The sequence below is a fragment of the Rhinolophus sinicus genome, chromosome 11, assembly GCF_057876585.1.
Source record: "Rhinolophus sinicus isolate RSI-liver-muscle chromosome 11, RSI-T2T, whole genome shotgun sequence".
Classification (NCBI taxonomy): domain Eukaryota; kingdom Metazoa; phylum Chordata; class Mammalia; order Chiroptera; family Rhinolophidae; genus Rhinolophus; species Rhinolophus sinicus.
In genome coordinates, this window is record NC_142511.1 from 3,060,721 (window position 1) to 3,203,858 (window position 143,138).

Sequence of the window (143,138 nt, forward strand, 5' to 3'; positions counted from 1 at the left end):
AGGCTTGTAGCCCAGGAGCAGCAGGCTCTACCTGGCCTAGGTGTGCAGGAGGCTGTGCCACCTAGGCTTGTGCAAGTGACTCTGTGACGTTCACACAACGACAGAAACCACCTAACGACACATTTCTCAGAAGGGATTCTGTCGTGAAGCAGTGGATGACTGACTGTACTACTGTCCAAAAAGGCTTGTGGGCTAAAACAGCGAAAGTATCAGGAAGGCTGTTAAAATAAGATTGACTTTAGGCAAAACCCTGCAATATGAGGCTGCGTATGGTTTCTCTCCCCATGTTCTCCCTCTGCTCAGCCTAATGAGCTAAAGGTTGTTTCCTTTCTCACTCCATGGGCCTCCCGCCTGGATTTTTCCTTTTCTTTCTTCACCCTCATCTTTCTCACACCTTTGTCCCTGTGTCTTTCCTTTTTGTAAGCTATTCTCATAAGGGTCCTTCCAAACGCTGTTCAGTTTTTATTGGGCAACTAGTAAGTGGCAGACACTGCTCTGGGCCCAAGTCCCCAAGCTGAACAGGGCCAGCCAAGGCACTTCAGAGTCAGGGAGAGGAACTTCCCCAACCCAATTTTTATTGACAAATGGAGGGACGTTTTGTTTGCAAAAGCAAGCCAAACAAAAAGCACATTCATTTGTGTTCCAGGTGGTAGGAGAGAGTCCTCAGTTCCTATCCCGTCCTGAGCCAAAAGGGGGGCTCCTAAGGAGACTCAGGCAAGATGGAGACCTTTTTCAGCTAGATTTCTCAAATTGCAACACATAAATGATCTAATCCAGGCAAACGGCAGGCCTTGGGTCCAGGGCAAAGAAGAGATGTGTTCTCTCTGGACGACTGAAACAGAAGTCTCTCCCCATCGTACCCCACCCCTTTTTTTGGGGCGGAGGGGTCAATAAACTGGTTTTTCTTTAGGTGAGGCTCACAGAAACCGAGAAGAGCGGAAACAGACGCGAGGACACCCTGGCAAAGACCCGCGGCGAGGAGAGACAATGAAGAGGTATGTGCGTTGGGACCCACAGAGGGGACCCTGGCAGACAGGCAGACAGCCACGCAAGCAGAGGGCAGGGGGGCGTCGGCGGGAGAGCCGGGGTCCCGGCCTCCAGTGCGGGCGTAGGGGCCTGGGAGGGACCTGGGAGGCGTGGCCTCGCCAGACAAGAGGGGGTGATTGACAGTTGTCGTCTTCCATTCGCGCGCTTCAAGGGGCGCGGAGCCGGCCAATGAGCGGGCCGTTGGGCGGGGCCGGACCGAGGGCGAGCGCCACTGCGGGGCCACAAGCGGGGGCGCGGCGCGGAGGTGCCACCGGGCGCGGCGGCGGCGGCGGCGAGGTGGAGCCCCTACCCCGAGCCGAGCGAACCTCAGTGGGGCCCGGGGCGCGGCGGCGGGGCTGTAGCGGAGGATGATGGCCGCGCCCACCGGGGCCGGGGCGGTGATTGCGGCCCCAGACCGCAGGCGCTGGTTGTGGCCGGTGCTGACGGCGGCTCTCGGGCTGTGTGAGTGCGGCCGGGCCGGGGCGGGGGCTCCGGAGTGGCGGGGACCCGGGCCGCACTCGCGCCTCGCGGGGATCGGGGCCCTGCGCGCTGGCCCCGCGGTGGGGCGGGGGCGCGGCCTGCGCGCTCGGGGCTGGGGACCCGGTTCGCGGGAGCGCGGCCCGCGGCGGGCCCGGAGGCGCGGCGCCGCTGCCCCTTTCCTGGATCCCCGCGTGTGGTGTGGGGGAGGCGGGATGCCCTACCTGTGGCGTCCTGGGGACCGTGGGGGGAGCGGCCCTGCCCTGCGCTCCCGCCGAGTCCCCTGCGCTCTCCGCGCGGTGACCCCGGGGCGCCCAGGCCCGCCTGGGATCCGGGTCGGGAACCCCGGTTCTGCGTTCTCCACCTTGGAGAGGTGGTGGAATGTCCCAGGGTTTTCATCGGTGAGGCCTTTGTTGGTTCGGTTCCTTGTTTTCAGCGACTGTTTCGCTTTGCCGAGTAAGTTCCATTTCCACTTCCCTCCAATCCATTTTTTAAGCCTCGGTGATTGAAGAGTCCTGCGGTCTTATGTGTCTCATCTCTGTAGTCTGCAGAGCACCGAGGAGAAATTATTCAGGGTTAGGATGCCGAGAGCTGGGTATACCACTGAAATGACTGGCTTAAAAGAATCCCGTCAAATCCAAAATTCCAGACAGGCTCACCCTCGTTTGACAAGACATAGGACTTTAAAAAAGCACATTTTTCTTTTTAGAAAAAAAAAAAAAAAAATCACTTTTTTTTTCCGTGCAAAATTTCATGGGTTAAACAAACTTCCGCTAAACCTAGGCTCGATTTATTGAATTGGATGAGTTGTTTCATGGACATCTGAAGTGGTCTCTGCCATAGGACTTTTTTGTGTTGTTGCTTGAAGCAGAATGCTTGTTGCAGTCTCAGGATGTGGTTAAGTCAAGGTTATTCTAAAGAGGGTCAACTTGTAAGAAACACGTAGACTTTCATTTCTTTTGTTTTGCAAAAATGCCAGTTGCATCACAGTATACTCATTAATTCCTTTCTTGGGAAAGTCCTTACTGTAATCTTGAAACCAGGAAAAACATCATTTAACCTATGATTCCAAGGGTCATAAAGTATAAATGTAAAAATCCCCTTACCTTCTGGAGGTTGACAGATGAAGATATATTTTGCGTAGCTGAGATTCAGTCCATTCTGTATAAATGTCTCATCTGAGAAGAAAGAGGGTTAAAAGTGTGGGGGATTTTTTTTGGTTGGTGATAGTGGTTATATTTGTGTTTTAAGTGAACAAGTAAGAAATAGACTACATCTAAAGTTTCTCGGAAAGCTTGTGTGCTTCGGAGAGAATCGTTATGCAGGAGGGGTCAGACATTGCTATTGAGAACAAGACTGTCAAGTTGATCTTAATGAAACTCAGTATTAAAAGTAGCAGAACTGAAAAACTACACATTAACGGATAGTAATACGAAAAGATCACTGCAATGATATCGACATATACCTTGGCCATACCTAGCTCTTCAGTAATGAAAGCTGAATGCTGGTATGTGAAAATCAGCATCTGATGTTGTTAGTTAGTTTTAGAAAAATATTGAATGTTTCTTCTTGCCAAGTCACCTTTTCCTGGTCACGGATACTGTACATAGCTGTTCACGTTTTACAGGAAACCTTCTTGAGTTTGATCTAGGTACTGTTATTCAGCAAACATTTACTAAGCACCTTTTAAGTATTAAGCACCAAAAGTATTCTAGGAAGCAGATTCCTGCCCTCACTTAATTAACAGGTCAGCAGGAGAAGCACAGTGTCATAAGCAATGTAAGAAGTCTTTCAATAATGGTGTGCTGTGAGAGCACAAGAAGATCATCATCTCGGACCAAGTTCAGGCCACTGGAGAAAAGGGTGCTTAAGCTGTGTAGGCACGGGGGGAGGAAACAGTATAGACAGAGTCATGAATGAATGTGTTGGTCGGTCACTGTGGTGGGAGGTTGGAGTGTCTAAGAGAGAGGGTGAGAGTTGAGGCAGGACAGCCAGCGGAGGCACTAACTCACAAAGGACCTCGTTTGTCTTTGGTAAGGCTGGATTTTATCCTAAAGGCTGTGGGAAGTCCTGCGAAGGACTGCAGTTGTGAAGGATGGATTAGAGTGGTGTGAGGCTGAAGACACCAGAGGGTGATTGTAACAATCCAGCGGGATATGAAGGGAGAACACACTGGTGAAAGTGAATTTGATAGGGCTCGGAAATTGATTTGACGTGGGCTTGAGAAAGGAGTTGTGTAAGACGATCCTAACTAAGGTTTGGGGCATATTTTTGGAAAGGGGGGCTTTTCACAGAGGAAGAGTATGGGCTGAGAGAACAGGAGTGTTGGAGAAAGATGCTGACAAAGTTTCTTTTGCATATGTTGAGTGTGAGGGGCTGCTGAGACATCCCAATAGAAGTGGGCAGGTGACAGTAGGGTGGATGGTTCTGGTTGGAAATACAGATTTGGGAAGCTTTATGTGGATAGTAATTAAGACTACGGATTGCTTGAATGAAGTCACCAAGGGAGAGTGTATTGAAGGAAATAACAGAGGGCCAAAAAGACAGAGCTGTAGGGTATAAAAAGCCCCCGAGAAGGAAGCTTGAGGAGTAACAGAAGAGCTTCCCAAGAGCCAAGACAGACCCAGGACAGGAGACTGTGTGTCTTGGAAACCAAGTGAGGGTGAAGGGGTTTTTTTGTTTTGTTTTTTAATTTTTTTTTTAATTGGGTAACTGTGTTTTTTCCAGGACCCATCAGCTCCAAGTCAAGTCGTTGTCCTTCCATCTAGTTGTGGAGGGCACAGCTCAGCTTCAAGTCTAGTCACCGCTTTTAATCTAGTTGCAGGGGGTGCCGCCTACCATCCCATGGGGAATTGAACCAGCAACCTTGTTGATAAGAGCTCGCGCTCTAACCCACTGAGCTAACCGACCGCCCAGAGGGTGAAGTTTTAAGGAAGAGAAAGTGGTTAATGGTGTCAGATAAGAGAGATTGAATATGATAAGAATTCACTGGATTTGGCAATTGGGGTGTCCTTGGGGACCCTGTGCCAGTGTCTCACGTTATCCTCCAGCCACGTCCAGGTTATAAGTGGTATATACCTTTCTCCAAAGGGTGTTGCTGGGAAATACAGGTAAAGGACTCAGGTTCCTGAGAGAAAAGGGTGTTAAAAATGCAAATATTTGAAATCTTCCAACTGGCTAAGAAGAGCAGAGAGAAAGTGAGTAAGTGAGTAGTAATTAGGGAGAAATTTTCAAATAGCTTATGCATATATTATCTACATAGCTAGATAGATACAGATGATATGTCTGTCTGTCTATCGATCGACCAATCGATCTTTCTATTTATCTTTTTTCAGCCAGGTATAATTCCTGTTTCTTTGCTCATAGGAATTTGGACATAAAACTAGGTTCGTGTAATATCTTTTGCTCTTCCCTCGTTTATTGAGTGCTTACTATATGCCAAGCCTCTGTGAAGCAGTCTGCATGCGTATCTCACCTACTTACAACTCTGTGTGATTGCTGTTGTTATTCGTTTCACAGAGGAGGATGCTAAGATTCAGAGGGGCTGTGTAACTTGTCCAAGGTCACCTAGTAAACACATGGTGGAGCTGGGCCTCCAACTCCAAAGTGTGTATTTGGAACCGCTCTGCTGTGTTGTAGAATTTCTCTTTCGTAACCTCCAGCCACTTTAGGGGAGGCTTCCTGGCTGCCTTCAGTGTTTACAGAGAGTCCTTTCACTGTCCCAAGGCATCCCCGATGTCCTCCTCTGTGTGGTGACGGTTGTGCCAAGAAGCCCGATGCTTACTGATGCCTATGGAGGGACAAAGCTGCCGTTTGGAGCCATCCTTACTGTAGTGCAGAATTGGTGCCACCCACACGGACTGCTCCTGGCGGGGGAGGGGGGTGTTAAGGGTGTGGTCTTCACTCTCACTCTCCTGCTGCTCCCTCCTGATAACCCAGCACCAATCCTTTCCACTGAGTGGCTGACACCCTACTAGGCTCAGGACGGTTCCTTGCCCTCATCAGGAGGCACTGCTGTGGAGCAAGCCGCCGAGCCTTACCCCTTTGCCTCGAACTTTGCATGCTCCAAATACAAAGTATCAGAGATACAGAGATATAGCCCCATGTATCTCTCCTTTCCTAATTGGGCCTCCCCTTCACGCACTGGCCAGTGTCCTCATGGTTTCCCGCTGTCCCTCGTGCCTTTCTCTCAGTCAGTCACTCGAGACAAAACTTAGCATCATGGAGTCCTTCCTTTCTCTCGTCCCCTTCCCAGGATTTAGTCCGAGCCCTGCCGATGTGCACCTTCTGTTTGTGAGTCCAGCTCTTCCTGTGCCAGGTCAAGCGCCAAGCATTTTGGTCCAGGTTACTGCTGGAGCCTCCTCATGGGTGCCCCCAGGGCTAGTCATGTTCCCCTCACGTCAACCCTCTCAGCTGTTGCCCGAGGGGTCTCTCCTGGGCAGATTTAGCCGTGCTGCTCTTCGGCTGAGACTCTCCATGCCTCCCCACCATCTCTAGGATAAGCTCAAGCCCTTAGCTCGATGCATGTGTCGTTTTTCTTACATTTCATTGATTGTTTGCAACCTTTCTGCGTGGTAATCTGTTTTGTCTCTGCTGTTTTCACCCTCCGTCCTGATTACCCTTCTCCCCGTGTATTTACCTGGCTAGCCCTGTGTAGCCTTCCCTTCTCAGATGCAGTCCCATCGGGCAGACTTCCCTAGGCAGGGCGAGCGAGCACCCTGCCCCTCAGCTTCCCCCCATCACTTTATCGCAGATTGGCTTTTTATATGATCGGCTCTCTAAATGCAGGAACTGTGCCTTGTGCGTCTTTGGGTCTCCACTACTTAGCACAATATCTGGAACGCAGTGTGTTTAGTCAGTCCTTTGGGAAAAAATCTTCTAAATGCCACTTTCCTCTTTCTGTTTCTTCACATCTCCGCCCAAAGATCCACATTTACCGTGTTGCCCTGCTTAAAAGTGGTGCCCACTTTGCACAGGGTTGGGTCCCAAGTGCTCAGCCTATGTCTTCCACATTTTGTTTTTCAATTTTTATTAGTTTTTTTTTTAACCACACCAGCGACATAGGCTGGGGCGCAAGATCGCAAATGCTCCACGTTTTCAACTTTACAGTTTTCTCCTGCTCCAGCCAAATTAATCTGTATAATTCATTTGCAAACATCATCTCATGTTTTTCTCTCTCTGCAAAATGCCCTTCCTGTGTGTCTATCTTGATTCTTCTCAATTCCAGGTCAAATTCAAGTGCCTTTCCTCAAATTTAGTCCATTTGCTACTTTTAGGGGGATGCTTTCGTAGGAACATTCTTTGGGATAAGGTGGTATAAACAGGAAATAAAACACAGACCCCACGGCATGTAGTCCGTGCTTGGACGGCTGCGCTGCACTGCGCCCAGACCGAGCACACAGTAGGTGCTTAGAGTTTGCTGTATACATCCTTGCGGACGTGTATGTGTGTATGTGTGGTACCTAATGAGACTGCCCCCCCATAGCATCCAGCACATATTAGCTATCCAATAAATGAGTTGTCTCATTGATGTTATTACCTTTTTTTGTTTTGTTCTAACAAAGCCTCCATCTCAACAGGGAGGGGCCGATGTTTCCATTCCTCTCTCATCTTTTACTTCCTGTCCAGGGGTGAGCATTTACACTCTGAACTCTTCCTGGCAGGGATAAATGGGTGCTGGTTAACTGGACTCTTTCGCCAGATTTTTCTAAGAGTCAGAGCTTGACTGGGGTTTGGTGTCCATTTAAGGGCAAGCTGGTTTGTTTCATTTGTTTTAGGAAAAAAAAAAAAGGTGCGTATACGTTTCGTTAACCATAACTTCACATTACAGGAATCCTAAAAATTCAGCAGTTATCAGTCTGTTTACTCCTTCAGTGTTCTTTGAGAGCTATCTGACTGCCAGGAAGTCTCCTATATGTTGGACGCACAGAGACCAAGTAATATGGAGCTTCCCCCGTGAAGGAGTCTGGTGAGGAGTTTGGGAGGATTGCAGTCACACCGCCTAAAAGATTTTGCTTCTCGCGGGAAGGTGTCGCCTCTGTAGACTGCAGCCCCAGAGAGTGTACAAGAAATACCGGGTCGTGGGGCAGAAGAGGCGGTCCAATCAGATCAGAGAGGGCTTTCCCGAAGTCGGGTTTGAGATTCTGCAGGGTTTCAGAGGTGGGCCTCGTTCCAAGCCGAGTGAGTACACGCATTGTGTGCCCAGAGGCATGCCCATTGCGTGGCATATTGAAGAAGTAGGTGCCAGCTGATACCAGCTCACCAGCCACAGCCCTCACCTAGTGAAAAGCAAGCAAAGGGGGACGTTACCTTGAAAAGCCTAATGTTCCATGCTGAGGAACGGGGCTTTGGGGAGCAGTGGGGAAGCTTTTAAACTAGGTTCAAAATAAGAAATTGGCGTGGACAAGTCAGCATTTTATTAAGAACCTGCCCAAAGAAGAGACGGGCAGTGGCTCTGAGAGCCCTTATCCACACCTCTGAAAAGGACGAGGTGTTTCCTTCCCCATAAAATTCACTGCCCCCCACCCCCCGTGTGTATGTGGTTAGTCTGTGTCTAGCTTCAGGCTGCCATGGCCGCACACTCTGGTTGTATACCCCTTACCAAATTCGAACTCAAAAACCAAGCAGAGCAGTGGTTTTCAGGCTCTCTTCGCTAGATTCCCAGGGGGTTCTGGCAACCGTGCTTTTGAGCTTCCAAATGTCTGGGGTACGTTTTGTTTGTTTCTGAGGTATCTTTTTAACCATTAAGATAATTATAAAGAACAGCACGCACAGATCCAAAGTAATATACGTAATCCAGCTTCTTTGCAGACCACTGGCACGTTAACCGCGGCAGTGGGTGCATTGTTTAGAATACAGCAGATTTTTGCAATTTCTGTGTTTGCACTTAAACTCTTAAGTGTGTGATTAAGAAGGTAATAGAGCACTGCCCTCATCTTTTGAAAAAGTGAGGTCCATGCACGTGCACTAATATATATTTCACGAGTCAGTGTACCTGTCTAGATAGTGGTTACAAGTTTAGCATCACCTGAGGACCCTTTAAAAGCCCTGATGCCCCGGCCACACTCCACACTGATTAAATCAGAAGCCCTGGAGGTAGGGGCAGGAGCCCGGCATCAGTATTTTTTAATAGACTTTATTTTTCACAGCGAAACTGAGAGAAGGCTTATATACCCATATGCCGTGTACCCATATTCCCCCAGCCCCCGCTCCTGCGTGTCTCCCTCATTATCCCCATCCCCACGGGAGCAGCCTGTTTGTTACGGTAAATGAGCCTACACTGACACGTCACCACCCAGAGTCCATCATTACGCTAGGTAGAGTCACTCAGTGTGGAGCATTCTGTGGGTTTGGACCAATGTGCAGTGACATGTATCCACCATTACATCACCATACAGAGGGTTTTCGGGAGTCTCAGTGGCATCAGTGTTTTTTGAACGCTCTCTGGGTGGTCCCCCTGTACAGCCAAGGTTGAGGGCCAGTGTGCTTGCTGTATTGTAGTTCCCGGACTGACTTATTGTAAGTTCTGAATGCCTCTTGTCTGACTTGCAGGTGAAAACTATCTTAATCTCCTTTATCCCTTGGGTTGGTTTCCCATAAGATTCTGTTTGAAGAAAGGATCCTGTTAGAGCTGGATAGTGAGCATAATGGAAAAAACAACCACACTGGGCTTTGGAGTCAGACGGTTCTAGATTGAACTGTTGGCTTCACGTTGGCTAAATGACTAGGGCAAGTTTCTTCGCCTATCTGAGCTTCTAGCCAATGGATAATACCCAACGGTGTTGTTGAAAACTAATAAATGTACCATCATTTAGTGGTGCTCAACCCACAGTAAGCACTCAACATGTGGTCATTTTCCATTGCTCTGTTTCTTTTTGCCCTGTTTTGGAGGCAAGGAACACCCTTCTTGGCCATCAGCCATGGGCATATCCTTTCCAATCTCTTGTTCTGTTGTTGCTCTAGTATTTTCTATTGGCCTTTTCTGGTTTGAATTTTGGTTCAGGTATCTTCTGACATACGGTAGACCTTCTGATAGGATTTGAGAGCAGGGGAAGGTAGATTTAAGGTCCGGTGGTCTTTTGCTTGAATAGAGTTTTCATATGCCACTTCAGCACCTGGGAAGTAGGACGCATGAGCATGAGCACATAAGTCTGTTATGTATCAGATAAGAACGCCCCCGGAGCTCTCAATGTGCGTTCTTCATGCCGAGCATTTCAGTCCACGGTAACCTGTCAGAACTAAAAGGATCTGACTTCTTACCGAGAGTTTCGCATTTTCATCTGCTTGCTAAGAACCGAGAAATGTTTGGACTCGATACAGAAGACACAGTTCAGGTTGACCACACCTGTGGCATGTGGTGACTGCTTGACTTTGGTCTTGAGTGGATGTCCTGGCTGTGGAAAGTCTCTGCACCTGCGCAGCCAGGGCCACTGCACTTGTCCCCACGAGACTGTCCGTCCGGTAAGGGCAGAGGCTGAGTCCCAGCATGGTTTGCAGGAATGAATGGTTGATTGAAAAAAGGAAAGCAGTCGCAGGAAAGAACGCGGAACAGTACATACACAGAGGAGGGCAAAGAAGCAATGCCAGGGCCTCATGGAGTCAAATGATTAGTTCAATCACTGGCCTGATTCAGGGCCTTTTGAATCGCTCTCATTTCAGAAACAGAAAGATCTTTGTTGGTGCAAAAAAAGGTTGAGGATAGAGATGTGGCCAGCTGGTCATCCATCATGAGTGGAAGAAATTGACTCTGAGAGGAATTTGGTGATCCTGTGGGTTCGGAAAAGTACATGGACTTTTGTGTGGAACATTTCAAAAGATGAGTCTCCTTTGGGATTCCCTCATCCAAATAGGAAGACGGCTCTCGGAGGAAACCTACCTGAGCTGCCTCTGACATAGTGTCAGCGTTCAAACTTGACCTTGAGTAATCTCTGCAAACGCCGTTTGTTTGGGGGCCTTCTAGTTAAGCCATTTGTGGTGAAGTATGTCATTTTTCTGGCTTAGCTTATCTGAGTTTTGTTGGGTACCTTTTATTCATTCGTTCATTCATTCATTTCAAACAATATTTGTTGAACACACGACAAAAGGCAGGCATTTGTGAGGTAACGAGAATGTAATAATGGACGGGGTGGACACAGTCCCTGCGCCGTCCTGGCTGCCGACAGTCGGTCATTCCACAGAGTGAAGACGCCTTGACAAGGGAGGGTCAGGATGGGGCAGGAGGAGGCGCAGGGTGCGGCGGATGCCAGGAGGAAGTCACTTCCAGACTGAGGCCTGAAGCGTAACTTCAGACAAAGAGTGTCAAGGACTGCGTTCCTGACAAATGAAAAGCTTAATTTATTAGGATTTAGGGCTCACTGAATAGAGCATATGTTCGGAGCCTCCCCTTACTTTGTGCCGTCCAGCTACGGGAGATCCGACAGAGCCCTGACTGCTGGAAGGAGGGCGCCCACTTCTGCTGCCGGGTGGGCCTGTTCTAGGAGGGCTGTGAGGTCTCCTACCTGACATCTGCGTTGTCCCACTGACGCTCATCCTCAGGTGGCTCTGCTTCATCCAGCCTGGTGTTAGGCATCCCCGTGGACACTGTGAGGGCAGCACGGTCTGAGGCTTTCCCGGGAGCATTCTGGAATCAGAGAAGTCAGTCTTATCTATCACTTGACTGATGTCTGCCTTTCTCTCTTTAAAACAGCAGTTTGTATTATGAAAAATAAAATACAGAGGGTGCCCCCCCAAAAAATGTATACACATTTTAAGAAAGAAAAAAGCTGTATTCAAATTGTAATACTCAGGATATACCGATCACAAAAGATGAATCCAAGTCATGTGCATACATTTTTTGCCCCTCCCCCGGTATCTATGAGAGAGAAAGAGAGAGACAGTCAAGTGTGTGTGTGCGTACAGTTTTCAGAGGAAACCTTAAAATGAGCCCCAGTGCCCTCACCACTAGCCTAGGAAAGTAAGCGTTACCCTCAGTGTGTACCTTTTTCATCCAGCCCCCTCCACCCTGTTCCAGTCATAACCACTGGTCTGAATTTGGTGTTCAGTGTTCTCTTCTGTTTGTCTCTTTTAGTATGATGTAAAAAGTCATATTCATGCTTGTGTTAGGACATACTACAGAATCAGACTATCACTGTACCAGCAGCAAACGGGGTAGGCCAGAAAGCTGTTTAAATAAACGGCATGCCTGTACTCTTTGAAGCAGGAGCATATACAACCAACATCAAAGCGTTTCAAAAAACGCTTTAGAAACAAAAGCCTTCTTTCAATTTCAAGGAGAACCTTAACAGGGTTTGTTCAAAAGATGAGGCTTTTACAAACGGGATACTACAAATGGACCCAATAGTCACACAACAAACAATTACTTCATCAGGTAACAGTTTTATTTGTTCTTTTTTCAAGTTCTTTTTATTGGGGACAGTGTGTTTCTCCAGGGCCCATCAGCTCCAAGTCGTTGTCCTTCAGTCTAGTTGTGGAGGGCGCAGATCAGCTCCAAGTCCAGTCGCCGTTTTCAATCTTAGTTGCAGGGGGCACAGCCCACCATCCCATGTGGGAATTGAAGTGGCAAAGGTGTTGCTCAGAGCTCGCGCTCTAACCAACTGAGCCATGCGGCCGCCCCTGATAACAGTTTTGAACACACCGTCCAGACTGTGAAAGTGTTTATTCGCTTGAAATAATGCTAGCCCAGTGTATTGCAAATGATTTTATGGTGTGAGAGTTTGAATTCCCTTGGAGTCACATCATCTTGACACGTTAGTGGGAAGGCATTCTGTTATATTACTTCAATAATTCAAACTATTGAAGTAGATCCTGTCAGGAACTAGCCTCGTAGGCAGACCGCTCCTGAATTTGCCTTTTTCTTTGTGGTTGTGATGAATGTTGTTTTGTGTTCGCCATCTGCTTTGCTTTGGCCTAAACGGTGTTGGTTCTCCATCCAAAACAGAAGAAGGTCCAGCTTTGGGTGTCATATTTGACCCCTATAGAAAGGACCCCTGGGAAGTTAATGGCACAGACTTTTTGATAACTTGTCAAATGATTTTTCAGACTCTTTTCACTTGAATTGGTCTCCTACAAGGAAGGGCTGTTTTTATTTGTTTTCTCGCCCTTTGAACTCTAGAGTAACTTAGCTAGATTCCTTACCCAGGAAGAAAGTTAGTTCAGATCCTGTTACCATTTTGAAGTTTATATGTAAGTTAATATGTAACTCAGAATCCAAAGTTGGCAGGATGTAAAAATATTTGTACATTGCTTAATCTTTTTATTTCATTTCGTTTCTGTTTTTACTCCTGAGGCAATTGATTTTTTCCAGGATTCAACAGGAGACGTTTCCCCCCATCTGTGAGTTACTTTTCACAGCAATTTTTACCACTATCCCTTAATTGTAAATCTTAGGCCTAGAAGAAACCTATTTACTATCTTACCCGGACTGGATTCCAGTGGGCAGGGAGGAGGCCCGGTGTAGATGCAAACAATAGCTTCTCTACATTCAGTGTTCCTTGCAGTTGTATCTTTAGCCATTTTAACGAGCCCCTACACAACTCTCTTTTATGACTCTAAAGACGCGCCATGTGAATTCCACGGTGATTTTACTATGTATTTCCATAACACTCCTCCTAGTCACTTAAAAAATAAAGTCTGGACAAAGCACACCATTCCCAATTGTTTCAGAGACCAGTGAACTCATCTCTTGCTTGAGCTGCCTGGAATGGAGTCTGAGAGACAAACCTGTGTTTAGTCGGTCTTGTTACCCACACAGGAGAAACCTACCGACACCATGTAAAAAAAAGTGGTCGGAAAGCACTGTACGGGGCTCGGTAAAAGCCGCGGGGGTCTGTTACGTGCATGGTGAGCACAGGCAGTTTTAAGCAGGGGCGTCCCCTGAGCACCTGGCTCTCAGCGTTTCACACGGTGGATCGATCCCTCTTCCCCCATCTCTCATGCATCACGATTGCCCGAGGCACCTCCAGCCTCTGTGCTTAATAGTCTCTGTACTTGGGGGCGCTCATCACAGGCCGAGGAGACAGGTGACCGGGGGGCTGCTGCAGCGTGTGTGAGGGGAAGCTGGGAGCGGAGGTCTGCGGGGTGGCCAGGAGTTAGTCATGCCGGCTTCCCGGGCCTGTGAGGACTAGGACCTCGTCCTGGCTGGTGTAGGAAACCCTGGAGGGTTTTGAGCAGAGGGGTGGTAAGATCTGACTTGCATTTTGACAAGATCTCTGGCCTCCCTGTGGAGCGGTTGCAGGTAAGTGGGTGAGGGTGGAAGCAGCTTGAGAAGCCACTGAGATAACCCGTCAACCATGGTGGTGGCGTGGACCAAGACGGTGGCGTAATTAAGTCTGTCTTCAGTAGGTTGTCTAAAAGCCAGTTAGGGATTTGGTTAGTCTCTTTGGTCAGAATTCTGTGGCTCTAAACCTGGACCCGTGGCCTGCTTCCGTCTTTGTATCACATCTCAGGGTAACAGTCTTGCCAGCAGGCCATGTGGCAGCACTGGTTGGAGAAACTTTATTTACTGACCTTAAAGACCGTGCCTTTCCTTGCAGTGCTCGTCACTGTGGAGAAAACGGGTTGAAATCACAGAGTAAATAAGGGTTTCAAACCAGAGCTGCTTCCTGGAATAAACTGGTTACGTCGTCCAGTCTGTGCTCCGTCCTTCATTTTTGAACTCAAGTGCCCCCGGGGCTGCTTTTCTGCCTACCCACAACAGCAAGGGACGCCTTTTGTTTGCTTCTTGTGTAAAAGAAGGGCTTGTTTTGAGGTTTGGACCACAAATAATAATCCATTGTTCCCTATAATAATAATCCACCCTCTTTAGCAGAAAAAATCTGCTTGATGTAGTGTGGCTATCAGTTTATTTAAAAGAATAGCCAAAAGTGCCCATTGTGTCCTGAGAATAAACATTTGGAAGATGGTTGGCAGAGCTGGGGGAGTACTCTCGGTCTCCTTGGCCTGGACTCAGAGTTGAGACCTCGGGAAGAAAAAATTCTGAATATGACCCTCAGTCCCGGGTGACAATAGCCCTCCTTATTCTGCTCATCTGTTACATTCTAAGAATAATTGGAACGCTGTAGATATGGATTCTCTCGAAACTATTGCTTTAACAAATATCTTATTTTGAAGATGGGTGTTTTTATTCTTTTCTGTATTAGCTCTCATTGTTTCCAGTCTTAGGCCAAGTAAGTTTTTTTTTTTCCTAACCTTCATTTAGTCCATGAAAATGCCTCTTTTTGAGTGAAGATTATTTAATTTCAGCAGCAATCCTTAATATTTCCTGTGGTTGCCTCTGATTATAGATCTTAAAAAAAAGAGTTGTTTTTCTATTCCAAGTGATAGACATTTTAACTACTACTCCCTGGGCTTAGGCTAACTGAAAAAACTCAGAGGGTAAATGAAAATGTGACCCAGTGTGGTCAGCTATTTCCCGAGTACACATGTATCTAGCAGACTGAAATCAAATGGTAGGTAAGATTCCACTAATGAAAGTAAGATATGCAATTTCTTTTGCCTTAAATCCTTTCTAGGAAAAGGTTCAGTTAAATAATAAACATGGCTTTAAAATGAAGTGATATCTTATCTAGAATAGTTTTCATTGCTTTAAATATGGAGAAGTTCAATGTCCGTTCAATTGAAATGTAACAGGTGAATGTGAGAACTATTTAAAGAAGTAAAGATATGGCCTCCACATTATTAAAAACAGACCATCAGAGAAGCAAACCAAGCCGTCCTTCAGTAAGTGAATGGATAAACTGTAGTACTAGTAAAAATATCGTCTTATTAAAACAACAATAACAGCAACAAAACCCCAGCCCGTCAGCAGCGTATCCAGTGTGTCAGAAATACTGGCTATAGAATATTCTGCTGGGAATGTATCGTACACAATGGCAGTGGCTTACTGTATATTTCTAGTAATTTTCTTATATCTTTTCTCTGTCACCTCTGCTGAATGTGCACTGTGGTAGTCATGCTAAATGCCACGCTGAAGCTTTCCTATTCCTCTCTCTCCAGTGACCACTGGCGTGTCGGCCTTGGAGGTATATACGCCAAAAGAAATCTTCGTGGCAAATGGCACCCAAGGGAAGCTGACATGCAAGTTCAAGTCTACTAACACCACCGGGACACTAACCACAGTCTCCTGGAGCTTCCAGCCAGAGGGGGCCGACACCACCGTGTCGGTACGAGTGTTTCTCTGCTCTTGGCGAGTCCTACCCCTCAGGCTTCTCTCCTGGGGTCGTGTAATTAGTGATCTGTTCTTCTGATTGTTCACTTCCAGACCCAGTGAGTTTGGCATCTGTGACAGACTTCGGGGCCCTTCTCTTGCATCAGACTCTCCAGGAAAAAATAAGTTCGGCATCTCTGACATGCCGTTCATTTCCTTGGGTCTATGGCTCACGCCTTGCCATCCCCCCAGTTCTTCCTCCATCACGTCCCACTTGGGAACCGATCTTTTCCGCAGAGCAGCCCTGACTGACCTTGTTGACTCAGATCACGATTTATCCTGCATGTTTTCAGCCTCCACCTGCCCCATGTTATTCGTATTTCTTTTGAGTATTCTCTCTCTCTCTCCACCCCTTTCTGATTTAATTATGAGTTTCTTGATTTACCCTAGAGTCCATATGATTCAGCAAAATTCATTGGGCGTTTGCTGTACAGTGAGTCTGTAGGGTCTTCAGAAATGTGTAAAGCAATCTCTGCTCTCACTCAGGGAGTAATTAGGAGTAAGAATGGCATGTCAGTGACATCACTGTAAGGTGAGCAGCAGAACAGAAATGCAGGGCCAGAGGGTTGAAAGGAAGGTTAGTCAGTAACGAAATGAGTGCTGGGTATGCAGTGGGTGCTTATTAAACATGGACTCTCGTCTGTAAAGTGGAGATAATAGAACGTTCCACAGAGGGGTGTTAGGCGTGTGAGCATCTGGCAGGCGAGTCTCACCTTGCAGGGCAGTTAAGAGCATCAGAGCATCGTTTTCCACGGTTGTTTCATGTTTCTGCACATCTTGCCAGCAGAGACACTGGCTGCCCTCCTTGTGCAGTGATTAGCCTGGGAAGACAGAAATGGAGTGTTGTCTGGAACAGCGGACAGGTTTGCTTACTCTCCAGTATAGTAGACATAATGTCTTCCTTTGGGGCAAAGGTCAGGTGGACTTTCTGCCCATTATAAAAGATGCGGGTTCCCTCAGCTTGGGGCTCAGCTGTGACACAAAGCCTCTGTGTGCACAGCATCCACCTGAGCCCCTCCAGGCCATCGTGTGGGAATTGAGGGGCAAGCGCCACAGACAAAAACCTGCCGCTGCCTGTGTCAGAAGGAATCAGGTCCTTTGTCTCCAAGTCTTCTTCACGGGAATGAAGACTTCACGGGAGTCTCGTGTCTTCTGCCAGTGTCTGTGAACCTGTGGCAGACTTGCAAGGAGGGTGACAGCTCAGAGCCTTCAGAGTTCTTAGCAAGCGTGCCAGGGATGTTAAGCTCAGGGTACATGTTTCGTAGATGGTTATCCTTATTACGATGCGCAGTTGTTCTTTTTCAGTGGTCATTTGGGCATTGTGGAGGCTGGATCAGAGGAGCTTGAGGCCTGGGACGGACGAGCCCATTGTCCAAGATGACGAGGGCATACGATCAGGGTTGTCAGTGGGAATTAAATAGAGAAGAGAGGAATTTAAGAGGTAGGATTGATAGGCTTGGGAGATTAATTGGGTGGGAAGGAGGAAAGAGGAATCCAGGATTCCTCCAAATTTGTGGTTTAGGAGATTGGATGTAGCCGTCAGTCAAGATGAGAGACGCGGGTAGATGAAGTTCACAGGAGAGCGGGACAGATGGGGGGCAGGGGTCGCTGGGTGGTGAAGTGAGAAGGCAGCTGGCTGAGGAGCGTTCCTGCTCAGGGGAACACTATGGGTGGGGAGAAAAGTTTGGGAGTTAACAAAATAGAGACGGCCAGTAAATCTATAGGAATGGATGCGATTGCACAGGCGTTTGTGTGCTCAGAGAGTTCTGAATTGTCCTGTTTGAATTGCCAGTGGAACTCTAATGCTGATTTCTCTCCCTAGCCCCACTGTCACCCCAGCCATGAAAGTCATCAAGCTTCCAGCTGAGCTGCTTGGATTGAAGCCAAGATTAGGATAGCTCCACCCCACCCACCTACACCTCCCACCCCCACAAGGCAGCGTTCCCTCCTTCCCTGGTCCTGGGTTTGGCAGTTCCCGAGAGAAATGAGTTCCTTTGCAGTCTTAGGGGAGAATGAGAGTGGAAAGGGAAAGGGATTGAAGCTTGAACCTTCAAAGGCACACGAGAACATTTTGGGTTGTCTGAGCCGTGTTCCTTTGTTCCATGGGAAACTAAGTAAGAGGGAGAAGCCCATCGGATTAACTGATCTGTGATACTCAGGCTTCTGTCTGTATCTTTATGGTAAGCTTTGTGAATTAAGACCGAAACCTTTGCTCTCACTGGCTCCATCATGGTGTCCTGGCAAGAGTGCTGGCTTGGCAAACGGTCCTGACTTTGACACTGCATCACCACCTATTACCATGGTAACCGTGGGCAAGGGGCTCCTTTGAGTCTCCATTTCCTCATGTGTAAAAATAGGGGTGGTATTCGCTATCTCACTGGGATATCGAGAGGATTACGGATGATACACGAGTTTATTTCTTCAACTGAAACAGTATTGAGCCGCATGATGTCTAAACTCCTGTCTGGCTTAGATTCCACGCGAGATCTATAACACAATGTGTTTCTTTCTGCGTGAAGTCTTTTTAAAAGAACCTTTCACAGCATGCCTGCTGTAGAGCTCAGAACTTCTGCCTTTGAGAATAGCTCATGTATTCTTTTTTTTTCTAATTGCAGTTTTTCCACTACTCCCAAGGGCAAGTGTACCTCGGGAATTACCCACCATTTAAGGACAGGATCAGCTGGGCGGGAGACCTCGACAAAAAAGATGCATCGATCAACATAGAAAATATGCAGTTTATACATAATGGCACCTACATCTGTGATGTCAAAAACCCTCCGGACATTGTCGCCCAGCCAGGACACATTCGGCTCTATGTTGTAGAGAAAGGTACTTCCTGAGTATTTTTGCGGTAATGATGTAGTCCCCTTTATCTCGTGTTTAGTTAGAGAAGAAGAGGTGCATTTCAGGTTGTGTTTGAAGGGACTATTTTTGCCATATAGCTGTGCCCTCCTTTACTGTGGACCTGGGCTCTACCACACATGCCTGGGGACCGGGCACTGCTGCCCGTTCCAACCGGAGCGGCCGGTCTCATCTCTCCATTTATAAACCAGCTGTTGGAAGCTCACTGATCTGACTTCAGCAGCGTTAATTTTCAGTGTTAATTAGAAGCAAGACCACATTCACTGTGGTTGGATGGGCCGAGCAGTGGGCAAGAAGCTTAAGACTGTTTTGATATTTTCTAGGAGAAAGTTTCAATGTTTGCAGAAACAGAACAGCTGTTTCTTCCCTTTTTTGAGACTAAGCAGGAAATGCAGGTTGTGGTGTCTGGGTTTGCTCTGTTGGAGAGTAGCTCAAGGTCACTTCCCGTCCCCAGTGTTCCTTTCATTTTACTGCCTCGAGAGGGATGGTGTGCGGCGACATGCCTAGTTGTGGAGTTCATTCTTTCTCAGCTGATATTTGGGTGCCTTCACTTAGATACTAGGATCTCATACTTTGGATGATAGCGGAGGGTGTGATAACTGCTAACGGGAGCCACTTGCTTATCAATCTAATCAGATTCCCTTTCTTTGTCGCGATGCACCATAACACTATTTTGTTCTTTCTCTCTAGAGATTTTGCCCGTGTTTCCAGTTTGGGTGGTGGTGGGTACAGTGACTGCCGTGGTCGTGGGTGTCATCCTCCTCGTCACTATGGTGCTGGCTGTCCTCTACAGAAGGAGAAACTCTAAACGGGATTACACTGGGTACGAACCACGGCCTTTGCGGGGAGGGCTGGAGGGAAGGAATCAAGTGTTATACGAACGTTGATATTTTTTATGGAAAAAGAATTGTGAGGAATCAGCTTTCGTGCCAGAATCGGGCCGTCTCCTTAGGAGGTGTTCCGACTCGCACAGGCAGAGCTCAGTGGCCTGCGAGGACGTGTGGGACACGACACTAATCCCTATTTTACAGTTTCTTTCCCAGGTTTCGTGCCGTGAACTGGTCAGCAGTCTGAGCTCTGTGTTTCAATACCATCCACTCTGCCGTGGGCAGGGTTAAGCCACAGACGTCACTTACCCGATTTAAGGGTTTAACGTTCAGCTCTTGGCAGGCATCTCACAAGGTTCTTGTTTGCAGTTAGGCAAATATAAAACTAGTCAAGAAGAGCTGTGCTGATAAACGACATCACACCCCCCCCGCCCCCGTGCAGTGACACAGGGCTTCTTCTTTTTATAGTTTTGTTGGCAGTTGTGTGGCTTTGATCACCCTTGAATGCATGGCTGGACTCATTTAAACTGGGGTACTGAGGGTTGGACACCAACATATACCAGCAGTAAAGAAAAGTCGACTGTCTTTGTTTATGGCTTCTCAAAGAGAACACACTTGAGCACAGGGTGTGTGTCTAATTGAAGGACCTTCTCTCTTCCCCACTCCAGCTGGAAGGCTAACCACATAAGCTAAATAAGACACGCGGTAAGACAGAGTGGAGGCGGGATTCCAGCTGACGTAGCACGAGCACGGGCTTCCCTTACCCACCCCGAGGGGTCTGTGCTCTGAGGCTTGCGTGCCCTGGACTCCTGGGCTGGTGGACGGTGGGAACCTCTCTCTCTGGGCTCTGCGGCTCTAGTTTTTAGGAGTGCTGTGTTTTAACGAGTGTGAGTGTCAAACTCAGATCCCACTGGCTTGGAATGCCTCTGTTCTGCTGACTGTCTAGCCCCTTGCATGGTGAGTGTGTTTTGATGACCTGTAACTGGAGTGTTGGTTTTCAACCCGAGACTCATCCAGGGTGCTGACATGCCAGTGTCTGTAGTTCTTGCTTTGGGGTTAATTGAGGGGCAGAAAAGTGTGCTGTAGAATGCTGCATGGCCTGGTTAACGCTGCTCTTCTTCTTCCTTTGGTTTTTTCTCCCTCCCCCGCCTTTTCTACCTTGGTGTCCTGGGATCAGGTCCTGCTAATCTTCCACTTCTTAAGAAAAGCTGACATAGACGACACACTGGGCCTCTAACAGGCCTGGGTCTCCTCTTCCACTCCCACTAGACACATGGTAACTAATCCCATTGCCCATTGCTGTTAATAGTCATGTGTGTGTATTCAGCTCATGTCCCTTGTTGGCAACTAACCGACTAGCTCTGAGCTAACACAACAGCTATTATGGTCTGTCCACGAATATGTCACGTGTCTGTGTTAGAAACATGTTGTCCTAGTGTCCCAACAAAATGGGGTGGTCAGGTTACACAGAGGTTTATGATTATCTGAGTATATATGTTCATTGTATAAAATGCCTTTGTGTGTATGTGTGTGTGTGTGTGTATGTGTGTGTGTGTGTCATATATGAATTTTATTATTAATGATGGAGACCCCTTTGTATTAGAATATGTGTCAAACCATTTTGGTTTGGGGTATATAAGCCCCATTTCAGAGAAGGCACAGTTAGCAGAATGCGTTGTATGCTTTGCTCTTAGCAATGACACTTTAAATGTGATCCTCCCCAAACTCTAAAGATTTAAACTATATATATATATATATATACATAAAAGACATAAGATCTATTGATGATACATTCCTAATGAGTTACCTCCTGGCATTCACTTTCCCTGATTTACTTATGAGCTCGGCCTTGTTAAAGACTCCTGTGCCCCCCAAAAAAGTTCAGCCTGTGTGACACGGCACTCTGCAGGGGAAACAAAATATAGGGAACTAGGGATTGGAAGGCATGAGATGGTCAAGGCTATGACCCTGGATGTGCATCTGTAGTTTTTGAAATACATTCCGAAGATGTATTTGATGACCACAAAAGTGAATTACCATCAAGAAGGTATAGCTGTGCCCTTAAACCTTCATCCCTAAGGAGGGTTGGTTGATGGCAGGGGAAAAAGACAAAGCACCAAAGGATAAATCATAGCCGGAATCCCAGCCAGCAAACATCATTATTGTAAACTGGGCAAGGAGCTTACACCACACCGGTGTCTGTACCTCCCCCAGCAGTGACTAAAGATCAGGGATAGAATATTGCTTCAAGATATGTGATTGTTTTGATGCCCATTGTTTTGTTGTGTTTTGTTTTTATACATCTGCCGCTTGAGCTTGTCATCACTTGCATTTCTGTTTGTTTCCACTTATTTAAAAAAAAATTGTTTTTTACATTTGTTCTCCAAATTGCCAACTTATCAGCTGCAGCACATCAGAGAGTGTGTCACCGGTTAAGCAGGCTCCACGGAAGTCCCCCTCCGACACAGAGGGTCTAGTAAAGAGCCTGCCTTCTGGATCTCACCAGGTAACGGCTGACTGCGGTTCTGCCCACCATGCCGTGCTCTGCAGCTGGGGGCTGTGTCACTGTCCTGGGCACCGGAAAGAATACTGAGCCGTGACAGAGAAAGAGTGCGAGACAGATAGACAGATGGAAACAGAGAGACAGAGGGATGTAAAGAGGTTTTTCAGGAGGACCACACGCAAGTATGTGGAGAAGAGTCTGACCTGAGTAAAGCTTTCCACTAAACCATCACTAACACACTGTTTACTCACAATGTGGCTGCTGTGGCCCATGTGGAATTAGGAGGTGGCTTTGTCAGATGTAAAAGATTCTTCTTAATCACTCAGGGAAATAAATCCAGTGAACTAGATTCCATCTTGAGGTGCTTTATGAGACAAGGAATTAGTGGGGAAACGTTGATCTGGGTGTTGATAATAAAACAAAAATGATTTTGTACGGCTTCTCTAGAAGCATTTAGATGGATGGTTGGCTTGATGAACGAGGAGAGGGTTTGGTGTCTACTTCTGGTAGAAAGCACCGAAGACAAGTAACTTCTATTTGGGATGCAGCACACACTCTAGCATCGTGGCTAATGTTGGTTTTGGCTATGCTCTCGTAACTCTAATTGTGCCATGGCAGAAATTCCATAGCTCAGTCCCATTCTCTTCTTCGGGGGTGGAAAGCATTCTAAGGAATTTGGCTTGTCATTGCTTTGTCCCAAGGAGGTGCTTTGTGGGGGCAGATGGATTTAAGAGGAAGAAAAGAAAAGAACAGTGTTTTGTGAAAGAAGTGCCCATAGGCTCACTCCACGGTTTTTATGTGTGGTGAGGAAACTGGCACTGTGGTGATGGATTTGTCAAAGCTCGTAGTCAGGGAGCAACAGCACTGGGGCTCGGACAGCACGCTGTGTGGCACAGCACCAGGCTCACCGCTTATTCCTGTTCTGTCTGTCTGTCTGTCTGTCTGTCTGTCTGTCTCTAGCTCTGTCTTGGTCTCTCTGATTAAATAGTGTCTCTCAGATACCTCAGGGCACTCATTTGGACTGTGAGTGGAAATGGGGTTGTGGAAAAAGCCGTGAGCGTTGCAGACAGATGTCACATCTATGGAAGCCTTGGGAAGTCTTTCTTCTGCCCTTGAAGTGCTATGTATGGGCGTTGCTCATGTGTTGAAAACAAACTAGAGAGATAAAAAAGATGGTTGTTGGACACTGAAAAATCAGGTTGCGTATGCAGCACGGTGATGCCTGAGCAGAAGGAAACCAACCAGGGGAACCCCAGTTACTGCTTTGAGACATTTTCCAGACTGAAGTGCCAGGATGGGAAACGGAGACACAGCTCAGTTGTCTCACTGAGTTGAGGAGGCAGAAGTCAGAGTTTGGGGAGGCCAAGGCGACTGGGATTTATGAGGTACCAGAGTACCAGAGAAGAAGTGGCACACACAGAGGAAGAACCACCCGAAAAGCAGTAGTTTGTACCAGGCCTGGCGCTCACACAGTTGGTATTCCTAAAATCCACAGTGGAGAAACCTCTTAATATTGGTTGGGGCCCTCAGAATGATGCCTTCGTAATGGGGCTAAGTTAGTACCAGGATGTGGACCCATCATAACAAAGCTTTCAATAAAAGGAAGCCTTTAAATAATAAAATTAATCTAAAAGTATTTTAGCTGCGAGCCAGAAAAATCCAACACTCCTTACAAGAATACAACAAAACCTAGCACCCAACAATGTAAACTTCACATTTCTAGCATCAATCAAAAATTACTGTGCATACAAAGCAGCAGGAACATACAATATATAACCAGAAGAAAAATCAATCAATAGAAACAAACCAAGAAATGACCGAGATGATGGAATTCGCAGACAAGGACTTTAAAACAAGTCTTATAAATCTTACAAAGAAACTGAAGGATATAAAGGAAAGCTTTACATAATGAGGAGAGAATTAGAAATATAAAAAAGGCCAAAATGGAATTCCTAGAACTGGAAAAAAATTGAATGGCGTAAACAATGGATTAGAGTCTACAGAAGAAAAGATCAGTAAACTTGACAGCAATCGAAACTGTCCAAAATGAAGCATGAAGAGAAAGACTGGGGAAAATGAACAGAGCTGCAGTAATAAGCCCGTGGACACTATCAAGCAACCTGACTCGAGTCAGAAGGAAAGAGAGGGGAGTGAGAAAATAAATTTAAAGAACTAAACAGCCAAACACTTTTCCATTCTTTCAGCCATTTCTGCTGGTGTTTATCTTCATATTTCTAAATAATTGTATTATATTGCTACTTCTAGATGTTGTTTTAGTTTCAGTTTTAGATATTATTTATTGACTCCACATTAGGAAAATGGGAATTTAGTTCTTTATCCCCCCCAGCCCTTCTGACCTTCAGATCTCTGACCTCCAACACTGTAAGATAATACATTTGTTTTCAGCCTGTGTAAAATGGTTTTTAGTCTCCCTCGAGCTTGATTGATAATCTGGGTGGGTAGGATTCCAGGTTGGAAATCATTTTTCTTCAGCATTTTTAGGCATTGCTAACTTTTCCAGCTTCCAATGCTAAGTTGATACCGATTCCTGCGCCTTTGTGTGGGACCGGCTCTGTTCCCCTTGCCTTAGAATGGTTTTTATTCCTTGTGTTCTGAAATTTCATAAAATTGTGGGTCTGTTTTTATTCACTGTGTTGGCTACTCAGTGGGTTCTTTCAATCCGAAAGCTATGCCCTTCGGTTTTAGGGTATTTTCTTCCATTACTCTTGGACATTTTCCTCCTTTCATTTTCTGTTCTCTCTCTTGGAAATTCCCATTAAGAGTTGGAACATCTCACACACCAATCCTTTAGTTTTCTTTTTTTCTGTTTTGCAGGTTTTGTTCTGCTTTCTAGAAAATTTCTGCAACTTTATCTTCCAACTTTTATTGAGTATTTAATTTCTGCCTGTCTTTTTTTTTTCAAGACCTATTTCTTATTTTCAGATTAAGATATCCTATCCTTGTTTTCATGGATGCATTGCCGTATCTTTGAGCATATCACTTTTTCTTCTGTTTTGTATGTGTGGGTTTTTTTTAATGTTTTCTTCTGTTACTTGCTTTTGTTGTTTCTTTTGAATTCCCTTTTTTGCTCTTATAATTTCTGTCTTTCTGTCTTAGATGCTTTCCTCAAATGCCCAACTCTCCTTGGTTCTCCATTCACATTTAAGAAACTCTTTGTGTAGAAAGGTTACTGGGTTCTATTGTTTGTATGAAGTGCTGGCTTCTATTGGAACATCTCTAAATGTGAGTTGCTGGGGGTCTTTTCTCTCAGGTGGGTTGATTTCTCTGGAAAGGAATCCTTTGATTTCCTGCGTGGGAGTTGAGCAGAAGAGAGAGGAGGGCTCGCTGTTCAGGAAGTGGGACTTGCCCACTTTGTTTTGAGGGCTGACGCCTCACCTTGCTGTCCCTAGTTGGAGACTGGCTTGTTCTCCTCAGAGTAAACCCCCAGGGTCCTGCCCAGGCCTGACTGTATAGCATTTTCTAGAGATCAGTGAGAAGTAATTCAACCATTATGTCAATTTGTTGTCTTTTTTCAGCATTTGCAATATAACACCAGATTGGCATTGAGATGTAGGAAGTTACATAACTTAATTTCAGGGTCTGTCCTATTCTTGGAAGTGACTGTAACCGGGATCAGTTAACTTACTAGAGAACACTTTGTTTTTATTCTGTCCCTAGTACAGTTGACCCTTGAACACCTAGGGAGTCAGGGGTGCCAACACTGTGCAGTCGAAAATCCAGGTGTAACTTCTGACTCCCCCACAACTGAATTACTAATAGCCTACTGTATATTATTGTGTATATTTTATGGTAGTAAATAATATAACAGACTACTATCTTCACATGTTTATGCATTCATGACATAGCTAAGTTTTTCTTATTTTTTTCGATATTTCTACGCTTCACAGTTTATCTTTGAGTTTTTTTCAAATAGTCACACATCTCCAAACATTTTTCTAATATATTTATTGACAAAAAATCCTCATATAAGTGGACCCATGCAATTCAAACTCGTGTTGTTCAAGGGTCAACTGTAGTAGAAAATGTTTTTTTTTAACTTCTTACTTTCCTTTTAGGTTTCCATTTAACTTGTGGCTTTCTGAAATAAATATAGAGGGTCTCTGTTTGATTCAGTACTAACAGTGTGATCTGTTCTATTAGCCACAACAGACATAAGAGCATCAGAGACAGACAAACACACTGAGAGTGGCTCCTTGGTCTTTTGCTCAGTTACCTGTAATTTAAGGTGTATTAGCATAAAAAGATGCTCATGATAACCATGGCTAATGTATATTCAGTGCTTCCTGTCACACCCTGCTTTATTAACTGCTGTTTTAAAGACAAACAAACTACTACTTAGCGGGTTACAAATATGCCTGAGGCCACATGGCTGATGCCCCCAGTGCTACCATGCTTCAGAAGACGACCTCACGAACTCAGACTATGGATGCTCACAGGGGTGTTCGGATGGGTGCAGCCTGGGTGTTACTTTTCTAATCCCACTCTTAGACGCCCCATTGGGTAAAGCCCTTAGAGCTGGGTTTGTCCCCCCTGTAGAAGCTGAGGTGCCGGACCCCACCTCACACACTAAAGGATGCAGGTTGTGGGGCTCCTGGATGGGATGAGCATGTTTATTTGAAACCACAGGCTTTTGGCTACCGAGTTTATGATTCCAAGGTTGAAAAGCAAGCACAACATTAGACTTCGCAAAGAGAGTGGCCCAGGATTGGGAGACAAGTTGGCTCTGGGCCATATTGAACTTCTAACACCAGGCCTATTTTGTTTCTCTTGTTGCTGTTTAGTTTTAGAATCTCTGGGTTGGAAGGGACTATAAGGTCATGGTGTAGAAGCACCGGTCTGAACCCCGATGTTTGAACCCCGAGCCTCTGCTCAGAGGACACGCTCTGCCCCCAGACAGCCAATCGTCCTTGGCTCTCCTGGTCCCTTGGGACCTGAAGGGACCATCCATTGTTCCAAACCTCTAATTCGACTTTTTTTCTGCAGGGCCCAGTCATATATGCACAATTAGACCACTCTGGAGGACATCACAGTGACAAGATTAACAAGTCAGAGTCTGTGGTGTATGCAGACATCCGGAAAAACTGAGAGAAGACCCAGAGCCTGTCCCAAGCAAGAAACCAATTCAAACTGGACTCTCATGCAGCAATGCAGCCCATAATCACATGTGGCCTTGGAGACCTGGGCACAATGTTTATTCCCGGAGGGAGAAAGATGTGTATAAACGATGTGTATAAATATTCTATTTAATCTTTGGATGTGAGAAGCCAGCGTTGCATGATGAAAAGGTGGTATGATTCTACACATATGTAAATTGTCTTGCCGTTTTTGTACTTGCGTTCGGGGTCATTTACAGTTGGGAAAATTCAGCACCATTCCTCTCCCCATCCTTTAGACATGGTTTGCCTTAATGGAGATGGTAGCAGATCTTTTAGTGTTTCAGCAGACATGGCCTTTTTATCTCAGGGCTTAACCAGTCTTAGCATTTATTGTAGCTGGAGAATGGAGGAGATTCTGTGCTGGGAGCATGTCCACCCCGGCAGCACCGCCTGTTTGGTGGCAGTTGTCAGAAAACATCCATCAGCTCTGCCCCGTGGACACCACGTGAGAAGTTTTTGTTGAGTTTTTCTCTCTAAAACACAGAGCAGTTTTTTGCTTTGTATGTTGTGCGGATGGACTTTAGCGCTCCACCCTGGATCACATCAATGTGTGGATTCATCATAGCAAGGTAGCGCAGGTGCCATGCCAGAGGTCCCTTCTTTCAAGGTACTTCTCGGTCAATACCATTTACATGTAATTGAAGTAGAAAACTCGGGCCTTGCTTGAGACTGTACCACGTGGAGAGGAAAAGGTGTCAGTCATATTCTTTGCCAAAATCCTTCCCCGTCCAGCCGGAGGAGAGGGGCTCCGTTTCCTTCTAAGGAGGCAGATGGGGGATAATTAGGCAGCCAGGGTGCAGCAGCCCAGAGCCCACGCGAAGCCTGTTCTCTGTGGGCTTCCGCCGTGCTTCCAGCGGGAAGCAGCCTCAGCCATGGCGTCATGGAGCCTCGAGGAGTCTGAGGTTACAGACATCGGACTGTTGCATTCAGCAAGTAGGGCTTGTACTTCTACTGTGGGCGTCTCTTCTCTATTCCTGTTTGGGTTGTTTGGGTTTTTTTCCCACTTCACCCCCCGTCCCCCCCCATTGATGAAATTGACTAATGGGATGAGGAAAAATCAAGACAATTTGGATATCCTTCCCAATCACTCATTTTCTCCCATTGACTCCCCATCACCCATCTCAGACCCATGATGGAGATCATTAAACACTTGTGCTTAAACACTTATTCCGCCATTTCCTGGATGACTTTGTTTGAAAAGAATTTTTTTTTTTTCCATTTAAAATGATCTGCAAGCCCACAATCACTGAACAGGTTTGGGGAAGTGGGAGTGACGGGCAGTGTTAGTTTCTCTCCCCTTTAGTTTGAGGTCCACCTGAGCAGCTTCCGTCCCATCTTTGTGGGGGACTCTGAAGGCTGACGTCTAAGAGAATTCCTAAGGGAATAAAGCAGGATTTGACTAAAGGTGCTGTGAGGCGATAGAGGGCATGTGAGCTTCAAAACTTAGCTCTCCCAGACGATGTGCTGTCTTTTATTCTCTGATGCTCTATTGGTTGTTCTTCCCATAATGCTCCAGTGGACAGTGCACTGACAGAACGCAAACGGGGCACGGGTTTTGTAATCACACCCCCCGACCATCTCCTGAAGCTGGGGCGTGTGTGGTCTGCGCTGTGTGTGGCAGGGAGGAACTGCGCCAGCGCTGGGCCTCTCACTGTCGGGGACCCTTGGGCCCCACGCAGGTGAGGGATGCAGAGTGCCTGCCCCACACAGAGATATGTCCGCACAGTGGCCCACTCTGCCTCCTAAAACTTTCCTGCAGCCTTCAGAAGACCTCTTGTGGGTGCTGGGGAGGGCAGGGCAGGGTGTTGGGTTGTCACCGTTCTCTAAACTAGTCAAGACAGCAAGCAGTACTCTTGGGAGCCTTTGCCACTGAAATTGCACGGTTGTTTGTAAGGTAGACAGGACACGTGCTGTCGAGAGAAGGTACGTGCTGTTCTGTGTGTCATGTCCTTACAGTCAATTTTTTTTACAGAGAAAAGGGGCCTTCTCCTTTCTCAGTGGCCCTGTGAATAAACTACATTCCTAATGCCTCCTGATAGCAAGAGCCCTAATTTCGTCTTTTGTTGCACGGACGGAGAGCTGCCACCCAGAGGACCGCCAGCTCTCCCTCTGATGGCACCTGTGGCCTTTGTTCCCTCAGTGTCCACATGCCGCCTCCTTCCCCTGCTTCACTACTGACCTCCCCACGACCTCCCCACACAACCAGACCCCCTGACTCCCTCAGCCAGCATTGGCATTCTGCAGGGATCTGCCCCCCACCCCTCCCCAGCCTCCTGCTCTGGGTCTGGGACAGGCTTGCGTGAGGAGACTCGCTCACACTTGCACTTGGCCAGGGCTTCCTCTCACCTCTCACCACCCCCAGTGGGTCTTTGGGCCCTTTCTCCTTTGTCCCTGCCTCCCTGTCCCTGGCAACAGACGGCAACAGTGGGGATGCTTCTTAATGGAAGAGCTGCCCTTCCCATGTCTTATTCGTGGTAGAAGGAGACCTTAAAATTACACGTGATTTTTGTAAGGCGGCACCTACCAGATAAAATTTCAAACTACCTGCAGTTTTTCAGTGGAAACGTATCCAGCTAGGGAAAAACCATCAAGTTCATTGTTTTTGTTTCCTTTTTCAATTGTTGTACTTTTGTGAATATTTTAATACATCTTTTTCAGTTACTGAATTGTGTTGTGTGCTCATTTTGGTCAAGTAGGAAAAGAGTTAAAGGCCTTTTCCTTCCTTCCCGCTGCAGCCTCCCTGTTCGCCTGGAGCACAAAGCATGTGCTACCTCAGGCTATACCGGCCCCTCTGCTGGGAACACACATTCTGTACATATTTGTCCATCACATCCTATAAGGTTCTGCCCAAATGTCAGCTTCTCAGACAGGCCTTTGCGATAAATACGAGAGCAACCTCAGCCCTGCCCAGCTCTCCCTGCGCCTGAGCTCTGCTCCGTTTTCCTCCTTCTGGTTCCTGTACGTGTGCGGCTGTTTTCCCCACTAGGACATAAGCACCGAGACTCGCTTGTTCATGGCTCCATCCTTGTGTGTAGAACAGTACCTGGCACTCAGCAGGTGCCCGGTATATGTGGACCGGGTGGGGGGACTCGCCCATTCAACAAACCTGTACTGAGAACTGCCGTGTGCCAGGCACGGCTCAGCAGCAGAAAGCAAAATGAACAAGACACCGGAGCTTGCTGCAGAGTGGGAGTGACAGACGGTGACGTAACAGTAGTGACTGGCAGCGACTGAAGGCTGGTGTCCCGGGCACTTTGCACGTCCTCCTCCGTACAGCGCTGTGAGTTAACACTAGTTGTTGTGATCTCAAGCCCACTGTCAGAAAGGCAGTGGCAGTCTTCGGGTATGTGACATGCCCAAGGTCACTCAGCCAATGTCCAGAGGCCAGGCTGGCCCCGGGGCTGTTGGACCCAGGGCCTTGTTCTTAACCTCAGCAAAGAGAACTAAGTGCCTCCTTACTCAAGCAAAGGGCCTGTGTGCCTGAAATGCACTTTCTCCCTTGGCCTCAGGAGCTGGGTAGGGTGAGGTGAAGAGGTGTTTATGAAGGTGGCAGACACAAGCCGGGGGCCCTGAAGCTCAGGTCGGAAGACAATAGGTGACAATCTGTGGAGAGCGGTCACCACACCTTCCTAATAAAGCATTGATGTTTTCCAGGGATTTGCTAATTTTGTAAATTGCTGTGGATTCACACCAAACTTCTGGCTTGCATAACTTGATGCTTTCTTGAGTAGGAGAGAGTTCCAGCTGGCCGGGCCTCCTATGGGAGTGGATCTCATCCATCCTGGGGATTTGGCAAGAAGAGCAGAGAAGAAGAGCTCCCCCTCCCCCCGGCACACAAGTCATGGGATCTGTGGGTTCTCATGTCTTTATGGTTCCTCCCAAGTTAGCGCTAAGTATTGGGGAGTTTCCTCCTGCTGCTGGGGCTCTGGTTCCCAAACTGCATGGGGAACATGCCAACCAAATACACACGCGCTATTTCTGAGGGCGGCTGCAGGCCGAGAACTGGCTCAGCACCCCGCAAGAGGAAGCTCAGCTACTCCTAGCTCTTAAAGCCGCAGGCTTCCTCAGCTCTCTGGGGGCCGCCAGTGCTAACGCATTGGAGAACCAATGACTTCACCCTCCCAACAGGGAAAGCAGCATTGGCAGGGTGGAGAGATTAGGGACTGACCACCGGCTTTTATGGTGGGTCCCCCGCCCCACACACACACACACATATACTCTGTTGTCCTGTATATTCCAGATTTGTTGTTAAGGAAGTATTTTAAACATGCACAGGAGAAGAGAGAATAGTAAAATCAACCTCCACATACCCAGCCTCAGTTATTTCATCCATCCGTTTTTCCTTTTTCCTCTTTGTCTGAGTTCTTTTAAAACTTCCCCAAACCATTCAGTTCACCCCTACATTCTTTGGTGTGCATCTTGAAAAAAAAACTATATGGGTATTTTCTTATATAAAGGTATAACGTCTTGTGCCATTTAACAGAAACGTTTTTGAAAATAGTTTTTTGATTCCGTTGACTACCCAGTTCATGCTCAAATTTCCCCGTCTCAAAAAAATGGCATTTTACAAAAATGGCTGGTTCAGATCAGGAGTGACACGTGGTTCTAGTAAAGCTGTCTTGGATGTTTTAAAAACAAAACCGTGCTTTGTGGTTTGCTTCTCCCCTTAGCATCCCACCAACGACAGAAGAAACAGGGCCTATGAACCCCGGCAGGGTCTTCCCTTGTGTAGATGTGCCATAAAACTCTAAACCATTTCTGAGTTTCCGAGGATTCAGGTTGTTTCCAGTTGTCTTGTGCTTGCCTGTCACAAGTGATGCTGCAATTGTCGTTTGTCCTTATGAACTGTTAAAGAAACAAAAAGAGCCAAAAGCAAATCATTTGCAGCTGCCGGAAAGGATGAGACCAGCCTCCCGGCCCCTTGGAAATGGGGTCTAATGTCTGGGGGCTGTCAGACCCACCTCTGCTCCTCACAGCCTTCCTCCAGCCTCCGCCGTCATTGGGAACTGGCCAAAGAGCCACTGCTCTCCAGCCAGGCTGGGTCTTGGGTTGTGAGAAAAGCAACTGGGGTCCAGAGGCGGAAGGCACCTGCTGGAGGCCCGGCTATGTTTACAGGGAAGGAAACCCAAATCTTTCAAGCTGATGTGGGGGGGGGGGGCGGTCCCCAGGGAACTGCTGCTTCCAGCTTCCATTTCCTCCTGCAAACAGGATGTGAAACCATTGTCCCTTCTTGGCCCAGGGTTGCGATTTGATTGGCCGTCCGTTCCTTCATTGTGGGCCTGTGGAGCTGGCCTTTAGGGTTCGAGAATCTGAGGAAGGAAGGGCGCTCGCCCCACATCTGGGAAGAGGAAGTCTGGCAGGTCTAGTCTTCTCACACTGGCTTCGCAGCCCTGCCCCCAGTGCTGTGCGGCTGACACATGCACGGTTTCTAAGCCCTTCGGGGCATTAAGTACCTTCGGGCATCGGTACCTGGATCACTGCTGTGGGCGTGGGCCATCCCCACGAAGAGAAGGCCGGTTGGCGTAGGACTTGAGGCGTCCCTTTCCGATACGGAAGGACTCCGAGGACGCCAAGTTTTGAATCTAGATCCATTCTCAGTGCTTGCTCTGCCTTTGAATGGTTATTATTATTTTTCTAAATCACAGAGTTTCTTTCAACTAGATGAAAAAGAAACATAAAGTCTACATCTATTTTGCAGGGCATCTCTAAGAATGTGTAACGGGCCCAGAGGAATGCAGAACATTTTGCAAAACCCTGTCCTTGCTCTCGCGGACACAGAAGCCCAGAGGGCTTGTTCATAATTGTCTGGAGGTGCCTACCCCCGTACAAGCCCAGTCGTTTTCTTTCCATGTAACCCATGGCTGAAGGACATTGCTCTGGCAGAGGGGGAAACATTGCTGAGAAGCTTACTGCAAGATCTCGGTCTCAAAGAAAGGAGAACCTCCGCGGAACACATGGGTGCTGGCTGCCAGCAGTGCCATCCTGCTTTGGGTCCTTTAGCTGAGGAAGCTGAACCCCGGACACGAAACAGCGCTGCAGTGTTGGGTGTCCCTCTGACACGGGGCACCTCAGGACACATCAGGGTCGGGGAGAGAAGGCTGAGCTGATGACTTAATGTTGACTCACTGACGTTGAGCAAGAGAGGGAAAAGCCCAAGGGAGAGAGGTGAAGTAACTTCGGAGCAGAACTAGCGCTTGGCTGGAAATGACTGGCTTCCTTCCATATCCTCTCTAAAAAATCCCGCAGGAGAAAGTGGAAGGTGTGGGTTCCTGCTGTAAATTTTATGTCTATTTCAAATCATTCCAAGCTTTTAGATGATGGCTCTTCCAGGGCCACGCTTCACGCCTCCTCCATGTACGCAAGGAAGCGTTAAAGTCATTGCAAACTGCAGTCCATTTCTGTGGAGGCGAAGGGCTTCCAGGAAAGAGGACAGAAAATGTGAAGCCGCCCGGCCGACGGGTGACGGAGCGTTAGATTAGCAGCAAATTTATTATGAAGCACTAGTTAGGCACCCTGGAGTCACGTTACATTCAGAAGCGGTTTAGCCTATCTAGCCTGATATGTTTTCTCTTATACCGGGGGCGCCAAAAAAATGTATACACATGACTTGTATCCATCTTTTGTTATTGAGTATTACAATTTTAATACAATTTTTTCCTTTCTTAAAAGGTCTTTTTGACACCTTCCGTGTTCTGGCACCATCTGCTCCCAGCCCATCATCCACAATAGAAATGACCCCCTTCAACCTTCAGTGGTTCTGCTTTGGCATTTTAAGGTTACTGCCGTCATCGCACCGTCCTATGTGGTAGCCACTGGCCGCACGCCGCCATTGAAGTTCAATGAAAATGAAATCAAATTTAAAATTCAGATCCTCCTTTCAGGTGCTCAGTAACGGCACTGGACAGTGCAGAGAGGGGACGTTCCCTTTGTCACAGGAAGCTCTTTAGGGTGGCGCTGGTGTAGGCATGCAGGAGCCAGGTCCCACACGTACTCGCACCGTCTCCCACACCCCTTTTTTCTCTCGCTAAGGAGGCGGGTGGATGGGGGTGGGGGTGCACCTCACAAGGGCGGCCCCCGCAGACTGCCACTTCCTGGTGGGTAGAGAACATATACTCTGTCACTCACTCTGTGTCTCACACACCACGCAGGTCTAGCGTGCACCTGTGGACCAGACAGCATGTCGAGGACCCTCTAATGCGTCACCCCATGCCACTGCTGGGGACACCAAGCTGAGGGGGCAGAGCCCCCGCCCTTGAGGAGTTGGGACAGGAGACAGCCCCAAACAAACAGTGCCAGGCAGCCCTGTGAGAGCAGCTGGGAGGAGGAAAGACACACAGCTGGGGCATAACCACCCATGGCATTCAGCGGGGAGGTGCTTTGGGGCAGAAGCATTTGAAAGCTGCTTGGGAGAAACCCCAAAGCCTCCGGTAAAGGCCCTGCCAGCCCAAGGGTCCAGGGTGGGAGGGAGGGAGGCCAGGGTGCTTGCAGCCCTGGGTTTGGCGGGGAGACAGGCCCTTAAAGATGCACGTCCCAGGCTAGGAAACTGGGAGGTCCTGAAGACAAATAGGATTTTACCTGGAGGGGTGACAAATGGGGTTTGCATTTTAGCAAGTTGACCTTGCCAGTTGTTGGAGGGTGGAAATCGGAATTCGAGGGACGGATTAATTATGCGGTGACTGCAGAGCTCAGTCAGAGATGCAGGAACTGGGTTTTCAGCAGCAGGGATCTGAGGGGCCCTAGGAAGGATGTGAAGGGGCGCTGGCAGGAAATAAGGACAGGCTGGGGGTTGAAGAAACAAGAATCAGGACGAGCAATGGGTGAGTGGTACCATTACCAGAGACGGCAAACTGGGCTGTGAGGAGGTGATCCTCGGGGGAGCTGGGGTCGGAAGGCTGGGGTTTGGGTGGCCGAGGGAAGGGGGAGTGAATGTGACCATCCATTTATCAAGAATGGCAGCTACGCGTGTGCTGAAACGTCTCCGTCCTTAGTTTCCTGGGCCTTGCTGTGTGCGTCTGTTAGTCTAGAACATCCTGGACAAGCCAGTTTCTGATTTCAGCGTGTTCTACCTCCTCCCATATCTTTCAAACCAAAGCCCTTATCTCTATCTCCACTGCCCTTTCTTCACTGCAGCCTTCGTAATTCCAAGCTTGCAACAGCAACCATCTCCCAGCCTTCATCTTGGCCCAGCCTCTTCCAATCCATTTTCCACAAAGGGGTGGTTTTTCTAAAAGAGAACTGTGGTCCTTCCTCAGTATAGTCACTGAGTGACTCCTGTATTGCTGGCAGGTTAAGGTCCCAACCCTGAAGTCACCTGGCCCACAGGCCTCTAGTGACCCACCTATGCCGTCACACACACCTCCCCTCGCTTAGTGGCGCTCCAGCCAGACCAAGTGTGAGGGCCAGGCTCTCCATGGCCTCCAAAACCTCTCCAGCACTGAATACCACAAACCAACCTGGAAAGTCTTCACCTGGCTGCGTCCTATTTCCTCTTCCAGGAAGCTTTCTAGAACCTTCTAAAGCCATGTTAAGGAGCACGCCTCTATACTTTGTTCTCCAGCAGTCCCCTTTATAGTTCTGTAGTTTAACTGCCTATTTGTTCCCTCAGCAGAATTCTGAGTGCATTATCTGAATTAACTCATATGAACCTCATGAGGTAGATACTATTATCATTCCCATTTTATAAATGAGGAAACTGAGACACAAGGCAGTTAAATAACTTGCCCAACGACACAAATCTAGCAACTGTTAATCCAGTGAGGTCCCAGGCCCACATCTGTAACCACCATGCAGACTTTCTTATTCACCGTTTGTTATCCAGGGTGTCATGCAGGGTCTCAGCTCCCGCTCCCCGCATAAGGATGCAGGACATGGTGAGGCCAAAAAGGAACACCCACAGAGCCATAGATAGGGGAGTCATACCTCCATATTCTCACTGGCGGCTGGGCTGGAGACATAGGAGGCAGGAGCCACACGATCCGCAACCTGCCGTCCGCTTCTCTGCCAACCCCCCCTCACTTGCTAGCTGCAATCCCCGCCTGCTAGCGTAGCCACGGCAGTTATATCAGTGACTAATGGCTAACTGGTAACAGCTGTTGGCCAACTAGTCACAGCTGATGGCCATCCTACCCGAGCCAGCACCTTTCCACGTGAGGCCGAGAGCCTGGAAACTGCTCTCTGGGACTCTGTCCCCACACCGTTGTAATCCTAGTACAGAGCCTGGCTTCTACAGTCGGTGTGGGGACAGAGTCCCAGAGAGCAGTTTCCAGGCTCTCGGCCTCACATGGAAAGGTGCTGGCTCGGGTAGTAGATGGCCATCAGCTGTAACCAGTGAGCCACTGGCCACTAGTATAACTGCCGCGGCTGCGCAGGAGAGTCGAGTCGAGGAGAGAGTCGGTCGGTTGGCAGGAAAGCGGACAGCAGGTCGCACGTCGTGTGACTCCAGCCTCCAGTGAGACTATAGTGGTGTGACTCCCCTACCCATGGCTCCGTGGGTGTTCCTTTTTGGCCTCACCATGTCCTGTGTTCTTGTGTGGGGAGTGGGAGCTGAGACCCCGCAGGCCGCCCCGTGTGACAGTCAGTGTTAGGAATTTTTGTTGATCTCCATGAGGGTCCATACAGTTTACTCTTTCAATAAATATTATGTCCCTACACCTGCGGGTTCCTGTAAGAATTAACTTGAGATGATCAAATGAAGACGATCTTTACTGCACTCATCACTTCACAGACCCTTTCCGAGCACTTGCTCGGGGGACTGTTGGGTGTAGGGAATGAGGACAGAGCCTCTGGCCTCTAGGAGTTCACAGACTTGTGAAGGAGAGTTCAAAGGCTCGTGTTAAAGAAGAAAAGGAAAGAAAGAGAGACCACCACTTCTCCATTCCTGTGTCCCTCAAGCCTTCACGGAATTATCTGCTTTCTCCTAAAGAGAATTCCAGCCAGAACCTACTTTCTCAAGGAATGTTCCTGAAACCCTGACGCTGGAAGCGTCCTATAGGAAGGAGGGGAGAGGCTGTGGAAGCTGAAGGGGTTTTAAGCGCTTGGCACTGAGGCTCTGGGTCTGAAGACAGGCGCTTAGAGAATTTGACCACAAACTCTTCTTTGGGCGGCGGCCATAGCCAAGAGCCAGTGCTGCCACCTGCTGGCCAGAGAGAGGATGCACCCGCCACCACCCACTGATAGGAGCCCATGGGGAGGGAAGGGACTGGACCTTTTCACAACCTGTTTAGTTTGGACAGGAAGAAACTGACGAAGAGGTCACATAACTGGCTTGTGGCATAGTCAGGGCTAGAAGCCAAGTTCAGTTTCCTGTGAAGCCTGCTACATGCTTCTCTGGATTCAGACACGTCACGTGGGAGGTAAAATCTTTAAACTGTGTTTCCCTGCCTTGGCCTCTGTCCTCACTGTCTCTCATCAGCCCTTGGGAATCACACCACTGCACCCCCAATAATAGCCGGCCCTCTCCGTTTACTTCCTCCAGACTTGCCCAGCCTTTCTTTGCCTTGGTCAGAAGTCAATCAAATAAAGTGAAAGAAGTTTTTGACATTTCGGAGGAGGAAGGATTTTGGGTGCCCCCCCCCCCCAAGCTCTCACTGGAGGACCTCATCTCCTGGGGTGCTAGCACTGAAACGGAGAGGTTAGGAATCAGGTCTGCCTGTGCAGAGCTCGTATTAGAACCTCACGTTCTGATTCCTAGCGTGCTTGGCTCTTCCCAACAGGCCTCTGTGGCTAAGCTCGCGGTACCCACTGGGATGTCAGTCTCCGTCGTGGAACTCAGTTATGTTATCAGGAGGAAAAACACGCAGCTCTGCCTTCCACAGAAGGACAACGGGATACTGGCCTGTGACATGGACGCTTGTATGGGCACCACCTATGGAAATCACTCCGCCATGTTGGGGTGTGCGTTTAAGTAGGATGCGTGGATGCCCATCAGAGGAGCCCCCTTTCAGGATCAGAACGGGACTGCAATCAACAAATGGAAATCCAGGGGCGCCTGCTGGAGGCAGCCACCTGGGCCCATGACAAGAGGAAGCTGCAACAATGCAGAGATGGGCTGAATTCACACATATTCCACTGGACTCTCAGAGGCACAAAATGTCAATAAGAAGTATTCTTTCCATCAACAGAGAGAGACGGTGATGGGGCAGCTTCTCCGAGATCAGGGAAACGGATGCTATCACTTTCTTGAATATAAAAATACATAAACTCTAGGTATATAAAAGATACCCGCATCAAAATTGCTACTCTTTCTATTTTTCACCATTTCACTCCCACAGGTATTTGATGCATGCAGTTAGTGGTCGGCGCTACAAAAAGTATGGCTTTTCAACTCTTGCCCTTCCAGACCACGCCGAGAATTTGCTATTTGTAACCCTGTGCTACATACAAAAGATTGAACAACTGGTCATTTAAAAATAAACATTTTCAGTTTAATAGATTAACTAGAAATGTACGTTGTGACATGTGCCATTTTGATATTGGTATTTTTCCACGTGATAACAATTTTGCATGGGGTTGAAATAAGCTGGTCGAGCTAAAACAACATGAAAGGCCCAGGCAGCCTGTGTGAAGCTGGGAAAGGAAAGCACGGCCCGGCCGGCCCTTGTGGACCCTCCAGAAAGAGAAGAAACCAACATGTGTGGTTCTGTGTCCGAGCAGCGAGGGTGTGTAGGAAGCTGGAGGGTGCTGGCCACAGGGAAAGGTTAAGAATGGATAACCGCAAGAGAATGGGACTTACTACGAAAATCTTCGTTTTCTTTCGGGAAACGTTAGAAAGGATTGTCCAGGATATTCACTCTCATCAGGAATTTGTTTCTTTGGATGTCCAGGCTTACCTTGCTGGACATAACTTTTTCCCAAGACGGGAGACTCAGGACTGTCTGATGCCAGTGGTCCTTGGACAGCTCGGAGCTTGAATACCACCATTCCTGAGAGGGGCAATGAGGACATAGGACCCATCGGTGTCCCGTATCAGAGTGGCTTTTCGAGCCATGTGAACCCACAGACAAATAATGAATTTGGCGGCCCAAACAAGGCTACTGACACATGACTGTAAATAAGCACATCGACGTGTACGTGCGCTCACTTATTCAACAAATCCTGGGTGTCGGGCACGATGCTAGGTATTAACCGTGGGTTTTGCCTCCTAAGAGGGGAGGAAAGACATGCACAAGAATGTAGCACAAACTGTAAAGTGGTGAGGGGCAGAGCTCTTGCTAACGGGGATTGGGAAGAGGGGGAGGTCCCACGAGAACTCCGAAGGGAAGAGGACGTGCATGTAACTGGACTGTGGGCACGTCGCCCTGTCAGTGAGTCCGGAAGGCTCGTGGTGGCCTCAGCAGGCCTGGCCCCGGGGCTTCCTCAGAAGGGTGAGTACCCCCGGCCCAGCTTGCGAGTGGACGGTCCTTACCTTATTCATGCTGAGCCAGCATTTCTCCAGCATGTTGCCCTGTGTCTCCGAGAGCTGTAAGGCTGTGTTCAGGAAGAGGTCACAGTTCTGCCCGTTGCCCATGAGTAGGCAGACATAGGCCATCAGGTGGTATAAGCGCGGGTGGAAGATAATGGCCGTGGTATTTTGAGCTACCAGAGTCTCCAAGTTCTGAAGAAAAAACAGCACCGCAGTATCAGAAAGGGGTCCTTTGCTGTTGATTTGGGGACATTTCAAGGACACAATCAAGCAAAAAGTATATTACAGAGACATACATGAGAAGGAGTAGAGATAAGACCAAGAATGTGATATAGGTGGGGTTTGTTAACCCTTCTCTGCAACCACTTAAAAAAATACATTTTCTTCTGATTAGCAAAGCAATATAAGTGGATTGTCCAAAATTTAGGGAAAAAAGTGAAAACAACAACAAAAATCTAAGAATCACCCATAATCCTGATACCCAGAAATATTTTTAACATTTGGGTACCTGCTCTCCCACTTTTTTATTTCTCTGCCTGTTGTGCGCTCTCTCTCTCTCTCTCTCTCTCTCTCTCTCTCTCTCTCTCTCTCACACACACACACACACACACACACACACACTCATACCCACCACGGTTAGGGTCGTACTAATCACATGGTGATTTTCCCGTTTAGCATTAGGTGACGGATAACAGGATTCCTTTACATCAGGGCTCACAAATTCAAACGCTGACAGCAGCCAGACAAGTGACATAGAGAAGCAGGCTGGATGCAGCATAAGAAGCACCGGAGACCATGTCACAGTGGGGAAAATGTGCACTAAGTGTCACCCCTTGTCGACTCCGGCCAATAGCCACCCTTTGGAATGAGAGCCTCATGTTGCCAGATACTCCAATTTTTATAAGAAGGGTCAAAAATTCAGATTTTTTAATATGAAATATCCCAGTGTTTAAATGTGCCATTTCTGACTTAGCCAATCTTCTTTTTGAAGTGTGTGCAGTTTTTATTTTCGCTTAGTGTTTTAACGGTGTAAACCTGAGAGCAATATCTTTATAGATACGTTTTTGTTTGCCCTCTGATAATTTCCTTAGGATAATTCCTAGGATGAGAATTACCGGGGCGAATGGTGTGCATATTGTAAAGGTATTGAAGCATTTTGCCAGCGTGCTCTCTAGAAAGTGCACGAGATTGCTTTACAGGATGAAGGTTCCATGAAGAACAGAGACCCATTTACAGAGCGATTTGCCCTGGAAACCAGAAAGGAGCCTCACCTTGAGGAGCACAACTCCTGCGTCCTGAGCCCACTCAGAATGCTCTTCAATTTGCTTCTGAAGGTAGAGCACTTGCCCCTCCAGGTACCTACAAATTCCTTGGGAGTAAAGTGCGGTCGGCGTTTTTCTTGCCACGAGATTTTTTGCTTTATTGGAAAATACATGAAAACAGTCCCAGTCCTGAAGTCTGGCATACCTGCACCGCCACAGAAGAATCAGAAAAGTCAGTGTCACCCTTGGAAGGGGCTAGTTTTCTGAGCTCGATCCCTCTGGAGGTGTCCCAGTCCCTGGGCCTCTGGAAGGCGGCCCCCTGCCTACCCCAAACAAATTACGTGCTATGGAGCTAGGGAAGGATACAATGTTTTGATGGTTTTGATGATTTGAGATGAATAGAATACTTGGGGACATTCAGATCCCACTGGCCACCATTTATTGAACTCTTTGGACTTTTCACAAAGTAAAGTAGATCAGATACTTGGAGTTATAAATTCTAGGGCTTGAAGAAATTGCTCCAATTCCAAAAAGAGATGACCTAGGCCAGGACTACTCTGAGAAGCACTGGCTGTGTCTACAGCTGTTGAAAGAACTCTCTAGGTAAAATAGAGCGGAATCAGAAGTTAGGGTGACTTTCAGGCTTTAGACTTCTTGAACGTTAACTCACATAGGCAAGTTAATTTGACCTTGAACTATAATTCCTTTGGACGTTAATGTGCAAGGGTAATTAATTTTTGGATTTTAATTTCTCCCAAGGAATTTTATAATAAGATCTTTATTCAAATTTGGAACTGCTCTACTTTGTGGCACTTTATATAGGAATGTCTTCATCTTGTCATTTAATCTCTTCACAAAAATCTCTCAATATTGGACAACATGGCTGCATATATAATTTGAGATGGGGAGTAGACTAGGGAATGACTTTCTGTCCTTGAAGTTAAGGTCATAGCTGCAGGCTTACTGAGTTAAAAACGAAAAGGGTTAAAGAACTGAGCCTCAGGCTTACTGGGCTGATGGGGAACGGGACTGCTTCTTCCTTCCAGTACAGGAGGGCCTTCCACCAACGTACAGCTCCCACCCCTTTCCCTGCCTCCCTCACTCCTCCAGTTTAGATAAGGAGTGACTTATTTGGAGATGTCAGGTGTCGCTCAGTGCCTGCCCCTCTCTTTCATCGTGAGAACCCGTGAGGCCCACAGCAAGCCTGGGGCTGCTCGTCAACCAGCCTCCGTGAGAGGAGACCAAGGTTCTCCAGAAATGACTGCTCCTGAGTGTTAAGCCTAACCCCGGGGTTCAATGTCAGGAAGCCCACTTGCCTGCAGAAATCAGCCACACCCTCCAAACCAGCTCTACCAACAATTTTCAACATGATTAGATCTGGTGGGGGGGGGGCAAATGGTGCTCTCTATTAATCTCGCTCAGACCTGCACCCTCCTCAGAAGAAGTCCTGCTCCTGTTGGTCCCCATAGGCACCATATGACAGACAGGTGTGTAGTGATTGCTTGTTGCATTGAATATAATGGAGGCGGCATCACTTTCCCGCTTGGCTGAGGAGCATGGGCCTATTAGTGATCCCCAAGGTGTCTTTCAGTGTTAGTCCACTCGGATGCCTGCCGTCTGTCTCAGGGGTACATTTCAAATGCTTCTACTTCCAATCTCGTAGCACTCTTTTTCAGGAGTCAACATTTTCAAATTTGGGGATTTAGTAACACACAAGTCATGGTTACCAGACAGCCATACACGAGTAGAGCCCTAGGAGTATTCCACTGTGGAAGTTGAGGATTCTGTTGTCTTCGCTTTGGTGGATGAATTCCAAACATTCTTCAAATGTCCTATAAACAAAGCCTAAAAGAGAGTGAAGAGAGAGTGGTGCTGGGTGTGGGAGTGGTCACCTTTCCCAGGAGAACTTCCCACTGTGGGGAGAGGCCTCCTTGCTGAATACTTGCAAGCACAGGGCGTCCTGGGCGTTGCCACAACCACAGGCCTGTACTGCCCTGGTTGGCCGGGTCCCAGCTTTTGCGGACATGTGCATACAGGACCTAATTCCGTAGTGCCAACCAGGCAGAACTGGGCTTTAAGCCAGACCCTCCCGGCTCGGCCTTCGTACAGCCTGGGACGTCTCCGTCTTCCCACCTGTGCTTTCCTATTGGCAGCAATATTTGCATCCCCTTTCAAAATCATGTGTGGGGAAAATAATGCACAGCTTGGCCCCTCTGGTTTAACCTATCCCCTGAGGGCTGCCTAGTTGGTGTAACCTGAAGTTTATCAGGATTTGTTTCCCAAATCACCAACAGCGACCAGTGCCCGGAACGCTCACCATGAGCAATCCAATCCTTCATTCTAAAGAATGACATCACTAAGTATATATATCCTGCTAAAAAGTAAATATCCTAGTACGTAAAAGACACATAATGAGACATTGCCAGACAGTGCCACTCGCGTGGACATTGATCTGACATTTTAACTGGCAGCTTATGGCCAACAGGTTCCTCCAGACTGACTTTCCCTCCTTGCTGGTCTCTTACAATCCTTGCACCCTCCAGCCGGCTCCTCAGCTCAGAGCACCAGGCTCTCCCCTTCCCTGTCTTTCTGGCCAGACACCTCGTGATCTCAGACCCCATCCCTTTCAGCTGCCATACCACACCAACACGAGTGGCACACCCCCAATCTCTTATAAACTCCACAGCCACGCTTACCAGAATACAGCATGATGTCCATGCAGGCAAAATAGAAAATGGCCTTGCTCAAGATGTGCTCTTCTAACACAGACAGGTCCCACAGCCACCCCAGCGTCTGGATCAACTGCTTGTGCCTGTGGGAAAGCAAAGGTTGTAGGATTCACAATGAGTGGGAGGAGAGGAGCACGGTCAGCTCTGGCTTTGCCTCAGTCCTGCCAAGTAATTCACGGCCAAATACAACCCTTAAACAGACTTCAACCCCACTCCGAAATCTCTTCTAATTGGATCTTTGTTCAAACTGCTTTCGTGGACTTCCAGGTCTAGACGACCAGGACCAAGCCCGTTGGGCCTCCAGTCCTGGCTGCTGGTCTGTGGGCACTGCCTCCTCCAAAAGGCTTTCCCGTCCCATCCCCCCAGCTGGGTGCAGGGGAGGCCTAATTCCCAGGTGGGGATGGCTGCCTACCTCTCCTTCAGTCACTGGCCAGAGCGACCAGAATAGAGAGGATGCATGTGGAAGAATGCTGGGGAAAGAGCAGTGATTATCAGTTACAACCTCTTACTGTAAACCCTCCTGCCTTTCCCACCCTATGGTATGGCTGGAGTAAAGTGAGCCCAGAACATTCCATTACGATGGCTTCCTCCCCCTAATTTTGGAAAATGCTTTAAGATTAAATACCTGTTTCTCAGGAATAGAGATCTACTAAGCCAGGTGAGGACCTTGTATCGATTGTTGGGATTCTGGAGCAGTCCCCACATCGTCTGGGCTCGAGAGCCTGAGGAGAAAACAATTGCAGTGTATTTCTGGGTATTCCTGCTATCCGCATGTCCCCTCTTGCTCAGCCAGCCCTTACCTAAGTCAATGGCCAACTCCAAGTGACCCGTCAGGAGCTTGTTGTAGCCCAGTGTATCGGCCACATACGTCACGATTTCAATGCCCTGGCCTTTCAGCGGGATGTTGATGATCTGCTCTATGGCCATGACCTCGTACTTGGACCACATGCCCTGGTAGCCGGCCAGCTGGTGGTGCACTGAATAGTCCAGGTAGGCCTTGATAATCTGAAAAGGCAGCGGTGGGGGAGTGGAGGGGCATAACTGATAGGGCACCCCACACAGAAAGCCCAGGGGCACTGCCCAGTGTCTGCCAGCGCACACATGTTAAGTAAGCTTGGGCATGGAGCTGGCCGATTGGCCAAGCCACGGGCTTAGGTACAGAAATTAAACTGGGTTTCTGCCATCTATTTACCAGATCACCCAGGACGAGCTAGATGGCCCATCTTGCCCACAGAGTTCTTAAACAAAAGATAAGAATTTTAGTTTCTGTGACAAATGAAAGCAATAGCTTATATATGCGGATATGTGATTGCGTAGCAAAAAGCCTGGAAGGAATCACTGCCAATTGTAAATAGTAAGGGAGGTTGGATGGTTTTTTCACAGCATGTTTGAAATAATGCTGCCAGAAAGGAAGGAGAGCCAGAAATGCTGGTGGACGAGAGAGGATTGTTGGGCAAATGGAAAATCCATAGCTGCAAGGAAGCCCAGGACTGCCTGGCCTGGGAGCAAGAGAACTGAGCCGAGCTGTGTCGTGTTAAGGGGAAACCATGAGGCTCAGAGGGGGTGTGGCTTGCCAGTGCTTACACCGGTGGCAGGTCGGTGGGGTCCTGGAAACCAGTCTCCCGGTTCTTTCTATCCTCCTGTGCTGAGTGCCTCCTCAGTGTTTGAACTTTCCCAGCTGTTCTGCTCTCTGTCACAGCTGCCTTGTTAACAAGTATCTTTTGGTTCACTTTCCAGCTTTGACTTTTCCATCTTACCTTCCCTCGCCCCCCAACTCCACCGCGTTTTTAGGAGAGAGCCCCGAGTACGGAGGAGAAGTAAAGCATCTGATTCAATCAGCAGTCGCTGAGCACCTGCCCTGTGCCAGACACTGATCTGGCCGCTCAGGCTGTGACCAAGATGACAGACAGGGCCCTGCCCTCACGGAGTTCACAGGCTGGTAGGGGACACAGATCACACGCTAACACAGGAGCAAAGAGGAAAAAGTCAGGTGGCGATCAGAGCTACGAAAACAGAGGGACAGGCTGGAGAGTGAGTGGGGTCGGTGGTCAGGTGACCTTCAAGCTGATAAGCAGAGAGTGCAGTCAAGGTCAAGGGAGGAGCACTGCAGGCGGAGGAAACAAATGCACCGGCCCTAACGTGGGATTGAATTGAGATGTTTGAGGAACCAGAGGAGGAGAGGAGGATGGCGGACAGGCCAAGCCCAGTGCAACGGGCCTTCTAAATACTTTGCACCCCAGTCTCCTGGGAGGACCAATGGCGGGGACAGACTCCTGGCAGGAACGTAAGCTCCTCCGCAATTTCCCTTATTGTTGATAATGAATGACCCACAAAAGGAAATGACTGTACCAGGAGAAACCCAGAATTGATGTGCTTTTATAAAAGCGCCAGGTCACTTGCATTAGATGAGTTGGATTTAGCTCAGTGAGTTCTTGCTCTTGTCTCCCAGACTTTTCCTCATCTAAGGCTCGTCTTATTACTAGATCCTCGTGACTTTGAATCCCAACTCACTTTCACTAGGCTTCTCTCTCCACATGAGGTGCAGGAATTTAAAACGCAGCTACAGAAATACCCCACCTGGAAATTATCTTGCGTTTCCAGTGCCGACTTCACTTGCATCATGGCTGCCAGGTGGGCGTAATACTTGTAATGAAAAAACTCATTTAAGGTATAGATCCTCCAGAGCAAGGAGAAGCAGGTGGTTTGCTGGTAAAGTTGTGCCAGCCTCTTCTTCCTGGTAGGTCAAGCACACACATAGGACACGGAAGGTCCCATCAATAGCATGCGTGGGGGGAAGTACAGGTGCACAGTCCAGACCACAGGTCTGGGGTGAAAGCAGACGTGGGTTTGAGGCCGGCCCCCCTTTACTAACAAGCCCGTCACTTTTCATGAAACACATTTTCTCCACTGCAGAATGGGGACCATAAGACCTCCTTTGTTAGGATTAACTAAGGTAAGTGATGTAAGTCTCCTGTCAGGTCATGGCTATTTATAGGAAGCTACTTAAGAAGCACATTTATATGAGTCCTGTTTGACTCTGATGGCACCCCTCTGAGAAAGGAAGGAAGAATTACCTCCATTTTATGTAAGCAGAAGGTGAGACCCGGACAGGTTAAGTAAGGAACTCCAAGTCACACAGCTGGAATGTGACCAGAATGTGGATGTGACCACACTGGATGGGCCAGTGTGTCATTTCCTTCACTGCATGTTGTTATCAGGAGCTAGGAGCATGGCGCATTTTTACAACCACATTCTGCCATGGTCTATATGCATCCCCCAAACTCCCATGTTGAATCCTAAACCCCAGAAGTGATGCTATTTGTAGGCGAGGCCTTTGGGAGTGATTCGGTCCTAAGGGTGGGGCCCCTCAAGAGTGGGATTAGTGCCCTCATACAAGAGCTCCCACAGGGCTCCCTGCTACCTTCTACCACGTGAGGATACAACGAGAGGTCTGTGACCCTAAGAGGGCCCTCGCCCGAGCATGCTGGCACCTTGACTTCCAGCCTCCAGAACTGCCTTGGGGTCTGAATGTATGTGGAGGTCTGTCTCCTCTGGGGAGCGAGACGCGATATCCCTCCCCTTACCCTGGAGGCAAGCTGTCTTGGGCTTGCTGATCTACATAATGGAAGAATCTGTTACTTTCAACGTGAGTCTGGAGAAACAGGGAGATGAAGTTAGAAGGAAAATTATGGTTGAGGAGCTTCAGTGCCTTCCTCAGCATTTTCTTGGCAAGCGTCATCTGGCCCATATTGAAACAGACCTGCAGGGAAAGGAGAAGCGATGATTCTGGACTTGGTTGGTATGTTCCAACAATAGATATTTTGGGGATTCTTTTTTTTTTTTTTAAGAAAAGGTAATTTATGGCCCAGAAACCCCCACCCCACCCCCCAGTGCTTGGCATAATGGTAAATGTTTCTGGCATGTATGTGTGGAAGGATGGTTGAATGACTAGGATTTAGCATCTCTGCTGTGCACCATCTACCGCTGAGAAAATGTTTATCCATTCGTGTACCTTTTTGGAGGTTGTTAGAAAAATATTTCATACAGATATCATGACAAGGAAGATCTTGCTGTTAGCAAGTGATGATGAGGAGGTTTGAGCCCCAGCGCTTGGGGTTCTGGAGCCTTGGAAAGGGTCTGTGGTGGGGGCTGGGAGGAGATTGCAGAGAGTATAGGGATGACGGCTACTTTTTCTACACTGTTTCCCTGAAAATAAGACCTAGCCAGACAATCAGCTCTAATGCATCTTTCGGAGCAAAAATTAATATAAGACCAGGTATTATATTATATTATATTATATTATATTATATTATATTATAAAGACCCGGTCTTATTTTACTATAAGGTAAGTGATGTAAGTCGCCTGTCAGGTCATGGCTATTTACATGACCTTATTTTACTATAAGACCGGGTCTTATATCAATTTTTGCTCCAAAAGACACATTAGAGCTGATTGTCTGGCTAGGTCTTATTTTCAGGGAAACATGGTATGTAAAGCCCCAAGGGCAAATCAGATTAATCGTGTTTTTAATGGTGTCTTACCTGACCTTTGAGGCTATAAAAGGTGGCGGACTCAAACATGTGACTCCAAGATTTTTCGTTCCTGAGAGTTTTCAGCAATCTCTCTCCTTCATTCAAGTATACGTATGCCTGCAAAGAATTGAAAGTGTTGAGTCAGCAGGGATCCAGACCTCAGAGGGGCCATCGCCCCAGACTCCACTAAGAAGGAGACCCAGGAGCCACTCTAGGTCCCACCCGCACCTTGACCCCTGCTCCTAATGAGAAAGGACCTTTGAACTCTAGACAGGGACTCGAAGGGTAAAGCTCCCGCTGAAGATACAGGCCACCCTCATGTGCATCTTTTCCCCCTCGTTCTAGAGGATGAGTCTAGAAATCTCCCCCTTTCCTCATGTGGCCACATCAATCACTTTCCCTAAAATTTCCCCCAGAGCAATTTCCTGCTTTGAGTATAATTCCACCTCCAACCCCCTAATTTCCAACAACGTATTCAGGGTCCCTGATACATCCCCACATCTAAAGGAAGCTGCTCTCTCCTGTTGGAAGGAGTTATGAGCCACCCCATTTCCTTCGCCAGGGCCATCTTTGGGCGGCGGAAAAAGAAGGGAAGACTCTAAGCAGCTCTCCTGGCTTCCTCTCCAACCTCTTATGACGTCGTTAGAGAGGAGAATCTTGGCACGTGTGAACACCAAGGCGGGTCAGACCTGAGTACAAGAAGAGGAGGCAACACCCCCGAGTCTCACGGCAGCCTGCGGGGTGCGTGGGAGGCAGGAGGAGGGACGTCCCATCAGATTTTCTCTGATGGGGAGGGGGTGCCAATGGCACATCTGGGACCTTGGTCTGAGGTTCAGCTTCCACTTACTGTCTTTCCTGACTCAGCAAGGAGTCGAATGGGCGTGTGCACAGGTTTAGCAAGGTGGCCCCAGGATCCCTGAACCTTTTCTTCTGGGACTCATGGGTCGTATCCCGTCTTCTCCACGTGTGTGTATAAAATTTGCCTAGGAGACTCTCATTCTTACCAGAAATACTTGAGAGAACTGGGGCTTACCGACATTTTTCATGGTTTTTTAATTTTATGTAAATCTAAGATGTGAGGGTTGCTTAGGCTGCTGTGACCACCAGCACCTGTGCAATACAGAGCAGCCCCCGAGGGTGGGCTTGAGGGACTGCAGGCAGGGCCTCTTCGGTGTGGGAAGCTCTCCCCGGAGCTGGCGGGAGTCAGGGGAAGCCAGGCCCAGGAAGGCAGGCATTTCCTCGAGTGAGTTCAGGGAAGGTTAGTCCAGCCAGCTGCTTCAGGAAAAGGGACCCAAGGTCACGTAAGTTTGAGAAACACAGTATGCCCTAGCCCTGGCCTGACCCTCTGGGAGATTCAAATGTATCTCAGCATCTTAAGACACTGACATATCTGCAGTACAGAAACCCACTTAGGTTTACTTAGCTAAGGCGTGTTAATAAGCTAGTGTTTCCTAGCTTACTTAACAACGAATCCTTTTTATTTCATTATATGGGTCAAGTCCCCTCATTTCCAAGGGCATAGTGTCCTGGAACCTTCTTTACAATTATCCTGGAGAAACATTCACCAGTGCTTTGGGGGTGTAAACGTATGTACGATAATTTAGCACAAAGTACACAAAGACCAAAGTGGGTGAGCCTCTTTGGAGGTCACCAGATTAAAACCAGCTTTGTACTTATCCGAAGGCCTACAGGTATTTGGAGAAGACAGTCGTGAGTGCTGCGGCTACACGACCGTGAAGATTCTGCCAAGACTGAAGCATGGCTACCAAGTGCCCTCTCTGCAGCATTTTGGGAATGAGGTATGATCCCCACCCCTTAAATACAGGCAGACAATTCACGGTCAGTTTCTAAAGGTGGCATTATTTTGAATGACGTGTAACGCTAGCTGTAGTTTGTTCTAACATCCTTGTCTTAACCTCACGTCCTTCCTTTTCTAAACAGTTTGATTTTCAGAGGAAAGGGGTGCTGGCAGGAAGCAAGAACATGAAGTAATGAAAAGCACACGAGGGCTTCCCTCTGGCTCTGGTCTGTAAGTTGTCTCAAGGGTGGAAGAGATCTGGGTAGAAACAGCTTACCATGTAGTTATCACTCAAGATGAGATAGGCAGATGCGATTTCTAGGAAGTAATATAAGGCTTTATTCTTTTCTCCCAAAGCTAGGAAATGGTGGGCCAGAGGCATGGTGACCACCTCTAGGATGTCCTCACACTGGCAAGATTCCAAAGGGATGATGTCTGCCTCAGATGTCCTCATTTTTACTATAGTGGCGTCAAAGAAACTCAACACCTTTTCTCTGATTTCTTCAGAACTGTTCAAATGCAGAAATAAATAGGAGTAGTAACTTGTAGATACAGTATAGCTTTTGATATGCAAAGATCTTTAAAAACTAAGGAAAGAGCAAGATTATAAAACCTAATGTAGATACCACTGACCAAACTCACCAAGTACACGCCCTGACATTTCTCCACTTGTACCTACGAGGCCAGAAGTGCTGGCCAGACAAACGATCCAAGCCGTGTTCTGAATTGAATGACAACCGTGTATGCTCTACCTCCTAAACAATTACATATGCCTGTACCTGATATTTTCAGGAAATATCTCAGACTTCTTCGGAATCTCTATTTTGGAAAAGATGATCTCTTCTTCAGCTAGAAAATAAACAAACGAGTTGTATGGTCATTGAAATGTTCCATGTGGCAGAGATGTCTGGTGCCCACCAAAGACTCCTTTCAAAATATCCCTTGTCACTGCCCAGCCAGGAGCCACATTTCCCAATCCCACGGCATCGTAAGTGAAGCCATGTGATGACGTGTGCAGGGAAAGAAACTATCATTCTATTGTGTGAAGCCACTGAAACGTTAGGGTTTGTTATAGATGACAACATTCTCCCAGCTCATAAAAATGTACAAATTCATGATCTGGAAGAAAGTGACATCAGTTTTTAGTGGAGAAATATAGACATGTGAAGGTAATACCCCGAAAGCCTAACTAAAGGGTAGAGAATCTTCGGTCAGTCCTAACTTCATTATGTTAGAAAATTCCATAGTGATCTTAAAACAGAAAACAAGTGTGGGTTGTCTGGTCTAGCCACTTCTCCACTGCAGGAGAAGGAAGGATCCTAGAGAGGAGAAGGGACTTGTCTCAGATCACCGGTGTGGGAGTGATGGAGACAGACTAGAACCTAGGTCTCCTGCCTTCAAGGTGAACGCATTACTCCATAGGTCTTTTCATCTATAAAAATACAGCTTAAGATATCCCCTTTTTCTGAGCGCTTCTGTGCCCTTGCTCCCACGGATCTAGTGCCTGAGTCAAGTGTGCCCCCTGAGCCCCACGCAGCCCGCTATCATAGGTCTATCACACCGTATGAGCATGACCTTGCCCTGCTCCTCCCCCAAACTGCCATCTGGTAGACCCCTAGTGACTAGAATCTGAGTGCATTCAATGATACCTCTCAAGTGGCTCTTGTCAAGTCACCAGTGGCCTCCCTGTTGCTGAATCCAAAGATTACATCTCTGTGACCCTTTAAATACAATTGACGTCTTTTTGAGCTGGCCTTTGTAACACCTATTCCCTCGGTTCCCTCCGTCGATGGCTGATTCCTCCACCAACATTCCAAACATTGGTAAGCCTCAGTTTCGTCCTGGGTCCCCTTCTCCATCCACATTTCTTTCTCAGTAATTTCATCTGCCCTTGATCTTGAATTCCATCCATATGCCACTGACTTTCAGTTGTATATCTCTAAGGCCTGACATCTACCCTTAAGTACAGACCCATGAAAAATCCTCACACATCCTCTCCCAAACTCTGGGCGGGCAGGTTGATCCCAGTGCCGCCACAGGCCACTCTAACCTTCTTAAAGGTGAAGCATGCCCTGTCCTCTGTGTCCTCTAACAGACCCCCAGGGAGACACCTTGTTAGGGTTGAGGTGATGAAGGAAGCGACCAACTTGAGAGCACAGCGATCCTCATGGGTTCTCCCCCAAGAAATCTCTTCACAAATCCTGGCCCTTTCCACACACTTCGTCATGTGTATGTCTGGGATGTGGATGACGGATCCGAGATTCTAACTGATTCTCAGCTATTTCCTTTGTAAGTTCTCTTCTTCCGTCTATGTATCTCACTTTTGTTTGCAGCATCCACGGTATTTCAGTGCTTGGTACAAATTTCAATTCCAACATCATGTCACACCTATGCTACTTTTATAATAGTACTTAAAAAAACATATTGACCATTTTGGAAAAATGTAACGCATATGGGGGAATATAGTAAACACTAGTAATAAACAGTAGGCTCGCTGTGTGTACATTCTCTTGACGCTTCCCTGCCCCAATGGGCAGAGACTACTGCGAAGTCGCACTGTCTTTGTGCCCAAGCCCTCAGGGGACTTGCAACCTGCACATGTAGCCTCTCCCCATATGAGGCTCGTGAGCTAAAGCCTCATTGCTCTTTTTTAAAAAGGGAGATTGGCCAGTGTTAGCGCGCTGCCAATGATACGCTTGAACCACTAACTGTGTTAGCGCCAAGCTGCTTTCTCCTTGATCAAGTGCTGAGAGAGAACTGACAGGGAATCACCGTCCTCACTCTGCTTCGTACCTAACACTGCATCTGTGAACCTCTTCCAATCTCCTTGGCCCGTATTCCCGAAAAGCCCAAACCTGCACTTTGGGAAGCTAAGGTGGAATGGGCACAGCATGAGCTTGGGAATTACCTTGACCTGGCATTGAATAAAGTCTATCATTTGTTCTGTGGTGTTGCACAAGTTTTTAATTTTCCAGAACCTTGATGTTCTCATGTATAAAATGCAAAGATCCCTCCGCCTTGAAGGGTTGATATGAGGAGCAAATAAGAATGCATGTAAAATGGAGAACGAATGACAATATTTATTTTGTACCTACTATGTGCAAGGCACTTTACATGCATTTCTTCCCAATTTTTGATATTCTTATAATACAGGAATCCTCTCATTGTCGCCTCTGCTGTCCCAGCCAGGCTTAGCCATAATCACCAAGGCGATGGGCTGCTCCCTGGCCACCCACGATGAGGGCTGGACTGGGCGCTGCTGCCCTCAGTCTGGCATCCATCATGTCTGTGGGGACTGAGCCCTGGGGCCCTTGAATCCTATACCCCTGAATCCTCTGTTTTCCCAGGTCAGATGGCCGGTTTGTAACTTTCTCACTTTTGCTTCACAGATGGTCTTAAATCCCTGTCCTGAGCCCCAGGCCTTTTTGGAGGCCTGGCCTGCTCAGCCCTGCCCCACTCTCTCCCACTCCTCCCTCAGGGTGGCCCGGCCCTGGGGGACGAGGCATCCCTGAGGCCCAGAGCCACTCCCTCTAGGTTTCAGTCGCCACGTGGCCCAGGACCGGTTAGGCCGCATTAGGACTGGAGTAATGTGAACTGTACCTTTAAATCCCTGGGTCTTGGCCATCTTCCTGATGGTGTCCATGTCCAGGGTGTTGAGCCGAATGTCCACCGTGAAGTGGTGGTAGGGAATGAAGTCCCCACTGCGGCAGCGGTTGCACTTGTGGGCATTTTCTTCTAAGAAGCAGGCGCACTTCAAGTGCATGGCCTTCTTCTGGTCCTTCAGCCACAGCTCGTAGGCTGTCTTCTGCATCACCGGCCTGCAGAACCGGAAGATGTGGCACTCGATCACCTCGCTTTCCAGTTCCTGGAGCTCTTCCTGAGGACCGTGGGCTGCAGAGGACAGACAGGGCTCTCAGCCCGGCCTCCCGCCGCGGGAGCCCCGCAGTGCTGTCCCTGAAAGGACACACGGGGCCACCCAGGCTCTACTCACGTATTCCTTCCGTGGGCTTCAGAGACAGGGAGCGGTAGTGCACCTCAAACGAAGCCGCGTTCTGCTTCAGAGCCATGCGCAGCTCCTTGCCGTTCCGGAAACAGTAAAAGATGTTGGATTTCACGAGCATGGCCAGGGCCTTGATCATCATCTTCAAGTTCCAACAAGGAAGAATCTCAAACAACAAGTCGGGGGTGAAGGTCAGGCCGATGATGGCGGCACACCTCACCAGCATCTGGTGGGAAAGGCTCATGCTATCCAGCTGTACCAGAGAGATTTCTGCGGGTGGAAGCCACACAGAGGGCGTTTTGTCACATACCTTCCTCCTCTACAGTTCTTGTTCACAGGCAGCCAGCCCAGCCAAGCCAGAACAAGTGTTTGCTTAGCGCCTGCTTCACAGATGGCCCTTGTGCTGGGAGCACAGAAAGGCAGATGCTATGGTCTAAAAACACGCGTGGCACAATGGCCAGACACAGATAAGAGCTATTTCAAGGTGTCCTGACGTTGTGGTCAAGTGTGAACAAGAGTTTGTGAGGAGAAGAGGGGTCATGGTGGGCCTGCCATCCATGTTCTGGGTTCTGTGCTGACCTCTCGAGCTGGTCCTCCTCTACCTTCTTCACTGGCTAGCCTTCCTCCTGGGGCCTAGCAGGAAGGATGCTCTCCATCTTCCCCAGGGCTCCCTCTATTCTCTTGACAATCCATTCCCTGTCTATGCTTATGACAAAGTCTCAGTTCCTAGCTCCAGTCCCAACTTTCCATCTAGGCTCAGCACCATAGCATGTGGCTTCCGGGACATCTTGACCACGATGTCCCTCCGTGACACCACCCTCATCAGGGACAAAATGAGAACTTTCCAACTCTTCTACCGAACACGACAGAGGCTAAGCTCGCCCACCGTCCAACTTTAGTAGGCACAGGGAATGAAACCACAAAAGAGAGCTAGACATTCTTTTGGGGACTGATAACCTTGAGGCATTCTTAGGTCATCCTTCAGAACATGTGAAGTTCTTGATAGAAGGCATGAGTCAGAGCTGAATGCATAGGAGAACTGCCTTCAAGTTAGTTTTCCTTGAAAGAATAATGATACGCCTCTGATATAAATGCCCTTGTCATTTCTTATGAAAGTAGATGGCAGAAAATGCTTCAGTATTACATTTTCTCTTTCGTTGTTTGTTGTCTGTTTAATTGAAAATGGACTATCCCTCATTCTGTTGCGCAGTTGAAGAAACCTGTTCAAATCAGGCTCCAGAATATGCAGAGCGGGAAGCTGGCTCCTAATTAGAAGCAGAACAGCCAAGCCTAGAGTGGAGCCTTCCCACTGCCTGGGGCAACGGAAAACAACCCCAGTCTTACTATCGTCCTTTCTTCTTTTTTAGATAGTCGTCCTAGAGGAAGCAAAAATGGGGGTGAGGGGGTGTCTAGTTCCTTGCAAATGAACACCAGGTCAAGTTGTCTTTACCTTTTAAGGATGCTGGTGGTGACAAGTTTTTCAGTCTGACATCACCAGTGAGGTTACAGACTTCTTTAATCTCCTTATCATCACGGAGAGTAGCTGTTTTTAATCCCTCTGTTAGCTTAGTATAATTCTCTATAGGGAGAGAAAAGGGAAGAAAAGTAAAGTCATTGTCGTTATCCGGATTTTCCAACAGACTTTGAGATGGAGCTCACGTGAGAAAGAGCAGGACGAGATGAGTGTTGGCTCACCAAATATTCTGGAATACTGTGTTTTAAGTAAAACCAATAGATGAAAATCTAAATTTACTCAAAAGATGTTCTGCCCCCTGCCCCAAAAGGATTTGTCAATAACTATTGGAAGTCTGCCACAGTAAGCACTTTTACAACAATTTGATCAAAGATTGTCAGGATAATCATATATTATAGTATAGTATAGTATATGGTAACGTACACTTGCACGACATTCAAATACCTCCACTCAGGAGCAAACATATTCATGGGGAGACGGTGCTCTACTTATGACATGGTTTGTATCAGCAAGAGATATTAAAAATGGTGAGGTTTGAACAGGAAACTCGCCTATTAGTTTTGTCTCCTGGTACTCCCAAATGCATTATTTATTTCCCCCACCCCCGAGTCATTCATGTAACACTTGAGTTGCAAGATGCTGTGATAAGGTGATGTGAGAATATGAAGGTGAACATGACTGAGTTGCTCATCTCCTGGAGAGAGAAGGTCTGTCCACAAAGAGCTAGACTGCCAGGCGGTAAGTGAGCGCCATGTGAGTGGGCGTGAACTGCAGGCGTCGGAACGCTCCCATCGGCACAGTGCAGACTTATCCACCACTGCCTGCGAAGGCGGTAAATGTGAACGATGCCCTCCAGGGTCTTCAAATCTATGAGACAGGCAGCTAACCAAGTAATACTACTAATCATGGATTAGCAGTGTTATAGTATCATAATGATTAGACAGACAGCTAATCATAATACTAAGAAGAGTGATTTAAGAGCAAAAGAGCAAAGAGTAATCTGGTGTGGGAACGGAGGAGAAAGAGCAATTACTCCAGACTTGGTGGATTCAGAACCGCTTCCTGGAGGAGGAAGTATTTTGGTTGAACCTTGAAGCATCAAGGGGTATTCGAAGTGGAAAGCAGGGGGGCAATCAATGCAAAGGCACAGAAGCCACTGAGCAGTAGGCAAGTTAGGGGACTAAGGAAATGAGTGCATGGAGAGTGGGAAAGGGAGGTGCACTGGAGAGAGTCTGGGAGCACAGAGTGGAGGACATTACCTTCACACTCTGAAGTCTGAACTGTATTTCATAGACAGTGCGGAACTATCATCGGTTTCTGAAGAGGGCATAGTATTCATCCAACTACTTACTTTTAGGAAGGTAATACTGGAAGCAGCATGTAGGAGAGGTAAGTATAGAATAGGGCATGGAAGATTGTTCGTTTTATGAATTGGGAAGTGTTCCCTCCGCCTCTACTTTCTGGATGAGACTGTGCAGCACTGGAGATAAGCCACTGTCCTACCCATCGTCACTTCTCGACGTTCCATTATTATAGTTTCTTACACAGTCTTGCCTCTCCTAGTCTCTTGTCTGTTGAGTCAGTCTTTCTTGATGACAAAGTCAGATAAAAAAAAAGTAGAAAGAAAGAAAGGAGGGAAGGAGGAAGGAAGGGAGGGAACTACACAACAATATCCCTCATGAATGTAGACGCAAAAATCCTTAATACAGTATTAAGCAAATCGAATTCAGCAATATATAAAAATAATAATAGAACGTGACTAGGTGGAGTTATCCAGGGATGTGAGGCTGGTTCAATATTTGAAAGCCAATCAATGTAATCCACCACATTAATAGAAAAGAAAATTCACATAATCATCACAATCTGTGCAGAAAGTCATCTGACAAAACTCAACACTCGTTCATGATAAAAACGCTCAGAAAAAAATAGAAATAGAAAGGAACTTTCTCAACTTGATAAAGAGCATCTACAAAACAACCTACAGCTAACAGGATACTTAATGGTGAAAACTGATGGATGCTCTCGGTAGATGTTTGTTGAGTGAAAAATGAAAAAGGATTTGAGTTCTTTTACCCCCATTTTATAGCAGGTACCTACCAATGAAGGTTGTGACTAGTTCCAAAATATCAGTAGTTAAATGGCATATGTGGCATGGGAACTCTGGACCCCTGACTTTCAAGCCAAAATTTTATTTTAATTCCATCTTTATACTCTCTCCTTTCATGGAAGAGACAATACCTTTTCAATCTTCACGGGTCTCTTGTATGTCAAGACATACTTCATTTCTTTCCCCCTTTCTTTCTTTCTAGCCACCCTCTCAGCAGAAGAACAGAGTGAGAAAGAACCATTGCTGGGAGACTTACTGAACAGGTTATTCCAGGTCACATTTGCCTTTTCCTCAGACTCCATCGGCTGGAAAACGAGGACCCTGTGATGCTCGAGGTTTTTCAGCAATTCTTCACAGTAAAATGGGATCCCACAGCTTCCCTCTACCAGGTACCTGTAGTGAAAACAAGGTAATCTATTCACGTCGAAAACCCATCTTTCAGGAAGGAAAACTTTTTGTGTCTTCTCAATCACTTGAAAATTCTCTTTTCGTTCTCCACTGGTTTCGGTTTCTCGTTTTTAGGGATTCCTTTTTCCTTCCATTTTTAAAAACCATGCAAAACATTTGACATCTTTCCAAAGCCAAAACTATGTAATAAGATATATCCTCAGTCTTGCTTCCCTTCCTCGCCTTATAAGTAACCATTTTAATTAGTTGCTGGTTTATCCTTTCAATGTTTCTTTTAGAAACTACAAACAAATGCACACACATACGAATGTCACCCCTTCCTTCCAGGAAAGACAGCATGCTGTGCATTCTGCACATGGGGCTGCACCTTGTTTTTCCACTTAACAATGTGACCATCCCAGGTCATCCCTCCATATGGCGAGATCGTTCTCGTTTGTTTTTCTTTGTGATTCTACCTATCCCCTTAGAGATGGGCATACTTATACAAATAATGCCTCAATAAGAACTTTGTTCGTATGACACTTCATATTTTCAACATATCTTTGAGATGCATTCCTAGATCAAAAGGTAAATGCATATATGTACATACATGTATGTACATGCATATATGTAGTGTGTACACACATATACCTGCATGTATGTACATGTGTATACACATACATATGCATACATACATACATACAGAGAAAGGGAGACAGAGTGACAGAGAGACAGAGGGAGAGAGCGTGCCACAGTCACACCTGGAGGTATCGTACACAAGATGAGGCCCAAGACAGCTCTTTCAGAAGCAAGGCAGCCTCCTTCGAGGCAGAGGGGTGCTGTCCGAGTCGTTCAGGGCCTTGCTGTCAAGCCCCCGGGAGGAATCGCCCAGAGGCTCAGGGAGCACTGACTGAGAGCCGGCCTTCAGCCTGCGTGGACACAGCCCCAGCGGCAGACCGCATCACCGCCAGCCGAGGAGGCCCTTGCCTGGCTGCAGGTGTGGTCTTTCTGGTTTACCTGTTTGCCTTTCGTGTCCCTTGCCCATGACGATATCCTGACTGAGGACAGATGCGAATACACCCACACCCAGTATGAGGAAAGGGAAAGAAAAGTGATGTCACTAAGCCAAGTCTGAGAGGCGTGACAGGGGCCGTCGCAAGGAGGAAACGGGGAGCAGCACCCCTCCTACCGCACGTGGGGAACGGCCCCTTGGGAAGGCGGGACCAGCCACTTGCCCGCATCTTAAGGACCCTGGTGAAGTCTGGCCCTGGGCCATGAACGCCGGTGCCAAGACCTCGGCACAGAAGCAGGTTACTCACGAGTTCAGTTCTTTGGGGATGCCGCTAATGTTGAGGTCCAGGCAGACCTTGTTGCGGATGTCCTTTGGCTGCACGGCGCCCAGGGTGATGTAGGTGGTGTTCCGGTTCTTCATGATGGTGTTGGCAGCGGCACAGGGCATGTCCAGGAAGGGGGACAGCGACATGATGATGAAGACAGGAACGGTCCGGATGAGCTCCTCCAGGAAGGCCCAGGAGGCCGAATCCACAAACTGGCACTCATCGATGATGAAAATAATCCTTTTCTCTTTCACTGTCTGGACCAGGCAGAGACACAGGAAGGAAAACGCTGTAGGACTGTGGTTTTATACATGTGTACGGGGATGCATGTGTGTATACATTGGTTCTGCGGTGCTGAGTTCAATCTTGCCTTTCCAATAACTTTGTAGTAATTTAGATTCCACTAACTTGGAATTGATGGCAATTGGGACAGAGCTGGCTGGAATGGACTCTTCCTTGGTCAAATCTTTGTGAAAGACATTGCCTATTTGTAGGACAGATGGGGCTGTAGCCAAGCAAAAGCATGTTACATAAAAATAACTGATGTTTCCTACATATCATTTTAATCTACTAACAGATGATGGTCTCGGGGGGCAATCTACTTGACATTTCCTCGACCAACATGGACTTAGCACGTCCTGCCTGAGCACACACGGGCCTGCGTGCTGGGTCCTCAGCCTGCAGGGCACTGATCGAGCCCTTGTCTGCTGGCCGTGTGTGCTGTTCCAGCTTGAACCATGGTATATGTTACACTTTAAACAGAGAATGCATCCCTTTTCTTGTGTAGACTACCTTCCCCTAACTAGTCTGAATTATTTACTCACTCATTAAGCATTTACTGGTCCTCTGTTAGGGTCAGGTACTCTTCTCGGTGCTGGGGATACAGTGTCCTTACGTGTTAGTGTGACGTGTCTAAACAGAAAAAAACCTGCCCCACTCTGCTCTGAACTGCTCTCGGCTTCTATCGGCTCCCTCTGAGAAGAGACTGGGTTGCCTGTTCTTTTCCTCTATGTTTTTATAAACAAAAGTAGCAAAGGCTACTTTAAAATTTCAAACCTCATAAGACAATTATTATCAGGTGTTATAATCTGCCTTATCACATGTACCTAAGTTTCCTCTGACAGCCCCATTGTGTTATGGGAAATGTAGCTCTCCCTGGACCCCGAGAACATTTCGATTAATGGCATTGTTCAGTGCATAATTTGTGAATTAAAGAGAGTAAATCAGGAACACAAAAAGCCTGACTTCAACATTCCATTATTGGCCCCAGTTTCTTCATATTTAAAACGAGGAGATTGACTTGGATTCTCTCGAATGTGGATAACAGCCAGCATTTACCTTGCATCCACGGTGTTCCCAGAGCTGTGATGCTCTTTACACAAATTAATTCATTTAATCCTCATAACACTCGTAGGAGATGTTACTAATCGAGTCTCTCTACTGAGAGAATTTAGGCACAGAGAAGTTAAGTAACTTGCCCAAGCCACACCAAGAGTCAATGATCCAGATTGTCGTCACAGCCTATATATAGTTCAAGCACAGCTTTAGTAGCAGTTTCCAAACCAGATAGTGCATCACAACCAAAAATAAAAGCAACCAGCTCATCAGACGCCTGAGCCCAACTCTAGCTCTGTCGAATCTTTAGGGGTGGAACTCACAGCTCCATGTTATTAAAGGAGCTTCCTGGATACTTGTGATGTAAGCAGGCCAAAGTTTGACATCCAACAACTACTGATATTGCCTCGCTTATTTGCCTGAGTGGAGAAGAGGACGTTTGATTATAAACTTGATATAATGCCACAAACTTGTGACCGTTTGTTATGTACCAGTCACTCTGCTGGTCAGCAGTGATACAAACATGAGTAAGGGGCTCCCAGGCCTAAAGAAGCTCACATCTCCTGAGGGCGAGAGGCACACAGGTAAGTCGTAGCAAATTGCAATACAGTGGGTAAATATAATCAGAAATATGTTCGAAGTGTTACAGAAACATGGTGGAAGAGGAATTAGTTATGCCTAGTGATTTGGGGAGCTCTCATCAAAGAGATGCCATTGAAAGACAAGTAGCATTTCTCCAGGTTAAAACAAAACAAAACAAAACAAAACAAAACAAAACAATCTTGGCTTTTATCTCACTAGCATCAGGAATTATTGGGAGAGTATAAAGTGCAGGCTGGTGTGGTTTGCACAGATGCTGACTGTTCTAGGGAGGATGAATTGGAGCGGAGAGGTGTGAGGTGCAGGGATCGGTTGGAAAGTTACAGCAACGGTCCAGAAGGAGACAGAGCCTGAACTACAGCAGGGAACAGAGCACCGAAGATTCCAGAGACAGCCCAAGGGAGAAACAGGAGGACCTGGCAACTGAGTCGATGTGTAGATGTGCCCACTGGTGAGGAAGGGAGCACGGGTAACTTTCAGTGATGCGCGAATGAATTTGCCTCTCACTAAATCAAGGACCAGGATGTCAGGATCAGAACGAGGAAGAATGGGCATCGGAGCAGGAAAAAAAAAATTTACAATGAGACACGAAACTGAGCTGGAGTTACTGCACCCACGTGGAATACATAGAAGGTTCTTGAAAATACGGTTCTGGTGCTTGTAAGAGAGACTGGAGTACAGATTTGGTCATCAACAACATTGTGGTGGTCGTGAGATTACTCAGAGAGAGCTCATATCGGTTGTGTGTTTCTGATGAAAGAGGCACTGTTCTAAATGTTTTATATGTAATCTAGTCATTTAAGCATCACAGCCCTGTGAGCTAGGTACGATTATTTCCCGGTTTTATAGATGATAACACGAAAGCACAGACAGGTTAAGTCACTTGCTCAAGGTTACCCAGGTAGCGAGTGATAGGCCAAAGGGTTCCAAGCTGGTAGACTGACTACAGAGCCTGCATCTATACATAACCACGTAGATAAGCTGCATCTCATACGGATGAAGAAACCAAAGGAGAGGTCAAACTCCCAGGAGTAATGGCAAGGGACTCCATTCAGTACAGCTACTTTCTGAACAGACCCTTAGCTCAAGGTTTGGAAGGGTGGAGGAGAAGGAAACGCGTTAGGATAAAAGCCTCTTGCCAGCAGAGTCTGAATGCCTCAGGCCACCTACCTTTGCGGTGAGCTGCCCAGTTGTCTAGCCCCCATTACTTGACCCACAGATGTTCTTACTTGCTTCAAGATCTTCATAAACAATGCTTCCAATTCCTTTTGCCTCCTCAAGGTGCTCATCGTGGAAACCGCTCGTGAAATAGGGAACTGTGTAAAGAATGATGAGACTGTTAGTATGGGAAAATAGCAAAGAGAACTACACTCGCTGTGTGACTTGGGGAAAATCACTTAACTGTTCTGTGCCTTAAAATCCTCATGTATTAGATAATCTGTAGCGTCCTTTCCAGTTCCAATACCCTATGTCATTGAACGTTGTGATACAGAAAAGAACAGGGGGCACTCGCCTTTACACTGGCAGTGGGAGCAGAAGGACTTTATGCTCCAGATTAGCTAATAATGTGTAGCTATGATGGAAAGGTGAGAAAAATAATCAGTGGGTGGCATGTGGATTTTCTTGAGCGTGGTATTTCTGGATACCTCCAATATGTCTCAGGAAGGTGGATGATCATTCAGGGAGGGTTGGGAGCCGTTTCCTCACCACCCAGATTCTCCAGTTGAGAAAAGAAAAGGATAATAAAGACCACACACGTGCTAAGTCATAAAACATCAGGCAGGAGTTGCTACACCTGCCCCATCACTATTTCTTGTGGAAGTCTAATATCAGGTAGTTACCTGGACATGGAAAATGTCATTAAAAAGACAGTAGAACTTTTCATCCAACAAGGTCTTGACTTTATTTTGAAGGTTGCTCTGTCGTTCTTTGTAATGTTTACAAGTATCCAGACCTAGTACGTTGGCCATGAGAATCTGGATGGTATAAAAATTTTGATGGAAGCTGACCTTAGTCAACGCGATAGCAATAGTCCTGTTTATAAGAAGTCAAGAATCAGAAGAGAGTTTTTATATATATTTTTTGAAAATAATAAAGGTTAAATTTTCCTAGAGAAACACCAACAATTGCCCACAAATCACCAGAAGCTTGGGGGAAAGGCATGGGACAGATTTTCCCTCGCAGCTGTCAGAAGAAGTAACCCTGATGACACCTTGACCTTGAACTTCTAGCTTCTAGGACTCAGAGACATTACCAGGTGTTATCAATTATCAATTATCATGATCAATTTCTGTTGAGTAAGCCACCCAGTGTGTGGTACTGTTGTGACAGCATCTGTAGCAAACGAAGACAGCACTTAACAGTTCCTGGAACCTATACAGCAGTTACTCATTAAGTGACGGGATGAATGAATGAATGAATGAATGAATGAATGAATGAATGTCTTCTGGTGGTTATGAGTGACCGCCCTAGTGATGTTAAAGACATTTTGACACTGACCTCTCTCAGGCCTGACATTAAAAACAAGTAGAAATACAAATTAAAATAACGGAAGGTTAACAAGCACCGTCCCTTGCAGCCTTCAGGTTAGGTGGTGAAAGGACGTGAGCCACCACCTTAGTCACCATCACGGTTATTAAATACCATTCTGATCATCGCGTTGTGACGGTGCCAGATGCGTTGTCCCCAAGAGAGTCCTCACGGCTTTCATGATATGAACGCAGACGAGCAGCATGCAGTAAGTACGTCAGCTTTGCCTTCCTGAGAAGTCCAGAGGCCTGCATTCTCTGCCCCCACACAGGCTACAGGGGTTGAACCAGTGATTCTCTGACAGCTAGCTGGATAAATGTATGTGTTTGTTCTGCAGACCCAATCTAGCCGTGGTCTCAGCCTCTGTACCAGTTGCTCTCAACCTGTCTGCACTCTGGAGTTACTTAGGAAGCTTTAAAATATCGATTCCAAGCCTCCCATGGCATTAAACCAGAACCTCCAGGAATCAGCCCAGCTTCTCATTTTCTTGGTTCAATATGTTTATCATCAGTTATTTATTTAGCACAAGGGCACCCAGTAATACTAGACAGGTTGTGGGTAGTTTGCATAAGGCAAATTATACTATTAAAGGGACAAGTATTAAAATAGATGAAACTCTTAGGGACATCAGGAGTCTCTGGGTTCATAAGAAGCAGTCATTGTAAGACACTCACCTGTGGTTCTTACTTTGGGCCAGTCTCTCAATTTCCATAAGTATCTGGCTTTTTCCATATCCCGGCAATCCTTCGTACATGAGGACTCGGCTGCAGTTGCTTATCAAAAATTCTCTCATAGTGCTCATGAAGTATTTGATCTCCTCATCACGCCCTGTCATTTTTATTTTTTAAAAAAGGAGCAAACCCAGTCAACATAAAACTGTCTGGAGATATTAAAAAAAAAAATCACGTCATGATACCACGTCTAAGAAGACCTCTGGGATTGCCACGGCATTGCTCATGGACTTTCTTGAGGTCCCGTGCACTTCAAAACAATTTGAAATCTTTCTTTAGAGCTTTCCAGTTTCCAATGTGGTTTGTGTTTTCAGTTTTATTTGATTCCCACATGCTGTGAGGGAAAGTGTTCATTATAATGTCCATTTAATTTTAGTGCGGAGAACTAAGATTTGCTTAGATTACATAGCCAGGAATTAAACCAGGGCTAGCTGACTTTAATTCTCATTTTCCTTTCCTTTTTCTTTTTTTTTCTGTAACACAGTAGAAATAATCTATACATTATTACATTAGGAAATACATGTGTTATAGAGTTCCTATGTTGAATAATTATGGATAGAATATTTTATTTCTGATTCTGTGAAGAAAATGAGAAATTATACTTATCTCAGGACTATGAGCAGCATTATCAGTGATAAGAAAATTCAGTTTCCTTCTTAAAATCATGGGTAGATGACTCCTATCATAAGACCAACCTAAATTTTTAGTAAAAATAAATTGTAGGTTGTTTTTTATTTTCTGATTATAAATGTAACACATGCTCTTGTAGAAAATATGGAAAACTTAGAAAAGGAATAGAAGAAAATAAAAGTCACATTGGGTCACAACTCTGTCACTGTTACGTTTCGTGTGTGTGTTTTTAAATATTATGTAATAGGACGCCCTGACTAAAATCTGAAACTCAGCCCACAGTCTTTGAAACCCAGACGGATAGGAAGAAACTGGCAGAACTGCAGTTTCAGAGGAGTGGGCAATTTCTGTCCAAGGAGCTGGAGATTCATCTGGGGCTTGTTCTTCCTTTTCTGGAGCGGTTACTGTGGAGGGCCGTATTGTTCTCCGCTGACAAAGTAAACCCATATCCAGGTGTTATCTAACGTCTACTGGAAGTGAAGACCGTTACTCTAAGTTTAGGTGTTTTGTACAAAGAAACAAAGTGTGTACTTGGTAATGTAAACTTCTGGGTATGGTTTAGTGAGAACTACTCTTCAGACTTTATTGCTTCTTTTGGGTGAAACAGTCCCTTTCTGAAAATGAATCTGAACTTGAACTTTGTGAGATGTGTTCTTCTTTGTCCTGAGGCTCACATTAGAACTCAGAAGATGAAGACCAGAAGGCCACCCAGCAGAATCTGCTAGCTCTCTATGTTCTGTTCATATAGAACACATACAGGGAAGACCTCATGGATTGTCTTTTGAGCTGTGGATTCTGAAATGAGGTGAAGTCAATATGATTTATAGTATTAGGTTGGTGCAAAAGTCATTATGGTTTACAAGGCTAAAAATAAATGCCAAAACTGTAATCACTTTTGTACCAACCTAATACATGTACCTTGTTTCTATCTAAACAAGGCCCTAATATCTGGGACTGTTGTATGGAGTTTTGAACCCTCCCTGCCAAACCACTTTTTGTATAAGCTACACTTGTGCTGTCATCTGTGTTGTTAGCCAGCATATACAATTTCTTTTACGAGAGCTCTTGTACAAGAAGTGTGTTTCCCATATTCCTAGCCTCTGATAGTCTGTTTTGGGCTGTAGCTTTAAAGAAAGATATGTGGACCTATGGAATCAGGACAAAGAGCAACTAGATCAGACTGATTTAGTATAGTATGCATATTGTATTAGTGTGTTCTAATGGACAGTCGTGTTGAGTCCACCACCTTGTAAAAAGGGGGTTAGGACTTCCAGTCACTGCCAATCATTATCCCAAGAAGCACATCCTAGAATGGAAGGTAAAGACTGAGAGGAGGGTGAGAGTGGGCACTCCTTGTCTCTCGCCTCCAGGAGTTTGGGGATCTGGACTTACAAGAAATGATTTGGTTGCAGAATCTGAAAACCACCTGAATGTGGTGCAACTGGGGCCCAAGTGCCCTTTGCGATTCTGGAACTGTTGCCTTCTTTTAGGCTCCAGTGACGTCAAGATTCTGTCCTAACATTTCCCCCAAAGAGTGGGACGGAGCCTCCTCTTAGTTTCCCTAACACAGTCATGGTCAGGATTTAATTTATGATGATACGTTTAGGGATGTTCAAATCTAACAGAAGGAAGTTACGAGTGTCACTCGAAATGGCCGTCTTCAGAATCCACAGGCCAGTCATCATGGTGGTCTCGTCCCTCAGAGGGTATGTCCCTACCTCATGTTATGTCTAATTCCCTGTCTAGTCTCAACTTAGCTTTCTTATGGTAGGGTCCCTGTCACCAAGAATCACAAAAACATCACTGCCAGATGGATCCTAGACCTAAATGTAAAAGGTAGAACACAATTACTGGAAGAGAATCTAGAAAAATATCTTCGTGACTGTTGGGTGAAGAGAGATTTCTTAAACAATATGTAAAAGCACTAACAATAAAAGATTGATAAATTGGATTACATTAAAATAAAAAATTCTGTTCACTAAAATACAGCATTAATTAGAGTAAAAAGGCAAGATCAGAATGGGAAAATTATGTAGAGTAAAAACAAATGACAATGGGCCCATTTCCAGAATATGTAAACAATTCTAACAGACCTATAATAAAAATACAAACCAGTTGAAAAATAGACAAAAGATGAGTGCAGACCCTTCATAAAAGATCACGTCTGATGGTCAAAAAACATCTGAAAAAGCAGCTCAACCACATCAGGGAAATACAAATGGAAACCTCAATGAGCTATCACTACAAGTCCAACAGAATTGTTAAAATTATAGAGAACCATAAAACTAACTGGTTGGTAAAGATGAGGAGCAATTGGAACCCTCATAACGCTGTTGGTCAAAATATCAATAAATGCAACCATTTTGGAGAATTATTTGGTATTATCTCCCAAAATTGTACTCTTAGTCCTGACAGTTTCACCGCTACATACCTATATAATCAACAGAAATGCATATGTGTTCACCAAAAGACTTGTACAAGAAGATGGCAGCACTATTCATAAGAACCCCAAACTGGAAACAACTCAAATGTTATATGACAACAGAATGGATAAACGGTTGTGTATTTCTAAAATGGAATACCACATGGCAATGAAAACTAATGACAACAACACGGATGAATTTCATAACGCACTGTTGATTAACAGAAGGCATATGTAATTACACAATGCATCATTTTATGTATATGAATTTTAAAAACAAGCCTAAGAAATCTAGGCTGTTAGAAAACGTTGGGCAAAGGGAGAGAGATAAAGCATGTGAGGCTTCCCCCAGTACTGCTATTTTTCTATTTTTTGGTGTAGATGGTGATCATGTGTTCATTTGTGATCATTCACGAGGCCACCAATTTATCATTGGTATACTTTTCAGTATGTTTTGTTATAGTTCAATAGAGAAATTTAAAAACCAAGGCCCACGACCTACCTAGCAAAGGGTAACCCTCCTTTCTGTTGGAGGTGAGGTATGCCATACCAAACATGCTGAAGAGAAGAAGAAAAGAGAAGATGTTAGAGTCAAAACAGGGAAACCCTGAGAACAAGTGACTGGCTCTTAATTCCCAGAAAGCCTCCTTTTCCATCTCTAACAAGAGTCTACCTCTGACCCAAGGGTTGCAGAGGCTTGGAAAAATGCTTGTGCATTGGGCGTGCTCTTCTGATATTGCCAGGACAGCATGCCTGAGGGAGGATGAGACACCTAGAACCAAACTGTCTCAGTTATCCCACTTGGGGTCATCCTGGATCATTCAACGACCTGTTGAACTCCAGGTTGTATGAACAAGTCTAGGCAATACCAACCAAATCCAGCCAAGGTCAATTGAACCCCACGTATCTGTGACACAAGTGAATATTTATTATACACCCCTGAGGTCTTGGGGTTGCTGATAGTGTAGCATTATTGTGGCATTTAAACCTGTCTCCACTGTTTACTCCATTCATGACCGTGGATAAGTCACTTAACATCTCTGAGTGTCAGTTTATAAATTTATAAAGTGGAGATAATAATAGTTTCCACCTGACACGGCTGATATTAAGAAAAAATCATATAGTTTGAGATAAAGTGCCTAATATTTAATAAGGGCTCACAAAACATTACTACTATTCATTCATTTATCCAAACAGCATTTTATTGATGGTCTACGCATGCCAAGTACAGTGCCGAGTCCTGGGAACACAAACGTGAAAAATAAAGGCTCCTTGAACCAACTTCAGCCCTGATTCTATTGTCTGACCCTTAAGACATAGAGTCTAGCTTGCTAATATAAAGACTAACACCTTTCCACTTTCCATGCTATTCATTCCTTTACTTATCATTATTGAGTGCTTATTATGTGGCCAAGCCATGACCAGGATTGAGCTGGGATAAGGAAGGGCTAATATGGTTCATCATCTAAGAGGGTTACCTGTGAGAGAGAAAAAGGGGCCGGGGCCTGGGGAAGAGGAGCGAAACTGCTGTCTCACAGAATGTCTTGTTCATTCTTAGATCACAATCCTGAGAGCTCACTGGCTAGCCAGTGAGAAGCACACCAAGTCAATAGTTGTGATGTGTGTGACGAGGGCACCAATGGATGATGAGCTGTAGTGTTACGTGAGCCGAGCTGGGATCGGCTCATAGAGGAGCAGACCCTGAGCTGGATTTCAAACATTGACTGTGGATGGTATTCCCAGTATGTGGGGGGTGGGGTGGATGACGGGGATGACAATCTACTTAGGTACCCCAGAGGAGGGGGTACAGGAGGAGGTGAGGTTGGAAAGGCAGGTGGTTACCTGGTATGTCATTGCAAGGATTTGGGACATCATCATGATGAAATGATTGGAAGCCACTGAAGGATTTTAAGCCCCAAAGTGACACCCATGCATATAAGCTGGGCTTTTGATGAATGTATTTCACTAATGGCCGAGAGGAGGAGCAGTATCTCACACTCTATTAGTCCTGTCAATGCTGGCACACAGTTGGTATGATCAGTAAATACTTAATGGTTGGTCATTGGGTCCACCCGGCTCCAAAAAGATACTCAAGGGGGTTCTCTGTTCTGTTTGTGCAACCTTCGAAGAATCACCCTCAGATTCTTAGAACTGAGGGTACAATGGGCATCCTGCCACCACGCTATAATGTCAGCAGGATGGAGAAAGAAGAAGGATTTTGAAATCTGGCCTTGGTCTGAAGAAGGACTCGATTTCAATTTCATAAACTGGCTTTGAATCTGAAATGGGTGACGGTTTGGCTATCACAATTCTCCCCCTTTCTTAGTAGAAAATACTGCAAAAGCCGTGCTCCACACTCACACTTTCTCATTAAGGCCCAGACACTGGTAGACGGGGCCAGAGTCGGCAACACCTTTCATGTCTTTCTTTGGAAGCTCTTTGAAAAAGTAGGCCGGTAGGTTGCTGCTGTTGTAGGTGATGGAGTCACAGGTCACGATTCCCGGGTAGTACATCATCATCCTGGCCGCTATGTTGACTTTTTGACCAATGACTGTGAACAGGAAGGAGAAAGGTGGAGGGCAGGGAGAGACAGCCATTGAGCTAAACGTCATCTGAGAACTACTGTCCCCAAGTGGCATTTCACCCTTTACGCCCTTCGCCCCTCATGAATGACGCAGAGCTCTCACCTTCCACTACCCATATTCAGCCAAAGGCTGTTAAAAATATGCAGGCAGTTGACTCAATGCGCTGTTAGCAAAGCTTCCACCGCAGCTGGGAGGCCATGGGGACGAGCTGCTCAGAGATAGAAGGGCCTTGTATATGGGGAGGGTTCTATAAGTGGGATCGCCATAGGCTGAACCACTCAGATGAGGTATAGTTGGTATTCTGCTACCAGACAGACAAGCACAAGCTCGGGCCTCCAAAGGAGGCACAAAATTGCATCTGTTATGTTTTTGCTCATGAAATTTTTCATTTCATTTCATTTTCAAAACGAATCACCTTCTTTTGGCGATTCCTTAAGAGTGAGTAATGGGGCTGGAAGGGGTGTATGTGTGAGACTGATTTAGGGGCTATTTTAAGGTGTTTTGCACTGTAGTGCACAGACTCTGCAGCCAAGCTATGCAGGTGTGAAACCCAGCTCTACCTCTAACTACTATGCTACCAAATTACCTAAACTCTTCCATGCCTCAGTTTCCTAATCTGTAAAATGGGGATAACAGTGCCTATCTCAGAGGGTAGTTTGTGATGATTAATGAGTTAACACATGTACCTCGCTCTGAACAGTGCCTGGCTGTTCGGAGGCCCTCGATTAATATTACTACTAGTTAGGTTTTCAGTGTTACACTTTAACATAAACTTAAATATTTCTGATTAAGATATGCCTTTTTGAAAACACTGTTTATTACGGAGAAACTCGACCCTACAATGAAATGTAGTATCGTGACTCTTCCTATACCCGTCACCCAGCGATCATTAACTCAGGGCCAATCCTGCCCTAGCCTCACTCCCATCCACTCTCCACCCTGTATTACTTTGAAGACAATCTCAAATATTCTATCATTTCAGGTATGATGATTCCGGTATGTTAGATGTATTATTTCTCAACATCTGAAACGCTGATAGGATTGAAGAGGGAAATAACAGTAAGAGCATGAAGTCCTGAGATAAAACCCACTTACTGTTCTATTTTGAGATTAGCACTGTTTATCAGTAATGCCACTAGGCATCACCTTTACGAAGCAGTCCGACCTATTCCAGAAGTGAGGAGGAGTAATCGTTTCACATTAACAGGAAATTGTTCACAAAGGCCCCTCATTTCACAAGCCAGCAGCTCCGCACTGCTCTCCCTCACCCGTATTTCTTATGCATCGCCCCAGAACATACGCTGTGCAAGCATCGAGCTGTCAGTGGGCAAAGCTACACGGCTTGGCTCCACCTGGAAGACTCTACACTTGCTGAGGGCAGGGCCCACGTCTCACTGGTTTTTGTCGTCCCTCCCACAAAGCCCAGTGAGCTAAGGTAGCTCAGCTCACCTGTGTACTCGTGTCGCACAGAGTGTCCAACGATCCCGCAGAAGACAATCCCGCTGGCCACGCCGATAGAAACAGTACTGGCGCCGGGGAAGGAAGAGAATTGTGGGGAAAGAGATAAAAATAATGATCATAGAGAAGGCGGGAAGGGTGGGGATGTGGTGCTGAGTGGGGTGGGGACGGTGGGAAAGGGTTTTTAATAAATACTCTCTTCCCTTTGTACCTAGTTTAGGGCAACTGTACGTGGTCTGCAGGTGTGAAGGAGGCACAGTTTGAGACACGGAACTAGGTTCTTAGAAGTGGTAACTCAGTTCACTTTTCTGCTATTTTTTAAGGATTCATCTGAGTTACTTTCCTGGAAAATAACAGCTCACCACCCCAAATGGATGAGCAAATGGATAACTCTTTTTGCTATTGCTAGAAAGGACAAAGTCATTGTAAGGCAGATGAGGTTTGTGGCATCAAAATCTAACTTTGCTAATAATACACAAGGAGATGTGCATGCTTAGGTGACTAGGCGCTGAGGAGGTGGAAATATTTCAGACAAGGGGGTGGCCTGTTAAGAGCTGACCAGAGTAGAGCTGCAGGTCAGGGTCCCCGGGGAGCCTGAGGGCCCTGGGCTCTGGGGATGGTAAACCTGACCTTCTTAACAGCTGCACTGCGAGTGGAGCATCTTGAGGCCAGATCATTATATAAATTTCCAACCCAAGGACTCATTTTATCTCCCTGCTATTAAAAATCAACTCAGGGCTCCAATACGGTGTTGAGAGTACAAACTCTCCCAGGAAGTAAGCCAGAAGCACGGAAAGACAACCCAGGGAAGTTCTCTGGCAAACCTGGCACATGCTGGCTTTTCAGAAGTGCCCTTTCTCTACCCTGCCTACTGAGTCAGGCTGGGTCAGCCCGCTCTGCTGTACGTTAGGTGAAGAATGAATGCTGGCAGAAGGGCGTCCAGACAAGAAACCCCTCTCCCGACCCTTGTCCTATGTCCCCAGATCCTGCAAAAGGGTCAGGGACCAGCAGATGGGATCAGGGTCAACACTCACTGGATTTTGTGGACCTGCGAGCAGAAGTCAAATATATCCACAGCACTTTCCAAGGCATGAGTGACCTCATCGGGTGCCTTTTCCCCGGGGAAACCAAACACACAGAGGAAGGAGCAGCCCTGTGAGGGAGACAGGCGTCACACACGCTGGTGCACAGGGAGCTTTAAACGGGACCAGCCAGAGGCCTGGTGCAAGGGACGGAGCAAGTTCTGCTTTCTGAATCAGATTTCATCACGGTTCCTCTCACGCCTATTTTATCTTTAGTGAACGTGGTATAACTTGCAGTGTAGCACTAGCAGGACAGCTCGAGCCCAAGAAGGGCTTGCTTTTGGTCCAGAGACAATGGGTTGCACTGAGCGAGTTGTGTGCACGCTCGCTCCTGTCCCTTCTCTCCCATGGCCAAGGTCTTGTGCTGTAAGGTGCTGAGTGTAAAGGTCTCAGAAGCCGCACAGAGCAGTAGAAAAGGCGCCAGCTCTTGAGTCAGAAAAATCCGTGTTCTCAGGCCACTGCCCAAGCGTGGAAACCTGGACAAGTCAATTATGCTCTACGAACTCCAGTATAGCCACCTGCAAATGGGGACACCCCAGACCTGTGGAGGTTGTTCTGGCCACTAAAATGACTAATGTCACATGTACAAAACATTGCTTATAATTTGTGTATGGCTGCTACACATAACTAACACACATACTTTGCAAACTCCTTTATGGTACATATATACTTTCTACATGTTGTATCTTTCTATATAGCTTATGTACCTCAGAGGATATGTAAAAAGGCTTTGTGAACTCAATGTTATACGTGCAGACATGTCAGATCCTAACTGGCGCTGGGCTCTGACGTGATGCGAGGAGAAACCCTGGTTCCAGGTCTGTGCAGACACGAGAGGGCGACCCCTCTGGGGGCCCCGGTGCGTCCGCTCTGCCTGGAAATTTTGCCTGGTGGCTCAGCCAGGTGGGCATGGGGCTTGCTCTGGCGATGAGGGCAGCAGAGCTCGTTTTCTGAGGGACGTCTGCGCGCCAGGCATTACAAGCGCTTCACACATTTTTTAAAACTTTCAACCACCATTTGAGGCAAATACTCTCCCCATTCAAATAACACCCCTATTATTATTCACGAACAAACCAGGGCTTGGAGAAGTTCAGTGACTTGCTAAGGTCACACAACTAGGAATTGAAGGAGCCATGTCTGCAAGACTGTGTCTCAGGTTCTGTGCTGTTTTCTCATGATTCTCGTGGATGGACAGGGAAGGAAATGCTGGAGCACACCGGGCTGGCAGTTGCCACTCCCCCAGAACTCTCATAGCACCAAGTTCACCTTCTTACAGAAAACTGCTTCTTTCTGCCTCCAAGCCACCCCCACCCCACCCCGGTCCCAGTCCTCCCACCCCCAGTGGAACTGAGAGGGAAACTGGAAGTGTAGCTATGACAGCAGGTGGGGATTACGGGAAGCTACCTTCTGGGGTGTGAAGGTTCCTAAACCCCTGACCTAAAATCTCGGGAGATGCATTATATGCTGGGCTGGAGGTGACCCTACAGTGAGAGCTGGTCAAGCGCAGTGGTTAAAAGCACAGACTGGAAAGGCACCTGGGCCTGAATCCCAGGCCATCCCTTTCTAGCTGGAGGACCATGAGCAAAACTTAATCTCATCTTGTCTTGGTATCTTCACCTCTACCTCAACAGCCTCACCTGTAAAATGGGGTAATAGCGAGGGCACCTACCTCTTGGAGTATCATGAGGATGAAATGAGTTAGTACGTGTAAAGGGTTGAGAACAATGCCTGGACCACAGTCGGTGCCACATCCCCTATAAGCTGTTGTTATAAGTAGAAATGAAAACGGAGGTTTCTAGGTTATCAGTGTCTAGTCCCTTCCTCTGACCAATGTCCCAGGGCCTGAGCGCTGACCTTAGATCACGGCTAGGTCCCCACCTCTTACCTTGTCGAACATGAACACTTTATTGATTTGGCCTCTGAAGACCCTCAGGACAGAATTGATGTACACGCAGGCGTCCTGGATGGCCGAGCCTATGACTTCTGCTTTCTCCTGTTCCTTAAACATGAGGTTCACAAACACAATCGTCACGGGACGAAGCTCAGACAGATAACCCCGGAGCTGTTTGTCGTCAATCTGCCGAGAGAGAGACTTTCCTTAGCATCTGTCCTTGGCAGTGGTTCTTGCCCCCCAACACCACCACCTCCACCACCCCGACACGAGAAATTGCCACTGCGAGGGAACAAGCCTTTTCAGATTCTCTGGGGAAGCCGAAGTGATCAGACTGTGTGACGGGCCTCACGGCAGAGCCAGCCCAACGTCAAGCAGGTGGGAGTGGAATTCACTAGCAAAATCTCTTGCAATGGGAACTTACGCACTGGCTCATTTGGGGAAGCCACCACTCCCCTGCCCAAATGCTACTCCCTCCTGCCAATAGGAGCCGTCACAATAAGAGAAAGAAGCACCGTTCCTTTCGGCTCTAACAATTTAGGGATAAGAATAGCATTCTGTGTAATTCAACGTTATATTTTCATAGTCTGGTACCATCCAGAATATTTTCATCTTCTGTCCTACTTTACCCCATTTTACCGATTCGATAACTGAGGCATGGAGAAATAACACGAGTTTGCTTGGGTAGACAGCAGCAAACTAAAACCAAAATTTCCACCTGCCACATGCCCTGCCTCCCTGGGGTGGTGTATTTCCTTTAGCTCCCTTCTTCTCTCCAACGAGACTGTTACCAAGTTAACCCTGCCATCATTACCCTTGAATTGGGTTAAATTAAGTGCATAGCAAACCAATGGGGGAAAATTGTTGCATTTTTTTTTCTCTACTCATAGCACAAATGTCTCAGATTCTCCAGTGACAATACGAAATGCAACGTCTAGGTGAAAGATTGTGTACAGGGAACCCTGCAGCCATGCTTCCTAACTGGCTGGGGTAGTCCTGGTTTCATGCAATTTTATCCTTTTCCTAAAAGACAGTGATTTCTAACTAAAGAACATGATGATTTTCTTTGATTTTTCAAATAAATTTGTTAAATAAGTAATCGATTATTAAATATTAAATCTATTGAACAAATAAAGATTTTTCTATCAGATCCTGTGTTCTGGGTTTTGGTTCGGAAAACGCAACCACGTATCTGTAAGGATCTCTATACTTTAGGCGTGGGCATCAGGCCTCGGTAAGGTGTGAAAAGTTTGCCTTTTGCCTCGTTTCAGCCCCGTGAGGAAAGCGTGAAGAAACAAAATGGAGTCACCATAGCCAACCTAACAAAATTCCTTAAGTCAGCATGGGCTGAAACATGAGGAATAGATTTATTTTATCTTCACTCGCCTGAGGACGTGAACTTTTGAACTTCTCAGTTGTGCTTCCGTGCCCCAGAGATGTACACACATCCTATAGATAGCCCTCTGAAGGACTTGGGAAAGAGTGTTCACGTGCTCAGATGGCCTCACATCTGCAAGGTCACCTTCTCAGTCAGACCAGCGTAGAGGCTAAGAAGGCAGGACTGCTTTTTCTCAGGAACTCTCAACCCTTCTCTTTTCTTCGGAACACTTCGGGTGTTAGCGGGTAGGGTTCCCCGATCTTAAGACACTTGAATAAAACTTCGTCATTTAATTCTAGTGAAGGCTCCTGATGCGTTTATGCTCGACCGACACCCCTTAGCTGTGTCTCTTCACCTGCTGTTCATTATTCCTGCCCCCAGTTTTCCCGGTGACTCATGAGTCTCTCTTATATCTCATTCCCGGAGACCTTACCCTCAGCTGGCAGCAACTGAAGACGCATCAAGTGTCGTATCTCTTGGTGGTAGGGAGGGGAGGGAGGGCGGTTTTCTCGAGCTTCAAAAATGTTGACGAGTCAAACAATTGCAGGCACTAGAGGTAGTGTTTTAAATCGAGCTGAAGGTGGAGGGGTGCCTCCTGACACCTCTGAACCCACACTAGGAAGGCAGCTGCCCACTGGTCATGCTAGTCCTGCAAAGATTTCCTCCAGGACACAATTGCCTTTTGGTCAGATTAAGGATTAAAATAGGCCCATGTTAGGAGGGTCTATAGCCTGTGCAAAAAAATGTGGGGTTCAGGTAGAACAGGGTTCAAATCCTAGCTACATCTCTTACTTTACAACTCAGGAAAGTTTTTGGTATCCTTCTGGGTCTCTGTTTCCTCGTGTATAAAATGGAGATAAAGCTATCTACCCAGGATTGTGAAGAATAAATACGTGAAACAGCGGAGTGCCTGGCACATGGTGAGTGGTGAGAGAGAGGTAGAATTCACAGGGATTAATATATTTGAGCGAGCCTAGATCTAAGTGGGTAAGAAGGGACACTTTCGGGTTGGAGGTAGTTCTGAGAGTTCTAATTATCTATACTGTTTACTTTCAAAGCTTAGGTCTAATGCACGTGACTTAGAGAAATAGTGCACCGAGGCTCATTCACCTGGTATCTTTCTGCCATGTGGCATATACTAGAAAGGGTGGCCATTGGTTCACATAGGCTCGGGACACTTCCAGTTTGCCCAGCTGTATAAGGTGACACAGTCCTAGTGCCTCCCTGTTGTCACAGTGCAAGTATGAACGATGCCCCTTTAACTCTGAAAAGCATTCTGATTCGAACGATCCATTTCATAGTCCCCTACACATGGCGAATGTCAGCCCCACCTCTTTTATTTCAATGAAACATATTACTAACTACTGGGTTTCTTGATCTTTCCAGCCATCCAGGGTCCCTGACTCCCCGAAAGCCAATAAATTAAATTATGGAAATACCTGCTTCAGGATGCTCTCCATCACATACTTCTGGAGGGACGACTCCAGCTCGGGATTGGACTCCAGTATGCACGCAAGCCTCAGGAGGTCTGAGAGGGCAGAAGGGGGGGCCGGCTCAGAAAGAGAGGCCTGGCTCTGCACTGCTAGAGAGGGGAGGCTCCCCGGCCCCATTCCCTTGGGCAGTGGCCGTCACAGTTCAGTTGGGGGACTCTGGGACACCTGGTGGCTAAGCAGGGCCAAGGGAAATCCAACGAGACGTTCTTAGAGGTTGCAGGTTTCCCAAAATTCAGTCGCTTGCAGCTTGAGGCCCCGTTCTGATTATCATCACACTTTGGGACTTGGGGGCTTTTTACCTCCAGACTTGAGTTAAAATTATCGCCACAGGTGATGGGAATGTACAGATGAGGGGATGGCAATCAACAGAGGACGATGGTGACAGAAGGAAGGGGATATCAGGTTGAGAGAACAACAGGAGTAAAATTCAGGAGACTGGTTTCTCATCCCAGGTTTGATGGCAACTGTGTGGAAGCCTAACCAAGTTACCCCATTGCCCTGGTGGCCTTGGGAGCACACTGAAACTTAGGTGACTTTCTGTCCTTGTAGATGCTCTGCTTGACCAGAAACACAGCCCATGCAGTCAGCCAATCCCCAAATGCCAAACCAACTCTGGGCGGCCCTTCTCACCCCAAACACGATTGGCTGTATGGCCCCAGCCAATCAGATCTTTTCTATTTGTCTCTTCCCATCCTTTATTCTTTATCCTGTAAAAGCTTCTTGCCTCCTGCCTCATTTTGCAATTCTCCGAAAGGAGACTGCCCATGTCCTAAAGTGTTCAATAAAGTTTGTTTGCATCCCCGAAAGTGACTTCTTAATCGTTTTTTGACAACAGGTTAATGTTGGAATGCCTGTTTGACATGCGGGGGGATGGCCCACAGGCAGTTTTTTTATGAATTTATGATTCAGGACAAGTCTGAGACAACTTGCAAAACCTTGAGAACAGGGTGTCCTTAAATGTTGTGACCTAGGCTCCTGCTTTCCTCACCCTCGTCCCAGCCCTGCGGGGAATCACGGGAAGTCGAACACGGATGAATGTCCTTCAAGAGGTGAGTGGGGAAGACTAGAGGTTCAAGGACAGAAGCCTGAAGTCACCGACATTTAAGGAATGAAAGGAGACGGAGCAAAGGGCCCTGAAAATGGGGGTGAAGGAGGAAAAGCAAAACTAGGAAAGAATATTCCTGAACCCAAGGAAAGAGGCAAAGACACGTGCCCAGAAAAAGAGAGCAATCTAAGGCCAGTGACCTTGGATGGGGCCTGAGGAGAAGCCACCTGGTTTGGCAAGTTGATGGTCAGGAGTGACCTTGACATAAATAGTCTCAGTGGACAGGAGGTGGAGGGGTGAGAAGCTGGGTGTCAGGGGCTCAGGACTGAAGAGCAGGTGAGCACACGGCCCTGAGGCACGTGCCGTCCATGTTTACGGGGTGAATACAGAATTGAGAGGATGGAGAGACGCAGGACGGACACACAGATTACTCTTGTGAGCAGTTTGGTAGAGAAGGAGAGGAAGGGAAAGTAGGGTTCAGAGACGTGTCATTTGTTTCTTTCATCGTGACGGAGACTTGTACATGTTTGGAAGATGAGGGAAAGGCGTCACTGCCGGGGAGAAGCAGGGACCCGAGGAAGGCTGTCCTGAGAACGGATGTTGGGGGGAATGGGAGGAGGTCCCTTCGTGTGCTGCTCAGGACTGGGCTGTACTGGGCACTGCCCTGTGTGATGGAGCCGTGGCATTGGCATAAGACCCTACTGACCGTGGGTAGAGGCCGAGGCTCTTGTCCGTGGGGGTTACTTACCTTTGTGGTCACCAGAAGGATAGTAATCCATGTAAGTCATGCACTTTGTGAAAAATTCATCAAAGTTAAAAGTAGAGGGTGGTCTTAAGAAATTAACCTAAATTTAAAAAAGAAAGAAAAGTTTTTGGTGAGTCGGAGGGTTGTCTGGTGCCTCAAATGTAATTTCTCAGCAGAAAGGGCAGGGAGTTCGCTTTGGAGCGTCCAGGACGTGACACACAGAGACGGGCATACTTAAACCACGAAGCTCATTAATTTGGATGTGATTACATTAAAAGTCTCTCTGATTAGTCACTAAGTGCTTCCTCTTCAGTATGTACACAGATGGCCATTCCGGGGGCTCACCTGTATGCTTTTCTACATTCCTTTCATAACATTTCAATTCAAATAAGATCTGGTTAAACTTCACACCATTTCTTTCTTTTAAGTGTAAAGGGGCAAAGGGGCGGATGCCCCAAAGGGAATTAGGACTATTGCCAGGAAAGGATTCCTAGCACCCGCCTTCCCAGTGGTTCTTCTGACAGGGTGACCCTGACACAGATGGGCAGGGCTTTCCGTAAGCGGCAGCACCACACATACCTTAACGGCTCTCTCATCTGGAATCCTCTCAATTTCGATCATGCTGCGGTCACAGAGCTGCCAGCAGTTTGGGGACAGAATGACATCGTTCATCTGTGCCATGTTCTGTGCTAGGCGCACATCATCCACCACCTGACCAATCACCAGAAAGAAGTTGCGGGTTTCGTCTCCAAAGACCAGCATGGTGATGTGGCCGGCGGCCAGGGCTGTGAGAAGGCAAACAGTAGGTTTGTACGGGAAGTTCTGGCTTGTTCCCCAGCACACGGCTTCTTGGGAAAATCAGAATCTTGGTGTGACTGTACCACCTCAGAGCAAGATCTAGTTTCTAAAATTTACAGAGAGATCAGAAGGTGCCTCTCCTGGGCCCAGGCCTTCCAGAACTCCTCTTCGCCCAAACCTAGAAACTCAGCCACTCGATTTCACCTTCCTGTATCATTTATCTCCCTAGATGGCCCACCCTATGAGTCCCCAAAGTTATGTTACTTTTTCTTCAATTTATTTATCCTTAAGGGCAACAGAGAATGACTTTGCTAATTCCTATTGGGGGAGGATTTGCATTTTATCAGCGGTCTGGGCTTTAACAGAAAAGAAACACATAGGGTCGAATTTCAGGCCACAGCCAGAGGCTGGGGAAAGGAGCTGGCATTTTGACAGTCCGATGTCCCATCCAGGTGTGGCTTGTAACTGTTTTCAAGTTGTGAACTGGAGATTTTGTTACTGGAGCAGCAGAAGACAGAATGTTGTAAAGTGTGACATGTACATCAAACGTACATATAAATGAACTATAAGGGATGCAAACTTCTTTTAAATGTCTAATTAACATTAAGGTTTTTTTGAACCTTTGCTCTCTGCTGTGCTGATTTGTCGACGCTGACATATATTTACCCCTCTGAAACACACTGAGGCTTGGACTCCTGAAAAATAGCGGTACTGTCGCCACCTGTGTAACAGCCAACCAACATCGTTCTCCAGGAGGATAGTGCATCAGACTCTCTACGGTTAGCTTGGGAAAAATACTCAGTATTATAACGACTTTGACTTTTATTCAACAGAAGACTTAGGTCATTTGGAAACTGAGTAACAAAGAAAGCTGAGAAACAGTTAACTGGATGCCCTCCGATGCGTTGGCTTATCATCTCTGACACTTCAGAATTCTACGTTTGCCAAGTTGGTTGGGTGGCAGGTAACACAACAGCACAGACTGTGGCCATTCATTTACACCCCTCAGAATGCCATTCCTGGCCCAGTGAACTGGGAATCCTGATGCCTCCAACTCAGGACTGTAGTGCAGCAGAAATGACACAATGTGGGTATTGTCTGCTACACGCTGTGGGTGTGAACAGCACAGAAATACACGTGATCGTAATTCGATGTATGACTTTAAGAAGCCCTCTGTTAAGCTGGAGCTGCACTGTCGGCTGACCCGTTAAGCTTTTCTTGTGCAGCATTCTTAGGAAGTGGGGTGACTGGTCTGAGGACACTGCTGAATGAATGAAATCACAAGCGACTCTCTACTGTATGCGATGGCACACACTGTTGCCAGCAGCAAGCCCTAACAACAACAACAACAACAACAACAACAACAACAGTAACAGTAATGAAAAGACTACTTGAGGGACTGGTTGCTACGGGCCAGGGCCGACACTGGCTGCTTAAATGTACTCTTTGTAAGAACCTATGAAGGAGATAATTGGGATTAGCCTGCATTCTCTCAGCTGGTAAGGGAGGGCGCCCAAGTTCACATTCTGGTTAATCTAATGCCCAACTTCAAGGCACGCTGGTGGGGCTGGGCCACCTGTTCCACTGTTTTCTCTTTGGGAGGGAGATGCCTCAGGAGACAGGATCATATCCAACTGCTGCAGCATCTCCTCTTTCTCAAAAGCTTACCTATCTTGACTCGGATGTCCAGGCCTTCTTCTGACTCCTGGGTCTCAAACAATCCATGGATCTCCAGGCTGCATTTAATTACCAAGGTGATTATGTTTTTCAGTTGCCTTCGCTCCACCTTCCACAGGGCGAGAAGCGAATCACCTTGAGGAGACAGACATACGGGGGGCTTTTGGCCTGCCTTGGGGATCAGTCCATTTTGTATGAAATCTGTATAGAAACAGCCCTCACGCCGGTCTCCTGGCCATCGCTGTCTCTGAGATGCCTCCCGTGGCAGAGCCCAGGCATCGTAGCGTGCCTTTCTGACACCTCCCATCTCAGGAAGCTCCCCTACCTGCAAATTTTAAGATGTCTCCTCCAAAAATCAACACCTCTGTGAAAAAAAGGAAAGTTACATCAGACACTGATTTCTTAAAGCTAATAAAGAACATTCATTCTTCATCAGTGGCATCGAAATTAGGTTGAGAGAACAGCGATTAAGAGAAGAGACTTATCCTAGAGATGTCATTTCAGACAAGTCACTCAACCCCACCTGAGTGTGTTTCCTCAAATGTGGGGTGAGTACATTGAACTAGATTGTGCACATGTTCCGTTTCTGTGGGTGGGAGAAGATAGGACAGGAGGAAGGGGGATTTCTGATGAGCTCTGAGGACAGCTACCCTACTCCTATGACGATGGAAGGCTTTCCACTGATTGAGGTTGTTATGAGCTTGTGCAAGTGGATGCATGACAGGAGCCATAAGAACTGAGATTCAGAAAATTGGGAAACCACAGCTATGGTCAACTTGCATTTTGTTTATTTAGGCTTTAGGACATAAATGGACAATTTTTTCCCTCTTATTTATGCTTCATCATAAATTTGTTGAATGCTGTTGTACTGAGTGGGATGCAAAAACAATTAGATACCATTTCTGTTTTTCAGGAGCATTAAACTTTGTTCAGTGGGTTATATTAAGGTATTACTAGCAAACGTGGAGCCTGATGGAAGACTAGACCTAGATTTTACCTTAATAAAGTAAGTCCTTTTCTTCATGAATAGTTCAAATAATGTCAACGAGATGGTGGGCAGAGGTTGAAAAGGAGACCAGATTTTTCAGTCGGCTCTAAGAGCTTCAGAACCCATCGTGAGGAGACATATTACTGATGAGCTCATTATAAATCACTCACCTATTCATACAGCATTCTCTCAGTGACTGTGTTTGCTACCATTGAATAATAGCTAAGAGCATTACTGCTACAGTTCTTGTAAAAGTAGGCTCAGATTCAGTGTTTCAACAAACGCAAAGCATTCTTTCCCGCCGATACTCTGGATTACTGAGGTTTGATTACATTCCTTCACTTGTACTGTATTATATCATGTTTCCCCGAAAATAAGACCTAGCCGGACAATCAGCTCTGATGTGTTTTTTTGAAGTGAAAATTAATGTAAGAAAATTAATGTAATGAATTATATTATATTATTATATTATATTACATTATATTATATAAGACCTGGTCTTATAGTAAAACAAGACCGGGTCTTATATTAATTTTTGCTCCAAAAGACGCATTAGAGCTGACGGTCCGGCTAGGTCTTCCTTTCGGGAAACACAGTATTTCACAAAAGACCGGTTTCATACACAGTTCCTGGGGAAAATGACCGGTGCTGAGCAATAGGACTGGACTGGGGGAGAACCAACAAACACAGGAAAACAAGGGAGCACCATGGCCTGAAGCCAGGCGCCCACGGAGACACTCACTCTCCACGATGGCGCTTATGTAGTAGTTCAGGATTTCCACCAGCTGCTCAGCCCCTCGGTCCATGTACATGGCCGTGCTGAACTTCTCCGTCATTGCGGTGAAACCTGTAAGAAACGTGCCGCTGGGCGCCCTGGCTGCTCGCAGGGACCAGACAGAACCAGAAGGGGACCACACTGCAGAGCAGTGGGCCTCAGCTTTTACGAGCAGGCAGGGCTTCTTCTTAGATAGCGACCTCTTCCCTTCAAATGTCTCTCGACATGTACAGAGAGGACTGCAATTCCTTAACCTGGGATAGAACTGCCATTCTATGCCAATGAAAACACACAAATTCAAACACATCTCAAGAGGTGGCCCGCTTACTGTTAAGAGGTAAACAACATCTGGAGAGACCACTTCCTGGAGGTGAGTTTTGCCTGGGACGTGTGTGGGGTTTGGGGGGTTGAGTCCGTGAAGACGGGACTGGGGCACTAGAGCCTAAGGTTCCATGTGTGGGACTTGGGCACCTTAAAGGTTGCCCGGGACTGGACATGCTTGGTAAGGGAAGATGTGAGAGAACCATCCCTCCTCCCGCCTGTTTCCTCAGTGGGGGCTACGTGTGGGAACAGCACAAAAGCTCAGACACGGCCCCTGGACTCTTCCCCTCAAGCCCTGTGTGTGAATTCCGATGCGAGCCTGTTGTTCACCCACATCTAACATCCCTTTTGTGCTTGCCTGAAATATCAACAAACATCAAAACTCCATCAAAATAATCCACCGAGTGTCGCTCTGGAGAGAAATCTCCGTAAACGATGAGGTCCGGCAAATGAGCTGCTAATTTGACGATGGCCCGGTCTTGCAATACTTGTCTTTGAGTGTTCATGTTCCAGACAAATGTCCAGGATTGTTGTCTGGTCACAGCACACAGGCCCCGAACAGGTCTCTGGAAAGAAAAGCTGAGAATGGAGGAGAGCTGACTTACATTCATTCACTCCCTTTCCTGATTTCTTTTTTTCTGTTGGCTTTGTTCTACCCTGTGGACTGCTTATTTAAGTGACTGAGTGGTGATAAGTGATGGAGGGTTGTTGAGTCACCTTCAAATGGGCCCTTTCCTATAAAAGAACCCCTCACAAACTCGGCCTCCAACCCTGACCCGCTGTCACATAAATGAGCACCGTTACAAACAAGATGGGGAGAGCGAGAGCACTGTTTTCATGAAGGGGTGGAGGTCCTGGGGTAGAGGACCAGTGGTGCTGCTCATTCAGTCTACACCCCTTTTCCTTCTGTCGTCATGTTTCCTCTTCCCCTCCCCCACCCTTTTGGTCTGTCAGCTTTTCTCTCTCCTTTTTGAAAATTGAAAAAGAAAAAAAGTATAGATGTGAATTAGTGTGTGCGAACATTTAAAGGTGAGTAGCAAAGTGGAGTCTTATACCGGGGGTGCCAAAAAACTGTACGAGTCTACACGTGACTGGTATTCATCTTTTGTTATCATTATATATCGAGTATTACAGTTTTTTCCTTTCTTAAAATGTGTATACATTTTCTTTGGCACCCTCTGTATAGAAACAAGAGATTAAGTATGTTAAGGTACAGTCTTAACTAAATAGAGGGAACATTTTTAAAGGTGTGTGTGCGTGTGTGTGTGTTAACACTTTAAACTGTAAGTGGGAAGAAATGTGGAAATTTTAATTTGTTACCCAGATGGTTCTGAGAAAACTAGGATTCCCGAAGGTCTTCCTTTAGTTGCTGGAGCCAATTAAATGCTCATGCCTGAGAGTTGTGAAAATCATGCTCTGCCAACTTAAAAAGGAATTTCATCCACAACTTTTTCAGAGTAATCCAAGTTCCTAGAATAGGTGACACAAAAAATAAGAGACTTTTTTTTTTTTTTTTTTTTTTTTAAAGGAGGATCTATTACTGACCAATAGGGAGGAACTGGTAAGTAATTTCGACCGGAGGTAGGACACATTGGGATACGTGAGAGTATTATAAGGAAAAAGTGAAAGAGTTAAACATGTATCTCAGACTTTGGAAAGCATTTTTAAAAATCAGGGAAAACAGTATATTTAACAAACTAAAAAATGTATAGAAACTTCTAAAAATGAGTGTTAAATATTAGGAATTAGATAACCTTTAAAAGGAAAAGCCCGGGTAAACTCAAATGCTAAGAAGTGAACAAAAGACAGAAGAAGCATGTAATTAAGTATAAAACAAAAAAAACAAAACAAAGACAAGCAGCACTGAGTCACAGTTGTACCAGCCAACAGAGAAGTAAATCAAACAAATAATTTCTGATAGTGAATTTGATAAGTGGTAATGTGAACTTATGAGAAAACCAAATGCCCAGAATGAGGTGAGACTGAGGAAAAATGCTAAAGCTAAGAGAACCCAGAGGGACTTTTAGACTTTATTGAAAACAAGGTAATTAATAAGAGGAATAAGCAGGAAGCTTAAATATCACATACTACACTATTCTTCTCTGTTTCTGCCTTCTCCATTATGGAAAACTGAAAAGTATAACAACTATCGCTAGGAAAGAATTGAAGTCCAAGGTAAGAAAGTCATGATAACGCACCCAGTCATTTAAAATAAATTCAAGGAGCCAGCCCCAGATAACCTACATCCCCAAATACTGAAAGGCTGGCAGATGTAATGTCGGTCATCTCAAAAAATGATGGAGAACCAAAGATGGGCTGGAAAATGGGTTGGGCACGTTCTTTTCTGAATTTCAAAAGACAAAGCTATCTGTGGATTCTGGAAACCACAGACTGGTAAACATGATGCGTCAGTCAAAGCTAGGTTTTGCTTCATTAACAACTCCAAAATCTCAGTGTCTTGAAGTAACAATGGCTTATTCCTCGTTCATCTTTTGCTCCTGCTGCATGTCCATTATAAGCTGGCCGAGGAGGTTATGCTCTATTGTTACTTTCACTTTGGGACTCAGGCTGGACCTTCTGGCTGCCAAGACAGTGGGAAAAGAAGATCCCGTGGGGCAGACTCTTTCCTAAAGTTCTCCCAGAAGTGACACGGTTCCCTTCCACTCTCACGTGACACTGGCCAAAACAAGTTATGCAGACACATCTAATTTCAAGTAGGTGAGGAGTGCAATCCCACCACGTGTGCAGTGGGGGGAAGACAGCAGCCTCGCCCGTCACCACACTTGATAATACTGAGCTCTTAGATGAGCAAGAGGGCATTAGAGGAGTCAAATGGATTCAGACCCAAGAGCAAACGAGCCCAATTTCCTTTTTTTGAAGAGTTATTAACCTTTCAAATCAAGAGAATGCTAAAGACAAAGTGTGTCTTGACTTTTAATAAGGAATGTGACTAAATTTACCACATCCTTGTGGGTAAGATACAAAATTGTTAAGAGTGATGAAAATATAGTGAGCTGGTTCACAACCAGATGTTTTTTCTGTTCTAATGTCCACTCAGAGGGAAGCCGCCATGGGCGTGCCAGGGGACCGAAGATAAAATTGGAAGGAGAGCTAATGTATTGAATGACACAGCCAGGTTCTCAAAATATCTTAATCGACCGAAATAACAATGAATTTCAGGATAAAGTGCTGTATTGAGAATGTTAACAACATCAAATGCAAATCATGTGAAAAACTAGATTGACTGTACATTCAATATTATCTTTTTAAAAACTTCATGCTAAGGCACAACGTGCAGAAAAACGCACAATTCAGAAGCGCATAGCTTGATGAATTATTATGAAGTGGACAAGTCCATGTAGTCCCTACTCATATCAAGAAAGAACAGTACCAGCACTGCAGAAGCTCCTTTCACACCATCTCTCAGGCACTCCCCGTCACTGCTTCTTAAAGGTAACCTCTCCTGATATCTAACCCTATAGACCACCTTTACCAGTTTTAAAAATTTATATAAATGGAATCACACTATATTTTTTTTCTCAAATGTTTGTGATATTCATAGTGTGCATATATCAATGAGTGTTCCTTTTCAGTGCGGTAGAGTATTCCATCACCTGAGTATGTCAGAGAGGTTTTATCCATTCTAGTATTGACCTGTGGGTTGTTTCCAGTCTTAGGCTGTTGGGATTCATGCTGCTAAGAGTATTCTCGTACATGTGTTTTGGTGAACATATGTGTGCATTTCGCTTGGGCATATATCTAGAAGGAGAATTGCTGGGGCATAGGATATACACATATTGAACTTTAGTGGGTCCCGCCAGTTTTCCAAAGTGGTTGTACCAATTTACACCCCACATGCAAGCTAGGAGACTTCAAAAGCTCTATGTGTCAGTCAATGCTTGCTGTTGTCAGTCTTTTTAAATGTTAGCCACCTTGGGAGGGGAGTGGTGGTACCTGTGATTTTGTTTCCTGTGTGGCACTAACAAAATTAAGCACCTTTCCACATGTTTACTGGCCATTGGCTACAATGCAGTCTTAAGGTACATAAGCAGAGTTCCCACATGACCATTGGGTTTAGTTCTGCCCATTTTATTTCAAGTTCATTAACTATCGAATGTGAGGAATGAGGGGAGATTGGAAATGTTATGTCAGGAGATGACGACGTTTGGGTGAAAGCAGTAGTTGTTTTTAAATCTTTGAGTTGAAATGTGAAAAGTAGCAGCTATAGATCCTCGTGCAAACTCAAATGCTGGTCCCAGCATTTAATGAAAGAACTCCCCTGCTTTCCCCTCAGGTAGGGATTGCGTTTGCCTAAGCAAGAATCAGGTTCCTGGAAGGCGCAAAGAGGGAGAGGAAAGTTGGTGTTTTTTCCCTCGGGGGAGGGAGCTAGACTTTCTCCGTAGGAATGGATGCTCTGAAGAGGCTTCCACAGATGTGCTGAGGCCATAGAACAGCGATGGGCCTGAGCAGGACTGAGCAGATGGACCGCGAGTCTTCCCTCTCCTGCCTGTTGACTGGCTAGCTCAACTTTGTTCTCTTTGGCTACCACTTGTTTAGGCTGCCAGATTTAGCAAATAAAAATATGGGACATCTATATTTGAATTTGAAATAAACAACACTTTTTTTAAGTATAAATATATCCCAAATACTGCATTTTTACCCAGCAACCCTACGACCAGCCCCTTCGATCTCAGCAATATCACACCCGCCTCACAGGCACAGTATAGACTGTTTTGCTTTCGTTTTAACACTGTGTGGAAATTGGGTTAGATTTTTTTCCAAAAGGATCAACTACGATCAAAGGCTGGCAATCCCTGGGAGGCAACTTTCAACCATGTAAGGAAGAGTTCAAACTGGGCAGTCTTGGGAAGTACTGGATTTCCTTGTGAGTGGCTGTGTATCATCTGCCTGCAAGGTTGTAGAGGTGATTTAGTGGAAAGATGAAATTATTACTAACCCATTCCATGCGTTTAAATAAGGTGATCTGAGGACTTGGACAGATTTTTCTAAGTTTATGATTGCCAAGCAAGGAAAGTAGATGCATTTGGAGATTCCGATGACAAATGTAGAAGACAGCTAGGATAACACAATTATTTGTTATGGGCCAAAGAGGCGAAGACATCTAAATGAAAACTGGAGAGTTTTTCTTAAGAACACCTATAGGAAGGTAATAGAAATTTCCTATTTTAGAAGACAGTCTTCTCCTTTCACTTCTATAACATCAGAAAATGATTAGTGATGTGACACACACCACATTGGAATGATTTATTACGACCTTTTTATGTGGAGCATTTTACATAGGTTGCCTCATTTAATCCTCAAAACAGCACTGTGTACAGCTGGGTCTGATCAGGATAAGGGGTATCTATCCATTTCACAGACACAGAAATTGAAGCTCAGATTAATTTGCCTTAGGTCACATACCTGGAAAGCCCATGTTCTTTCTACTATAACATGCTACATCCTAGCTCTTTATGTTATATGACACTTGGGGATATCTATGACCTAGAGAAAACACGTATTTAATTTGAGAGCACTTTAACGGTACCGTCATCAATTATTTGGCCAACTCCATTACAGTGAAGGGTAGAGCAGAGAGAGAGGCCACTGAAAGAGCATGAAAGCATCTATGAATGAGGAGATCTGAAAAAGTGAAAGAACAAGCAGGTGAATGAGGCCCCAACAAGTTTCCTGGGTGAAGGAGTGTGTGTGTCCAGTTTCATTCTGCTTAAACTCAAAAATGAAATTAGAAAGATCAATTATATCCATTATTGTTTCTCTAAATAGCTTTCAGAAACTCCTAATAGATTTCAGTTTTCATTCAATTTTTCATCCATCTATAAAATGTTGTATAGGAGCCCCAGAATGAAGATACTCTGAACTTAAAAAGCATCATGTTATCTGTCAGGAAGTCTTGCCAGACCACTCCAGCCGAGGCAATTTTCCCTCTGAGCTCTTAGGATACTTAACATCTGTAAACTATGGGCCTTCCTTTCTCTTTAAATGTCCTTGATTATCTATTGCCTGTTTATGTTTTCCTCTGTATTGTAAGCTTCTGTTTCACAGATCACATTCCATCTCTCTGTTTTCTCCACAGCGTCTTCCTAGCGCCCCCTTCACATGGTCGGCATTTGCCCTTTGATGACTGATGAGATCATGTGAGAAGAGAGGTAAATAAAGACAGTGAGCTAGAAAAACGGAACGTCCAGGATCCACAGCACTGGCAACATTTACGCCTTCTAATGTCACTTCAAAGATTGACACAGTGATAGAAGTTGAATTTGACTTCCCGCCCAAGGCTTTTGCAGCTTTCCTCCGAGCTCCAACACCCATCACCTTCCCAGACGATTGCCCGGCAACCATTCTTCCTATTGAGCCTACTTCCACATACCTCCTCTTCCTCCAAGGCTGAGGAAAGCCAGCGCCGAGATTAGGACTAGATCTTTCAGGAGTACAGAAAACAGGCAAGGGGCCTAGGTGACATTATTCTGAAGACAGCAGAAGTACCATGTCTGTCAATAGGTGACCCTTAAAATGACAGTTTTGTCTAAAAGCCGTTTTCCTGGCCACACCCTCATCAGAAGCTCATTGTTTCATGTGCACTGACTATGCTTCTGATTGGCTAGCACTGCCCTGCCTCCCCTCCCCCGCCAGCTCCTGGTGCTCATACCTGGACAGGCTACTTCAGGTCCTCTTGTCTGGAAAATGTGGGTTAAGGGTCAGTGAAATTAGGCAATAGATGGTAAGTGACCATCATAAAGACAAGTATCTCCTAAGTGTCATGCAGGGACTCTAGTCCTGCTCCCCGCACAAGAATGCAGGATACTGTGAGGCCAAAAAGGAACACCCACGGAGCCATAGATAGGGGGGTCATACCATTATATTCTCACTGGCAGCTGGGTTGGAGACACAGGAAGCAGGAGCCACATGATCAGCAATCTGCCGTCCACTTCTCTGCCAACCAACCCACCAACATAGCCACGGCAGTTATATCAGTGGCTAATGGCTAACAGGTAACAGCTGATGGCCATCTACTACCTGAGCCAGCACCTCATGGCACTAGATTAGACTTTCTTGACCCAATGTGACACTGGCAAAATTCGTTTTAAGGTGACATATTTTCAGCAGCAGAAAACATGTTTTGATTTTACAGCTATTCATATGTATAGAAAAACTACAATTAACATTTAGTGACACATGTAAAACTGGAATTTAAGAAAGTTAAACTGAAAAAGCAAGAAAACATTCTCAAATAAAGCCCAGCCCTAATTAAATTTATCGTGTTTCAAAATGTAAAACACAATTGTCTTAAGGGAGGGGAAAAAAGGAATCATTTAATTAGGTTTCTCGAGTGAATTTTCTGGTGTAGCGGAAACTAGTCTTAGCATAACTAGAATCACATCTCATATAATTAAACAGACTCCTTCGGGAGAAAGGCAGTCTTATAAATACCAGTGCTTTCTATTTCTGTATCATTACATAAACAAGCTCCAGTGGAAAATGGTTTTGCTTTATGGAGAGGAACCTGGGCTGTGAGGTCAATCTTTGTTAAGATCCAACCTGTCATCATCACTTTAACAACTGAAAAAAGACAATCTGTTTACTGAGGAGAAACAACAGCCTTGATGTACTACTGTCGAATGTTCCTTGAAATGAATGCCAAACCACAAAAAATTTAAGTTAAGAAGTTACCTCTGATTGAGCATTCTCCACCCTGTCTCTGGCCCCCCTTCCCAAGCAGCGTCTTTAACCTGCGAAAGCTTCAAGAATTGCAATAGTTATGCAAATAGGTTAATACAATATATCCTTTCTGCAGCTAAATCAAAACTTCCTTTGTCCGAGAAAGTACTTTCCAGGTCTACCTTCAATGAATAAGCTTACCGTTTTCTGAAACTTCCTACATTTATTTAACACCCATCATGGACCAGGCACTGTAGTAAAACATTACCTCAATTAATCTTCACAACAGTCCTATGACAGGCGTGCTATTAATAGACCAATTTCGCTCTGAAAATACTAAAGCTCAGAGCCAAAGGTTAACAAGGTCTCACAATTAATAGGTGGCAGGGCCAAGTTGAAGCCCAGGCCTGTCAGACCTGGCATTGAGAAAACATCATCTAATGAAGACTTGTTAGAAAATAATGATATAGAATTCAACTAACTGGATGGCTCAAATGATTTGTACCGTTATGAAAGGTATTTTTATGGAGTTTAGTACCTACACTGGTAGTAAGGACTTCTAGTGTATAAATTCTTTTAAGTTTTTAAGAATAGTTGTGAAACTGATCACTGGGCCACGTGTTCCAAGTGGCAGTGAGGGTTTTTGGCTGGATACGTATTAGAGTCATTTAATTTTTAAGATTCAAAATGGGATGGAGAGTTTTGGGGCAGAAAGGAAGCAGGAGATGGTTTGTCAGTAGATTTTCCGAGGACCAAGAGGATGTCTGTAATTGTATCTAAATGCTACAATTTGACTGACAAATGGGGCTTAAGAGGACCCATACAAGAAAGAGCACATTTTAATGAAAAGAAAGTGAAACACTAATTCAAAATATATCTTTTAATAACTTTTTTTGTGTCAATACCATATTTCATAATACATGTTTTTCCTAAATGCTTAACCCTAGGAAATCCATGCACAAGTGTGCACACACATGCCAAACAAACAAATTTAACAGTGTGGCTTATAAAGCATAATGATTTGACTCTTCAGCACCTCTTCATTTTGCCAATGTCAAATTGTCTAATCCTTCCTCCTCAAAGACAGAATATGTTGAAGGAATAAATGAAAAAGTGCAAGGTTTTCAATTGCTAATTGCCAAATTTTGATCTTTATCATATATTATTTAAAAAGTTCTTTTGTACTTGCTTCTCTTCAAATTTAGAAATGACTTGCTTTGCTGATTCCCCTGACTACAGTTCTAACCAGGACTAGCTTTACTAGGATTTTCAGAAGCTCAGTATACCAAATTGGAGGTCAAATCCAACCGACTGTTAATCATTTCTAGTGTGCAGTAATCTGTGCCCAATCTTTCCTCACAATGGGGACAAAGATCATGACCATTTACAGAAAGCCGACTTATGTCCCAAGCATTCTACTAGACACCCCCTTACCTTGTCCAGAGCTACAGATTATAAGTCATAGAGCTGAAATTCAAATTCGGGTCTGACTATAGAGCCTTTTCTGCTACAATACATCAGTGACTGAATGTAATTCAGTATTTAGAAATGTGTCCTTACTTAGTAGCTGTAAAAGAATTCCAAGAAAAAAAAATTCTTCAAGATTCAAGTTACAATATTTTAAAATAGTTTGAAATTATTTTGCTAGCCATTCTACTAACCCATTTCTCACTCTCTTTAGCTCTGTTTCTTTCCACTTTTAGCTAATTCACCATCCTTTACTGCACAACAGATTACTTAACGTTTCCATTATTTTTTGACTTGCTTGAATATGTGTATTCCTATATACACACACTCTGCTTGACTAGAAGAGAAGGAGGCCAGGTATGTATGAGCAAGTATGATTTATTACAGGCAAAGAGTAGGAAAAAAATGTTACTAATATCCATAGATAAGTTCCTTAAATCATGTGTAAAGAGACACCGTTATTAAAAATTTGCTTTATTTTTCTGCTGAATCAAGTACTAGCTCCCAGTTAACTTAGATTTCTTTTATGCCTTCTAGTCACGAGCAGTTAGCATCATCTTACCAATAATCAAATAATTAATCAAACTGAGTCCCAGTGGTTATATTCACATCTAAGTTGCTCGAAGATTCAAGAGCTCTTATTTGTTTGCCTTAGCTTGTAGTTCTTGATTATATCTATAAATAAAACAGAAAGAAAAATAATCATGAATCGCAATAAATAAATGTATAATACGAAGGGAACGAGAAGGATATTCCATCTTTTCTGTCTCGCTAATTAAGGGGCTATATAGTTATAAATACAATTTTCCCAGGGCCTTGAAGGTAGAAACAGGCAGGAGGGAAAGTGACCCACGGACTTTATTTCCATCTGGCTTCCAACTGCCAACAAGTTTTAATAACTGACATACAGTTTCCTGTACCTAAGTATTATTTTAATGAACATTTTCATTCTTGAACTATACTACACTATGACAAAGATGTGACAATATGTATAAAATTTAACAAAACATGGTCCTCTAGAACATTTTATTTTATACTCACAATGTGTCTTTCCTGAGAATAAAATCAACTGGGAAGCGATCTTGGGCTAACCAATAAAAATAAAATATACCCCTTCGATGCAGGTAGGCTACTTGGCTTAACAGTCTGTAAAAACTTAAGTTTATTGAAGCTAAGGACTGTTATCTTCAATTCTCATTAATCCAAAGAAGAATGAACCACAAAGCCACAGAGTCTTGTCTCTCTACAAGCCCCTGAACTTTATTGACGAACCCCCCCCCCAGCTTACAACAGACTGAGAATAATATATGCCCAAGAAGAAACTTATTCCATGAAACCTACCATACCCCTATATTTCTCAAAAGGTCCTGATTTCAAATATTCAAGTGTTTTCCTAAATGCTCCAGAGTCCAACATTTGTACTTCTAACTAAATCTCCCAATCTGCTAACATAACTAAAAGGTGCCAAAAATTCTTTGGTCAAACTGTATCCAAATTTCTAATACGAGAAATAATAGTTCTGAATATGGTACTTGGCATTCTCATAGTTCTACTATCATGAGTTAATATAAGCTTAAAAAATGAAATGGTGTATGAGAAAAATACTTTGTGACTAAAATCACTATACAAATTCAAGTTTATATTGATATAAATTAGCCCTAAAAATGGTTGTGAGGCACACTGTAGAACGAGTGACTTGTTTGTTCATTTATCATGTGCTAGATGATTATGAAAGGATTACATATAATGCCACTAGTTAAGCTCGGGTTGGTAAAGAATGAAATAAAATGTACTAAACTCTGCAGAATAGAATGCCTTCTTAAAGGAAGGTCAAATATAACCCATATTTTCTATGTCTTTATTGAGACCATTCAATTTTTTTCGCCAAAGAAAGCTGTCATTCACGACATTGTTTTGTAATTTAGAAAGGTTCTATGGTTCAAACAAAGCCAGAGCCTTCATCTAAGGTGAGCTCAATACAGTGTTAACCAATCACTGAGAAATAACATTAACTACTGAGTAAACAGCTTTAAAAACTTCTAATGCTCATAGAACACTTTCTAATGCAACCAGTAACTTCACTCTAACATCATTTCCAAGACTACATAACTATATATTTTAGTCCCACTTTGTTATATATAATTGAGAGTGAGTGATAAAGGTTCATGCAGAAAATCCCTTAGGCTATCGTAAATTGTACATGTTATCTTAATACAAGAGATTCTATGAAAAGTTATACATCTAGCTAATACACAGATTTAAAACCTAGGCAACATACTGCTTAACACTTTTAATTTAAACCCCCAGACTTTTCTAGAAGTGTTAAATTTCTGCTTCAGGTACATCCCATCTTAGTATTATATGTGAATTATTTTTTTAAACTTTTATTTATTTGTGTTTTTCCAGGACCCATCAGCTCCAAGTCAAGTAGCTGTTTCAATCTAGTTGTGGCAGGCGGAGCTCACAGTGGCCCATGTGGGGATCGAACCGGCGACCTTGTTGTTATTGTTAGTGAGACCACTGCGCTCTAACCCATGGAGCCAACTGGCCACCCCCAATATATGTGAATCTTTAACAACAACAAAAAAAGTCTTGGCACCCGGGGGGCTTCTGAGGCAGATTATGTCAATACCCTGGTAGGCTCACCTCCAAATACGGAAGAGCTGGGAGGCTCCTGCTGCCCCAACGAAGAAATTAACAGCAAACAGACTCCAGTTTTTTGGAATAATGACAAGTGAGTATCTTGACCAAATAAGCCCTGTTGAAAGAAAATATTATTTATTTTTAAAGCATGGTACTGCTGCAATATCTTATCGGAACGCTTACTATTAGAGTATAATAATTATAAATAAGACTATGACCACACAATGTAGACTCAAGGACATAGAAAAGCTATACTCTGTGAATCTTTAATAAAGTTGCTATAATTGAGTTACACAAAATACTCATTTTTTTTATATCTAAGGGAAATCTTTATAGGGCAAGTGAATATTAATTGGAACTTTCCCCCCTCCTTATAAAAATATGCTTGTGGCAAAAACTTGGAAAACAAACCCACGCTGATACTTATTCACAGTAACCTACCTCTGCCTTCTCTATCTATAATCTAATAACTTCCTACAGATGACACTGCTAATTCCTTTGTGTGTGAGTGTATTTCAAACGTTAAATTTTTAAGTAAATTGATGGAAAACAAAACAAAAATATTGAATATCCTATTTGGAACGTGACAGACACTCATTTAATGTACCTGTAGCCATCAGAACAGCAGATTGAGCTGTGCTGAGTTTTTCTGCAGGTCTGGCCATGTCAGCCAATCCAGCACACACCAACCCCTGGAAATACACATGAACAGAGAGGAAAAAAAAAGTCTTAAGTGTCAAGTAATGGTTCTTAACTTTAAATAAAACACAAAACTATTTCAGAGATTTTCACGATAGTAGCTATAATTTTAGCATCCATGCATTAAGAAAATGTGTATCATGACATAAAACTACAATGAATTCAAGAATGCTTTTTGAATTAATTTGTGTTTTGTTAAACACATTAAGCAGCCTGATATATTTGAAAATCAGTGGGGTGTGCATGTGTGTATATATATACCTGTTCTACAAATGATACTTCTTTCACATATGAATTTATATATTCTTTGTACAAGTTGGGGACCACTGGTGTGGAGGATGCCTGAAAACTAAGATAATTTGCATAGATTCTTCCTTTCATGTTTTTTATCAAGGTTATTCTTTTCTAAAAGTGGAAGTATCAGAAAAGGTCTATTAGAATTTTAGTTTCTTGGTTAGATAATTTTTCTTTAATACCAAAGTTTAGACGGTTTTTCAAAACTGTCCTTTATGGAATCATACCACTCATACCCTGCCATCAGCATCACTCACAAAATTTAGTATTGAGTCTTCACTAGAATATTAGTTATACTGCTCTATTGAGGAGATTAAAACATAGAATGAATTTCAGTGATGACAATTCAAGCCTACACAGAACAAGAGGGACTAGTACAAAGAACCCCTGCATACCTATTACCCATAGTCAACATTATTGAGGTTTTGCCACTTTTCTTTAAGTATTTTAAATCAAATCCTAAGTATGTCATTAGAGAATATGTTTTCAAGAAATTATTTTCAGGTTTTACTGAGTTTCTAAAAGATGCTCTTACACTGGAAAATATAAATCAGTAAAGGGTTTTGGTCCCAATAAAATACACACATACTTGTGAACTTATACACAAATTGAAACCAAATCCAAATGGTTTTGCATTAATAAAGTCAATAGTTCAATAAAACAATGATACTGATTTAAAAAGGGGCAAATGGCTAAACACAGGAGTATCATTAGAGGTAAATTATGGCCAATACAACTTTTCTTCTCGTTAACTCTCACCCAGTCCTCTGATTTTATTCCCAAATGCTTCCTAATCATCTATCTCTCCCACATTCTTTTTTCAGGTCCCAACGTACATTTTCTCGGTTTCACGTTTGTTCTAATTCTGCAGGGTGGAATACTGCCATTGCAAAGGGGGAAGAAAGGAGCTCATTTCTACTATGATTCTACTGAGTCCACATATTACCCTGTGGCTTGTTGAACAGATCTCTGAAGACTAGAGGCTGTACTCTAGCATTCTCGTTTGGAAGAAGTCAGAGGTCATGATTTTGTTTATTGTCACAATATAGCACACTTCATTCTGCTGGGACTAACTGTTCTCTCCCACAAATGTATTGAGCTCCCTTTCTCGTATTTCTAAAAAATCCTTTTCTATTTCTATACCACTCTAATCTATGTTAGTTTTCTCAGAAAATTTCATTGTGAATCTAATCTCTGCCACTTACTAGCTGTGTGACTTTGGTCAAGTTACATTGCACTTTGTCTTAAATTTCTCGTGTATAAAATGAGAATACGAATAGCCACCCTTGCAAAAGTGATATATGATTAAATGAGTCAATACTTTTAAAAGTATTTAGCATAAAAGTACTTAGCATAGTTAAAGGATAAAGGAATATCTGGTTTCAATTAAAGTGGCTAAGAAGAACTCCACCATAGCTAAATATCTGAAGAAGTATAGTAGTCTGAAATTTTTAATATAGAACATATATGACCTGCAGCAGCAATTTTTATGTGTCATGTATAGACTACCACAGATTATCAAATGCTCTAGAAGAAAACACATTAATATGTACATAAAGTAAATAACAAAAGATGTCTCCCCACCAGAGAACGAGACACCGAAGTTCCTATTGCTAGGCTGTCATCACGAGGCTAGGTACCGTGTTTCCCCGAAAATAAGACCTAGCCGGACCATCAGCTCTAATGTGTCTTTTGGAGCAAAAATTAGTATAAGACCCGGTCTTATATTACATTAAAATAAGACCGGGTATAATATAATATAATATAATATAATATAATATAATATAATATAATATAATATATATAATATATATAATATAATATAATATAATATAATATAATATAATATAATATAATACCGGGTCTGATATTAATTTTTGCTCCAAAAGATGCATTAGACCTGATGGTCCCACTAGGTCTTATTTTCGGGGAAACACAGAATGATTTCAACATGAACTTAAAATAGATGTTTTTAAAGGAGACGGTCAAGAAAGCACTTATGAGTATCTAATACTGTCATTATTTCAAACACTGATGGATCAGATCAAAGAAACACAACAGCTATTGATAAAATCGAACTTCTAAATTGTGGCAAATTTGTGGTCAGAGGACCTCAAATTTACTGTAAACAGATTAAATCACTCTTATTCTTTTAATAATGGTGCAAGAAACAATACTTCAGCAATCAATTCCACTTTATAGATATATAACTGCAGCATAATTTTATGTGTGGTAGTGAGAAAAGAGGAAGGAAATAAAAATATACTTTCCATTAGTATGTTTGTTTTGTTTTTTTTGCACATCACACTATTTTTGAACACTTAGTGTGAGCATAATCATCAAAGCTGATATAATGAAATGTTTTTCAAACTGATGGGAACTTTTCTTGATAAATATAAAGAACTGCTCTCTAGTTCTCTCTAAAGTACAGGTCCCAACCACTAATCTAGTCTAATCCCGTCATTTTATAGCTGGGAGGTAAAATAGCAAACAATTTGCCTAAGGCCCTAACACTGAGGGACAGCCACTTCCAGCTCTAACATTCTCAACTACTTAGATTTACAACTGAGTTTTTGAATTGTTCTACCAAAGGGCTTTAACAGGTATTTCCCCAAAGAAGATGTAGAAATGGTCCATAAGTACAAGGAAAGATGCTCAGATGACTAAGCATAAGAGGGAAATGCAAATCAAAACCACAAGAGGTACCACTTCACACCCATTACGATGGGTATTATAAAACAACAGTAGCAAAGGTAACAAGTGTTGGCAGGGATGTAGAGACGCTGGAACCCTTGTTACTTGCTGGTGGGATTGTAAAATGGTGTAACCACTATGGAATATAGTACAGCAATTGCTCAAAATAATAAATATAAATACACCACACACTCTAACCATTCCACTTCTAGGTACATACCCAAAAGAACTGAAAGCATGAACTAGAATATTGGCACACCAGTGTTCACAGCAGCATTATATCAAACGGTGGAAGCAACCCAAGTGTCCATCAACAGATGGACCAATGATGAATGGATGAATGGATGAACCAAATGTGGTATAAACATACAATGGAATATTACTCAGACTTGAAAAGGATTCTGACATTAATGAACCTTGAGGACACTGTGCTAAGTGAAATAAGCCAGGCTCAAAAGGACAAATACCGTCTGATAGTACTTATATGAGGGCCCTATAGCAGTCAAATTCATGGAGAAAGTAGAATGGTGGTTGCCGGGGGCAGGGAGGAGAGGGAAACGAAGCGTAATTATTTAATGGGTAGTTTTAGTTGTGCAAGATAAAAAGAATTCTAGAGACTGGTTGCACAATGATATAAATATACTTACCACCATAAAAATGGCCAAGAGGGTCAATTTTATTTGCATTTTACTACAATTGGAAAAAAAAGCCTGCAGACCACTAGTTTTTACATTTTAGAAGGCATCAAAATCACCCAGAGGGCTTATTAAAACACAAATGACTAGGCTCCATGCCCAGAGTTTCAGATTCGGCAAATCTGCGATGAGGCCTGAAAATGTGCATTTCTACCATGTTACTGGGTCATGTCAATGCTACAGGTCCAGGGATGGCACTTTGAGAAGCACTGCTATCGGCCGAAGCTGGCCCTTTCAACAGAAAATCAGTGATTTGCTACAAATAGCCACCACAATTCTTTTCAGCTAAATGAGAACTTTAGGAATAGAAAACACTGGCATAGGGTAAAAGCATTGGTCTTGGAGTCAGAAGTCCTGGACTACCATTTATTAAATGTTAATATATACTCTTGGATAAATGCTTCTACTTTTTGAGACTAACTTTCCTTGCCTCTATTTTGGTGTTAGTATCTTCAGTTCTCATGCTAAATTAATACTAACAGTTAATTTGGAGGGGTTCTAACTAATTTAATGTTTTACTTAGCCGTAAAATTTTAGAATACAAATTTCATGTTCCTAGGGCTCACAATTGTAAGCTTTTTAATAACAAATGTGTTCCCAGAAGGTCTTTTGTCACAAGGAGTTCAGAAAAAACTAAGTGTGCTTTATGAAGTAAAAATGACATATCCAAGAATATTTCCATGAAATCATTTAGAGGCATACCATGAACATTTAAAAGTACATCCTTTATAAAAGTTACTTCAAATTAAGATGTTCCTATTAGGGAATATTTTTTTCAGTAGTTTCTGCAAAAACTCAAGACTTACCCATTTCATAATTGGAGCCCAGAAAAAAACGGTTTTGGGACCTGAAAAAAAAACACAAAATGTAGGAATAATCCAACTATTCAACTATTTTATACACATCTTTGAATCGATATCAACACATTTGAAAAACAAAGATTTATCAATCTATTTCTAATCATTTTTACTATGCTTTCTGCATACTTTGCATATGTTAACCTTTAGAAAGTCATTATAGTATCAATCTTTCAGACAAGTTGTTTTGATCTCCTTGTCAATTACTTGTATTTTTGTGACCTGTTAATTAGCTAAATTATAATGGAGATGGTTTTAGAAACCATTCCCAATGCTTTGCCTTGAATATGGAATTTAATGTTAGTTCTCTTATGGATAACTTCAAATTGGGGAAATTACAGAGTTGCTTTGACACTGTTTCACACTGAAGGCTAGAATTTGGCATTCTTTTTATTTCCAGGAACATAGGGTCCCTTTATATCTGGGCTCCATTAGACTTTTACTCACTAGTTTCTCTACTCTTAGACCATGGCACTCGTATTTGGCTCCTGAATTTTTCCCAAGTGTCTGATGCCATGATGCACTGATCCTGTAAATCAATCTTTTCAAACTCTTTGGTAATTTTATTTGGCTTGCGCTTCTGAGATTACTATCATCACACCTGGTTCATTTTTCTTTGTCATATACAAAGTCTCTGGTCACGGGCAGTATCAACGACTAATTCATTTTCAAGGGTAACTCAGCACATTGTTTTAGTCTCTGGCTTTAAACTTCTCAGCAGACTCCTCTTCCTATTTCAAAATTGATGCTTCCTCTTCTGCCACCCAAAAATTGTTTCCTGAGCAATGCCTCTAGATTCTGGTTTCTTTACAAGCTTAAATGGTTGATCTTTCAGGGTTAATAAACAGTTAAGCTTTTCAGTAGGTGTGCCTGGTAATTTACTCAACTGCCCCGAGCAAGGTGATAGTTTTAAAATATTAACTGCCCTCCTCCCCTCAACCAAACCAAACAAAAAACTTCAAAGTTAAAATTTTGGTTGCTGAAACCTGGACCAAGAGCAGTATGAGTATTTTAAGTGAATAATTTTAAACTACAAAAACAAAACAAAACAAAACAAAAACCCTAAATCAGTTTAACAACTGCTAGGTACTAAATTTAAAAATATCAGTAGCAAATATATGTAAGATATTCTAATTTTTCTGAGATCTGACAGGATGTTGACAAGTGAGTTGGATATCTATAGATGCAAATAACTACTGTTTTCTTCATTGTTAAGCAAAGGAGGAAATGGCTAGCATTACTCATGATCATACAATAGGTCAACAAAAATTTCAAAGAAAATTTATTTTCGTTCACCCTTCCCATTTATCTCAGCTAATTATTTTCTACCTTAGGAGTAAATAAGTCAAATTTAGACATGTATGAATTCAGGTATAGAGGCCTGAAAAAAAGTAATCAATCAATAGTGGATATGGTAATGAGGAAATATTTCTAAAACATGAAGTTTTAATAAAGCAAAGCATTTGAAAATAAACACTGACAACACAATGTCACACGTGTAATTCTAGATCTGGGAAAACCAGGTTTATATTCTACATAATGACACAGCTATTCTTGTAGCTATTCATTAAAACACAACTATTCATTAAAAAATTAGGTAATTAAATAATTATGATACCTGAATTGATCATAAGACCTTAAAAATCAAGATAACCGGAAGTATAAACTAACAAAAGTACCTAGCTAACATTTACTATGAAGGAATGAAAAAACTTGATTAGGCAGAAAAACTGAACTGCTGAAATATATCAAATTAAAAAAATCACCTCAAAAGAAATTTAATTTGGAGTCCAAAATGAGGAAAATGTGTCCCCATCAGATATAAATGTACATTCTTTTAAACAAAGAATTAACAACACATTTTCATCTTATTGCTTAGAAGTCTACCTTTGAAAGTTGAAAAAGGCCTCAAATACAGACAATTTGGAAATATCAAACAGGTATTCAAAAAGTATATATATATTTAAAACTATAAACTATTTTCTGTGTTAAAAAAACACAGAGAATGATATAATGGTCATTTTCTTTTGTGTTGTTATGAGTTTGTCTTATTTTAAAAGTGAAACTGATGTTTTTTTAAATTTTAAACTTTTTTTTTATTTGACCAAATTTTTATTTTTGTTTTTAATTTTATATTCTTAATGTAGAGGGGCACATGAGAACAGTGTGAAGTATACACATAACTTTTTTAACCACTGGCCTCATTGTTCCTTAAATTATTTTTTCAAGTTTTAACTTTTATAGAAGAATTTGAATTCTGCAAGGGAATATTATAACCAAATATGTAACAGACATACATTTTCAAACAAATTAACAAATCCAGTTGCCTTGATGAACCTGTTGATAAAATAAAGACATAAATTTACCTTCTAATTTCTTTATCTGAGAGGAATTATTGTTAATGAAATTTATAAATTCTACCTAGAAAGAACGTCATTTATTGTATGTATGATTTTTCCTTGGAACAGAATAAGTAATTTTTACAAACAGGCACATATATACACATCCAAATATTGAACTGAGGTGCTCACTATGTCCCAATGTGAAAAACAAAAGTTTTTCATTCAATGCTTTCCACTACATACCTCTTGCTATCCCTTTCATAGCATCCATTTGTCTATCTTTTGTTACTTTCCAACATCCCTCAACATTCCTCTTAGTTCCCTATGTTAACCAGCTCGACCTGTTTACAATCTATCATGTGACAAACTACTTACAAATATTTAGAATTTGTAAAGGTTACCCTTTGACACAAATATTGACTACCCAAAATTACCTTTTTTTTTGTACTAAAGCTATTCTGATTTTACAGTAAGAACATGACTGGGCTACTTATCGCTTTACACCCATATAATCTTTACATCTTCTGCACATACTTGTTAGTGATAAAATTAAATCTCAACAATTTAAAATCAGCAATGCATGCTATCCAACTATTGATATCCTGGCCTTGCATACCATTGTAAAAACCTCTGGTATGTGAATGTAGCTTCACGTTTAAATGACTCAGTAACATACTATTGTGCAAAACAGTACGCAAAAACTTGAATATTCACTCTGATAACTCTTGGAACAATAATCAGTATCTCCTCAGATTTTATTCAACACTAGTGAATCAACAGTTATATTTTTCATGCTTCTCCATGTCTACGTTGGTGTGCCTACAACTTTTTAATCACAAATAATTTTGCAGTGATGGGTACTGTTATGCTGCATATTGGTTAAAAGTTTAGATGAGAGGGAACTAATATTTGTTGAGAGTTTAAGCGCACTCTGTTTTAGACATTGTATCATTTAATTTTCATAACAATCTTTACATTGTGATAATTATCCCCATTTTGTAGATTAGAAAACTAAGGCTTGGGGGGATTTAAGGTCAAGGTCACAGTCAAAATTCAAACCTCGGTCTGTCTGATTTTTCCTTGGAACAGAATATGCTTCAAAGCCTATGCTCCTTCCACTATACAGACAAAGGAAAACAGAAACTGAACTAATCCAAGAATATCCAGATGAAATGCACAATGTACAAATGAAAGGTAACTCCTTTTCATTCTGAAAGTTGAATAAAGTGTTACGAGCAATGATTATAGGTGGTTAAAGCCAAGGCCTTGGAAAAGATGACTATAAAACTCTGTATTTAAGTATTAATAGTTTAAAATTGCTCCTCCTCTACCGTCCCCTTACCCTACAGCCCAAACACAACGCTTCAGATGGTCAAAACTGACTCCACAGAATTCAGTTGACTCTAAAACTCAGGTTACAGAAGCACTGCCCACCTCCTCCCTCCTGATAATCTGCCACAAAACAGCACAATTCCAAAAATGTGAGTGCTAAAACAACCAAAAGGTAAATGAACTTTTTCAACAATACAAACCTCTCCTTGAAGATCAATTTCATAATGGGTCTAATACTGCAGTAAATAACATTATACTGAAGTCTAATCCCAAAATACAGTTCATTCCATTATCAAAGGGTAATCAGATTTAGGACTTAAGCAGCTCAGACTCCAGAGCGCGGCTTCTGTCTGCTCTAAATTGGGAAAGTCAACTCTCCTAAGGAGACCAAGTGCAGACAGTTATGTAGGGGGGAAAGGGCCCCTTTTCGGGTTGCACCTCCATACTTCAACGTGCAACATATTTTCTCATTTGCAAAGTCTTCAGCTTGAAAAAGACCTAAAAACACATCTGGGTCTTAGTTCCCTGCCGAGTAAGTGTTATGACTGTCCATTTTAGAGAGAATTCTGGACCTTAAATAAAGAGTGGGAGAGGCTGGATTCTTTCAGTTTCTTACAGAAATATTTTTTTCTCAACCGCAAGGACACTGATTTCCAACAGGACGCGAGCACGCTAACATTTACCGAGCATGTTGGGAAGAATCAAACATGCATGTTATAGTTAACTCCCACGTTCACCGCATTTTTCAGGAACTAAGAGGATGTACCATTTCGCCCAAGGTCGCGCCTATCGTAAGTGGCAGAGCAGAATTAAATCCAGGTCTGTCTACACAACAAGGTCCCGGGAGCGCTTGTTCGGTACTTTCATAAACAAGGACAGACGTAAAGCAGCTCGACCCGTGGGGCGAGGAATGACTCTGAAACCGGGTTCCTGCATGTGCAGGCCTCCGCCAGCTGGCGCCGAAGGCGGATGACCTTTCCTCCGAGCCCTCCCGTGCGACCCGGCAGCTCTGCCCGCGCGGGGCGAGATACCACCACTCGGGGAGGAAAGGGGGAGGCGACGCGGGTTTCCGGGTGGCGCAGACCCCTTGGTAACCGCGGACCGGGAGACGGATCAAGCCCAGAGGCCCCGTCCGGCTTTGAGTCGAGCCTCCGGGATGCGGTGCCGCAAAGGTCTGCAAGGTTTGGGAGGGATGGTGGCTGAGGTCAAGTGAAAAGCAGGGAGGAAGGGAAAGAAGACGGTGTCACTTGATGGGGACGGGCTGGGGGTGATGCCTCCGGCGGCAGAGCTGTCCGCGGGCCTCCGAAGGTCTATTTTAGAGGGAAAGGGAGGGAAGGTCTCGGCGGGAGCCATTCTGGGCCCATTACCTGCCGGGTGGTTGTACAACGGCCTCAGTTTCTCAGGCAGCATGAGCTCCACTTTATCCAGGACCCGGTGGTAGGTGGCCCTCAGGCCCCGGACGCCCGCAGCTGACATCTCTGAGGACGAGTGATGGTGGCCGGCCGGGCGGGAGGATGGCCGCGTACTCGTTCCTGGCGGACTACGAAGGGCAGCTCGTCACTTCTCCCCCGCCTCCGGGCCTCGCGTTCTCCTCTTCCACCGGGTGCCCTTCCGCGGCCCAGGCTGCCCCCTGCGAATCACCCAGGGGCCTCGACCCAGCTGAGCTGAGGAGGCGGAGGCACTGCGACGCCCCGCCCCGGGCCGGCCTCCGGCCCGCCCTCAGCGGACGGAGAGGAGGAGTCACGGCAACAGGTGCCTGAAGAATTGCCTCCGTGAGCCCTCCCAGAGCCCTGCGGCAGCGCGCCTGCGCGAGCGGAGCTGCCCACGGTGATTGGCCTGCCCCGCGGCGTGGGCGGGGCCCAGCGCGAACCTCCTACTTCTCCTTCCTGCCCTGGAGGCCATGTTGGAGAAGGGAAAGTGAAGCTGCACCTGCTCTAGATCCCCTTTCACTTTGATTAAGGAGGCCCGTAGTTAAAATGGGCTTGTCGGGCCTTCCGTGCCCCAACTAAAGATGACGCAGCACAACTCTCTCGTTTCCTTTGGAATGAGGCTCGTGAGCGAGAGATTTCAGATCTCAGCTTCTCTCTCTTCCTCCTTGGTCTTAGAGGATGCAGGACCTGGCGGCAGGCGCCTGAACCCACTCGTCTAGGGTGAGGGCAGCCGTGGCGCAGGAGCCTCAGTGCCCCGGGTGGTCGTCATCTCGCGACAAGGGCTGGGACGGGAGGGTGTGGAGAACGGGGAAAGGTGGAGTCGCGGCTGCCTCCGCCTCCTCCTCCTCCTCCCGTTGGAGGGGCCGAGGGAGGGACTGGAGCTGATCTCTGGATGTGCTGGGTAGTCTGAGGAGAGTATGAGGCGAGCTGCGGCCCGGGTGCGGCCGGGCTTCGGGAGCGGAGGCGCCGCCGCCGCCATCTAAGTCGCTGCGCCCGCCCGCGAGGCCCGGCGCGCGGATGGTGCCGGTGCGGCTCGGGGGCTGATCGCGCGTCCCCTCCCCCGCCCCCTCCCCCACGCGGTGGGCTCCCCTCCCACCCCGGCCGAGCCATGTCTCGGGGTGGCTCCTGCCCACACCTGTTGTGGGACGTGAGGAAAAGGGCCCTCGGGCTGGAGGACCCGTCCCGGCTGCGGAGCCGCTACCTGGGTGAGCGGGGGCCCCGGGGCGGAGGCGCTGAGGTCGCCGCCCAGAGGTGGGGGAGGGGGCCGCGGTCGGGGGCTGTTGGAGGTGGGACAGCGTCTCGGCCCGGTCGTCCCCGCGACTCCGGGGCGCTGGGTGGCCCCCGGCAGACGGACCCGCGCCCTGTCCTACGGCCAAGCCCCTTTGCGTGCTGCCAGCCGCCGCCCTGGCTGGGATTTGCTCGAGGGGCCGGACCGGGGGCGGCCGGTCCTGGCCAGAAAGGTGTTGGGGTCGCTCCTGGAGTGGGGCTCGGGAGGGGACCTGTCGGACCTCCCGGAGTGTTTGGAGCAGAAGTTGGCGCTGTCGCTCCCCGCCGGCGCGCTCCCGGCTCCGCCGAAGGACCGAAGTTTTTGCTGACACCCTCTTCCCTTCAGTCTTCGGAGGGCTCAGATGTCGGCTGCGAAGCGACGACCACCCTCGGGGACGGGACCCTCCGAGCGGACTCCGCGGAAACTGTCCTGAGGCTCCGAGCCAAAGCCTAAAAGTGATCGCGGAGGTCTCCCCACCCCCGCGCGCTCCCGGTTTGACTCCGCTGTGCCGTGGGTTTTGACTGCTTTACGGAGGTGTAGGGTTTCACGTTCCCATTCCCACCCCTGCAAAACACACTTGGCATTTACTGTTTCTTAGTTAAGCTTTCTAAAAACAACCTTCAGGGCTGCAGGGAGCAGTATTCCACTTTCTTTCGTTTTGGAGAAAGTGGTTCTGTGAGGATTCTGGGTCACCCCTGAAAGGTCCAACCTCTTCACAGGGGACGTTTTTAGTGTGGGTCTTTTTTGTTTCTTCCAGTGCAGTCTTTCCTTTATTCTTTATTCTTTTGTATTTGACGATAAAACAGCATTATTGAAATTTTTTTTTTCCTAATGTTGTCACTTTTTGCTAGGTAGGTATTTGTTGATGTCATTGGGTTTTGGCTTCAGGGAAATGAAACCTCATTACGTCTAACGGTTCTGGTTTGTAAATTATTTGACAGAAGCTGGAAGCATTTTTTTTTAATTCTTGTTTGTTAGTGTCCCAAGTGACATATGAATACGTTCTCCTTGTAAAAACTTAATACAAATGAAGCAAAAATCCCTTGATCCCTCCCATTCCAATTTCACACACATGCCCAGTAAAAGTGTTATTTGTTTCCTGAATATTCGTCAATTTTTCTTTGCATTCTTACGAGCACATATGTACATATAGAAATGCCATAGTGTGTGTGTGTGTGTGTGTGTGTGAGACCTACATATATGGTGTCATACTGTAAACATTGTTTTGCAACTTGCTTTTTCTACACTACGTCTTGAAGATCTTTCCATGGCAGTAAAAATAGAACTAGTCATTCTTTAGAAACATGGGTATATATATTAATGTTTTTTTCTGGTTCAGTTGTTAATTCAGCTGTTTCTGTGATAGTCAATTAAAATCTAACATTTTCTTTTTCCCTTCCTACTCTAACTGCTCCCTAATGGAGTGGAGTTTGTACTCGGTTGAGGAAAACTGAAGAATAAGAGTCCACTGACTTCAGTAGAAAGTCTAAGTGATAGAATTTCAAATATATGTATATACATACAGTTCCTTTTCTTAATATTTGAAATGTGCTAATTATAAAACATTTATAATTAACACATTTTTGGAACAGCTTCCTGTAAAGTGGTTTTCTAAGTATTTGAAAAGACCTTGTAATTTATTGGCTTTTATAATCTTTACACCATTAGTTTATCCAACTCTTCTATACCACATTGCTAATCTTGGGTTAGCATTCAGGAAACAGCAAAATCCAAATTAGTAGTCCCTGAATTAATGAGATTTTAAAAAATGATATTAATATTTTGAAGTACTCTTATAAAGGCTTCCTTTTTAAAAGCCCAAGTCCAAGGGTTTCAGAAAGTAATTTCTTTTTTCTGAGACTTCAGCATTTAAACATTTTGATTGCTTATCTACAGTATTGTAGGTTAATTATTTTTCTAATTTATTTCCATTGTTTATATTTCTGATGATGAATTACTGCTAAATAACAGTAAAACTGAACAGAACAAATTGATAGATTTTTCTTGTGACCTTTACATTTCAAATTATTTCATCATAGAAGGTGTCTTTACAATAGTGTTAGTTAAGTTTTGTAGTTGATTTTATATAAATTTGGTTAATTATCTCTTTTCCTCTCATAAAAGAAAATTACAGTTCACAAAACATCCTTTTATATTGTGGGAATGAAGATAAACAATTTGTCATATGTTATTTAGGAGAAAAGGTATATGTTTACATACAGTCCCCAAATTCACCAGATAGACCTGAACAGTATAGCGTGTTGTTTTGGTCTGGCATGGATTCAGAGAGTAGGCCAAACAGGGATTGTCATCTTTATGAGCCTGATGCAAATTTCAGTGTAGGATTTATTTTTTAAACATTAATTGTCAAGTCCAGAGTTAGAGACACATAAAGGCTTAAATTTTTCTGAGTTTCTCGAAGTACTGCTATAAATTAGTGCTTTGATAATTAGGTAGCTATTATAATAACTTATTAGCCACACATATTTTAGTGCATATATACAGTTTTATAAAGATACACGTTGCTTATGAAAAGAAACTCATACATTTCCTCATTGTATTCACATTTCTGTCATTTTAGACAGACTCGCCTACAACTTGACACATTCTAACCCCTCCAAATTACAAGGTGATAATTGACAAAAGTAATTTTAAGAAACTGTTTGAGGGTTGTTTGCTACTGTGTATAAATGTTTAATATAAAATGTTTAAATTACGGTTAGGCAGTGTCTTGGTCAGTTTGAGCTACTATAACAAAATGCTATAAACTGGGTCGCTTATAAACAAAAGAAATGTATTTTGTAACAAATTTGGAGGCTGGAAGACTGAGATCCGGCTGCCCACATGGTCAGATTGTGTGTCTTGTGAGGCCTGTTTCCGGCTGCATAACTGTCTTTTCACTGTAACCTCATATGGCCTAAAGGGCTAGCTAATTCTCTGGGGTGTCTCATAAAAGCCCTATTCCAATTCCAATCACCTCCCAAAGATCCCATCTCCTGATCCCATCACCTTGGAGGTCAGGATTTCAACAGAGGAATTTGGTGGGCGGACCCAAACATTCAGACTATCGCCCTCAGCCAGTGACAGCAGGAGACGGAAAACTTTTTGTGAGGGGATTAGGAAGTCAATTTCTGAATTTGTTAAAGTCAGTATGGATTGAAATAGATAATTTTGCACTTAGATTACTCTTTTGGGCACAACTTGAATATGTCTACATTAAGATTCACCAAATTCTTCATAATGTGTTGCCAAATTACAATATATTAAATGAGGGTCAGTAAATTCTGACTTTTGCCTCCTTGTCAGCTGCTGGGGCAAAGTTAGTAGGAATTTGTCTTTTGTTTCTTTAGTCTTGAAATTTCAGTGAAAATCGAAAGATGTCTGATTTTTGTCATGAAAATCAGCCATATTTGACTGATTTCAGTCAAATATGAAAAACGTGAAATAGAATATGCTGATAATTCTTGACAATAAGACACCAAAGGCATATTATCAATCACTGCAACTGCTAACAGAATAGGATCACTCTGCTGCGGATTTCCTCCCTCCCTGGTGTAAGATGAACGTGCTTAGTTAGAAGAGACAGGAGCTTCTGGTAGCACAGAGCTTAATAGCAGGTATGTTTTATTTAGGTCAGTGCTTTTCACACGTGTTGACCACAATCCACAGAAAATATATACACATGGCAACTTGTGAGCCACACACACAACTGAAATAAAAGACACTCCAAATGGGATTTAGCCTTACTAGATGGGGTGCACTCTGAAATCTGTTCTGTATCATGTTAAAAATGTTGGTGTTGACCCAGGAGAGTGTCTATTAATGGATCTTGGCGTGAGATTTGCAAAACGGTACTAGATGGTGTATATTTATTATAATTGTAATTGAATGTCATTGACTTCACGGTTAGGGTTGCTGGACTTCCCAAGTACTTAGAGCAGATTAAAAAATGTTTTTTTAAGCAGTGCTGATGGCTAGGAAGGAAGATATAAATAACAAAACTTCTTTTTATATACATCTTGGAAAAATATAACTGGAGTAGGACACTTTTAAATCTTCATTTCTTGGACAAATACCTACCGTGGGATTGCTGAGTTGTATAACAGTGTTTAACTTTGAAGAAACTGCCACTTTTTCCCAAAATAATTATACCATACTGCATTCCCTCCAGCAATGTTTGAGCGTCCAGTTGTTTCACATTCTCATCAGAACTTGACATTGTGAGTCTCCCTAATTTTAGCCTTTCTAGTAGGTACGTAGAGGTATTTTATTTTTTTAATTTGCATTTGATTCAAAGCTAATGATTAGTGATGTTGGGTATCTTTTCATGGCCATCCATAAGCTTTGGTTAAATGTTCATATTTGTCTTCTTAATATTGTAAGAATTCTTTATATATTCTTGATACAAGTCCTTAATCAGATACGTGTTTTGTAAATATTTTCTCCCACTTTATGTCTTGTCTTCTGTTTTTGCCATAGGGTCTTTTGTAGTTCATGCTTTTTGTGTACCGTTCAAGAATCTCGACCTAATCCAAGATCACAATGGTTTCTGTGCTTTTTCTAGAAGTTTTCTATTTTTAACTTTTACATTTAGGTCTATGAACAATTTTGAGTTAATTATGCTATGAGGTAAAGGTCAAGTTTCATTTCTTTGCGTATGAATTTGCAGTTGATCCATCACCATTTGTGATGACTATCCTTTCCCCCTAGTTGACAATCAGTTAACCCTATAGTATGTATAAGTCAAATTCCTCACTGTGTTCCACTGATCTTGGTGTCTGTGCCAATAGTTCCTGTCTTTATAGTAAGGATTGAAATCGGCCAATGTGACATTTTGTACTTGGTTCTTTTTTTCGCAAAATTTTTTTGGTTATTCTGGGTGCTTTTGATTTCCATATAAATTTTAGAATCTGCTTCTCAGTTTCTGCAAAAAAGACTGCTGGGGTTTTGGTTGGTGTCATGTTGAGTTTATATGTCACGATTGGGAGAACTGATGTCTTTACAGTATTGAATCTTCCAGTCCAGGATCATGGTTTTTCTCTATATATTTTTAGGTGTTCTTTTATTTTCCTCAGCAGTATTTTATAGTTTCATTACTTTTCAGTTTACAAATCCTATATCATATTTTGTATATTTATCCCTATATGTCTGTGTTCTGTCTGTCCTTGGACTTTTGTCATCCTTTGGTTTTCAGTTCCCCGGGTTATCTGGTAAGATGCCATGAGAGCTAAAGCAGGTTGCTTCAGGGAGGCAGGCAGTCAGTAGTGACAGGTCATACTGTATGGTTATGAAAAATGTGTCTTGAAAGAGACCATTGGATTCACTGATAACCATGATTTCTGAGAACAAACCCATTGAGGAGGAGGGGCCCAAAGGGACAAAGCAGGAAAAGGAAGACCTAACTGTGAGCTCGGGAAAGCAGCAGATGTAGGTGATGGGGGATTCGGCAGTAAAGAGAAGGAGCTCGAAGGGCCCACACCATGAAGTAAAGGGAAAAGTTGTGTTAAGGTGCTGCCTCTCTGCGTCTTACTCTTTCCTCGTCACCAGTGAAGTTACTCAGCTCCTTCAGTGAAGTCATTTTTTAATCACTTCCTGTCTTCTCAGACATTGTTAACTTAAACCCATCCCACGTGTACAAAGGGAGACAACTGACCTTAAGTGTCTGTAGTACATCAGGCACATCTATGAGATTTGCATATGCAAATTAACTTACCTTTGACAGTGAACCTGTCAAGCGAATGGTATTAATTCCCATCAAATGTAAAACTTTTACCAGTGTGAAAACGCAGGCTCTGAGAAGTGAGGTTTTGCCCAGTGTGTGTGGAGTATGTTCCACGTTAGATATATCAACCCAGTTCTGATCTTTCTTGTCCTATGCGTCTCTGTCTAGTGAGAGACAGTTACGTATGTGAATAAATAAGTTACAGAGCTGTTTACTAAATGGGTCGTGGCGCTCGATTGTCCCTGAAAGACGTTCACTGTGTTACTGAGTGAAGCACATCACAGAACAGCGTGGATGTTGTGATGCCAGGCATTGACTCACTGATTCAGCAAATGTACGGTGAATGCCTGCTTTGTGCGAGACATTGTTCAAGGCACTCGGGATACCTGGCTGAACAAAAGAGTATTCCTCTTTCTATGGAGCTTATAATCTATTCACACAGAACAGACAGGTGAAGTAGAGATGGAATTATAAGGGGCAGCTTGGGTTGTAGAAAGACTTGAGTAGGAAGTCACAGTGATGGGTAATTTCACCCATAACAAGTGTGTCATTGTGGGGAAGCAGTTCTCCATGGCTGTTTGGCATCTGTACATCTTGTGAGCAGAGGCACTGGCTGCTTTGTTCTGGACTATATTTTTAAGAATATAGTGCCCAGCCATGGAAGATAAAGTTTCTTCTTCAGGGCGGAGGGCAGATTTATTTACTGTCCAGTATAATAATGCCTCCCTTTGGGACACAGGTCAGGCAGGGTTGCTTGATACGAGCTTTGGGTTTCCTGAGCTTTGGGTTTCCGCAGTTCAGGGATCCCCCGCTGTGATTCAGACCCACTGCTTGTATAGCATCGTCCCCAGGCCATTGCCCTATGGGAACGGGGGCACCAGAGGACCCGTGAGAACCTGAAGCGCATCCACTTGCTGAGCCACGAGTAGTAAAATCCTTTGCTTCTCTCTTGGGAGTCTTGTGTCTTCTGCCGGCCCCCATGAAACGGCAGCAGGTAACCACTGTTAGCTTGCAAGTAGGCCAGACTCTTCACAGTTCTGGATAACAGGCACGAGTTTGTTTCTACTTTCATTTCAGGGGTTCAGTTTTTTGTAACATACAGTTCTTTATGGTGGCCTTTAGCTCCCATTTCTTGGTAGTGCATTTAGTTATTAAAGGGTAGAGGATGTTGACACTAGTTTCTTCTAGAAGTACCTTGTATGTGATACAACCATTTTGACCTCCAAAGTCATGTTCAAAAATATCATTCAAAAGCTCTCTACTTATGGTGTCTCATAGCGTGTTTATGTACACAGTTCACAGGTGAGTTCTTGCTGGAAGAACTCCCTTTGTCTGCTGTCCTGTCGCGGCCCACCACTATTTCCTGTAGACAGAAAAGGCTAGAGCTCTGCTTTCAAACCCAGATTTTAAAAGCTTGGAAAACAAAAGTTTCTAGTTCTCTTTATTTGCATTTCAATGAGTTCTAGTTGTTGTCATGCTGTTAATTTGAATATTTGTTTCTTAACTCTTAATTTATAACTCTGTAGACTTGCCAAGCCTGCCATTGGCCAAAGGAAAAGATTTAAAAAAAAAATTTATCTATTTACCATCAACATCTTTTTAAAACTGAAAATCAGATTTGAAAAGTTAAAGTACAACCTAGATGAATTTCTGTAAATGGTTTTTATTCCAATAAGTTTAGGAACCACAGAGCATTCCCCCCACACAAAAATAAAATTATTTTCTTAACCCATATGTTCATCCTCTACTTAGCCATCTTGCCTGTTGTAAGCAAAGAGAAAGAAAACAATTTGCCTTCAAGAAGATCTTGATCTTTATTTTGAATGGCAAGAAAACATAACAGAAATCTGCCCCTGTAACAATATACAGACAGCATAGTCAAATTTAATTTTATATGAGAACTCTCATCAGCCTGATTACTTAGCTAATTATCACTCTGTCATATACTCAGCTTCCTTTCATTACAGCTTCTGAATAAACATGAAGCTTTTTGGTCAATTTTTGGTAATGATCATTCATTTCTTAAAGGGAAGCATTTCTCTTTTTCAAAGAAGGAAATATTTTTATAATGTATTAACTGTTCTTCTATTGATGGACATTTAGATTCATTTGATTATTTTGCTGCTACATTTCATCGTTGTAAAATGAGCTTTGAAATATTTTAACATTTCTGAAATCGAGATGTGTTTAAATATAGGTGGCATCTAACAGATGCTATTTTCCACCCCATTTAAAATTGAAAACCCTCTTCTCCACCTCCAGTCCTCTCCTGCCCCTTTCTGCTTTGTTCATATAGCACTTTCACCAAGTGCCATGGTGTTTGTTGTCTTTCCTCCCTCACTGGATGACAGGGATCTTCTGTTCTGTTACCACTGTCTTCCTAGCTCCCAGAATACCACTTGAAATGGAGTGCGTACTCAATGTATTTGTTGGATGAGTGGATGAATGAAGGGAAACTTTGAGTGTTTACTGTGGTCCGGACACTGTGCTGAGCCCTTTCTGTCCTTGAATGGCTTAATCCTTACAATAACCTGGTACACAGGTGCTCTGGTGAGGAAACTAGGGCTAAGGAGGAGGTTCATTTGCCCCACAGCACTCGCTTATAAATGGAGATGAAATTAGAGCTTGAATCTCCCTCATGCCAGATCCTAGGCTCTTAATTTCAATGTTACACTTTTCTCAGCAACAAACTGTAGGATTTATTTAGTTCGTTTTCTTTTTAAACAGGAAGAAGAGAATTTATCCAAAGATTAAAACTTGAAGCAACTCTGAATGTGCATGATGGCTGTGTAAGTAATAGTTAATTTTCAACCATGAAGGACTTTAAGTATTCAAATGTTTGATGAAATGGCCCAATCCTTCCTGAAGAGATTGTGACTAGCTATAATAAATTGGGAGAATAAAGTTTTACATTAAAATGTTAATTTCGAATTTAGAAAAGTAAATGGGACATTTTTTAAAGTGTAGATGGTCCATGTTACTCCATCTTGACTAAAAGTGGAGGTCTAATTCTTCTTTAATTTAGGTATACTTTACATACCATAAAATTCACCCATTTTAATTGCAATTCAGTGGTTTTTAAATATATTCATAATGTCGTACAGCTGTCACCACTATCTAATTCCAGTATGTTTTCAGCATCCGAAAAAAAACGTTTGTACCATTTATCAGGCACTCGCATTCCCTCTCCGCCTAGCTGTGGGCCATCACTTATTTACTTTCTGTCTCTAGAGATAGGCCTCTTCTGGACATTCTTTACACATGGAACCGTGTACTGTGTGGCCTTTCAGACTGAGTTCCTTCACTTAGCAGTAATGTTTCCAAGGTTCATGCCCATTGCAGCATGTGTCAGTGCTTCATTTTACGGCTGAGTAATATTTCACTGTGCGGATATTTTGTTAGGAGCAAATGGGCAGTCACATTTGATCCGTTCATCTGCTGAAAGATATTTGGTTGCTTCTCCTTTGGGCTGTTATGAATAATGCAACTCTGCACTTTGGTGTCCAAGTTTTTATGTGGCGTGTCTTCTCTTTTCTTGGATATGTACCCTGTTGTGGAATCGCTGGGCCATAGGGTAACTGTTTCGGTTTTGGAGGTATTGCCAAACTGTTTTCCAGACAGAAACGCTGTTTCACATTCCTACCAGCAGTGCCTAAGGGCTCCAGTTTCTTGACATCTTCGCCAACTCTTCTTTTCTGTTTTGTTTTGGTTTTTAATTATTGTAGCCATCCTAGTAGATGGGAAGTAGTAATTCATTGTGGTTTTAGTTTTCATGAAGATTTATACCTATATTTCCTTCTAACAGTTACATAGTTTTGGCTCTTACATTTAGATGTTTGATTATTTTCAGTTAATTTTTATAGATAGTGTGAAGTATAGGTCTAAATTCATTCTTTGGCTTGTGTATATATCCAGTTGTCCCAATACCGTTTGTTGAAGACTACTCTTTCTCCATTGAGTGGTCTTGGACCTTTATCAAAAGTTACTTGAGCATAACTGTAAGGGTTTATTTCTGGACTTCTCAATTCCATTCCATTGCTGCATATGTCTGTGATCGTGACAGTACCAAATAGCCCTGATTAGGGTAGCTTTGTAGTAAGTTTTTCTAATTCCTTTTTAAGTGACCTGGTTTAATGTCTCTGGCTATACAATGAATTAATTAAAATAAATTAAACTTAAGGAAAGACAGACATTTCATTATAAAATTTCAGAACGTATTTGATAAATGGTAGTCAGTATGTATTTTCAGTAGGTAAACTGGTAAATATTAATATTATGTACCATAGACATAACCTCATTAGTGATATAAATTGTGAATCAATAAAGTAAAAGATGGCATACTTGTTTTTATGTTCAGTTTGCTTAAATTTCTTATTTGCTGTCTTTTTAGGTTAATACAATCTGTTGGAATGAGACTGGAGAATATATTTTATCTGGCTCAGATGACACCAAGTTAGTAATTAGTAATCCCTACAACAGAAAGGTAAGGTGGTTTTAAAAAATCTATAATTTAATAAGAAAAAAGAAAATCAAGAAACAGAGATCAAGAAGTTGTAAATAATCGTGGAGTGGGCATTTGTAATAGAATATTCTTATTTTGCTAAAGTTTGTTAAATAATTTGGAAGTTATTATAGGCAGGTCCCTAGTTTCCTTAGGAAAATGTACAATTTCCTTCAGTCTTTTGACTGTAGAATATTTAAGATTGCTTCATTTTATCCAAGTGGGTAAAATGGCCCAAAGTGACATCTCAATAAACTGTTCTTTGGGTCGGGGGAGGGAAGACAATGGGATTTCTTTTTTTTTCTTTTATGCTCACAGAATCTAATCTTTAGCCATGCAGCTTAAGAAACTGGATTTTATCAGTTTACGAACAGTGCCTAGGTTCTAGTGACATGCTTCATGACCTTCAATCCAATAAGCTGAAATATCATGCTGAGTTTTAATTAGGATTGTGTTCTGATTTTTATTGGCTCTTCCTCTGACTTCACATGCAGAAGTATGCAACTATTTTTATATCAGTGAAAACATGGTGGATGAACAGTCTTATTTAACATTTGCAGTCTTACAGAACAAATTGTTCATGCATTGTGTTTCTGCAAACAGTTAAGATATTTAAATAAATGTTTGTGATCCTTCAGCCTAAGAAAAGGATCATATCGAGGCTGTCCTGTATTAAAAGACAGGTCATAATTTTATTTCAGAGACAGCTTTACTTAATTATCCTGACTTAGCAGAGGGAAACTTGATGTTTTCAAATTCTACTTCTCTTAGCTGCATCATTTCTAGGACAACCTGTTTCTTCCAATAGAGAAATTTCCTGAAATAATGTGTTGTGGAATGCTTTTTGATCATCATTATCAGAATTTTAACGCTTATAAATATACAAAACACCCATCTAGGTACCAATGGAATTTTTTAAAAAAGATACAGAGCGTTATTCTTTTTTTAAAAAATTGTGGTAAAATACACATAACATAAAATTAACCATCTTAACCATTTTTAGGCGTTCAGTTCAATGATATTACATACATTTGGCGTATTGTGCCACCATCACCTCCGTCCTAGCTAGCAATAGAATTCTTCATCTTGCAAAGCTAAAACTCTACCCATTAAACAGTAACTCATTCACCTCTTCCTGCAGCCTCTGGCAACCACCTTGCTACTTTCTGTGTCCATGAATTTGACTACTTTAGGGACTGCATCAAGTTCTAGGTACAACTAGTGCTGTTGGCCTTGCATTCAATGTTAATGAACTTCATATGTGTTTCTACAGTATTCGTCCTGTTGTGACTGGCAGATTTCTCCAGGTTCATCCTTGTTGTAGCATGTGTCAGGATATGCCTCCTTATTAAAGCTGAAGAATATGTCATTGTGTACATATCCATCCATCGATCAGTGGACACTCGGGTTGTTCCACTTTTTGGCTATTGTGAATAATGTTGCTATGTACATAGTGTACAATCTCTCAAAATCCCTGCTTTCAGTTCTTTCGTGAAAATGCCCAATGGCCTAATTTTAAAAGATCATGTTTCTTCTTTTGTGCTTGTTTTTTTAAAAAATGACATTTGCTTTCATGCATGGTTCCCAATAGATTATATATATTTGAAAAGTGATTACTCTTCCGCATTTCCAGTTTGAGAAATGATTAATCAGACAATACTTTTTAAGATTTTGAGTGTAACAATATCTTTTTCACATAGTAGTTTTAATAGTTCCAAATTTGGTATCACATAGGAATATTTTTTATTTTAAAACACTGATGATTCATTACGTAGGAAAATAAGATTTTTGATCTTAGTCAAATTTGTTCTTATACTTTCACTCTATTTTTAGATCCTGTAAGTTCATGAGAAGATTAATTTATTGCAAATAAAAGTTTCTAAACACTTATTACATATAGATTTAAGAGATTAGAGGTATTTTTAATTATGGTATCATATCTTAATCATATATATCATAGATCTCAAATAGCTAAAGAGGAGAAGTTTTATTTTACAAAAATTACAGGCTAGTTGATTTGGACCAATTCTCCCACTGAAAACAACTGAAAAATGCTTGATTAAATACTTTTAAAATTGTCCTAAAAGTAACAGATAACTGCCTTGATAGTAAGGAATTATCCGTCCAAAATGATACTCAATCTTCTTCACATCTCAGAGGGAAAAAAAGAAAATTTGTGTGATTCTGATTTCTTTTTTTTTCTAGTTATAATAGTTTGGAACCAAATGGTAATTTTTCATTGAGATGAGAATGTTAATGAGAATTTATTCCTGGCTATGATTGTATTGAATATGAATGTTTCTTTCTAGGAAATAATAAATTACCAAGAACTACTTCCTCTGTGTGTTTTAGGTTTTGACAACAATTCGTTCAGGGCACCGAGCAAATATATTTAGTGCGAAGTTCTTACCGTGCACAAATGATAAGCAGATTGTATCCTGCTCTGGAGACGGAGTGATATTTTATACCAATGTTGAGCAAGATGCAGAAACCAACAGACAATGCCAATTTACGTGCCACTATGGGACTACCTATGAGGTACAGTGGTTTATGGTTGTATATATGATATATTATGTGTGTGTGTTTTTGTGTAGATGTATGTACATACATATGTGTAGATTTGTGTATGTTTATATGCACACAATGCATGTGTAGGAAAGAAATTGTTTACAGAATATCTAGATTTCAGTAAAGTATTTTAGAAAATGGATCTTGATAAGCTTATGAATAAAGTGAAGCAATAAGATGTGAGTTGTAGAAATATACATTTATAAATTCACATCCAGAAAACATAAAAATTAGGCTTTACATAGTTGGAACAAGTTTCCTAGAAGAGAATTTTTCTTATCAAAATTGTTAGAAGTTTATAATTTTAAAGAACTTTATATCTGCAGGTACATTAATTTCAAACTTCAAAGTAATGAGTCATATTAATTCAACAATTACTTCTTGCATATTTCTATATGTATTGTACTTTTTTGAATCATGGTATGGGTAAGTCATAAATAATTAAAAGAAATAGTTTAGTTGCTTTTGCCTTAGTCATTTTATGAAACAGTAGCATTGTTTTTCAAAGCCATCTGTTTAAATGTTCAATAACATTAGCTGGACTTTTGTTTTCATCTTCAGATTATGACTGTACCCAATGACCCATATACTTTTCTCTCTTGTGGTGAAGATGGAACTGTTAGGTGGTTTGATACACGCATCAAAACTAGCTGCACAAAAGAAGATTGCAAAGATGTAAGAATCAAATTTTTGTATAACTGTTGCAATATTTTAAAGATTATAATTAAAATTGAACAATAAGTTACCTCTGGTTTATGAGATTATGGGTAAATTTGAAAAATTTTGTTTCTGTAAAATCTTAAATAAGCATAGTTTTATAATGAAAAAATTAAATTAAAATGTTAATAGTGAAGTTAGGGAACTTATATTTTAATTGTACATTTCAAATGTATTTATGGAAATGTGTTTAATTCTTCTGTATATGCTCTAGCATTATAAAAACTTGAAGCATTTATCAATATGTCCTATTTAGTCATGGAGATAATTTGGGTTTACCAATAGCAGTGATGAAAGCATGTAGGTTTAGTGTCTTTTTGTTTTTACCCTGACCTTTAAACCAAGAATTATGTGTTATCTTTTTAAAAGAATAATAAGATACCATTCTATCAGTATGTTCTTTCAGATTTAGCTCACTTATCTAAGGATGTCGATTCACTATCAATTTTGTATTTTAGGTACTATTTTAAACTTGAAAAAGGACTGAGACGTCATATAATGACCCTTGATAACTGACCCCAAAATATTATTTAGACAGTAGCTTTTTTCTCATATCATTTGAAGTACGAAATGAAGTAAGAAAGTATTGCTAAATACATTTTTACTGAAAGTTACCCACCCCTCCTTAAAAAGAATTACTAGTAATCAGGTTAAGTTACTATTGTTAAAATTCTGGGGGGGAGGAGGATTATTTTTTGTATTGAAACAGAAGAAAAAGGAAAAAATAGAAATTAAAAAAAATGTTTAATGTACAATTTTGAGTCAGTTTTTATGTTTTACACACACACACACACACACACACACACACGAAAGCTTTGAACTGAAAGGCAGAAATAAGTTCAAAATATCAGGTTGTTTATTAGCGGCATTTGCTTTATCTGTTTCTTAGTAAATGGTAGGTACTAAAATTTGTTATGCCAAATTCTTTTAAGCGGTATTTATGTAGTAGGATTTAATTGTGCTTTTATAACCAAAACCCTGTAAAAATAAAGATGAAAGTAAGGTTAATAAATGAAAATGTTGTAATTTAAAAACATGGCTGTACTGGGAAGAGAGAGGAGCTTTAGTCACAGACAAAATGGTATAAAATTAACAGAATGCCTTAAGGCTATGTATTTGGGGTGATAGCCGTTGCATTTTCTAATGTTTCTATAGCATTAGATAAGTAGTGATATTATAGTAAAATCTGTCTTTTACAGAGTTTGTATATATGTTTGTACTTTGTTTTTGAACTGGTAAGGAGAAAGATTTGCAAGCCAAGAAAAGGATAAAAGTTTAAAATCAGCTAATAATATTTTTGTTATATTTTAGTAGCAACAATTATAATTAAAATATTATGAGTACCACATAAAATAATCATTAATACTTATCGTAGACGAAGGTAGAGTATATCTCCATCTTTACTGTCCAGTGGCCCCCAAATACCAGGTACTTCTAATGTAATTAGCGACTTGGTGACACATTATATAGGTAATGTATGTTTTCCACATTTCTAAAGAAGATGTTCATTATTCATGAGAATGGGGATATTCAGGAGGCATTTCTGAGAAATAATTCAAGTTGTATTATATCATTGCTTAAAATGTAATTAGTTGTGGAAAAGGGTTTAAACTGTGGTAATATAAATAATGAGTTTCTTGAATTATTACCAGCTTTTTGTAGCTGCTGTTGAGCTAGCATAATTTGTTTGAGTTTTATATCGGGGAACAATTTTTACTTTTTCCTCTTCAAAATGTATTTTGCATTACTCAAATATTGGTTGTTTTTAAAATTCTATTTTAATTAAATTTAGCATTTTCATATTTTGATTGGTTCATAAGGAAAACATTCGATATTATATTAAAAGTCAGTTTTGAAGTTGTATAACAAACTGTAAAGAAAAACAGAATTTTCTTAGAGTGCTAAACTGCTGAGGAGGAATATTGATGGAGTGTATTTTTATTTTGCTTTCAGGTAAGCTGAATGTGTTAGAAACACTGACAGAAATCTGAAAAATGCATTAAAAAAACACAAGAAAAACCCCATATAGTTTTCTCCTTCCTCATTGTCATACTGTACTGCCTGAATTAGGATTTCTGAGAAAGGTTATTTTCTTCTAATTGAAGGGAAAATGTTTTAAATGTAGTATCATCTCTACTGTAGAGCTCTATGTGACTGGTATTATGTTATTTTTGTAGGATATTTTAATTAACTGCCGACGTGCTGCTACTTCCGTAGCGATCTGTCCACCGATTCCCTATTACCTGGCTGTGGGTTGTTCCGACAGCTCAGTGCGGATCTATGATCGGAGAATGCTGGGCACGAGGGCTACAGGTAAAAAGATACATATATATATATGTCTGAAAATACAAGATTCTGGCAGTTCAAAGAGTAAATCTTGGTGACATTTGCAATTTTAAAATGTCATTAATTTGCCATAAAATTCAGTAAGTAGGATGTATTTGAATAATACGTATGGTAAAAAAATAGCATTTCACCAAGTTTTTATGTCCTTTTACAGGGTGGTACTTTTGCAGTTTATCAGTTTAAAAAGTTATAACAGTTACTGTACAGTCATCCCTCAGCATCTGCACGGTGGTTCCCAGACCCCCCTGTGATACCAAAATGCAGGGTTATTCAAGTCCCTTATAAAACGGCTTGGAACCATGCACACATTCCATGCAACAAAAATGCTGTTTTCCTGTTCAATCCCGAGATTTGAAACCCATGGATATGGAGGGCCAACTGTATTGGTTTCCTAGGGTTGTCACAGCAAATTACCTCAAACTGAGTGGCTTAAAATAAATTTCTTCTCTCACAGTTCTGGAGGCCACACATCTGAAATCAGGGTGTTGCAGAGTTGTTTTGTGCTGGAGAATCTGTTGTGTGCCTCTCTTCCTGCTTCCTTCTGGTGGCCACTGGCAATCCTTAGCGTCCATCCCTTGGCTTTTCACATATCCTTTAATTTCTGCTTCCATACGCACCTGCCTTTCTCCCATGTGTGTCTGTCCACATTTCCCTGTTCTGATGAGGACGTCACTCATGCTGGTAAAGGCCCACCCTCATCCAGGATGACCTCTTCTTACTGATTACATCTGCAAAGACCCTGTTTCCAGATAAGCTCACATTCTGACGTGCTGAGTGGATGTGAATTTTGGGGGAACATTATTTAGTCCACAACACTTGGCTTTCCTAATTTCTCTTTCCAGTTTTTTAATTAAGAGGATAATAGTAAACAGGGTGGAGAGAAAAGCTAGGACAGAACAGTGACTTGGGTGTGTGTCATGTATCGCGTGTGTTTATGCTGGTGCAGCCCGTTACAGTGCTGGTAAATGATGCTGCAGTCCTGGGCTGGAGTCCGCCCCCAGCTCCTCCTCCGCTGTGGATCACACCGCCTCTGCACTTCCCAACTCAAAGCCGACTTCCGTTAGACTGTTCTCAATACGGGAAGGCCAGGGGTCCTTACGCACACACGCACACACACCACAGACATCAACTACATGTGCACTTTTATTTATAGATTTACATATAGTCACGTATTGTTATGTTATGAAAAATGAAAATGGGCTTGGCCAGAAACTAACGCAATGGCCATCTCATTGTCAATTTATGTCCATTAAAAGTGGATATTGGTTATTGAAACCGGAAGACCAGGCAGGATTTTTTTTGGTATTTTTTGGACTAGGACTGTCAGGAGTGTTGTCTATTTGGATATGCACATTTAGGGGAAACAGTATTAATATGATATGCAATTATAGGCCTAATTATTGTTTCTCAACAGATGGGACGCAGTGACATTTTGGGCAGGGCAAGATCTCATTGTGCAGGATTGTACAGCTTGGTGGGATCCCTGGGCCCCCCAGGGCACAATGCCCGTTGTACCTCCCCACACCCCCGACGTCGTGTTGTATTGATGACCTCCAAACTTCATTAAAATTGGAATAGTTTCCCCACTCTGTTATCTTGTAAGAGGAGAATTTCAGGACAGTCAGAAATCTTTTAGGAACATAAAGTAAAAAGTAAATCGCTTTAAAAGGAACTGTCCTGTTTTATCCAGTATGTTAATAAATATCAGCTTTCCTATTTGTATTATGAAGTTATATTAATTTGGGGAGAATTTTTGGAGGATTATTTCGTGTGAATATAATCATAAATTATTTAATTGATTATATAACTCATATTTCCAGGAAAACATTTATGTAATCTGGAATTTCAGACAATCATGAAAATTTTTTTTGAAGATAATATTTCCTTTATACTGGGTTACTTTTTATTTTGTTACAAAATCTGGTTATTGAAAAAAGAGCCTCTTCTAGATATAGAATGTGATAGCTTGGATTTACATTGCTACATTAAATCATGTGTCTCATAATTTAGATTGAGACTTTTTGAAATGTTTTTCTTCAAAAACATGAATTTTAAATAGCTTGCTTTTGTCTCACTTAGGGAATTATGCAGGGCGAGGAACTACTGGAATGGTTGCCCGTTTTATCCCTTCTCATCTTAATAATAAGTCCTGCAGGGTGACATCTCTGTGTTACAGTGAAGATGGTCAAGAGATTCTTGTTAGTTACTCTTCAGATTACATATATCTTTTTGATCCAAAAGATGATACAGCACGAGAACTTAGAACTCCTTCTGCAGAAGAGAGAAGAGAAGAGGTAAGTTTACTCAAAAGCGTATTCTCTATTCAATTCAGAAAACATTAATCCAGTGACTCCTGGGTCCTGAAAGGCTTAAAAAATTAGCATTAATTCTCAAGGCATTGACAGTCTAGGAGAGAAGGCCTGAAACATCCATGAAAGAACGGGGGTGAATAAATAATGAAGGGGGAGGCTCTAGAAAAAAAGCACTGTGAAATCGTTTTAAAGAGAAAATATTTAAGAGCAAGATGTTTCTCTAACTTTGGGGAGGCACAGCAGCAGCAGGAAAGATCGACACTTCTACCAGTTGCAGAAAAGGCAGTTACAAGGGTAGAAAACGGATGTGCAGACGCCAGGAGACTAAACGTTTGTATTCATGCACCAGCAGGAGGTTCACCTGTTACCATTTGCTGTTCCCATGTGAACAGTGGTCCCTCCTCTCCCGATCTGCCCCTTTCACAGCTATGAGCGTGTGATATCCCTAGGGACATTTCACAAAATACAGGTGAGTGAGTGAGTGAGGCAATGGTATGTTCAAGTATACACATACACACACACTGACGCACAGACTTGAGTTATAAAAGACAAAAACCAGAAGTAATGTATCCTTGACAGTACACAGCAGTAGCCAAATGTTTGCTCTAACCTGTTTAGCTTCTTGCCCCGATTGTTTTTCACTTTGGCTTTTTTATTTTATAATGTCCTATGTTTAATCACTCTACTCTTTGGCTTTTGAAATGTCTTTTGAAATTTACCATTGCTTTTTATAAATTATTAGTGACATTTTGGTATTGGCCCAACTCCTATACCTGGACATATTTTAAAGGTACTAAAGAACAAAGATTTTGTAATTCCTAGGAGATGCTAAACAATATTCATTTCTTAAAATTACAGATTTAGAGGGCTATAAAAAATCAAGAAAAAAATCAAGATTACTTTGTAAATATATTTTGGGATTTAAAATGTGACAACGTATGAGTTTAGTGGTCTGATTGAAAATGTGGCCTCTGCTCTGTCATTCTGTCGTTGCTGTGTAATTTCCTCTTGAGATACGTACTTCAGTAAGATTATAGTCAAACTTTGTGACTGTTACATAATGAAAGAGTTGGAAATGCAGAAACATTTTAAGTGGGCCAACTAGGTTTTATACCATAGAATACTTAGCGGAAAGATGTTTATATAATCAGAGTAAATGAGGCTGAGTCATGAACAGTGGTGTGGGGTTTTTTCTGAATGTGTTTTTTCTCAGTATCCTTCGGTGAATTAGCTAAAATGAGAAAAATAATTCTAAAAATTGATTAAAATTATAAAAATAAATCATGCTTATTGTAATAAACCAAACAATTCAGAGGTGTATTAGAAGAAGAAATTAATAATCTGTCTCTATCTTTATCCCACCATCTTTTCTTTTAGTGTTTTATGCTAAATCCTTGACAGTAGTGTTCAGTCAAACTTAACTCACCAAATACTTATTGGGTGCCTACTATACACTAAGTCCCATATGAAACTTTAGGAAATCAAGGACAACTGTGGCAAGGACATGGCCTGTCACTTGGGAACTTCCAGTTTAGCAGAAGTATAGACATAAATAAACAAACATGTGAAACTTAAAAATGATGCAATTATACAGAAGAATTATGTTGTATATAAGTAGACCAAAGGAGAGAATATTTGATTTTGATTGGGAACATAAGAGAAGCTTGAGCAGGGTTTTAAAATATGAGTAAAAGTTTAATGTATGATTTTTTCTTTTGTTTCCATTACATTTTCTTAATTTATGGAGGCCTCTTTTTATTTCCTCTTCTCTTCTAATAATTTATTTCATTTTTCCTTTATTTAGTATATTCTTTTGTCATATTCAATAGTTTGTTTTTTACTTCTCATTTCCTTTATTTTTGTATCCTTTTTTCTTTTTACTGTCTTTTGTCTTTTCCCTCTAATTTGTTTGTCATTTCCCACCTGCTCCACCTTCTCATTGGGCAGCTTTGTCCAATACAATCTCTCTCTCCTGGCCCCTGTAGTTTGTCCCTAAAATATCTAGCCCAAATCCGTGGTACCACTCATCACTCTGACTACCCTACGACCCTGGTCCAAGGCCTCAGTGTTATTCTAGATTATTCTGGCAGCTTTCTAACCAGTCCCCCTGCCTCACCCCCCACAGTCCGTCAGCTACACAGCAGACCAAGTGATCCTTTAGAATTTAAGTCAGATTATAAGACTCTTCTGATCAGCACGCCAAGTGGCTCCCCATTTCACTCAGAGCCAAACTGAGGTCCTTACAGTGGCTTCAGGAACTTGTAACATCCGGTTCTTAAGCTTCCACTGCTGTCTGCTTTGTCTCCTCTGCTCTAGCCACTTCTCTTTGCTTACACAGGCTTCTAGCTTAGGGCTTGGGTTTCCTCTGCACGGTGTTTCCTCGGCATCTTTCCTATTGCTCTGCCACCTCACTTGCTTACTCAGTGAGAAAGCAGGGTGATGGGAAGACTGCTAGACTTAACGTATGCTGTGAGAGTTGAGCAGATGAGTTTTCTCCTCACCCTTTAGTTACGACAGCCTCCAGTGAAGCGTTTGAGACTCCGTGGAGATTGGTCAGATACTGGACCCCGAGCAAGGCCTGAGAGTGAACGAGAGCGCGACGGTAACTATTCTTTGGTCCACTTTTCTTTCTTAATATGGCTTTTAAACATTAGTATTCTACCTTGTGTCCAGTTTTTTCCCTAGTATAAATGATGCTGTGACAAAATCCGTGTACATCTGTCTTAGCAGACGTGTGCAAGTGTATCTTAAGATATAATTCCTAAGAGTGGAATGGCTGGGTCACTGGATAAGTGCACTTTAAGTGTGGTAGTTATCAAATTACCCTTCCCAAAGTACTACTTTACATTCCCACTGAGAGTTTGAGAATGCTCACTGTCCCATAAGACATTGGGCTTTACCAAACTTGTAAATTTTTTCCTTTTTATTAGATATAAATAGAATGAAAACTATCAGTTTCCAACCTGAGCGTTTTATAATAGCACATAATTTCCCCCCCTCTTCTATCAGGTTCCTTTGACAAGCATAAGAAACTAAGACGACATACTTTAAAATAGAATTAATCTATGTGTGTTTTAATAAATGAATCTGTAGCCAAAATCTTATTCTAATGAATTCTGAAATCTTTTAAGATCAAAAGCTTATTTCCCAATATATTATCCTTAGTATTTTTTAAAGATATATTTAAATACAAAGCTATATTACATAAAAGCAATAAAGTATAAAATAAATTCTGTTTTCATGGAAAATTCAAGAACAAGTCATTTCTATTTTTAATTATATGATTGTAGAGTAGAATTGTCACAGTTTTAATTTGGTGCCGTACTTAATATGAAAATGCTCTTAAGAAAAAACTTGCATGAAGGAGGAAAAGAGGGGAGAGAAGAGACAAAACACTTTCTGGTTTCAGTATTTCACCTATGTGGAATTTGCTTACAGTAAATGATGAAAACAAATTCAACTTAAGGAAATTTACATTGGAGGACAAACCTTTCTTTCAATCTGCTCAATGTGTAATACATGAGCCCTTTCTAGCTGTGCACTCTTGGAACTAAAGATCTGGGTTGTGGTTGGGGTAGAGGTGTGGCGGCACCTAAGAATTGCCTAAGATGTAGGAGAAGTTAAGTCCTGTGCTTGAGGAATCCAAGTACAGAGGGAGAGTCACTCATTTAAACATTTACTATGAAATGTGATGATGGCTCTAGTAGATTTTCGTATATTTATAGAATTTATTTGGGCGATTGGACTGCTTTTAATAGCTTTCATTTTTAAGGCTCTCAAATCTAGGTTTTCTCATTACTGAAAGATCCTGACTTATTACCAAGTTCCTTAATAAGACCTGTGTTGTCATTAGGAGAGCAAAGCCCCAATGTGTCATTGATGCAGAGAATGTCTGACATGTTATCAAGGTGGTTTGAAGAAGCAAGTGAAGTTGCGCAAAGCAATAGAGGACGAGGACGATCTCGACCCAGAGGTAATTTTTCTTATTAATTAAAGTCATCAGAAAGGTGGCAAATACTATTTATTGATGTCGGGTTTATTTATCTAATTTATACCATGTTTTATACCTACAATAATACAAGGTTCTTACTGTTGTGTGAAGCAGTAGAGGATAAAGAGTATTGGGTACAATTTGTCCCTTTAGATTCTACTAGTTCTAGCCCTTAGTTTTTCTTTTTCTCAAAAAAAATAAGAGCATATGATATTCCCCATTTAAAGTCCTTTCTCTATGCACTCTGAGAGTAGAAATGTATAAAACTCTGTAGATAAAAAAAATTTATGCAATTGAATAGTTTCTCCTTTCGGTTACTTATATGCATTGGTTATTAATTACTGTTTCTGGTATTAGCTGACCTGTTTTCATATCTTTGTTCACTACTTTCCAGCTTTGTGGTCTTTGGCAGGTTACTTATCTCTGTCAAAAATGAGGCATATAAAAGTTAACTCCTAAATGTTTTAAATCCCAGAATAAAAAGTATCTACTGAATGTTATCCATAAATGTTTCTTGTTAACTTCTGTGTGTCAGTTAACTTTCTTAAAAATTCCTTGGACTGGATTTGCTAAAGAGTTACTAAATTTGTGCTTAAATATAAACTAAGAAACAACTTAAATCATAGTGATTAAGAGAAAAAATACTTTATATTCTATGGTAGTTATATCTTGCAAGACATGAACTTGGTTTGTCCACTCCATTTTTAATAAAAATCTGGGTTTGAAGTAAAATTAGGAGAAATTTTAATGTTTATTGAGTATTAATTATTCCTTGCAGATAGTAGGAAGCCTAGCACAAAACACAGTAGACACTCAAGCCTTGAGAATCATAACAGCATCGTGTTAGTCTAGAGCAGGGGTGTCCAAACTGCTGCCCGTGGGCCAACTGCGGCCCGCAATCCATTTTTTATTGGCCCGCAGCAAATTCCAAAAATATATTTAGTTTACTTAAATAAACCAGGTGAGGCAATATGTACTTCACCTCGAGTGAGTGGCCCGGCTGTTTGTGTATTTTACTGCATATGGCCCTTGGTGAAAAACGTTGAGAAAAGTTTGGACACTCCTGGTCTAGGTGGTAAAACATTACTGCTGATGAAATGGGAGTCAGGAACTCAGTCCGGCTCTAGCCTCTTTGTGGGGTCACTCTTCTTAATACAATTTTTATTACCTATTTTACCAAGGACATGACGTTACAGAGTGGGAATGTATGGCTATAAATCCATTATCCATCTATTATAGCAGAATCATCATCTTTAAATCGAAGGGATTAGATGTTATTTATAGACATCTCACAAGCTGTTATTTGGCTTTCTCTAAGTGAAGCTGCCTTATTGAGCACTTTGCTTAAAAGATTGATTATTTTAACAATAATGTGCTGTAGATGGAGCTTTAGCCCTCTCGATTAGCCTATTTGGTCAAAGGGACCAAACCACCAGTGGGTGCTTTTGATTTCCTATGTAGTATATGTCTGTGTGTGTGTGTGTGTGTGTGTGTGTGTGTGTGTGTGTGTGTGTGTGTACACATAGGCAAGTGTGCATGTATTTTTTGAACATACCTGTTTCGAGTACTTGGTTTTAGAGAACATTTAGTATTTGAACTTGCACTAACCTCTGCTTTTTGAAGGTGCGACGAGTCAGTCAGATGTTTCGACTCTTCCTGCCGTCCCATCAAGCGCTGATTTGGAAGTGGGTGAAATGGCCATGGACGTAGACGCTCCAGCCGAGCAGCTTCTGCAGCCGTCTGTGTCCTCTGCAGCGTCCGCTCAGGCTCACTCGACCGCATCTTCTGTGGAAAGACCTCAATCTCCTTCTCTGCTGTCTTCTCCAGACAGTGAGCAGAGGCAGCCTGTCGAGGCATCTGGACAGCATACACATCATCAGTCTGGTGAGGATGTTACTCTTTAAATAGGCGGTGGGTCATCTCAGTTTCCCATCATGAAAACCTCGTTATGGGCTGTTTGGAAAGATACTAAATCACATCAACTTGTTCCTGCTGGAGGAAATGATCCAAATGTATACGTGCAACTTAAGCACCAAATTCTTGTGTGCCTAACTTGCATGAATTTTAACAAGCAGCAGGAATCTTCCACTGACATAAGACAATTTTTAAAAAATATAGGTGCCAGCAGATAGTGTTTTAACATAGTTTAATACACTTGTCTTAAAGATTATTTTTATAGGCCATTTTAGGCAAAATATCTTTCTAAACTTACTTGGCTGTTAGTCTGTATTAAAGTAATGGTGAAACTATAGCCTTAATTATTATTGGTTCCATTGTATTTATATTTTTGATTATTTTCCTCAAATCATGGAACACTTTTAATACATTTTATGTGGTGCATTTGATATGTTCTCTTGTCAACAACATATACAATTTGCCAAAAGAATTATTCATCCTATATTTACATGAGAAAGAATTGTTTTAACAAATCTTTGTCTTCTTGGTACTTGATATTAGTAGAAAAATTAACTCCTAAATTCTGTTAAACTATTATTTTCCTCAATATTATAACTCTTCCTGTTCAGCTTTTCCCCCCCAAACTATGGGTTGTACTAGTATTTATAACAGTAAATTTCAACAGATAACATCTATAGTTTACTTGGCATTTTAACGTATAATATATGTAATTATAATAATAATCAGTAAGATATTTATTCATATTTTTCTTTGGGTTCTAAGGAAACATTTTACTTGACATATAACCAAAAAATATTAGCAACTAGAGATATAGCTGGCAGGCCTAAGCTATAACCTATAAAAAATTCCTAACAGCTTAGCTGCCAAGCTGTCACTTTATTCTTGCTTCTCTGGAATCTGATACCAGATTGCCAAATATGGGGTGTTTTAAATTAAGCACTGATTTATCAGTATATCCCATTTTTGGTAATTCATTTTCAGTTTCTATGGGAATAGAAGCCAGAATCAATTATGGAACTGTTAAGACTTGTGTACAATTTATCTATAATAATAAGCTAACGCTGAGTTATAAAATCAGGTTTTCTACATTCTAATTGATAGTTAGCATTTCCACTTATGGGAAAATAAAATATTTTGGAGGGTTTGGGAAGTAGGGACAGAATCAGTTAAAAGTTTGCTTTTCAAAGCAGGTAAAATTAGTAAAAACAAGAATTTTTAAAGTTATAGCATTCTTGGAAATGTTCTTAAAGAATTTGATCAGTTATAAGTTATCAGGAAAGCTTAGCAAGACTCCCTAGCTCATGTTCACGTTCCACTGAATCTTAACTCACTCCAGTTATTTCTTAAACACATTTCTGAGTATTCAGAGTTTTCTTTTTCTTTTTTTGTTATAGATATGTAACACATTTTAATACTACTTTTCAAATTACTAAATGCCTACCCATATTTATTGTAAATATTAAATACCACAATCATTTGAAATAGGAAAAATATTTTGTGATGATCATTTGATCATTGTTTGAACATTACTTGGCACCTTTGCCTATACATTTTTCAAAGAAAGTAAGGAAATATTTTTATCTGATAGATTATTAAAATAATTTTGATTGACTAAACCATGGAAAATTGGAATATTTCCATGTTACTATGATAGTATTGCTATTGAGGAAAGGGATTTGATGTTAGATGTAACATCTAAAGATTACGTCTAATTGTTTTGACAATAGGCCTTTCATTATCCTAGAGCCCAACATTTTAACAAGGACTTAGTGTTTTGTTTTGTTTCCAATCTCTCATACACTTCCAAGTCCAGAAGGTTTGTGATAGTGGGAATTGTCCATGCAGTGGGTGGGCGTGCCATCTCAGAGCCATGATTTCTATCACTGCCTTGCATAGAGACAGAAAATGAAACAGTGTGCTTCTTGCCTTGCTGTGGATACCTCTTTATGCAAATGTTTATCCCTTGCCTTCATATCCCGTGTATTTCCTCTGTCACTTCAGCTGGGGTGGAGGAAAGGGACATTGGGAATGTGAAAACTTGCCTGGCAAAACTCCCATCTCTGATTGAACCTACAAAAGAAAAACCAAATCAGACTCCTTCCTGAGGCCCCACACCACCGGCACGGCCAGGCCCCTGCCTCCTCTCCAGCCTCGTCTCACGCTGTCTCACCCCTGCTGAGCATCCCACTTTCTCCTGGTTTTCTTTCAGCCCCTCGAGTGAGTGTGCCAAGTTCCTTTCTGCCTCTCTCTGATTCTGAGCCTTTGTATCTACTGCTCTTTGCACCTGAGAAGCTTTTCCCCCTGGCTTATCATATAGCCAACTCCTTTTTTCTTGGGTCTCAGCTCAAGTGTCACCCAAGGCAGGTCTTTCATAACTACCCTAGCTAGATTGATCTTCTTTTCCTACCCTCCCTCAATTTTTATTCTCTTTTATGTAGCCCTGTTTATTTCCTAAAAAAGTGCTTACAAATTTTTGTAATTATTTTGTTCAATTTTGATTGATTTGTTTATGACTTATTGTCTCTTACTAGAATAGACTCCCATAAAGAAACACAGACATTATCTATCTTGTTCTACACAAGCCTTTTTTTGCCCCAAAATAGTCACTCTCTAAAGATATTGTTAAGACTATCTGTTATTTTTCAGCGAATATAAGCTATGTAGGGTATATTTAGCTATCTTCTAGCCTCTGTAGTTTCAGTCCACTTCATTCATTCTGGATGCTTCTAGCTGCCCACATGCCGTGCTGTGAATGAGGATCTGGTTGTGGATCGTTTTGGGATCCATTGTTTGCCCGACGCAATCCACACATCAGACTGAATGTATTTCCTACTTTGTTCAAAAATATTTTAAGGTAACTTACAGAAATACTTTTTAAAGATCATTTTTATAAATGATGAAATTAGGACAAATTCGAGTAGAAAAAAACTAAATGAAGCGACGAGTGAGGTGAGCGTACCAAGTGCAATACCTGAAGAACAGAGTATCGAGAAGGCCACCGAGTCCACGTCGGGCTTTGTAGCTGAATTGGGATGATAAATACACTCGGGTAGAACCTGAAATCAGTGCGTCGGGTTTTTTTGTTTTTTTCACTTCTTTACCCTTTGTATTCTTGAATTTTATTTTAATTCATCTAGTCAGACCTTTTGGAACCATATTCTACATACATAACCCAGAATTTAATCAGACATTTTGATTCTTATACATAGTATTTAACAAAATACTGTGATTATACGATTATCTAGTTAAAAACGAGAAAGGTGTGAATATGAACTGAAACTATGTAAGTTAAAATGAAATCTTCAGTTTTATTTATAAAAGGTATCTCAAAGTAATTATAAAATACTGTCTTCCTTTTTCAATAGTACCTATCAGACATCGCTTTTCGTTGTTTCTAAATTAAGCTTGGAAATGTCTTCATTTCATGTGTTGTTTGTAATTTTTTTCCCATGGTGATGAGAGTCTTCGATGAGGCCATCATTCCAGCGTGTTAACAGCTTTTTTCCTTTGGTTTCATTCTAATTTAAACCAAAGGATATGATTGAAGAAGGTGGATTTTGGGGTTGGCTAGGGATATCAGTATATACAAAATTAGTTTCGGGGACTTCCCTTGAGAAGTGAGTTACCTAAGGGACCCCTGTTCGTTAAGATAGTATATGATATGGTCCTGTTTGCTTACAAATAATTGTGCTCAGATTTACAAATTTATTTAGGTCTGTTCAGAATCTTTATAGCTGAATTGAGCTCTGGAGAAAAATTGCTGGGGAGATCAGAACTCTGTTGTATAATAAATCAAAGTAAGCTTTTCAAGGCCCAAGGATTCAGATTACAGCTTCCTTAGAGGAGATCAGGGTCCACCCAGACTAGGTACAGGCCTTTTATAGATTAGAAACAAGTGGAAATACTAGGTTAATGACCACTTTGGGCAATTAGAGAAGAGACCTTGGAAGTCAGTAAAGGAGTGACCAGTTCTAGGAGAAAGAATGTACCGGGATCGCCTGGACCCGAGGCGGATTGATAGCAGGCAGGCAAAGGACCCCCGAATTTAATGTGAAAGTAACCCAGTGTGTGGGCCAAAGACCCTGGCTGTTGGAGGGGCAGGACACGAGGTTAGAACCAAGTTGGGTCAACTGCAGTTTGTTGGTCTCCTGTCTCAATGGGAATTAAGTCATTGGGAGACTGGCCTGGAGTCTTCCAGAAAGAAACAAGAATAGAGTTAGTAGTTTCAGGAGATGGAAGTACAAATTTCCCATTAGTAGTTCCTGACAGATTGTTGAGGGTTTTGTTGTTTGTTATTGTTGGTGTTTAATTCAACCCAAAGATATTCATTTTATTCACTTTCCATTTTGGCTTTTTTTAACAAAACTAATTCTCCAGGCATTTATTCACATTATAAATTACATATGTTTCGTGTATACATTTTTAAAAGGATGTGATGTGGGTGTCTTTTACCTGCCTTTAATGTGTCAAATTGCTGGCAGAAATGTTTGCTTACTCTGCTCTGTGCAGTCAGAAGTTTTAATTCAGTAGCTGCCGTTCCCAGCTAGCTGTATGCTGGCTTCTTCTCCTACTTCATTTTTTTTTAACCTAAGGTGGGGGAGGGTAAAGCCACCATACAACCAGCCTTAAAAGCAAGCGAACAAATTCTTCTTTACAAAGCGCTGAAGCATTGAATAAATGGTTCATGACAGTATCATAGTTAAATCTTGATTTTCCAAGTTCGAGAACGTCGGTGCTTGGATTTAGAGTCTGCTGTGTGTTTGCTACTCCATCTAGAAGTTCTAGGATGGAGACTCTTGGATCCCCATCACACGTTTGGCTGTGCAGGAGAGAGGGTTTGGAACAAGAATGAACTTGGGGGAATTTTTTTGTCACTTTTCTAAAGTTAGCAAAATTTGACATATATATAATCTCTCTCTTCATGGTAATTTCTTTTGAAGTGTAAAATGACAAACTTTATGGCTGTATATTCATGCTCTGTGCCGCGAAAAGCATTGCTGTTATGCTGGGAATAAATACGATATATGATATACTTGAAAAGAAGACACTATGTCATTGAGCATCACAAGTTATTTCTCAGTGAATACTATCCTTCTTAGTACCGGAGAATCTCCTAGGAAAAACTAGCAATGAGAGACTGTGGGAACACTTGAATTGGGAAATCTTAACTGCCAGTTGGCTAACTGAATGAAATTCTTTATAAATAAATAGATGACATGGTAAAGAGAGGTTAATATAATATCTCTGGCATGATCGATTCTTGAAACAGTTAACCAAATTTTGCACCCTTATAAATGTACGTACAGGAGGCTGAAAGTGATTTGGTAGTTTGTGTAATTTGTGGCCGGTGTCTCTGAGAGAAATTGTGTGTGCTCCCACCATCAGGTCAACAGAGATAGCTGTTGTGTGCTACTATGTCGAATCTACCCGTGTTTTCTGCCACCCTTTTGGGTATGGTGGGTGACGTTTTTGTGCCCCTATCTAAAACCTGTTCCTCCTCTTGTCCCCTGCAGCTCATCTCCTTTGGTCTCTCAAGGACAACCTGGCTGCATTTGCCCACTTCTCACCATGCATCATTCTTCTCCTCCCCGTTCAACATTGTCCCTCAGCATACAAACATGTGTCTTATCTCCCAGAGTGAAACCAGTCTCGCTGACTCATTAGCCCCCTACCAACAGTCATCGATTTGTCTGTTTCCCATTGGTGGCAAGACTCTGAGTATATCTGCTTAGTGGTTCTTTATTACCTCCCCTTTCTCTTGGACCTGTTTCAGGCAGGTTTGGGCCCCTGTGATTTCACTAAAACAGCTCTAGTTAAGGTCAGCAGTGACTTCCAAGGTGCAAACTCTAGTGCTTCGTTCTCAGGTTCCTTTTCATCACATCAGCAGCATTTGACAACTGCTTCCTCCATCCTTCTTCACACACTGTCATCACTTAGCCTACGCAAGTCCCCTCACTCAATTCTCCAGCCTCCTCACTGGCTTCTCTTTCTTACTCCTCCGATTCTTCTCTTCTTAGACGTCAGCGTGTCCCAGGTTTCAGTTCTTAGCCCCCTTCTCGGTCATCACTTGCTCTCTAGGTGGCTTAAAGAAACGTCACCAGTCATGTCCGGATTTCCTGGTGAATTCTGCACTGTTAGTCCCTGCTCAGGTTCTCCACTTGGGTATCTGTTAGTTCTTTTCCTTCCTCTAATACTACTTGTTCCTTCTTCATTCGTCCCTGTCGCAATAAATGGCAGCTGCATTTTTCCTGTTACCTAGGCTGAAAGCTTGGGCTCACTTTACATGCATACCCTCAGCTAGGTGTGCTGCCGTTACCTGCAGGAGACATCCCACATCCCACGCTCCCTTCTCTGAGCGTTGGCATTTGGCCTTCCCTCCACTGGAGCACTCCTTCCAGGTAGGCTTGTGGTTTAAACCCTCACATCCTGGAGGTCTTTGTTCAAACGTTGTCCTGTGACAGAAGCCTTCCCTAATGACTGTGCACAGAACAAGCCCTCCCTACTACCTCTGTCCCCCTTACCTCACCCTGCCTAATGTACGTCATCATCGTTATCCGCTCTTGACACATACAGACACACACAATACGTATATTACATACATGTGTCTTCACTGACGTCCGTTTGCCTCTCAGAACAGAAACCACACTGTGGGGACGATTTTGTTCACTATTTTGTTTATCTCCAGAGCCTAAGATCATACTTCATACATAGTAGGTACTCAATAACTATCTCTGCAAAATTTCTGTTTTCTATAGAAAAATGTTATTTCTACTTGCTATGTACAACCAGTGCTTCAGATGAAGTAAGAAAATCTTAAACATTATGTACATATATTTGAGCATTGAATAAGAAAAAGTAAATAATTCTAACATAAAAAGAAACATTTTAGCTGAAAAATATGTACCTTCCACTTTTTAAAGAACGCTCCACTAATAAATTCCAAGAATTGTTTCCAAATGCGTAACTTTTTAATTGAATTTTTAAATTATTTGATTAAGATTAGTAATGTAATTTTTCTGTGTAGACTAGATAACATAACCAGTATTTTTCAGTTTTTCATTTTGTTGTAGAAAGAGATGAAATTAGGAAAGGAATGTTCATTTTAAATGTTTTGCTTATGGAGGATTTTATTTTCATTCTGTTTAATTACTTAAATATTCTTAGAGAACTGTATGTGTCAATTCAGCAAGTTAAACAGAAGCATTTGGGTGTATAAGACTGTGTAGCTATCTCTTTTAATGACCAGTAACTTCTTTTCTTATGTGTAATTTGTTTTTAGTATTCCTCTATGAGACGTGTGTTTAATTTATATCCTTCTCTCTTGTATAATCAGATTCTTACTGTTGTCTTGTATAATCAAATGTATAATCACATTCTTACTCTTTTCTATTTTATTGCTATCTTTCCCCTTTCTTTTCCCGTCTGTGTCAGAACGTTTGAGGGGGCCCGAGATAGCTTTGCTCCGTAAGCGCCTGCAGCAGCTGAGGCTTAAGAAGGCTGAGCAGCAGAGGCAGCGAGAGCTGGCTGCGCGTGCCCGACCCCAGCCTCCCACTTCTGATCAGTCTGCTCACGAGGGCCCGGCCCAGGACCCTCTTGCTTCAGGTTATTAATGTCAAGTGTCCTTGAGCAGCTGGTAGAGTTGGTTTTTAGCACTGCTGCCGTGTAATACGATGCTTCCTTGCCCTTCAAAACGAGAGCTGATGTGCTTGCAGCTTCCCCCTCCCTTTCTTGCACAGGGTGGGGTCATCACCCCTGGCTAGAGGGACCCATTGGCAGCAGCGTTTGCCAGAGAGGAATATAAAATAACTCATTGTTTTATTTATCGTATATTTGGAGAGGGGCCAATGTTGGTTACTTTTATAGTCGCTGAACTACTTTCTAATAATTGAAATTTCCTGTGTGCTTAAACGGTTTCCATGCGTGTGGCTCCTAGCTCCTCCTAGTGTCTTTTCTTTTTTCTTTTTTTTTGCTTGAAAAGTTAACCAGTATTCCTATTATATAAACCTAGTAATGCTAGATTTTTTAGAATTATAATATTGTTTGGCCATACTGGCATACTGACTCAATCATCCCCTTCTGTAATTATTTGAAAATTTTCCATATTTGCTTACTTATTCCTTCTACACATAATCGACTTTCTGGTATGTAGGGAAGCAAACATACTCCATGGTCTGATGTTCCAATTCTTATGCTATAAAACTCTGATAACTGTAATTATCAGTGCCACTCTCTTTTTCATTGAGTATTTTAATGGCCCTTTTCTTTTATGACCAGAAAGCTCATGATGCTCAATAAGCATTTGTTGAAAGAATTAATTATAGGTACTATGTTAGGTGCTGTAAGTCTCTATTTGGAAACTAGAGTGTGTCTGGGTTCTCATACTAAGGAGATTATAATACTTTAATATACTTTGTTTTGCTGCCCTAACGAGTGATGAGTTTGGGCGTTAATTAGTTTGAGAACTCTGATTTAATTCCTTGGAATTAATTTGTATATTCGTAGAACTGGACAACCTCTACTTTAGAAATAAATATCTGTTCCACTAAGTGTTATGATAACAAAAGCACATTATATAATACTGTGGTGAAATACAAAAGATGTAAAAAAACTATAATATAGGTGTGATGTTTGGGACAAATTCTGGACCTGATTTTTAATTCAGTGTTATATTAATAGAGGTCAAGCAACAATGTCTCTGGGTTTTTTTTTGTTTTTGTTTTTTTAATAGTATCTCGTTTGGTAAACAGTCTATATGTGGTAATCTTTAAAAAACTGAAGTTGAGTAGACACCTTGCTAGTTTTGAAGTTGAGAAACATGGTCTCTCTTCTTTGTTATGAAACAACTTACTTGGGCCCCTCCGGCTGCCCACATAGACCAGCATTAGAGGCCCTTAGTGCTATCACTCCGTGTATGTCGCTGCCTTCACTTCATCTATAGCATATGCTTTTGACGTAGCATTCATATGGGTCCCTAAGAAGTCTACTCTGCAAGAGGCCCTGGGCTCATTTGACAGTGCTACTTTTGTCTGTCCTCGCATGTCGCAGGAGCACTATTTGTTAACTTAAAGCTTTAAAAACCATTAAATAATATCTTGTCAATTTGTTACAAAGAACAACTAGTAAAATCTATATATTTTGCCCACTTAGTAAATTCTGGATATGAGGAAAAGGGAGTTGGCTTAATACAAAATTCTTTATTTCTGAACACACAAATTATAGAAATAATGAATATGAGTTAAATTTATGAAATTCAACAGGGAGATAGGTTTTATTTGAATAACGATTATTAAAATATTTTGCTATACTTAGTGATTAAATACAATTTTGTGTATGTGTATGATGGACATTAATTAATCCATCTGTCATGCTAGGTTACTGCTAAAATTATCAGTATTGAAAGCACCAAAATTAACATTCTAGATTTTAACTTATTAACAATAGAAGAATGTGCAATTCTCATGTAAAGAAATATTTTCTCATTATACCTTGACATCTTTGTAGCATCAGTAACAGATAACTGTTAGTAACTGATATTTCTATTGTCTTCTCACCTGTTTAGGTTTTTTAGCTATCAGATATTCAAAGGAGGCATTAATGTGACTTGGAAACCAAGCAATTTTAACACATACAGAATTTCTGAATTATTACATTGTCTAGTAAACATTTTATTCTTTTTCTAAAATATAGGACTCATGAGGATCTTTTGTGAAAGGCTCTGTAAGATGAATCTACAATACCTAATTTCTATAGGAGAGTGGGATCAAATCATTTTGTAGAAATAATCTATATTTTAATGGGATGGGACCTGATGCGACTTAATGATAATCCCAGATACAATATATCTATTTAATTGCCAATATTTCTGGGCAATTGGAAACTAAATAAACCATCATTTCAAATCATTACATGGTATCGTCTTCAGTTTCAAGTGAGCTATATAAGATAAATGTTAAAAAGATTTCAACAGTGGTTTCAGCTGTGAACTCTTATCAGAGTCTCACGTGGAAGTCCTAACATAAAATAGACAAAAGTGACTGTTGTGATTTAAACATAAAAGGAGAAAAGCGATAAGGCCTGACTACCTGCTTGCCCCTCTTTCCACCCCCAATGCACCTCTGCTTCCTGAAGTACAGTTTGAAAACTGCTCTAAAAGAATTTTGACACTTATACATGATAATTCTTCATAGGTAATTTCCAAATTTTTCATTTTCCAAAGTCACAGTATATTACTTTAAAATATTTTTACTTTATTTAGTTTTAAAAACGTCAATTTTTTTTCTAGGCTTCTAGGAAATACACCGTAAGTCATTTCTAGCCTCTAAGTGATTTTTTTTTTTTTTTTTTTTTAAATCATAAAGACACGGATTTGCCATCATCAGATCACTGCCTGGGTGTTAGGCTGGCTGAGGTCTTGTCCCTGGCCCTATGACTAAATGACCTTGGGCAGGTCATTTGGCTGCTTTATGCCTCAGTTTCCCAGTTATTGATGCATTTAGATAGTGTGGCCGGCCATAATTTATAGAGACGGCATAAGGATAGAGTAGATAATACTGTGTAACAAAGTTGTTATACTCCTAAGTAGAGCAGTATGCATAATAACGTACTAGCCTAATTATAGTTCCTTTCACTTACTACCTTAAAACGTGCTCCTATCAGAGCCGTGTAAGGCTGATAGCATTCCGAGCTTTGAATGAGCTATATGTATGTTTCTCGGATGGATGCCGCGAACAGCTGTGGCAGAGGTATTCAGCATGTGGCTGATTTTAAACCCAGCTCTTTTTTTCCATTTCAGGTCCCCTGAAGTCATGGGCTGCTGGCTCCTGCTCAGAGTGACAGCACCCTGTGGAGTCTGCTGGCCCTGGCCCGACCACCACAGAGCCCCACTGGAGCAGGGAGCCAGCCTAGAGAGGGTCAGGTAGGAACTGTTTTTTCACTTTATGGCACGGTTTTACCAATTGGAAAAAGTAATTTTTATACCCCAAAAGGGTATAGAACATTGGTAATTATTTTTGAAAAAGGGCTTTTCAAAACTGAGCCATATTGGAAAAAATCAGCACTTACCCAGTCCTGTGCGAGCGAGCAGGCCCTAGACACAACAGCGATTCCCCGGTGTCCTTGGTGACAGTCGTGTAGCGCTTCTCCAGTGGGTGTGCTTGACCCACGTTTTCAGTGTGTATAACAAGCCATTAGTAAGTCCCATCTGATGCTGACCTAGTTCTGCAAGCACACCTTCGCTGCCTGGCTGACCGTCGGGAGCCAAGCAGTGATGATTCTCGTGGGACTTTAAAAGTGGGAACATGCTCCCTATTTTTCAAAACGGCTTCCTCTCATTATTTTTCATTCGATACCATGTTTCTGAAAAGCAGGCAAGTGAGAATATCATTAATTGACTCCTTCCTATGTGCTACCTAAGTAGTTTACATGAATTGTCTCATTAGATCTTCATAAGAACAGTGTGTAGTTGATATCATGAGTGTCCCCATTTTATAGATGGAGAAACTGAGACTTAGAGAACTTAAATGACTTGCCCAGGGTGACAGTATTACTGAGGATAAAAGCCAGATACGAACCCGGGAGACTGGCTGAAGAGTCTTGTCATTTACCTGTTAAACTGTAATTCATTGTTTTCTTTCTACAGTTGAGAAAATGCTGATGTCAAAGGGCTAAAGAACTTGCTTGATACCAAAACATACAGTAATTGGCATTAGACACCTTGAGCTAGTACTGAATGAGCTTTTGCTTAAAGTTTATCTCGACCATAAAAATAATATAATTTTAAACACTTCCAATAAGCTGACAAACCAAATTTATTGTACTTTGTAATGAATTATCTTTGAGGACCATATGGTCTGATTTTTATTTTTTCACGGTGCTTCCTAGAAGGTATTTTATGGAGAGATGGAGTAGAGTATGCAAACTGAAACAACCAGCACTAATAATTGTATTTTTTATATATATTAGCTATTCTCATGATTATTGAGTTAATTGGAAATATTTCTGTAAGTTAAAAGTTATCAGTGTGGTATTTATGAATATCTGTGGTATAAAAACATGTCACTTCAGAGGTTTGTATGGCAGG

General features: G+C 43.1%; 4 protein-coding genes across 24 annotated transcripts in view; 2 read left to right on the top strand and 2 right to left on the bottom strand.

The window, feature by feature from the left end:
• The first annotated feature begins 1,249 nt into the window (after positions 1–1,249).
• MPZL1 (myelin protein zero like 1) lies at positions 1,250–29,741 on the top strand. 2 transcript variants are annotated; one of them, XM_074322185.2, is made up of 6 exons: positions 1,250–1,488; positions 15,496–15,662; positions 18,322–18,535; positions 19,259–19,391; positions 21,799–21,901; positions 26,903–29,741. In XM_074322185.2, exons 1-6 carry the CDS (start codon positions 1,395–1,397, stop codon positions 27,002–27,004), a joined length of 813 nt encoding a protein of 270 aa, XP_074178286.1. In that variant the 5' UTR covers positions 1,250–1,394; the 3' UTR covers positions 27,005–29,741. The 2 variants fall into 2 exon arrangements, with proteins under 2 accessions (XP_074178286.1, XP_074178287.1); XM_074322186.2 differs by lacking the exon at positions 21,799–21,901.
• Positions 10,978–84,889, bottom strand: ADCY10 (adenylate cyclase 10). 5 transcript variants are annotated; one of them, XR_016022699.1, is made up of 34 exons: positions 83,944–84,888; positions 83,232–83,336; positions 81,827–81,865; positions 81,493–81,636; positions 79,606–79,811; positions 79,030–79,126; positions 77,183–77,271; positions 74,360–74,551; positions 72,427–72,545; positions 71,384–71,460; positions 69,711–69,900; positions 67,852–67,907; positions 64,241–64,394; positions 62,879–63,071; positions 62,267–62,353; positions 59,085–59,359; positions 57,635–57,771; positions 55,248–55,376; positions 53,789–54,067; positions 53,398–53,688; positions 50,577–50,646; positions 50,075–50,306; positions 48,009–48,116; positions 47,051–47,226; positions 46,044–46,200; positions 44,267–44,471; positions 44,092–44,188; positions 43,434–43,549; positions 42,465–42,582; positions 40,747–40,942; positions 39,479–39,667; positions 38,904–38,996; positions 32,037–34,166; positions 31,798–31,920 (listed from the first exon to the last, which is right to left on the bottom strand). XR_016022699.1 is itself a non-coding variant. In XM_088801549.1 (33 exons), exons 1-33 carry the CDS (start codon positions 84,194–84,196, stop codon positions 10,997–10,999), a joined length of 4,995 nt encoding a protein of 1,664 aa, XP_088657675.1. In that variant the 5' UTR covers positions 84,197–84,888; the 3' UTR covers positions 10,978–10,996. The 5 variants fall into 5 exon arrangements, 3 of the variants coding, with proteins under 3 accessions (XP_088657675.1, XP_088657674.1, XP_088657676.1); XM_088801549.1 differs by lacking the exons at positions 31,798–31,920; positions 32,037–34,166 and adding an exon at positions 10,978–11,122; XM_088801548.1 differs by lacking the exons at positions 32,037–34,166; positions 38,904–38,996 and having other exon boundaries at positions 29,725–31,920.
• An 8,203-nt stretch (positions 84,890–93,092) lies between these two features.
• Positions 93,093–105,969, bottom strand: MPC2 (mitochondrial pyruvate carrier 2). Its single transcript, XM_019747393.3, has 5 exons — positions 105,656–105,969; positions 100,564–100,604; positions 95,983–96,067; positions 95,379–95,490; positions 93,093–93,407 (listed from the first exon to the last, which is right to left on the bottom strand). The coding sequence occupies exons 1-5, from the start codon at positions 105,762–105,764 to the stop codon at positions 93,371–93,373; spliced, it is 384 nt and encodes a 127-aa protein (XP_019602952.1). The 5' UTR covers positions 105,765–105,969; the 3' UTR covers positions 93,093–93,370.
• Positions 105,141–143,138, top strand: part of DCAF6 (DDB1 and CUL4 associated factor 6) — a 72,377-nt gene continuing 34,379 nt past the window's right edge. For 6 of the 16 annotated variants that reach the window (XM_019747383.3, XM_019747385.3, XM_019747384.3 and 3 more), the window contains exons 1-11: positions 106,523–106,923; positions 115,435–115,496; positions 117,098–117,190; positions 119,561–119,746; positions 120,338–120,451; positions 122,671–122,806; positions 124,919–125,133; positions 127,660–127,753; positions 129,005–129,124; positions 130,766–131,026; positions 138,491–138,661. In XM_019747383.3, coding sequence (XP_019602942.3) covers positions 106,827–106,923; positions 115,435–115,496; positions 117,098–117,190; positions 119,561–119,746; positions 120,338–120,451; positions 122,671–122,806; positions 124,919–125,133; positions 127,660–127,753; positions 129,005–129,124; positions 130,766–131,026; positions 138,491–138,661 — 1,549 coding nt within the window. In that variant the 5' untranslated portion in view covers positions 106,523–106,826. Of the gene's footprint in view, positions 105,461–106,198; positions 106,439–106,522; positions 106,924–115,434; positions 115,497–117,097; positions 117,191–119,560; positions 119,747–120,337; positions 120,452–122,670; positions 122,807–124,918; positions 125,134–127,659; positions 127,754–129,004; positions 129,125–130,765; positions 131,027–138,490; positions 138,662–143,138 lie in introns of those variants that run through there. The other 10 variants (XM_019747388.3, XM_019747389.3, XM_019747391.3 and 7 more) reach the window with 7 other exon arrangements.

Excerpts from the sequence above, each read along its gene's own strand:
- MPZL1 (XM_074322185.2), top strand. The coding sequence starts at position 1,395 with ATGATGGCCGCGCCCACCGGGGCCGGGGCGGTGATTGCGGCCCCAGAC. Across the intron at positions 15,663-18,321 it reads GGGCCGACACCACCGTGTCG|TTTTTCCACTACTCCCAAGG; the intron begins GTACGAGTGTTT and ends TTCTAATTGCAG. Across the intron at positions 21,902-26,902 it reads TGCCTTCTGGATCTCACCAG|GGCCCAGTCATATATGCACA; the intron begins GTAACGGCTGAC and ends TTTTTTCTGCAG.
- ADCY10 (XM_088801548.1), bottom strand. The coding sequence starts at position 84,196 with ATGAATGTAAGTCAGCTCTCCTCCATTCTCAGCTTTTCTTTCCAGAGA. Across the intron at positions 69,901-71,383 it reads TGTGCGACACGAGTACACAG|TCATTGGTCAAAAAGTCAAC; the intron begins GTGAGCTGAGCT and ends TCCTGTTCACAG. Across the intron at positions 42,583-43,433 it reads GGACATCATGCTGTATTCTG|GCTTTGTTTATAGGACATTT; the intron begins GTAAGCGTGGCT and ends ACTCTCTTTTAG.
- MPC2 (XM_019747393.3), bottom strand. The coding sequence starts at position 105,764 with ATGTCAGCTGCGGGCGTCCGGGGCCTGAGGGCCACCTACCACCGGGTC. Across the intron at positions 100,605-105,655 it reads GTTGTACAACCACCCGGCAG|GTCCCAAAACCGTTTTTTTC; the intron begins GTAATGGGCCCA and ends TTTTTTTTTCAG. Across the intron at positions 95,491-95,982 it reads TGCTGTTCTGATGGCTACAG|GGCTTATTTGGTCAAGATAC; the intron begins GTACATTAAATG and ends TTCTTTCAACAG.